At 50.6% G+C, this 140,403-nt stretch overlaps 2 protein-coding genes and 1 pseudogene across 18 annotated transcripts; 2 read left to right on the top strand and 1 right to left on the bottom strand.

Moving 5' to 3' along the window:
* Positions 1-20,376: 20,376 nt before the first annotated feature.
* LOC138817993 (small ribosomal subunit protein bS18m pseudogene) lies at positions 20,377-23,054 on the bottom strand (annotated as a pseudogene).
* Positions 23,055-23,704: 650 nt separating this feature from the next.
* Spocd1 (SPOC domain containing 1) lies at positions 23,705-68,707 on the top strand. Its single transcript, XM_070008773.1, has 16 exons — positions 23,705-23,757; positions 23,848-23,930; positions 44,149-45,407; positions 57,772-57,813; positions 58,371-58,541; positions 58,932-58,989; positions 59,152-59,239; positions 60,084-60,243; positions 60,330-60,446; positions 61,820-61,945; positions 64,918-65,020; positions 65,175-65,310; positions 65,562-65,697; positions 66,198-66,287; positions 66,495-66,681; positions 67,933-68,707. The coding sequence occupies exons 1-16, from the start codon at positions 23,705-23,707 to the stop codon at positions 68,565-68,567; spliced, it is 3,444 nt and encodes a 1,147-aa protein (XP_069864874.1). The 3' UTR covers positions 68,568-68,707.
* Positions 68,708-94,146: 25,439 nt separating this feature from the next.
* Adgrb2 (adhesion G protein-coupled receptor B2) lies at positions 94,147-130,323 on the top strand. Of its 17 annotated transcripts, XM_070008925.1 has the most exons (32): positions 94,458-94,602; positions 94,727-94,810; positions 100,978-101,018; positions 101,193-102,006; positions 113,563-113,646; positions 113,924-114,088; positions 115,302-115,466; positions 116,088-116,252; positions 116,347-116,514; positions 116,588-116,689; positions 116,800-116,906; positions 117,627-117,821; positions 117,929-117,997; positions 118,082-118,190; positions 118,496-118,844; positions 119,102-119,207; positions 119,387-119,430; positions 119,871-119,997; positions 120,361-120,464; positions 120,564-120,666; positions 121,340-121,490; positions 121,666-121,735; positions 122,162-122,228; positions 122,392-122,477; positions 122,784-122,882; positions 124,790-124,961; positions 125,269-125,364; positions 125,690-125,729; positions 126,329-126,948; positions 128,924-128,959; positions 129,269-129,367; positions 129,816-130,315. In XM_070008925.1, exons 4-32 carry the CDS (start codon positions 101,208-101,210, stop codon positions 129,999-130,001), a joined length of 4,683 nt encoding a protein of 1,560 aa, XP_069865026.1. In that variant the 5' UTR covers positions 94,458-94,602; positions 94,727-94,810; positions 100,978-101,018; positions 101,193-101,207; the 3' UTR covers positions 130,002-130,315. The 17 variants fall into 17 exon arrangements, with proteins under 17 accessions (XP_069865027.1, XP_069865034.1, XP_069865030.1 ...); XM_070008927.1 differs by lacking the exon at positions 100,978-101,018 and having other exon boundaries at positions 94,457-94,602; positions 129,272-129,367; XM_070008924.1 differs by lacking the exon at positions 100,978-101,018.
* The last annotated feature ends 10,080 nt before the right edge of the window (positions 130,324-140,403 follow it).

Raw genomic sequence — 140,403 nt, 5'->3', positions numbered from 1 at the left:
TCATGGTGGGACTGGGAATGTGGGTTAGTGGTAGAGTGCTTGCCTAGCATGCATGAAACCCTGGGTTCGATTCCTCAGTACCACATAAACAGAAAAACCCGGAAGTGGTGATGTGGCTCAAGTGGTAGAGTGCTAGCCTTTGAGCAAAAGAAGTTCAGGGATAGTGCCCAGGCTTTGAGTTCAAGCCCCAGGTATGGCAAAAAAAAAAAAAAAAGTCTCTGCCTAACTGGCTTCAAACAACAATCCTCATATCTCAGCCACTTGATTAGCTAGGATGATAGGTATGAGCCACCAGCATCCAGTTAATGTGAGACACTACTCCTTTTTTTTTGGTCGTGGGGCTTGAACTCCGGTCCTGAGCACTGTCCCTCAGCTCTTCAGGTCAAGGCTAGTGCTCTACCACTTGAGCTACAGTGCCACTTCCAGTTTTCTGGTGGTTTAATGGAGGTAAGAGTTTCATGGACTTTCCTGCCCCGGCTGGCTTTGAACTGTGATCTTCAGATCTCAGCCTCCTGAGTAGCTAGGATTATAGGCATGAGCCACTGGCACCCGGCCAATAAACTTCTCTTAAAAACTGGAAATGGGGGGCTGGAGATGTGACTTCGTGGTAGAGTGCTTGCCTAGCATGCATGATTCTCCAGTACCACAGGAACAGAAAAGTGGTGCTGTGGCTCAAGTGGAAAATGAAGCTCAAGCTCAGGGACAGTCCCTAGGTTCTGAGTTCTAGCCCCAACACTAGCACAAACCAAGTCTTAGGCTAGATGTAGTGGTGCATGCCTGTAATCCTGGCACTCAGGAGGTCAAGGCAAGAGGATTGTGAGTTTGAGGCCAGCCTTAGTTATAATGAGAAAAAAGTTCCCAAGTCTTCCCTAGACACTGACCAGAGGCCTTAGGTCTGGACCATCCCTGGAAGGGAGCAGGCACAGGACTTTGGGGGACCTCATAATCTTAGTTGCTATTTTGCTGGTCGTTCTCGTCCTAAAAGAGAAACACACTTGGTCCTCCAAACTGATGGCCATCTGAGGCCTGTAGAGTGGTCAACCCAACCCTGAGTTCTATCCTTTCCTGTACAGAAGCTCTCTCTAGACCTAGCTCATCAGAGACCCCATGCAATACCCACTGGAGTTGCAGCCATCGGGGATGGCTCTTAGTTCCAGTGTCTTCTCCCTTAGCAGCTCCTGAGACCTGGATTTAGACAGTTGCTGGGGAAAGGGGGAAACATCCGTGCTTGGAGAAATGATCCAGGAAGTATCACACTAGCAATTTCTCATGACATCTGGAGCTAAAATCCATGCAGTGATGGGGAAGGCTTCAGGATTAACTCACCCTCTCTCCAGAGCAAGGCAGCTGTGGTATTCATATACCTGTCATCTTGGTTACTCTAATGGCAGAGAAGGCTCTTGTGGCTTTGAAAAAAAACACACGAAACACATAAGGTAATGAGATGCAGCAACTGAAAGATGGAAATGAATAGAGCTGGAATTGATGAAGCTGACTGGCTATGGATGACAGAATCTACAGAGGCTGCCACATCATGGTTCCAATACCTATAGGCCCCAATTCTGCTGGTAAATGAAATCTTCCCATGCCTGGGCTACAACTATAACTCAATGCCACAGATTGAGTATTCACATGGAAATTTGCATATATTCAAATTTTGCATTTCCTTATTTACATATTTGTTTGCTTCTATTATGAGAAATATCTTTTTTTGGGGTGGTCTTGCTATTATTTTCTCTGGTTTGAAAGATAATATTTCTGTTTCTATTTTTATGGAAGTCACCCAAGTTATTTCAACTTGCTTCCCAACTTATAGGACTTGCAAACTGATCAATGCCTTTTTTTTCTCCTAGACTATCCAACAACCTTAAACATTTTAACTTTATTAACCACAAGCTTATATGCTTGTGGCTGTATATTTTAACTTAATTCTCTTAACCCCCAGAAGACATTGTTGTAATTTTATGTAGTTGATGAATAACATGAATTATTTAGAAACATCTCAATTTGCACATCTATAGGGAGTTTGTAGCTACCTTTTTCTTGATTAATTTATAGCATAAATGTATTGTGGTCTGAAAACATTCTGTATCATTTTAGGACTTTGAAATTTCTTTTGACTTGCTCAATATCACACAAAGCATTTGATTCCTTCCTTCCTTCCTTCCTTCCTTCCTTCCTTCCTTCCTTCCTTCCCTCCCTCCTCCCTCCCTCTCTCCCTCCCTCTCTCCCTCCCTCCCTCTCTCCCTCTCTCCTTTCTTTCTTTCCTTCTTTCTTTCTTTCTTTCTTTCTTTCTTTCTTTCTTTCTTTCTTTCTTCTTTCTTTTTTTTGTCTTTCTTTTTTTTTTTGTCAGTCGTGGGGCTTGACCTCTGGGCCTGGTTGCTGCCCCTTAGCTCTACATCTCAAGGAGAGCGCTCTACTGCTTGAGCCATAGCACCACTTCCGATTTTCTGAGTGGTTTATTGGAGATAAGAGTCTCATTGACTTTCTTGCCCAGGATGGCTTTGAACTGTGATCCTCAGATCCCAGCCTTCTGAGTAGCTAGGATTACAGGCATGAGCCACTGGCACCCAGCTGAAGCATTTGATTTCTGCAAGTGTTGGGAAGAACATGGGTTTGTGGAGGTTAGACACAAGTTCAGGAGCTGGTGAAGCTGACCCGGGTTCAGTTAACCAGCCCATCACAACCTCTGGGACTGATGGGCTGAGTCATTACTGGAGACAGAGGTTAAAATTTCTCATTGTCGGGGCTGGGAATAGGATTTAGTGTTGAGTGCTTGCCTAGCATGCATGAAGGCCTGGGTTCAATTCCTCAGTACCACATACACAGAAATAGCTGGAAATGATGCTGTGGCTCAAGTAGTAGAGTGCTAGCCTTGAGCAAAAGAAGCTCAGGGACAGTGCCCAGGCCCTGAGTTCAAGTCCCAGGGCTGCCAAAAAAAATAATTCTCATTGTGATCAGGGATTTGTGTTTTTTCATCTTTCTGCCGTTTTCCTCTCTGCCTTTTTAAAAAGCATGTAATTAGATATGTGCAGATTTAGAATTGTTCTATCTTCCTGAACTGAATTTTTGCCATTATGAGATGACCTCCCACTACAGAATGTTTTATTTTATTTTATTTTATTTTTTTGTCAGTTGTGGGACTTGAAATCTGGGGTACTGCCCCTGAACTCTTCAGCTCAAGGTTGAGTTCTACCACTTGAGCCACAGCACTACTTCCAGCTTTCTGGTGGTTAATTGCCGACTTTCCTGCCTGGGCTGGCTTTGAACTGAGATCTTCAGATCACGGCCTCCTAAGTAGCTAGCATGAGCTACCAGCATCCGGGTACAGAATGTTTTGACTTTACAATGTAGCTTCTTCTATAACTGATGTAGACATGTCTTCTTTCTGTGGTTTAGTATTTGCTATGGTTTGAATGCTTGTTTTCCTCAAACTATGCCTTCCAGGCTGAATTTAGGACAGGAGGCTCTCTCTCTCTCCCTCCCCCCTCCTTCTCTCTCTCTTTTCTCCTCCTCTCCTTTACCTCCTTTTCTCCCTCCCTCCCACCTCCTCCTCTTCCATTCCTCCATCTTATCAAGAAAACCCTCAGCAGGTGCCAGCACATTGATCTTGGACTTCTCAGCCTCTAAAACTGTGAATCAATACATTTCTGTTCATTATAAATTACAGTCTTAGGGATTTTATCTTACCAGTACATACTTTTTTTAACCTTTCCATCCTCTACTTTTTTTTTTTTTGTCAGTTGTGGGGCTTGAACTCTGGGCCTGGATGCTGTCCCAGAGCTGTTCAGCTCAAGGCAAGATTACAGGCGTGAGCCATCTTCTATCTTTTGTGTGTATATGATTTGTTTATAATTTGATTACATTTTCTTCCCTTCCCTCCCTCCCTCCCTTCCTCCCTCCCTTCCTCCCTTCCTTCCTCCCTCCCTTCCTTCCTTCCTTCCTTCCTTCCTTCCTTCCTTCCTTCCTTCCTTCCTTCCTTCCTTCCTTCCTTCCTGTCAGTTGTGGAGCTTGAACTCTGGGTCTGGGTGTTGTCCCTCAGCTCTTCAGCTCAAGGCAAGCGCTCTACCTCTTGAGCCACAGCGCCACTTCCAGTTTTCTAGTGGTTTATTGGAGATCATAGTCTCACAGACTTTTCTGCCTTGGCTGGCTTGGAACCATGATCCTCAGATCACAGCCTCCTGGGTAGCTAGGATTACAGACGTGAACCACCGGCGCCCAGCTTCCTTCCTTCCTTTCAACCTTTCTTGACAGTCTCAGTGTAACCTAGGCAGCTTTGAACTCATACTCTTCTTTCCTCAGCCTCCCAAGTCCTAGTGTTACAGACATGTGCTTAGATGTAGACCTTCCTTCCTTCCTTCCTTCCTTCCTTCCTTCCTTCCTTCCTTCCTTCCTTCCTTCCTTCCTTCCTTCCTTCCTTCTTTCCCTCTCTCCCTTCCCTCCCTTCCCTCCCTTCCTCCCTCCTTCCCTCCCTCCCTCCCTTCCTTTCTTCCTTCCTTCCTTCCTTTCTTCCTTCCTTCCTCCTTTTCTTTTCTCTCTCCTTTCGCCCCTCATTTCCTCCCTTTCTCCTTCTCTCTGTCTGTCTCTCTCTTTACCTCTCCCCTGCGCCTTGTGGTGCTATGGATCAAATCCAGGGCTCATATATGCTAGACAAGCACTCTGCCACTATGCCCCACCTCCACACGTGTATTTCTTACAGTCATTAGTGCAGTTGTATTCAGACAATCATTGGTTTTGACTGAAATACTTATTTTGCAAGCTTCACAAGGTATTACTATTTTATGTATATCCATGAGACCTTCTACTTGGGATCATTTTCCATCTGCTTAAAAAATATTCAGAATGTCTGGTGTATTTTAGATGTGCTGGTAGACAACCATTTTAGTCCTCTCCCACCCCCAACCCTTGTGGTGCTGGAGATGGAACCCAGGCTTCATGTATGTTAGACAGTTATTCTACCACTGAGCTATTCCTCAGCCCATGTTTCAGTTATCCTTTGTCTGTAAATGTCACCTGTATGGCTATTTTTCTTCCAGATGCTGAGAGGAAAAAAAAAGTCAAACCAGCATTATACTAGCACACATACTCTCCCAAAATGAAGGCAAAGCAGACATCCAGTCATTCCATCTACTTTTTCCCATCCCACCTGTTCTTTTTTAGAAAGTCCTAACATCTGAGTGGGGCACACAAAAACAGGGCAGCTATTTTAGATTCATTTGCTTTTTTCTTATTTGGTCTCTAGTTGTTTTGCTGTTGTTGATGGTGGTTGGTTGTGGAGCTTGAACTCAGAGCCTGGGTGCTGTCTGGGAGCTTTTTCACTCAGGCTTAGTGCTCTACCACTTTTTTTTTTTTTTTTTTTTTTTTTTTTGCCAGTCATGGGGCCTGAACTCTGGGCCTGGGCGCTCTCCCTCAGCTCTTCAGCTCAAGGCTAGCGCTCTACCAATGGAGCCACAGCGCCACTTCCGGCTTTTTCTGTTTATGTGGTGCTGAGGAATCGAACCCAGGGCCTCATGCTTGCAAGGCATGCACTCTACCGCTGAGCTACCTTCCCAGCCCTGCTCTACCACTTTGATCCACAGTGCCACTTTCTGTTTTCTTGCTACCTGGGCTGGCTTCGAACTGTAATCTTCAGATGTCAGTCTCCTGAGTAGCTAGGAGCCAACAGCACCTGACTTGTTTCCAGTAAATCTTTTTTTTTTTTTTTGGTGGGGGGAGTCTGGTCGTGAGGCCTGAACTCTGGGCCTGGGCGCTGTCCCTCAGCTCTTCAGCTCAAGGCTAGTGCTCTACCACTTGAGCCACAGCGCCACTTCCGGCTTTTTTCTTTTTGCTTATGTGGTGCTGAGGAATCAAACCCAGGGCCTCATGCATGCAAGGCAAGCTCTCTACCACTGAGCTACCTTCACAGCCCCTCTTGTGAAATTTTCTGCCTGGGCTGGCCTTGACCTGTGATCCTCCTGATCTCAAGCTAGGACTACAGGCATGAGCCATCGGTGCATGACTCCACATTCTATTTTTGATACAGCTATTTTGATAATTCTGTTTTATAATATAGAGGAGATATTACAGTTTCTCTATCCAAATCTTCCAAAGTCTTCTCATTCATTTAGCTCCACCTATAGTTTCGGTGGCTCCTCACTACCTCCCTGCCTTAGTTTCCTGTTCACAAGGTTCCAGTCAGCTGGACACCTGCTGATCTTCATTTGGCTCTCCAGGGTCTTTTCTGCTGTTCTCCCTTCTTCTTGAATGTTGCCCCTGGATTGGGGCTGGATCCTCCCTCTCTCTATTCCCATCTCTGCTCTGATGTTAATTCCTCAGGGAGACCTTTCCAGACCGCCTGTAACTGGAGTTCTAAGCCAGCTATTTACCTCCATGGATTCCAAGTCAGGTCCAGCTACTCACCCCAATAAAGTGAAGAGTAAACATGAAGGGCAGAGAAAGGAGACTTATTACATGGCCCAGTATGCCTTGGGAGGAGGCAAGGTAAGTGCTTCAACCTCTCTTCCTGGGATCCAGACATGAGCTTTAGGTTTAAGTAGAGAAAGAATTGAAGCTCAGAGGTGAGAGGTATGCATGATGATTCAACAGTCCTGGGCACAACAGAGATGGTCAGCAGTGGAGTCCAGTTGATCAGTTCACAATAAGAAGATCCTGGTCACAATAAGAAAGTGATGGCTGGCTGGGTTGGGGGTGCCTTTGACTCTGGCCACTAGAGGTGATCTAGTTATTCTCCTTCCTGGATTACAAAGCAGTTACAAGGTGACTGCTTAGAGCAAAGACAGATGGAAAGTATAGGAAGAAGCCCTAGACTTGTAATCTTGGCTACTCAGGATGTGAGATCTGAGGATCATGGTTTGAAGCTGCCTGGGCAGGAAAGGTTTATGAGACTCTTACCTCCAATTAACCAGAAAAAGGCTGGGGTTGGAGCTATGGCTCGAGTGGTAGAGCATCAACCTTGAGTGAAAAAGCTAAAGGAGAGTGCTCTGAGTTCAAGTACCCTTCCCTCCCCCCCCAACAAACACAGGCAGGGATGCCAAATGTTTATACCTCTTTTAGCCCCTTTGGACATTTGCAGGCCCAAGTGAGGGTCCAGTACTTCCCCCCCGTTCCCCACTAGGGCCTGAGCACTGTCCCTGAGCTTCTTTTGCTCAAGGCTAGCACTCTACCACTTGAGCCACAGCTCCACTTCCAGCTTTTCTGTTTATATGGTACTGAGGAATTGAACCCATGGCTTCATGCATGCTAGGCAAGCATTCTACCACTAAACCACATTCCCAGCCCATTCAGTAGTGTTTAAGTGAAAGCAGTTTATGAATGTCTGTTAGGTACTCTGACTAAAATAGTTGTCCTGCCATTTGCAATTCCCTTTCTTTGCCTCAGTTTTCTTTTTATTCTTTATTTTTTTTTCTTTCTCTTTTTTACTAGTCATGGGGCTTGAACTCTGGGCCTGGGCATTGTCCCTCATCTCTTTAGCTCAAGTTGAGCACTCTACCACTTGAGCCACAGCGCCACATCTGGTTTTCTGGTTGTTCATTGGAGATAAGAATCTCACAGACTTTACTTCCCAAGTTGGCTTTGAACCGTGATTCTCAGATCTCAGCCTCCTGAGTAACTAGAATTACAGGCATGAGCCACTGGCGCTCGGCTCTGCTTCAGTTTCTTAGACGGAGCATTACTCTGTGACATTGTCATCCAGGTGCTTGCCTGGACAACAAGGACAGCAAGGCCTTTTCCCTTTCTTCCGCCTTGGTGTCTAGCCCAAGCCCTCCCTGGCACAGAGAGGTGCTTAGTAAGTACTTGAATGAATGAACATGCATTGTGTCTGTTTTATCATGAGACTACTTATGAAAATGCACTGCAGGTACAACCCAAACCCCTGGCTGCACTGTCATGTGACTATAAAGCTTAATTGAATTCCCTGATTACTTTAACATCCCATTTGTGTGCTGATAAATTCCCAGTCTCTCCTCAGAGGGTTCCCCAGTTATTTTGGTGAGGGTTCCCTGGAGAAGGACTTATAGGAATGATGTGCAATAGTTGGCCCAACTTGAGAGCCAATTGTTAAATATTCAGGAATTCTGTGAGCTGGCTGCTATTTTGTGCTAACTGGAAATTGGCCCCAGTGGGAATATTTACACAACAGAAATCAGCAAATGTTACAGATCAGGGTGTTTAAAAAAATTAGAAGCAGTTTAGCAGGTACTCAAACTAGTTTGTAATATGAAGTTCCTGGATGGACTCAGCTCTCCTCTGGTAGAGACCCTGCGATGGAGGCTCTTCAAGCCCAATCCTCACTCCTGTCCCAAGAAGGCCATCACCTCACACACTTTCCAAAACTTCACTCAGCTCCTCTGCTTGTTCTTAGACACTGTTGTGAAGGGCCATACCTAGCTTTGAACTGAGGACCTCATGCTTGTTAGACTAGTGAGATATCACTGAGCCACACCTCCAGTTCTGTTTTTCATTGATTATTTTTAGGATAGGGGGTTCTCTTGAATCTTTCTGCCCAGTCTGGCCTCAATCCTCAAATCTCCCAAGTGGCTATGATTACAGGTGTGAGACACCAGCACTTATTGCCAAGTAATTTTTTTTTTTAAACTAAGTCTTCAGAGAGGAGGTACCAAGGGGTGTCTTGAGCCTCCATACCCTGTTTCAGAAACTACAGTCCTTGTCTGGTGGAGACTGGAAGTGGGAGGCCTTCTCAGAGAAAAGACAGAAATGATAAGACTGGAGATGGACAGTGAAGGAGCCGTGGGAAGCAGCTGGAAAGCCAAGGGGGAGAGACTGAGCAGACCCCAAGGGAGGATGTTTCTGATAGAGAAGGTGGTGAACTAATGGACACTACCAAAGGTTAAGACACAACCATGTGAGTTTGGAGGCAGGAAAGAGAAGCTTCTCTGTCTGACAGTGGCAGAAGTCTGACTACAATAGTTGAGGAGGAGCAGAGGTGAGGAGTAGGTGCTGAGGTCAGGGCTCTATAGGCTTGGAACCATTGAGGAAACAAAACTGATCATCCTAGCTGGGTACCCAGTCTCATGCGAGTAGTCCTAGCTACCCAGGAGTCTAGAATGTGAGGAACTTGGTTCAAAGCCAGCTGGGTAGGAAAGTCCATGAGATTTCAATTAACCAGCAAAAAGCTGGAAGTGGAGCTATGGTTCAAGTGGTAGAGCACTGGCTTTGAGAAAAAAAAAAAGCTAAGAGATAGTGCTAAGACCCTGAGTTCAGGCCTTGGTACTGCCATACATATACAAAATCATCTTGGCTAGAGCTCATGCCTATTTCCTGGGTTTAGCCAATATTTTTAATCCCACCCAGTTTTTGTTTGCATTTATTTATTATTGGGGTTAACAGTTCATTTGTTTCTTTGTAGAAAAGTTACTCCTCCTCAGGACTGTTAGATTTAGCAAATAAGAATTAAAGATAGGGCTGGGAAGGTGGCTCAGTGGTAGAGCGCTTGCCTTGCATGCCTGAGGCCCTGGGTTCGATTCATCAGCACCACATAAGGAAAAAGAGAAAAAAAGCCGGAAGTGGCGCTATGGCTCAAGTAGTAGAGCACTAGCCTTGAGCTGAAGAGCTGAGGGACAGCGCCCAGGCCCAGAGTTCAGGCCCCACGACTGGACCCAAAAAAAAAAAAAAAAAAATTAAAGATATACTGGGTGCTTGCTGGTATAATCCTAGTTTGTAATCCTAGATACTCAGGAGGCTGACATCTGAGGATTACTGTTTGTTTTTTGTTTTTGGTTTTGTTTTTTTTTTTGGTCCAGTTGTGGGGCCTGAACTCTGGGCCTGGGCGCTGTCCCTCAGCTCTTCAGCTCAAGTCTAGCACTTTACTACTTGAGCCACAGCACCACTTCCGGCTTTTATCTTTTTGCTTATGTGGTGCTGAGGAATTGAACCCAGGGCCTCATGCATGCAAGGCAAGCGCTCTACCACTGAGCCACCTTACCAGCCCTGAGGATCACTGTTTGAAGCCTGCCCAAGCAGAAAAGTCTGTGAGAATCTGATCTCCAATAAACTACTCAAAAAAATCTGGAAGTGGTGCTATGGCTCAAGTGGTAGAGTATTAACCTTGAGCACAAAGAGTTTCAGGAACAGCACTTAGTCCTGAGTTCAAGCCCCAGAATTGGCAAAATAAATAAACAAACAAATAATTCAAGATATCTAGTTAAATTAGAATTTTAGATCAAAACAAATACTTTTAAAATATAACTCTCCCCACCCTGATTATAAAAATATTATCTGTACATACATATAGTGCATTACAGTTTCACATGTTTTTGTAGTACTGTAGTTTTGAACTCAGGACCCCTCCCACCACACAAGCACTCTACAACTTGAGCCATCTCAGATTTTTTATCCAGCTCGGATATAATTCTTTTTTTTGGGGGGGGGGTCCGGTTGTGGGGCCTGGGTGCTGTCCCTCAGCTCTTCAGCTCAAGGCTAGCGCTCACCACTGAGCCACCTTCCCAGCCCCTCAGATATAATTCTAACAACTTTTTCTTACATGATTAGAAGGTTGTCTCAGCAGTACTTATTGACTCATCTCACAGTTTCTCACTGATTTGGGAAACTCTTATTGTGATATATCACATTTTTTTGAGAGCTTTGGTCTAATTTTCCACTCTCTTCCAATGTATCAATCATATATTTTAAAGGTTTGGTATTTTCTGATGCTTTGACATTATGGGTTTTACTAACTCAAGACAGACGGTCCTTCCTGAGGCCAGCAAATTCCTAGAACTAGTGGACATGCCTTTCACATGAAACCCACCAATCAGAAGCAGCGCCCTAAACCACTTCACTTATTGAACCCCACACTCCCAGCCAACTCCCCCTGCCCTTAGGTGTCCCAGCATCCACTCTCAACAATTTAGGAGCCATTCCTACATCTCAGTACCACCCAAATTATTTGGACTGAGGCAAGATAGATGTGGAAAAATGACTCATGTAAAACAATAGCCAGGAACTCAGAGACAAAAACTGTAATAATGAATAGCTTGATTTAAAGCCAGAAATATATGTATATATATATGTGTGTGTATATATGTATGTATATACAGAGATAGACAGAGAGAGAGAGAGCCATAAAGAGGGAGAGAGAAAGAGAGAGAGAGCCTGTATGTGTATATATGTGTTGAAACTATGGCTTGAATTCAGGGCCTGAGTACTGTCCCTTAGTTTTTTTCATTTAAAACTAGTCCCCTACCACTTGAGCCACAAATGGCTTTTTGGTGGTTAATTGGGGATAAAAGTCTCATGAACTTCCTGCCTGGGCTGGCTTTGAACTGTGATCCTCAGATCTCAGCCTCCTGAGTAGTTAGTATTACAGGTGTGAGCTATCTGTAAGTGCCTGGCTCCCAGAAACACTATTTTTGTTGAAACCCTTGCATTTTCTCATAAGCTGTAATATTTAGTACAAAGAAGAAGAAGAAAAGGAGATAAGAGCATTTGTTTCTCTGACCTTGTCTGCATGTCCAGCTGATTAACATGTTCTAAGATAGAACAAAGAACAGAGACACTTACTCTGGGAAAGGGACTTCTTTGAGCACACACACACACAATGTCTGCTATCTGGCACTAGTGGCTCACATCTATAATCCTAGCTACTCAGGATGCTGAGTCTGAGAGGATTGAGGTTCAAAGCCAGCCCAAGCAGGAATGTCTATGACATCCTTATCTCGAAGCAACAACAAAAAAAAGCCTAAGTTTTGCCTCAAATGCACTAGCCTTGAGCAAAAAAAGCTCTCAGACCCTGAGTTCAAGCCTTAAGGCCTGGCACCAGAAAAGAAAAGATAAAAAGTTTGCAAAGAAAAATATCTCAAGATAGACACCTGTCTTGAAAGCAATGTGGGACAGAATCATACTTTGTCTGCCGAGAAGCCCAGGCATCAGTGACTCAAGTTTAGAGGAAAACCTCAACTATCTCAGTGACCTAAGTTTAGCAGGTCAACCTTGAAGACTCTGGGCCCACTTGATAAAACAGTGTAACAACAAGAATGACAAAGTAATGTTCTAGTGTTATGACAAAGGAACACGCTTATCCTCAGGTGGGTTGGAGCCAGACCCCGACCTTCTTTTCATCATAAATACCTGTGATGTTAGTACACTCATCACATCTGTTACCAGATGGGCCTGCAGCCAGGTCTGGGTGGCGTACTCTTTTTTTTTTATCTTTGCTTAAACTTTGCTTTTCTAATAAATGCTTTTGGCTTCTACCTGGATGTGTCTTCAGATTGTTTGGTTTTTTTTGGGGGAAGGGGGAACGAGGGAGAAACAACATCAAACTCTTTGGTGACTTCCTTCCTGAAGAATCACTAGTCACCCATCTGGTAACAAGACCAGACAATCCTAACCCTGGTCATCTTCTTCCCTGCCTCACCCATGGCTTCCTGTGAAAACCAAAATAAAGGCCTGCACCCACGCTTTCCTCTCCAGCCTGGCTTCCTGCTTCCTGCTTGACCTAGGTGCTGGCCCTGGTCACTGCACGAGCTGGGGCCCTGCTTTCTCTCCCAGGGAACTGTAAATAATAAACCAGCTCTGCTCTCTGTGACAGTTGTCTCTGCCTGGCATCTTGTCCCACCTGATTAAAACTCTAACCTGGGTATATTTGAAAACCTCTGTGCCCCTACAATATGATTTCAATTTCTGAATTTCTGTCATGTCATCTAGCAGATGGGAAAACCCTTTTCCCACACATATTCCAGACTCTTCATGAATATTCTTACAGCTTTCGTATCAGATTCACTTTCCAATTGCCTTGCTAGGTTGGAAGAGAGGGCCTTGGGGGATTTTAATTGGAATCTGTAAATTCTAGTATTAATTTGTAGGAGACATAGGTGAGGTTTCAACATGGTTTCTATTCAAAACAAGGTAATGTCTCCAAATCTTCTATCAACTTTCCCCCATAAGGCCCTGTACGCTTGTGGTAAGCTTATTTCTACTTATTTTATACTTTTTTTTTTTTTGTCAGAGACTGGGATTTAAACTTGGTACTTGATGCTTTCACTCATTGGCTAGCGCACTACTACCTGAGCCACACCTCCAACTCCTATTTTATACTTTTAAAATATCACTGCAACTAGAGTCTTAGGCCAGAGGCCCAGCTCCTGTTTCCCCATGTCAAATCTGGCTACTCTCCTTAATACACTAATTGGCCAGGTGCCAATAGCTCACATCTGTAATCCTAGCTACTCAGGAGGCTGAGATCTGAGGATTACATTCAAAGCAGCCCAGCTAGGAAAGGCTTATCTTCATTAACTACCCAAAATCCAGAAGTGGAGCTGTGGCTCAGTAGAGTGCTAGCCTGAGAAAGATCAGGGACAGCACCCAGGCCCTGACTGAGTTCAAGCTCCAGCAACACTACCAACAACAATAAAGACTAAGAGACGAATAGAGAAGGAGCAGAGAATCAAGATTTATTAGCATGGCCAACAGCTTTGAAAAAAGGGGAGAGTAAGCATTTCATTCCATCTTTGGGGGTACCAACAGGAGCTTTAGGTTTCAACAGAGCCAGAATTGGGGTGGAGGAGAGAGGCATGCATAATCAAGCTCGTCTGTCAAGCTGTGGCTTGGTTGATTATCTTAGTTCTAGTTGTGCCAGGAGTTCCTGAGAAGTGGTCCTGTGAGCCCTGAGGGGCACAATCTGCTTTCCCAGAGATGCTTCCTCCCTCTGCAGGGTGCAGTCTCCTTGTCCTCAGTGGGGGAGGGGGGACAGTGCTGGAGGCTCTTGTTGTGTGGGGGTGGTCAGTCTCTTGTCATACATCTGTCCACCAATTGTTTCTGTGCCAAGGTAACTGCTGGTGGGAATGGCTCAGAGCAAAGGAGCTAAACTGCAAGTTGAGGTCTTGGAAGCCAAGCTTCAATCCTGCCTGTGGCTAACTTTAGGCACACACACAAAAACAAAACAAAATGAAGCAAAAAACTATTGCAGCCAGGTGCTGGTGGCTCACACCTGTAATCCTAGCTACTCATGAGGCTGAGATCTGAGGATTACAGTTCAAAGCCAGCCTGGGCAGGAAAGTCTGTGAGACTCTTATCTCCAATAAACCACCAGAAAACTGGAAGTGGTGCTGTGGCTCAAGTGGTAGAGCGCTAGCCTTGAGCTGAACTGCTGAGGGACAGCACCCAGGCCCAGAGTTCAATTTCCATGACCGACAAAAACAACAACAAAAACACTGCAAGAGCAATTTCTAAGTACATAACTGGTATATCGCGAGTTGAATCTTTCTTAATTTGTTTGATAGGATTTTTTTTGTATATTTCTTACTTAATTGGCCATGTTCTTGGACCCACTTAAGTGTGTGTGTGTGTGTGTGTGTGTGTGTGTGTGTGTGTGTGTTTGATATATGTCAGTGCTGGTACTGGGGCTTGAACTCAAGAGTCTGTGTGCTAGCCCTGAGCTTTATCTTTCAAGGCCGGTACTTTATTACAAGTCATTCCTCTACCTCTGGCTTTTTGTGTGTGTGTGTGTGTGTGTGGCTAATTGAAGATAAAAGCCTGGTGGACATTCCTGCCCAGGCTGGCTTTAACCTGATACCCTTAGATCCCAGGCTTCTGACTAGCTAGGATTACAGGCATGAGCCACCGGTGCCTGGCTTTGCCTCTTTCTTTTGAATGTTATGTATCTGTTCTTGTCTTCTCTAATTAAATTAGGAGACTTTGCTAGCTCCTCTAATGGCAATATTTCTAGAATTTCACTATAATAACATGATGCTTAAAGTTGGCTCGAGACATTAAGTAACCTTTAGAAAGTATCTTATTTCCATTTTACTAAGATTTTAAAAAACTTAGTTATGGATATTGTATTTTGATGTACATTTTTATTATCTTTAAATATATTATGATTTTCTTTTCTACTTAATAAGATAAATTATATTAGTAGATTTTCTAATGTTTTTCTATATTTTTATTAATATAACAAATGCCACTTGGTCATGATATATTTTTCTTTTAAACCATTATTGGAGTCTATTTTCTAGAATAAATCATATTAGTAAGTTTATTAATATTGAACCACCCTCACATTGCTATAATCAACAGTACTTGTTCATGGCATATTTCCATTCCAATAGACTCTGAGGCTTCTCTCAGTAATATGTATATATATATATATATGCATATATATTTTAAATTATTATTTTATTTTATTTTTTGTGATACTAGGGGCTGAACTCAGGAGCTTCATGGGTTGCTAGACAGGTGCATTAGTGCTACTTTTTTGTGTGGTATGTGATGTGTGTGTGTGTTTTGTGGTAGAGTTTCACTTTAGGCCTAGCCTGAGCTTTGATTTTCCTACTTGTGCTTTCCTGTCATTGGAGATAATATTCATTAACCACTGTGCTCAGCCACTGTGCTTCCTCCATAGCTGGAATAGCAGGTGTATACTACTATTCCCAGGCATTGGTTGACATGGACTTTTCTTTTCACCTGGACTGGCCTCAAACTCTGATCCCATATCTCTGACTCCATAGTAGCTAGGATTACAGGCTTGAGCCACCATGTTCAATCTTTCCTTGCTAACATGTTTAAAAGGACACGAATAGTCTATAAACTCTGTTGTATAAGAAATATGAAATTTCTGGGGGCTAGGAAGGTGGGTTAGTGGTAGAGCGCTTGCCTTGCATGCCTGAGGCCCTGGGTTCGATTTCTTAGCACCACATAAGCAAAAAGAAAAAAGCCAGAAGTGGCACTGTGGCTCAAGTGGTAGAGTGCTAGCCTTGAGCTGAAGAGCTGAGGGACAGCGCCCAGGCCCAGAGTTCAGGGCCCACGACCGGACCCCTCCCCCCCCAAAAAAAAGAAATATGAAATTTCTGGAGCCGGGCACAGGTGACTTATACCTGTAATTCTAGCCACTCAGGAGAATGAGATCTGAGGATCATGGTTCAAAGTCAGCCTGGGCAGGTAAGTCCGTGAGACTCTTATCTCCAATTAACCAGCAGAAAACGGGAAGAGGGGCAGTGGCTCAAGTGGTAAAGGGCTTGCCTTGAGCTGAAGAGCTGAGAGACAGTGCCCAGGCCCAGAGTTCTCCCACAACCAACTAAAAAAAAAGAAAGAAAGAAAAGAAAAGAAAGAAAGAAAGAAAGAAAGAAAGAAAGAAAGAAAGAAAGAAAGAAAGAAAGAAAGATGACATTTCTCACTTAGCCATGGTTTTATTTAGGAATTTTACATCAATATGAGTAAAAGAAGTTGATTGATTCCTGTCAAGTTTTAAGGAGCAAGATCTTTCTAAGGAGCACTGAGAATACATTCTTCTTTTCTGCTAGGTGACATAGCTTCTCAGTATGTAAGAAGCATTATTGCCATTCAATACTTGAGGAGCTTTGGCTAATCATATCCACCACCATTAAGGTCCATGATTTGGGGGAGGTAAACTCTATGACTGAGAAGCAAAGCTTGTCTGAATCTTTTTGTGCTGCCAAAACAAAAATACTTGAATTTGGGTAACTTACAAGAAACAGAATTTTATTTTTTCACATGTCTGAAGGTTGGGAAGTTCAAGATCAAAGCAGCAACAAGATATCTAATATCTGATGTCTGATGAGGACAATGTTTTCTCAGAGCAGTGGGAGGAGGAAGGGCAGGAAGAGATAGCTACTTCCCTGGAGCCGTGTGTGTGTGTGTGTGTGTGTGTGTGTGTGTGTGTGTGTGTGTGTGTGTGTGTGTGTGTGTGTGTGTGTGTGCAGGAAGAGATAGCTACTTCCCTGGAGCCGTGTGTGTGTGTGTGTGTGTGTGTGTGTGTGTGTGTGTGTGTGTGTGTTTGTGTGTGTCCTGGGGCTGGAACTCAGGGTCTAGATACTGTCTCTAAGTTAGGATTACAGGTATGAGTTGCCAGCACCAGTTGAAGCCATTTTTTTTTCTTTTTTTTTTTTGGGTCCGGTCATGGGGACTGAACTCTGGGCCTGGGTGCTGTCCCTCAGCTCTTCAGCTCAAGGTTAGCGCTCTACCACTTGAGCCACAGCACCACTTCCAGCTTTTTTCTTCTTGCTTATGTGGTGCTGAGGAATTGAACTCAGGGCCTCATGCATGCAAGGCAAGCGCTTTACCACTGAGCCACCTTCCCAGCCCCTGAAGCCATTTTTTTAAAAGCATGAATCTCATTCATTGAGAGTAGAGGCTGTCTCTTGATACCATCATCTTCAAGTTGGAGTTTCCAGGTACATTTTAGAGAGACACACATACATTCCAAAACTTTAGCAGTTACGAAGAGTTTGGGGATCTTTTTCAGGAGGCTTTAAGTAAATGGTTGCGTGCAAAGTACAGCAATGTCCATCAGATAGTAAACACCAAATAGACAGGAGTTGAAAAACAGGATTGAGCAGTGCCAAACCCAGAAGGCAGTTTGGTAAGCCAGGACTCAGGCCAGGGCAGAGGGGCAGTCTTGAGGAGGTTCCTTCCAGCAGAGAAAATCCTCCAAAGTCTCTGCTTACAGCACCAGGACCCAGCATCCATGTCCCTTCTACATTCAGTGTCCCTTGCCAGGCCAGAGATGCAGGAACCACTTCAACAACCAGCTTTCTCCTTGGGGACCTCTGATTTTCTTTTTTCTTTCTTTCTTTTGTTTTTTGGTTGGTCATGGGGGTTGAACTCTGGGCTTGGGCGCTGTCCCTCAGCTCTTCAGCTCAAGGTGAGCGCTCTACCACTTGAGCTACAGTACCACTTTCAGTTTTCTAGTGGTTTATTGGAGATGGGAGTCTCACGGTCTTTTCTACCCAGGCTGGCTTTGAACCACGATCCTCAGATCTCAGCCTCCTGAGTAGCTAAGATTATAGGTGTAAGCCACCGTCGCCCAGCACCTCTGATTTTCTTAAATCAGGGGCCTACACAGTCTATTCTGGCCTATGGTTGTACTTGAAGATTCCTCATTAGTCAAAGCCAAAGCAATTAATATTTTTATTGGCATGTCCTATATAACGTAATGATGTTTAATTTCGTGTGTCAACTTGACTGGGTTAAGGGCTACCCAGGTAGCTGGTGAGTCTGTCAGGATATGTTGGGAGAAATTGCCTAGGAAAGCAGGTCTGCCCTCACCGTGGTGGGTGAGCCCCATTCAATTTGTTCAGGGTCAGGCTAGAAGAGAAGGACAGAAGAAAGGCAAGTTCACACTCTCCTGGTACTAGGACACCTTCTTCTCTGCCCCTAGCCATTAAAAACTTCATGTTTTGTGACCTTCAAACTCAAGAGCTCCCTGGCAGCCTTGAAGTTCACAGCACCAGAATGAGAGCGAGACCATCAGCTTACAGGATTCTTTGGCCATTAAACTTGAACTGAGGGGGGCTGGGAAGGTGGCTCAGTGGTAGAGTGCTTGCCTTGCATACATGTCACCTGGGTTCAATTCTTCAGCACCACATAAGCAGAAAAAGCCGGAAGTGGCACTGTGGCTCAAGTGGTAGAGCGATAACCTTGAGCTGAAGAGCTGAGAGACAGCACCCAGGCCCAGAGTTCAGGCCCCAGGACCAACCAAAACAAAACAAAAAAACTTGAATTGAGGTATCCAGTCAGTTTCTCTAGTTGTCTACCTTGTAGATGGCCTGTTGTGGCACTTTTGAACTTCCATAATTGTGTGAACCAATTCCTTTAATAAATATCTATCATTTATCTGTGGATTATACATGTACCTGTCATCTATCTGTGGATCTACATGTAGGTATGTGTACATATGTATCTGTCATCTATGTATCTATGTATGTTTTTATGCAATTATCTCTATCCATTTATCTATTTGTCTATCGACTCATCCATCCTCTTATCTATCTTATCTATCTATCAGTTATCTATCTCTTTCCAACTCCTTCTAGTTCTGTGTCTTTAGAGAACTATGACTTATCCAGAATTCAGTGCAGAGTGCCCATTTCAGAGGAGGCTTCCTTTCCCTTTCCAGTGGTCTCCCTCGCACAGTCAGCTGCTTTGAAGACTCAGTCCTTCCTGCTCCGCTCTCATTGCTCTCATCCAGAGTCTTCTCTGTCTTCCCACCCTATGCCCATTGTCTTCTTCCCATGGTGGTGACACATGGAACCCCTCCCCTTGTGAGCCTTCCCCAGAAGCTCTGAGCCATTTCCCCGAGCCAGCTGCTCCTCAGGGTGTCCATGATGCTCTTTGGTGCCCTTGAGGGTGGCTTCTGTCTGCAGAGAAGACGATTAAGAAGGTTTATTTGGGGTTTTAAAAATGGAGTCAGTTTATTAGGATTACAAATTCAAAAACCTTGGCTCATTCTTAGGCTTTTACGTTTAGCTTACAAATCTTATTAATGCTATTTATAAGGTTAATAAATGGTAACAATCACATTTAAGGAGGCTTTGAATAGTACTTGGTCCTACTTACTAACTTGGTGAATTAAACACCTTCATCCTGGTAAAACAGCAAGGCTAAATTTTAAAATATTTGATTTCTTTTTCTTAAACTATTTAAATGTGCTCATTTAACAAAGGAAACCTCCCTTAAGCACAAAATAGTCCTTATCAGACTAAGAAATTAAACTAATAAATATAGTGAGCCTACACTCACTTGGATTCAATAGCAAGCATTACTTTGGTGAGACATCAATGGAAAATGTTAAGTCTTTATCAGTGACTCCATTCCACACTTAACTTGAACTAACGAGGGCATAATTATCAATATGTCCAATCATTCCAAATATATAAATGTCAGGAGTAGATTTCTTCATTCTTCATACTATGTTTTGGGTTGTCTTAAACCTTTCTATAGTTAATTTTAGATAATAATAGCTAATGCTTATGAAGTGTTTTCTGTGCTAGATTCTGGCTCAAACATTTTTTTATTTTGTGGGTGTGGGTGTGTGTGTGCTCATGCGTGCATGCGTGTGCATGCATGTGTGTGCCAGAACTGGGGCTTGAACTCAGGGCTTGTGTACTGTCCCTTATCTTCTCTCTCAAGGCTAGTGTTCTACCACATGAGCCATAGCTCTACTTTCATCTTTTTGGTTATTAATTGGAGATAAAAGTCTTAGAAACAGCTGGGCACTGGTGGCTCATAGCTCTAATCCTAGCTTCTCAGGAGGTTGAGATCTGAGGATTGTGGTTCAAAGCCAGCCCAAGCAAAAAAGCTATGAAACTCTTATCTCCAGTTGACAGCCAGAAAAACAGTAGTGGGGCTGTGGTTCAATGTGGTAGAACACTAGCCTTGAAAGAGCTCAGGGATAGCACCCAGGCCCTGAGTTCAAGTCCCACAACTAGCAAAAAAAAAAAAGAGTTTAGAGTCTTTTCTTCTCAGTGGCTTTGAACTATGATCCTTATGTCTCAGCCTCCTGAGTAATTAGGATTACAGGTGTGAGCCACTGGCATTGACTGCTTTATTTCTTTTTTATTTTACTTTTTTGCTTTTAATAATAATAATTTATTGGCAATAACCACATCTAATTAATTCCTAATATCTGATGTTACAGTCTTTGGGGGTTTTGAGATGAGCAGGATCCTCATGTGTAACTGGCATAAATCCCATGATTTGAGCTCTTTTAATGGTTTTTGTTATTTCTTTCTGTTTCTTGTCACAAAGACCTGTCATATGTCTTCCATAAATGCACCCAGTAAATGGGAAAATCAATTGAGACAAAAGCTATACATTCTTATAATCTACACATTTCCCTCAGAAGACACATTCTTTGTTTCTTTCCTTCCTTTTCTTTTAATTTTTCTTTTTTTGTTGGTCCTGGGGCTTGAACTCTGAGCTTTGGTGCTATCCCTGTGCTCTTCAGCTCTAGGTGAGTGCTCTACCACTTGAGCCACAGCACCACTTGCGGTTTTCTGGTGGTTTATTGGAGATACGAGTTTCATGGACTTTCCTGCCCGGGCTGGCTTTGAACCGCGATCCTCAGATCTCAGCCTCCTGTGTAGCTAGGATTATAGGTGTGAGCAACTGGCACCTTTCCTTCCCTTTCCTTTCCTTTTCTTTTCTTTTCTTTTCTTTTCTTTCCTTTCCTTTCCTTTTCCTTCCTTTCTTCCTTCCTTCCTTCCTTCCTTCCTTCTCTCTTCCTTCCTTCCTTCCTTCCTTCTCTCTCTCTTTCTTTCTCTCTCTCTTTCTTTCTCTCTCTCTTTCTTTCTTTCTTCTTTCTTTCTTTCTTTCTTTCTTTCTTTCTTTCTTTCTTTCTTTCTTTCTTCCTTTCTTTCTTTCTTCCTTTCTTCCTTTCTTTCTTTTTTGTCAGTCAAAGGGCTTGAACTCAGGGCCTGAGCCCTGTCCTTGAACTTTTTTGCTCCATGATAACAGTCTACGCTTTCCTGCCCTGGCTGTCTTTGAACTGTGATCTACAGATTTCAGCTAGGATTACAGGCGTGAGCCACCAGTGCCCTGCTAAGGCACATTTCTTAAGAGATTCCTTATAAGGATTTTGCACCAAAATGGGCAGGTCCTTACTACTGGCTGCCTGTTCATACTGTGAACAATCTCTTCTCCATATCACTGTGAGTTTCATGATCAGGGAGGCAGGCAGCAGCCCACACCCAATGTGTCAATTTCTTCTGCCCTAGACCACTGCCAACAGCTTGCTTTAGATTGCCTGGTTGGCCTGGATCAATATTTTCATATTTATGTCTTCCTCGTAGCTAGTATTACAGGTGTAACTACCATGCCAAGTTTATTTTGTTGAGACTTTTTTTCCCCCTGAACTAGATTTGACTTTGATTCTTCCAACATCTGCCTCCCTCAGAGCTGGGATTATAGGCTGTGGCGCCCATGTTCAGTCCCTTACTACAAACTCTTATGTACTTGTTAGTACATACCAATGATCATTTGGGTATTTACCCGTTCACTCTCACTTCCTCACTAGGCTGTTAGTTGTTAAGTGAAAGGACCATGTTGTCTTTCTCACTGCTGAGCCCTTAGCAAATCATCCAATGCCTTGGCATATAGCATTTGTTCATTGAACAAATGCTGAACAATGGGTATTGGTGGAAATGTAACATAGTACAACTCTTTTGGAAGGAAATAGCTTAAAAAAAGATGCAAGATTACTCTTTGGTCCCCAGTTCCACTTGTAGGGTTCTAACTTAAACCCATGAGAAGAGCACTAAAATGACTTTGGCACACGATTGTACACTATGGCCTTATTTGACATACTGGAAACAATATGAGTGTTCTTTCTTAGGTCAGCCATCATGGTGGAATGCGACTCACTTGAGAAAAGGAATGTAGAAGACACTCTGCTGGGGCGTAAACAACACAGGTGTGTAGGACTGAGCCAACAGCTGCCACTGCTTGTGAGACAATGAGGGCAGGAGAATGTGTTAGTTTGTCATCACTGTGACAAAATGCCTGTGATACACTATGTAAAAAGAAAGCATTTATTGGGGCTCATAGTTTCAGCCCTCAGTTGCCTGACCTCATTTTTCTGGGGCTGGTGAGGCAGAGCATCGTAGTGGGGAAAGAAAAGCTGCAAGAGAAAAAGCATGAGAAAAAAGCATGAGAAAAGCATATGGCAGAGAAAAGCTGCTCCCCTCCTGGTGGCCTGGGAGGAGAGAGAGAAAAAGAGAGAGGGAGAAGACACAGGAGAGGGAGAGAATAAGGGAAAGAGAGAGAGGAGAGAAAGAGAAAGGTGCTGGACTCCCAATATCTTCTTCAAGGACCGCCCCCCCCCCCCCCCCCCCGCATGACCTACCTTCCTCTACCTACTACCACAGCCTCTAACAGCGCCCCCAACTGGGGATCAAGCCCTTTATACATGAGTCTTTGGGGGAATATTTAAGATCCAAACCTTAACAAAGAGGTATGAATATGTGTACAAGTTTATGTTTGCAAAACAAAGACAGGAAGGATAAACAAACAAGCGAAGAACAATAAAAATGATTACTTACAGGGTAAGGAACAAAGTAGAAGGCTAATGATGGGAATGAAACTGTCTAGATACATCCTTTTATGTAGTTTTGACTTTGGAATCATATAAATATTTAATACAGTCCAAAATAACATTAAATCAAAAGCAAAGGAGGAAAAAAAATTCAGTCCCTGAAGTTTGAAAGCAATCTGAAATGAAAGGCCTTAAATGTATATCAAGTTGGTGATACAGCCACTTGGTGAAAATCGTTGTTTCCAGTGCCTTTCCCTTACGGCATATTGACTGTTCAGCCTTAAAGAAAGTTTTTTTTTTTTAAGAGAAGAAGAGCTTCAAAGGCATCTCAGAACTTCATTTGAAAGTCTTATTGCTAGTCAAAAAAAAGTACTGACATTATTTTTTAAACTATTTTCTAGAAATCACAAGATAATGCAAATAAGTAATTATGTTAATGCTAGAATCTAAGATCTTCCACGTTTGAGGAAGGAGATAGGAGGATAGGATCAAAGAGATTGACTAAAAACCCTGAAATACTATATTTGAATTGAAAAGATAAGCAGAAACTCATAATCCTTCTGTTTTTCCTGTTCAGAAAGATGGATTTGCACTGGGTGTGGTGGTACATACACGCCTATTAATCCCAGCATTTGGGATGTGGCAGGAAGGAGGATTAATAGTTCAAGGCCACTTGGGACTATATAGTGAGATTTGGTCTCAAGAAAAGAAAAACAAAAGCTAAATAAATAAATAAATGCACTGAAGAAATTAAAAATGAAAAAGCAGAAAAAATAGATGAAAGGTGACAAGACAGAATCTGCAAAAGAAATACAAATGGGGCATCAATAATAGCTCTTGGGACTACATCTCAAGAAATGACTAGGCCCAGTGGCACATGCACATGCCCATTAGCCCAACTATAGGAAAAGCACAATGGCTGAGTGCTGCCACCTGGCTGCCATCCCCAGATACATGCGGAAGCACAAGTAGGAGGATCACAGTCCAGGAGGGCCAAGTGTCTTTGCTGAGCTTGAGTGTGGAACACCAGAGCCAATGTGAATGTGTCCTTTCCTGAGCTTCCTCGCCCCAGGCACTGGAGTGGGCTGCAGGGTGGCTGACTGCTTCCCTGCCTTGGGGCTGATGGATACCTTCAGCGGAGGTGAGGGATCCTGGGTTGTGCCCTTACTTAGGCCCAAGCAGGTTCCATGCTTTGCACTGGCCTCTACCAGACCTCTGTCCCTTCTTCGTGTTTGTTCCTCCCCATTCCTCCTCTCTGTCTTACATTTTACCATTTATCTGCCTGCCTTAGTCTCCTGCTCTCCTTCCCACCCCTCCCTCTCTCCTAACTCTTGTTAGTATCTGAGTATCTACCCTGGCCTTGGCCTCTGACCTCCATCTCTGATCAATTGTATTAATTGTTCTCTACTCTTCTTTCATCTCTGAATCCAATTTCTGTGACTTTGGCAGCTTGGCTTTTTTCCCCCCCTTTTCTTTCTTAAATCTTGTGGCGCTGAGGCTGGACATTAGCATCTGCTACATGCTAGTTAAGTGCTGTACAATCGAGTTGTATCCCTCAGCACTTGGTTTTTGTTTCATAGTCTAGGCCTCAATTTTTTTTTTTAATCGTCCTGCTTCAGCCTCTCAGGTGCTTGGATTACAGGTGTGTGACACTGAGCCCAGCTGTGACCCAATTTTTCATAATAGCAATGTTGTAAAACAACTCCACAAATGCACACTACACAGATCCCCATTGTGATTTGCTCAACCACCCCGCAGCAGGACTCTTGGCTGAATTGGACTGGTGAGTTTGAATTTCTAGGTAGTTGCCAAATTATTGTCTGACATAAAGTCTTTGAAAATGAAATCTAGCAGTGGCATTAAGAATGCTTTCTTTCCTTCTTCTCTGCTTTCTAAATTTCCTAAGCAAAATGTATCTTGTTAAAACTTGGATTTTTCCAATTAGAACTGACACTGAACATCTTTTCTTTTCTTCTTCTTTTTTTTTTTTTTTTGGTTGGTCATGGGGTTTGAACTCTGAGCCTGGGCGATGTTCCTTAGCTCTTCACCTCAAGGCTAGCACGCTACCATTTGAACCATAGCACCATTTCTGGTTTTCTGAGTAGTTTATTGGAGATAAGAGTCTCCAACTTTCCCCCCCAGACTGGCTTTGAACTGTGAACCTTAGATCACAGCCTAGGATTACAGGTGTGAGCCACTAGTGCCCAGCTTTGAACATCTTTTCATCTTATGAATAAGAGCTGTTTGTAGTTGAATTTTTGTTTGTTTTTATCAGTCATGGGGCTTGAACTCTGGGCCTGGGTACTGTCCCTCAGCTCTTTCTGGTTTTCTGGCGGTTAACTGGAGATCAGAGTCTCACGGACTTTCCTTCCTGGGCTGGCTTTGAACCATGATCCTCAGATCTGAGCCTTCTGAGTAGGTAGGATTATAGGCATGAGCGCTCGGCTTGTTTGTAGCTTTTGTATGAATTTTCCTTCACATCTTGTTTACCTTTTGTTGATTCATAAACACTCTTTATATATTGCAGAGCTACCGTCACAGGAGAGATTTTGGTCATGGTTGAGTTCTACCCAAGTACAGGTTGCAGGGTGTGTGGGGAGGACTGTCTTCAGTTCCTTTGGCCTGCTCAATGGGTGTGAAGGATCTCTCTGAATGTCTTGAGTCATGTGAAAAGGGCCCAGCTTCATAGGGATCAGCGTTATAACATTCCTCTGAAAATCACAGAATAGAGGTAGACATCAGACAGGCAGCTAGCAGCAGAGACCCTCATCACACAGTGAAGAGCAGGATGGTCAGCATCGGCCTGCAGCCAAGGTGGCCTCTGCCAGCCATGTGAGTGGCCACAGAGGGTCTGCTGAGGATGGCCCATACCCCAGGAAGCCAGAGGTAGTGGTGATAGACGAGGCGCTCCTCAGTGCTCCCAGATAGCTAAGTTATTTCCTCCCTGCAGCCCTGAAGTTGGGGTTCCCTCCTCCCAGATCCCCTTCACCTTTCTCAAGGCCAGAGTTCCCTCCCACGCTCCCTACCACCACCCTGTCTCCCACCCCAGCGGCCCCATTTTCTTCCCCCAAGGGCACACAGCCTGGATCTTTACAAGTCCTTTTCAATCTAGAGTTCAGGCACAAATCGTCTCCCCAGCCTCCTTCAGGACCTTCCCTTTTGATTGTCAAGAGCTCCTTTTTTTTTTTTTTTTTTCACAGCAAAAGCAGTGTCTTCCAATCAAAGGCTTTGCTTTCAAACACTGCCTGTCTGATGTCGCTTCAAGTAGATTACCTGGGAAGTTACAAAAACAATGACATCGAACATTCGCTGCTTCTCTCTCTTCATCTCCTCACTCGGAAAGCTCTAACTCTCCCTGAGGTGGAGTGGGGGCGGGTTGGGCTCTGATGGACGTGAGGAGAGGAGACAAAGGAAAGCAAAATCGCTAGTATTTCAAGAAGTGTTCTTCTGGCTGCCTGTGTATGCAAGGCAGCTTTATTTTCCCAGGGTGTGATTTGTCTTTGTACTGTGTTTGTACTTTTCTGTTATTCAGAAGTTAACTCTTTTTTGTGTAGTTGAATCTAGCCAGCTTTCCTATTGTTCTATTCATGTTTTTGTGGGGTTTTGGGTGTTGTTCTCCCTCCCCTCCACTCTGAGATCTTTAATCAAAGGAACTTTGGTATGGCTGGCTAGTGTGAGGCTAGTATGAGTTGGTTTTATATTTGTCAAACTGGAGTTTTCAAACTGCGCCTCAGTTTGAAACAAGTGGCTAGAGCATGAGCCACTTAATTTCACATCATTTATTAGATAGCTGCTCTTTTCCTCCTGGGTTAGATTGATTTATAGATGGATAGATGGATAGCTAAATAGATAGACAGATGGAATGTGTTGTTTGCTAAGGCATTTTTATTTTTGGCTTAACAATTTCCTTCATTTTTACTCATTCAGATTTTTTTTTCTCATATAGGAGATAGGAAAAGGAAGAGCTACTGCTTAGTAGGTGCAGAGTTTTAGTTTGGAGCAGACAGCTGGTGGCTCACACCTGAAATCCTAGCTACTCAGGAGGCTTAGAGCTGAGGATCTCAGTTGAAAGGCAGCCCAGGTAGAAAGGCCTGTGAAACTTTTTTTTTTTTTGTCCGTCCTGAGGCTTAACTCTGGGCCTAAACACTGTCCCTCAGCTCTTCAGCTCAAGGCTAGCACTCTACCACTTGAGCCACAGCACCACTTCCGGTTTTCTGAGTGGTTTATTGGAGATAAGAGTCTCACAGACTTTCCTGCCCAATCTGGCTTTGAACCAAGATCCTCAGATCTCAGCCTTCTGAGTAGCTAGGATTACAGGCATGAGCCAGCAGCACCCAGCCTCTGTGAGACTCATATCCAATTAACCACCAAAAAGCCAGAAGTGGAGCTGTGGCTCAAATGGTAGAACCTTAGCCTTGAACCAGGGGAAAAAGCTAAGGGAAAGCAAAAAACTGTGAGTTCAAGCCTCAGTGCCAGCACAAAAAGAAACAACAAAAAGGTTTCAGTTTAAGAAGTTGAGAAATTTCGGGACAGGAAAGATGGTAATGGTTACCCAACACTACAAAGGTACCTAAATACTGAACTCTATACTGCAAAATGGTTTAAAAGATGAATATCATATTGTATGCATTTTACAACAACAACAACAAACCCAAGATCTTTGTCTGGGATAACCTATTCTTTTTTTCTTTTTTTCTTTTTTTTTTGTCAGTTGTGGAGCCTGAACTCTGGGCCTGGGCACTGTCTCTTAGACCTTCAGCTCAAGGTAAGCCCTCTACCACTTGAGCCACAGTGCCACTTCTGTGTTTTTCTGTTTATGTGGTGCTGAGGAATCAAACCCAGGGCCGCATGCATGCTAGCCAAGCGCTCTACCACTGAGCCACCTTCCCAGCCCCCAGGATATCCTATTCTTGTGTACTTTCTCTTTGCAGATTAACTTGGGAATCAACTTGTCAAATTCCATAAAAAATGCCTTTGATATTTTTATTGGGATGACATCAAGTGTATAGATTTGCTTTGGCAAGAATGGACATTTTTACAGTACTAAGTCTTCCTATCTGGGAACACGATGTCTTTCCTTCCTCACAATTTCTTCCATGGCCTTTGGTAAAGGTGTAGATTTGTTTTGTGTGTGTGTGTGTGTGTGTGTGTGTGTGTGTGTGTGTGTGTGTGTGTGTGTGTGTGTGTGTGTGTGTGTGTGTGTGTGTGTGTGTGTGTGTGTGTGTGTGTGTGTGTGTGTGTGTGTGTGTGTGTGTGTGTGTGTGTGTGTGTGTGTGTGTGTGTGTGCCGGTCCTGGTGCTTGAACTTAGGGCTTTGTGGCTCTCAGCATTTTTTCCCCTCACAGCTCCACTTATGGCTTGTTGGTGGTTAATTGGAGATAAAAGTCTCACAGACTTTCCTGCCAGGGCTGCCCTTAAACCAGGATCCTCAGATCTCAGCCTTCTGCATAGCTAGGATTACAGGTGTGAACTACCAGCAAAAAGGATAACTTCTCATGATGTATTTAATCATCTGTCTGTCTCCTGTGGGCTGTAACTCCTGTGGGCAGGGACTGTGTGGGTTGATTCAATTGCCTGCAGTACTTTGAAACCCCTAGACATTCTTTGAAGGCAGGTATGTCTCTTATCCAAAGCTAGTGAACCAGTCTGGGACTGGATCTTGGTCCCCACCTACCCCTGGACCAGGTGTCCTTGTGTAGCCAGTGGCCTGCACTGTGCTTCTACCTGCTATATGCTGAGCAAGACTGGCCACATAGGCGGTGCCTAAGAAATGCTTCGTCTGAACAGATGATTAGTGATGGGGTGGAAGAGAACCAGTGAGTTATTTCTTTCTCCAAAGGCCTCTCTCCTGTTCAAAAGAAGCCCTTGGCTTCAAGGTATACAACTACATCCTTTTATACTTCCCTTCCTTCCTTCTTTCCTTCCTTCCTTCTTTCCTTCCTTCCTTCCTTCCTTCCTTCCTTCTTTCCTTCCTTCCTTCCTTCCTTCCTCCCTTCCTCCCTCCCTTCCTTCCTTCCTTCCTTCCTTCCTTCCTTCCTTCCTTCCTTCCTTCCTTCCTTCCTCTCTCTTTTTTCTTTCTTTCTTTCTTTGTTTTTTTTTTTTTTTGGTTGGTCGTGGGGCTTGAACTCTGGGCCTGGGTGCTATCCCTCAGCTCTTCAGCTCAAGGCGAGTGCTCTACCACTTTAGCAACAACTCCACTTCTGTTTTTTGGGGGTAGTTAATTGAAGATAAGCATCTCATGGACTTTCTGCCTGGCTGGCTTTGAACCATGAGCCTCAGCTCTCAGCCTCTAGGAATAACTAGGATTATAGGCTTAAGCCACCAGTGCTCAGCTTCCACTTGTTTTAAGATACCTGCACCTGGGTGCTGGTGGCTCTCACCTATCATCCTAGCTACTCAGGAGGCTCAAATCTGAGGAATGTGGTTCAAAGCCAGCCCAGGCAGAAAAATCGGTGAGACTCTTATTTCCAAATAACAACCAGAAAACAGGAAGTGGTGCTGTGGCTCAAAGTGGTAGAGCGATAGCCTTGAATGAAAAAACTCAGAGACAGTGCCCAGGCGCTGAGTTCAAGCCCCACAACCTACAAAAAAGCATGGTGGAGCATCTCCTTGAGCGGAAGGTAGAGCCTGGCTTGGTGGAGCCTTGTACAGCCCAGGGAAGTGACAACGAAGGGCACTAGAGTGGCTTTCTGAGGAGGAGACCCAAAGGATGAAGAGGAAGCAGCCATGTGAAGAGCAGAGGACAGCATTCGAGGCCAAGGAATAGATGTGCAAATGCCCTGAGGCTGGATGTAGGTTGTCTGGTCCCTTTGGAGTGGATGCTAATCTATGTATTACTTCAGAGGACTGTCATTTAGGTGTCCTTTGGAATTTCCTACAAACTGTCCTTCTTTGCTGGCTCACACCTATAATCCTAGCTACTCAGGAGGCTGAGATGTGAGGATCACAGTTCAAAGCCATCCCGGGCAGGAAAGGCCTTGAGACTCTTATCCCCAATAAACCACCAGAAAACTGGAAGTGGCGCTTTGGCTCAAGTGGTAGAGCGCTTGCCTTGAGCTGAAGAGTTTAGGGACAGCGCCCAGGCCCAGAGTTCAAGCCCCACGACTGACAAAAAAATTAAATAAATAAAAAGAAATTTAAAAAATAAAGATGAAAAAAAATAAAGATGAACAATGCAAGCATAAAGACTATTCAAATCTCTTCCACAAAGAAACGGGCCGTGCTTCAGTGGTAGAGTGCTTGCCTCACTTGTATGAGGCCCTGAGCTCCATCCTCAAGATGTAAAAAAAAAAGGTATTGATCTCAAGCAGTGGCAGAATCTGAGTCCTCAGGGAACCTCTGACCTTCTTCCAGTGCAGCCTTCCTTTCCCGGCCTCCATCACTCCAGGGCCACTTTCCCAGGGGAGGTGGGTGGGGGGGCAGTTAATGAGTCTGGAAGCCCAGCATTCAAGGCCTCAGGCCCTTCCCCAGCCCTTCATCTTCTGGGTTTACTCACCCCTGCCCATTCCAGATCATTCCCTCACTGCCCCCACTGCCCGCTGCGTTCCCTTATCTATTCCATGCTGGCGCTGTGCTCTTTGGGTGAGGACACACTTCCTGTCTTTTACTCCTGGCCTTGCTCAGGCCAGCTTACCTCAGCTCACCTCCAGGCTCAGGCCAGCGGTGCTCTCGTTTCTCCCGAGCTGGTACAGAACTCATGGAAGTCCTGGACACAGGGCCAACCTCTCCTCAGGTCTTTGAGCATCTGTTGAATAAATCCATCAATGAACCTCTGACTAAAACTCCAGGTGGCTGTCAGTGAGACCACAGACGGGCCCTGCCTCAGCCTCCAAACTTCCCACACACGCTCACAAATTCTGACTTCTGCTTTTATACTCAAACAACAGTTTGGCTGAAAATAAAGTCCTTGAGTCACACCATCTGTCCTTGATGACATTGTAGGTGCTGTTCTATTGTATTCTGACAACTGAAGCTGCTGGGAAGAGGTCAGAGGCCAGCCTGCTATTTGCTCTCCTGTATGTGACTTGTTTCTTTGTGGCTAGGCACCTACCCAAAGAATTCTTTCTGAACTTTAAAATCAAATCACTATTTTTGTGTGTGCCAGTCCTGGGGTTTGAACTCAGGGCCTAGGCACTGTCCTTAACCTTCTTTTGCTCAAGGCTAGCACTCTACTCCTTGAGCCAGTTCTGACTTTTTCTGTGTATGTGGTACTGAGGAATCAAACCCAGGGCTTCATGCATGCTAGTCAAGCACTCTACCACTAAGCCACATCCCCAGCCCTTTCCTTCCTTCTCTCTCTCTCTCTCTCTCTCTCTCTCTCTCTCTCTCTCTCTCTCTCTCTCTCTCTCTCTCTCTCTCTCTCTCTCTCTCTCTCTCTCTCTCTCTCTCTCTCTCTCTCTCTCTCTCTCTCTCTCTCTCTCTCTCTCCTCTCTCGCCGGTCGTGGGGCCTGAACTCTGGGTATGGGCACTGTCCCTCAGTTCTTCAGTTCAAGGCTAGTACTCTAGCCACAGCGCCACTTCCGGTTTTTTTCTGTTTATGTGGTGCTGAGGAATCAAATCCAGGGCCTCATGCATGCAAGGCAGGTACTCTACCACTGAGTCACCTTCCCAGCCCCCCTCTTTCTTCCTCCCTTCCTCCCTTCCTCCCTTCCTCCTTTTCTTTCTTTCTTTCTTTCTTTCTTTCTTTCTTTCTTTCTTTCTTTCTTTCTTTCTTTCTTTCTTTCTTTCTTTCTTTCTTTCTTTCTTTCTTTCTTTCTTTCTTTCTTCTGTCAAGGTTATGGTAGCAACTGTGTTCATTCTTTATTTCCACCAAGCTCTCATCCTGTCAGATGAACATTTTGCACATGGTGATCATGTTTTAAACTTCTTTGCCAGTCTGTTTATAAGCTAACTATACCAAGGGACTTGCTTGAGCATTTTCATGTTTATTTAATGGTGGAATGCCAGGCCATGGAGCCACAGAACCATTATTTATTTCATGGTTCTAATGCTCTCAGACTTTTTTTGTGTATCTGTTGCAGGTGCAGGAGCTTGGGCTCCAGGCCTCGCCATCTCAAGCTCAGTTTTCTTGCTCATGGCTGGTGCTCTGCCACCTGAGCCATGCCTCTAGTCCAACTTTTTTTTGCCAGTTGGTTGAAGATGGGGTTTTTGTGGATTTTTTCTGCTCAGGTTGACTTCAAACTGCAATCTTCCTGGTCTCAGCCTCCTGAGTAGGTAGGATTACAGGTGTGAGCCACTAGCACTGGGATTTTGATTGGACTCTTTTTTTTTTTTACAGAGATAATTCTGTATTGCATGTGCATTCATTGTTCTGGGTGCTTCCTTTGCTTCTCATGTGAAGCGAGGCTACTCTCATGCTTTACTTTCTCTGTCTCCTCTCTGGAGTTGCTTCCTCCTGTCCTTGATGCAGGTGCCTCTTAGAAACTCCAGAGCTTTTTCTATTGTTGTGCATGGAAACTTTACACAATGTACACACCAGCCATTTGCTTCATTCCCAAGTGGATTGTTAGTTTTTTTTTTCTAATATGCAAACTTGCAATGTTTTTGCCTTTTCATCATTGCATCTGAAGTTTCTTTGATCAAATTTTTCTAACACACTTTGTGCGCACATCTGGTCTGTGTGGCAGGTGGATGAGAAAGTACGGGGGGGGGAGGGGAGGACAGGACACTTCAGTGAGGCTGGGGATATAGTGTGCTCTGACAAACAGCATCACAGTCAGAACAACAGCTGTAGCTGGGCACTGGTGGCTCATAGCTGTAATCCTAGCTACTCAGAAGACTGAGATCTGAGCACCATGGTTCAAAGCCAGCCTAGGCAGGAAAGTCTGTGAGACTCTAATCTCCAATTAACTACTAAAAAGCTGGAAATGGTACTGTGACTCAAACTGATAGAGCCACTAGCCTCAAGCCGAAAGCTCAGGGACTCAGGGACAGCGCTCAGGCCCAGCACACACACACACACACACACACACACACACACACACACACACACACACACACACACACACACACACACGCACGCACACCAGAGTGGCTTGAAGCACTCCAGCCATCCCCTGTTAGCCTGTTATCCTTAGCCTATTTTTCAGGTTGGTTTTGTGGATTTTTCGCCTGGTACCCACAATCTTCCTATTTTACAACTCCCACATAGCTGGGATAACAGGCACACACCATCATGCCAAGTTTATTGGTTAAGTTTATTGGTTAGCTGGGCACTGGTGGCTCACACCTGTAATCCTAGCTACTCAGGAGGCTGAGAGCTGAGGATCACTGTTCAAAGCCAGCCCGGGCAGGAAAGTCCTTACGACTCTTTTTTTTTTTTGGTCAGTTGTGGGGCTTGAACTCTGGGCTTAGGCACTGTCCCTAAGCTCTTCAGCTCAAGGCTAGCACTCTACTGATTTTTTAGTAGTTTATTGGAGATAAGAGTCTCATGGACTTTCCTGCCCCAGCTAGCTTTGAACCGTGATCCTCAGATCTCAGCCTCCTGAGTAGCTAGGATTACAGCCGTGAGCGACCGGCACCCGACTCATTATGACTCTTATCTCCAATTAACCACCAGAAAAACAGAAATGGAGCTGTGGCTCAAAGTGTTACATCGCTAGCCTTGAGCAAAAAGAGCACAGGGACAGCACTATGGCGGGGGGAAAAAAAAAAAAAAGATGGAGTCTTAAGATTTTTTTCCCCCCCAAGCTGGCCTTGATCTTTGATTCTCCTGATCTCAGTTTCCTGAAAAGCTGGGATTACAGGCAGGAGCTACTGTGCCTGGCTAGTATGCCTAATTTTTTGTTTTGTTTTGTTTCATTGGTGGTGGGGCTTGAGCTCTGGGCTTGGGCTCTGTCTCACAGCTCTTCAGCTCAAGGCAAATACTCTACCACTTGAGTCATAGCGCCACCTCACCAGTTTTCTGGTGGTTTATTGGAGATAAGAGTCTTATAAACTTTCCTGCCTGGGCTGGCTTTGAACTGTGATCCTCAGATCTCAGCCTCCTGAGTAGCTAGGATTCCAGGTGTGAGCCGCTGACGCCCGGCAGTGTGCCTAATTTTCAAACAGTCCTGGTCACAGGAGTGGTCAGAGGTGGTGAGAGATGTGATATGGTTGACCATCATTTCAGGATTGGTCTGGCAGGGCCTGGAGAGAAACTGGGGAAACATCAACTCTCACCGCAGATGTCACTGATTATGAAGGTACTGGAGCTGTGGCTCAAGTGGTAGAACACCAGTCTTGAGTGAAAAAGCAAAGTAAGAGTGTGAAGTCCCAACACTTGCAACAAAGAAAACAAACGGAGGCAGGGAGGCCAAACTTTTATGTGGACCCGAGTAGTCAGTGCTTTATAGCAAATGCAGTTTCTAAAAACCTGTTATAACTCCTCGCCTGTGTATGAACATAGCTCAGTCTTGAGGCAATTAGCTTTGTAGGTTTCCTGGCCATGACAAGGGGCAAACCATAGTAGCTGAAGTAGGGAAAAATCAAAAGAACCCATGATTTAAGTCTAAAGGTAGAAACACCATTGTAAAGTAGAATACAGGTTGAGTCAAAGTCAGGAGACATGCAATTAAGGAAATTGTGTAGAGAGACCTCTTGTTTATTAAAAAAAAAAAGTATGCGTATGGACTACTAAAACATAGGTTTAGAGTCAGCTAAAATAGTCATTTTCTGTCTCTACTACTTACATAGTAGGCCTTAGCCAAAAGAAAGAGCTGGCCTTTGTCAGAAGTGCCTGGAGGGGAAAGCCAATAACAATGTAGGCTACTGGCTTTTTCTCCAGAACCTCTCAGCTTTGGTTACTTTTGGCACATGTACTCCCTGTTGGTAGTTGTTTTTCTTGTCTTGTAGGACTGGGGTTGAGCTCAGGGCCTTCTGCTTGCTGGGCAAGTGCTTTACCATTTGAGCCACTCAAACTACAAAGTTTGTTTCATTTTGTGTTGTTTTTGAGACAGGGTCCTACATGTAGTACGGTAAAGGCTGGCCCAGAGCTCACCATCCTCCTGTTCCAGCTACATACACATGCTGGAACGAGAGCTGGAAGTACATCTAGCATATCCCTGGTTTGCAAAGAAGAATGAGTCTCAGTCAGGCGCCAATGACTCACACCTGTAACCCCAGCTACTGAGGAGGCTGAGATTTGAGGCTCATGGTTCAAAACTAGCCTAGGCAGGAAAGTCTGTGAAATTCTAATCTCCAATTAACCACCAGAAACGCAGAAGTGGAGCTGTGACTCAAGTGGTAGAGCACTAACCTTCAGCGAAACAGCTCAGGGACAGCACCCAGGCCCTGAGTTCAAGCCCCATGACCACCAACAAAAAATATTAATTAATTTAAAAAAGAATGCCTCTCAGAATGGTTTTGTGGCTTAGGGGTGCAGCAACTCATGCTTGTAATCCCAGCTACTTTGGAGGCTAAGGTCTCCAAGCAAAAATTTTGTGAGACCCCCTCATTCCCAGCAAAATAATAATAATGATGATAATAATAACAACAACAAAAATGGAAATGGAGGCATAGCTCAAGTGGTAACACACCAGCCTTGAGCAAAAAGCTAAGAAAGAGTGTGAAACCCCTTGGAGTCTCAGCCCACAGGTGACGACTGTTGCCCCTATTTCCGTTCCCACCTTACTCATCATAGGCCCTGTGTTAGGATCCTGGGATAAACAGCACATTCACACCCCTGCCTGCACTGAATTTGCAGACTAATTGGGGAAACAGACAAGGAGGAAGATGTATTGGATGCTTGTCATTCATCACTGCTCACTCAACATTGTTTTTCTTTCTTTTTTTTTTTTTTTAATTGTGAAGATACTGTACAGAGGGGTTACAATTTCATGGGCAAGATAATGAGTACATTTCTCATCAAGCATTGGAGCCTCCTCCTTTGTTTCCCTTTCCATCCCTTCCCATCTTCCCCCTGCCCCCCCAATCCTCCCCAACCCACCCAATCCTCCTCCCCCCCTCGTCCCCCCTTCCCCCGCACCAAAGTTGTAAAGTTCGTTTTCGACATAATGACTTGTACATCTCATTGTTGCAATGGGTCCACCTGTATCCCTATTTAAACGATTTGTTTTTCCCCTTCCCCTCCACAAATTATACCCACATCAAATACAGTGAAAGCAGTTTTCACTCCACATTTTGGATTGCTCCTGATAATTTGTGTTTCTCCTTTCCAAAGTCCAAACAAACATTTTTACTTTTTTTTTTTGTCATGGGGCCTGAATTCGGCCTGGGCGCTGTCCCTGAGCTCTTCAGCTCAAACAAGCCTTTCTTGCAGCTGGCAGGTGGGGGTGAGCCTGCAGTTTCTCTGATCCTCTCCTCCTAATGTTCTCCCTCCCCCCCCCCCCCCCCGCCCCACAACCGGACACACCTGCTAGGAGGTGAGCACTGTGTGTGCATACTCCTTTGAGTGTCTTTTTTTGCTGCCCCAGATGGTGGCCAAAGCACTATGGTCCTGGGATCACCAAGGGCAGTAGCAACTCCCCCATGAGTACAACTCTGAAGTATGAGTCTTGGAGAAGTTTCTAGAACCCATTTCTCTAACATTCCCATTCCCAGTGAATCCCCTATTTGAACTAGACTCTGCTGTTGGCAGGCAAGAATACTAATAAGTACACAAGCAGAGAAATATGTACTGTGAGAACTGAGCAGGTAGGAGGCGAAGAGCCTGGTCTGTATCATGTGGTGATACAGCTGGATCCAAGCCCAGGACAATAAGAATTCAGGGCCCGCCCTGCTGCCCTGGGTACTGTAGGATCCACACACCTACTGGTAAACGATCTATCTATAGCTTCTCATCCCAACTCTGTTCAAGTGCACAGGCTGCAGGTAGCCAGGGAGGGTCTTTGCACATGGTTCCAAGTCATGTGACTTCTTTCAGGGCCTGCCATACCTATACTCTCCCTTGAGACCAAAGTGCTACAGGACTGTGTGTTTGCAGAAATGTGATCCTCATGCAATTCTATAGCCATCTTGGGGTCAGAAATGAGCTAGTGGCTGGGGGCTGGAGGCGGTTGGACTCACCCCAGGAAGATGGGGAAGGCAGAGCCTGCCCAGGGCTGGGGGAGGGGGGGTGTCCTAAGTTCAGGCCATTTAGTCCCACTGTGCTGTGAGAACCTAATTTGTGCCTTAGACATGACTGCACACTGCAAAGCTAGCTGCAGAAAGGAAAGTAGGGGCTGTACCCACAAGGCATGAGCTGCTGTAACTAAATCAGTATCTTGTCCTGGGAGACAGAACAAATCGCCTGGAGCAGGGGGGCTGGTGGGATGTCAGCAGTCAATCACTCTGAGGTTTACCCGATGGCCACCGGCCTGTGAACAGCCTGAGACGGAAGCTGCCCTCCTGTTGGGACGGATTTCTCTGCATTTTCTAAGGATCATGGGTCAATAGCTACAAACTGCTCAAATAAATTCCTGTCTCTGCTCCCTGGGCCCTCAGATGGGATGGTGAATGGCTGCATAGATCGAGTTTCCAGCACCATGTCAGCAATGGCTGTCCATGGTCTTCCTGGAGCATTACAACAGTTTAGCATGTTGGAGCTACAGGTCCCATTGCAGAGATATAGAAACAGGCGCAGAGAGGAGACCTTATCACCAAGTCCCAGAGCCATTGGCCTCAAGGCCTACAAGTGTCAGGTGTAAGTTGGGGTAATTGCATGGTCCCTGTCCAAGGACGGGAAAGGAAAGTTACCCCCAAGGTCATGCAGCAATGTGTAATAGAACCAAGGAAGGAGCAGGCGTGCAAGTCACTGCACCCTTGACCCGAGAGCCCTTGACCTGAGAGCTCGTGTGCCTGGACCATCTGGCCTCTGCACACAGCACCGAAGTCCGTATTTCTCTGAGAAGTCCCTGGAGGGAGAAGCAGGAGCCTTCTCCATTCCAGTGCCAAGGCCATCAATTCCTGGCTCTGAGAGGAAGGGCCTGCTCCCCAAGGCTGTGGCTCTATTTTTAGCCTTGAATCCATCAATAAGTGGAGCCTGGCAGATCAGGCAACTCCTGGCAGCCTGATATTATTAAGAGAGAAAGGGACCATTTATTAAGTACTTTCTGAGTAAGTGGGGGTGTGGGGGGGTTATGGGAAGTGCTTTGCATGGATTATCTGCTTCATTCGTCATAACCTGGATCTAAGTCATGACTGTAATCATCTCTTGATGTCATTTGATAGATAAAGCTCAGAGAAGTCAGGGAGCTGGCATGAGGCTGGCCACACAGCAGATAACCTGCAGAGCCACAAGCCAAGTGCATCCAGATGCAAACCATGTCAGGTCTGTGGGCGCTCAAGTTCAAGTCCAAAATCAAAATCCAGTCCAGTTGGATAAAATGTGTCTCTGCTCATTGAGTAGCTGAGTCAGGGAGGGGATGGGGTGGGGGCAGACAGGCAGTTACTGAGCTCGAGGGAGAGCATTGAAGATGGGGGCTCGGGGTCCCCAGAAGGAGGACGCCTGGCTGGCTGGGGCAGGTGGTCACACCTAGGCACAGGCAAGGAGATGGGACATTCAGGCCTGTCTAGGGAACAGCAAACAGTCTGCTGCTGATGCCAGGGGCCAAGACCTGGGAGAGATTCTGAACAGTCTGGAAACTAAGAGGGCTTCTGACTTCCAGATTTGGAAGACTTGTAAGCACAGAGTGATTCTGTTATGTCTGGACTTTAATAAGTGTAGAGGATTGATTGTGTGGGGGGGTGCTGAGGGGGGAGATACTACTGGGGCTTGAACTCAGAGCCAAGGCACTGTCCTTTAGTTTTTTTGCTCAAGGCTAGCACTCTACTAATTGAACTGTATTTCTATGTCTGGCTTTTTGGCAGTTAAGAGATAGAAATAAGAATCTCATGGACTTCTGCCCAGGCGGGCTTTGAATCTCAGCCTCTTGGGTAGCTAGGATTACAGGTGTGAGCCACTGGTGCCCAGCTGCGAGGATGGATCTGAGGGAGACAGAGGGAAGTCTAGATGGCTGCTGTGGTCTGGCTGCCAGCACTGAGCTCTTGCAGGAGTGTGGTATCTGGTTAGGTGCTTCTCCACAATCACCTGGTACCCACCATAGGAGCTCAAACCATGTCAACTCTTCACTAGCCATTATTACTGCTCCCTCCACCCTCCCGTCCAGATGGGGAAACTGAAGCTTTAGGAGAGCAAGTGACCACCAGGACACTATACTGGAGTCTGTGTCTGGCTGATGCCATAGATACAAAAGCTATTCTTGCCCATTGAGAGATTATCCAATCGAAACAGTTCCAGGCACATAACTTTTATCTGCAGTCCAGGAATGGGGAAGATAGAATAGGCTTCAGAGGTAATAGAGAGGCTCATTTGGTTTGGTTTTGCCCTCAAAGTAAGTATGTTCATTCACACACTCCACAGGTGCCAGCCATGAACTCCTAGTCATAAGGCTTTTCTGGTGTGAGCTGAAGGACAAACCCAGTGGTAGGAAAGGCAGGGCACAGTGTGGGAAGTGGGAAAGGACAGGTCCAAAGTCCAGGGTCCCAGGAGCTCTGAGGTCCCCATGATCAGAAATGCAGCCAGGGCCCAGAGCTCAGAGCCCTGAGCCCCAGTAGCAAGTAGAATTGGGGAATAAAGGAGGGGTCCCTCTCTGTCTCAAGTACATTTAACATAAGGCTGTGGTCCAAAGTCTCCAAGGCAAAAAGTAGTATAAGACATACATGTGCGTATGAGCACACACATGTACATACAAGCACACACATATACATACATGTGCACACACATGTGCACACACAGATAGCATGGCATGTCCAAGTGTCAAAGAGACACAGGAGCCAACTAAAAAAGCTCCCAATGGCCCAAACTGTAGCGTTGGATTGCAATCCAACGTATGAAATAAATATGCATGAATCCATGCTGGTATAAATGGCTGAATAAATGCTATAAATAAATAAATGATTGAGGAGGGACAGCTCTCCCTTGCAAAAATACAAATAATTGATGTACCTTGTCCCCCTGCAAGGAAGTGGTGCATCATTCCCCCCCCCCATAAACACGGCTTGAGCAGAGCGGGGCACTGCGCAACTTCCTCCCTGACAGCTCCCATGGGGAGGCTGGGAGAAGAAGAGCCACCTTTTCTGTGGAGAAAGCCAGCCCATACTACCTGAGCCAGGTGATCTAGCGTGAAGGTGGCATCACATGGATTTCATGTATGCCATTGGCAGTCTTGGGCAGGATGCCAGCGGTGCCTGGCAGCTTTGGAACTGGGCCAGTTGTGTCTGTCCCCATAACTGAGGGAGACACTGGCAGGGTCCTCAGCTGCTAGGAACCCAGAAGTGCAGGGCGTCCCGTCCCTTCACTGTGGCCCAGGTTGGAGGATCCTGCCAGTAACACAGTGTCCAGCAGATGGGACAGTGATCTATCTACAGGGACAGGGTTGGCAGTGTGTGGCAGCAGGTGTGACCTTCAGCGCAAAAGGGCAGTACTGGCTAGAGGCGTCCCCAGGGATTAGTGGGGGCAATGGCACTGGGCAGCCTCAGAAGGCCCTGGGGCAGCCATGTCCGTCTGCCTTAGGACACCTCTGAGTGTTCTGTGGGCTGCAACCTCTGGCTTAGGGCTTCCAGGTCTGCTCCTGGGCCTCTAGTTCACAAGGCAGACTTGTTCTTGTGAAGCCTGTCCTTCAGCAAGCAAATGCTAGAAGATATAGCAGTTATCCCAATTAGTAAGGCTGTGAATGTGGCTTAGTGGAGGAGTACTTGCCTTGCATGCATGAAGCTCTGGGTTTGATTTCTCAGCACCACATAACAGAAAAAGCCGGAAGTGGTGCTGTGGCTCAAGTGGTAGAGAGCTAGCCTTGAGTACAAAGAGGCTCAAGGACAGCACCCCGGCTCTGAGTTCAAGCTTCTGGACCGGAAAAAAAAATTATTTCAATTAGTTACAGTTAACAATAAAAAGCTGAATGTGGTGGCTCTAATTTCAGTCCTTAGGAGGTTGAGGCAGGAGCTCTTGAGTTCAAGGTCAGCCTGGGCTACAGAGAAAGACCCTGTTTTTTTTTTGTTTTTTTTTTTTTAATCATTAAAAACAAAAGAGCCAGCTGTAATGGTTCACGCCTCTGATCACCCAGGCTACTTAGAAGGTTAATATAGAGAAGATTGCCATTGAAAGCCAGCCTGGGCAAAAAGTTCATGAGGCCCCATCTCAACAGAATAAACCAGGGAGTGGTAGTGTGTGCCTGTCACATCCACTAGGGCAGGAAACATGAAGAGGAGTCCCGCATGGACAAGTGCAAAACCCTGAGTTTAAATCCTGATGCCAACCAAAAAAAGATTTCCTTGGAGCAGTGATTGTAGTAAACAGTGACATCCAATCTGAACTCTCTATTTCTAACCATGGCAATCTGATTATGATGGTTTTTAATAAGCATCATCTAACATTTTTGTAATTAACTTTTTTTGGAATATTTTCAGATTTACAGAAAAAAATAGGAAGAGTACTACAAAGGTTTGTCTGTAGACTTCACAATTCCCTATCATCCTATTTTCTTGCTTTTTTTTCACCCAACATTAAATTGAGATATATCTGTATTGGTATTGATATACAGATCTAACTGTATAACAATATCAATATTGGGTTCCATCGGTCTAGAAACTTCTCATGGTCTCATGTAACCATAGGTTTAGTGCTGGGAATTGCATCTGGTCACGTAGGCCTGTCAAATCCCTGGTCTTGCAAAGAAGGTATTTACCTAACCTAATTTATTCCTAATGTTATGACCATCATTAGGTTTTCAGTGTTCTGCACCAGGCTGGGAAAATAGCTTAGTCCCTGCCTGGCTTAGGGGTGGATGCCCAGCACTGCAGAAAAACCAATCTGTAGGTAAATGTTACAGTACAGACAGTAAATGCTGCATCACCATGAGAAAGTAAACGTTGAGTTGCTGGAAGAAGGCAGAAGTGGATAGGAGATGTCCAGGAAAATTATCTCATCAGGAAGAGAGTCAAAAGATATCAACTAGGCCGGGTGCAGGTGGCTCATATCTGTAATTCCAGCTACTCAGGAGGCTGAGATCTGAGAATTGCAGTTCAAAGCCAGCCCAGGCAGGAAAGTCTGAGAGAATCTTATCTCCAATAACTCACCAAAAACCAGAAGTGGTGCTGTGGCTCAAGTGGTACAGCACTCGTCTTGAAGAGCTCAGGGACAGTGCCCAGGCCCAGAGTTCAAGCCCCAAGACCAACAACAACTTCAAAAAAGATATAAACTAGGAAATAGAGATGTGGCTCAAGCTGTAGAGTGCCAGCCTTAAGTGTAAAGCTCAGGGACAGTGCTCAAACTCTGAGTTTAAGTCCCTGTACCAGCACAAAAAAACCCAGGGTTGGAATTGTGGCTTAGTGATAGATTGCTTGCCTAGCATGCATGAAGCCCTGGGTTTGATTCCTCAGTACCACATAAACAGAAAATGCTGGAAGTGGTGCTGTGGCTCAAGTGGTTGAGTGCTAGCCTTGAGCAAAAGAAGTTCCAGGACAGGGCCCAGGCCCTGAGTTCAAACCCCAGGACTGGCAAAACAAAAACAAAAGCAAAAAGCAAACAAAAAGATACAAGCTAAAGAAGAAATGGATGCTTAAGATTATTCAAAGTGAGGGGCTGGAAAGGTGGCTCAGTGGTAGAGTGCTTGCCTTGCATGCCTGAGGCCCTGGGTTCGATTCCTCAGCACCACATAAGCAAAAAGAAAAAAGCCGGAAGTGGCGCTGTGGCTCAAGTGGTAGAACGATAGCCTTGAGCTGAAGAGCTGAGGGACAGCACCCAGGCCCAAAGTTCAGGCCCCACGACTGGACCAAAAAAAAAAAAAAAAAAGATTATTCAAAGTGAGTTGTGCCAACAGAAAAACTAGAAATATAGATTTTTTTTTTAAAGAGCTATTGGGAGGAGAAAGAGAGGAAGGAACAGTTAATAAAAAATCTCATCGAGGGGCTGGGAAGGTGGCTCAGTGGTAGAGCGCTTGCCTTGCATGCCTGAGGCCCTGGGTTCGATTCCTCAGCACCGCATAAGCAAAGAGAAAAAAAAATCCGGAAGTGGCGCTGTGGCTCAAGTGGTAGAGCGCTAGGCTTGAGCTGAAGAGCGGAGGGACAGCGCCCAGGCCCAGAGTTCAGGCCCCACGACTGGATCCAAAAAAAAAAAAAATCTCATCGAAGCTGGGCAATCCTAGCTACTCAGGATGCTGTGCTCTGAAGATCTTATTTCAAAGCCAGCCTGGGTACAAAAGCCCATTGGGACTCTAATCCAAAGCTGGAAGTAGAGCTGTGGTTCAAGTGGTAGAGAGCCAGCCTTGAGAAGAAAAGGCAGAGACTCAGTGCGAGGCCCTGAGTTCGAGCCTGGTCCGGGCACGCAAGCACGCACATTCCACAGACTCAATGGATAGTGTTAGAACACTTTCAGCAGGTAATGGGGTGTACTGAATGCGTTTTATTCACAGGTAATCAGGCAGATTCACTTGACAGCAAAATGTAAAAAAGGAAAAAAGGGAAATTTTTCTCTAAGTTGAGGGTTTGCAAAATGAGAGGAAGTTTTCCAACTTGGCCTTCTCAGCTTTCCGACTGAGCCCGAACGTGCCTTTCCAGCTGCAGGAACGGTATGTGCGAGAAGAGCTATGATTTAAAAAGAGGCAAGACCCTAGCTGGGATTCCGACATTCCCCTGGGCACTCAGGCACATGCACTGGGGGTCTCGGGAAGGGACGAGGCCTGGGGCCCCGGGGCCTGCTCTGGCCCCGCCCCGGCCCCGCCCCGCCCCACCCCCGGCCCCGCCCCGCCCCCGGCCCCGCCCCGCCCCGGGCTCCAGCGCGGGCCCCTCCTCCCGGGAGCCCTCGGAGGGGAGAGAGCGCCCCCTGCCGGAGGAAACGACAGCACCTCGGCAGAGACCCCGCCCCTCCCTCCCTCCCCCGCATCATGTGATGCCAGCCTCTTCTCAGTGTGGGGTGGAACCTGGGATGGGAAGGAGAGGGTGGGGAGGGCACCCCGGCACCTTAGGTGAGAGGGGCTGGACCAGTTAGGTGGGTTGTTGGCCAGTATAGGCCAGGCCTGGGCACTTGGCTAGGTGTGTCTGTCATACGTGGAGGGGTTGGGGAAGGGGCAGCTGGGCATGAAGAGCTGGGCCTTCTGTTCTGAGAGAATTCCAGCTCTTCCACCTTCTGTGTGTCCTTGGGGGGGGGGGGCTCCATTTGCCTTTCTGAATCTGCCAGCCTCAAGTGACATAATGGTGTTGGTAGGTCCATTCCATGAAAGCAAGTGCGAGTTGTCAGAGAGGGAACTAGCCTGTGTGGGGGCGGGGACCCCGGACCGTCCCAATCCTTCCCGCTCTTGGGGCCACCTTACCTGAAGGGGAGGCCCAGCGTCTGGAGTGGCTGGCCCCAGGCTCTCCAGATGACCTCTCCTTCCCATCTCCACACAGGTGCTGCTTTGGGTTCAGACAGGAGCACAGATCTGTCCCAGAAAGGGGATACAGAGGACTCCAGCACAGAAGACCCCACTCTCCAACCCCTCCCCACATGCAGTCTTTCCCATGAAGATGTGGCAGGAGCCAGCTTGGTGCCCCGCCTGAAACCAGAAGTCCAGGTTGGAGCTCCAAGCAGGAAAGGAGTCCCCAGGAAGGAGGGAAATGGAGGTGAGGGCTGGGACGCTGGGGGCGCTGCTGGGGCTAGGCCGGGGCTCGTGGAGCTAGCTTTGAGGGGGAGCCAGGATTCCAGACCTGACCTCAAGCTGCCCACCTTGCCTGATCAAGGAAGTCCTTCAACTTCCAGGAGGTCCCCGGTCTCCCTGTGTGACTTCTTAGTTACCAGATGCCCCAGTAACCTTTGTAGCATGGCACCAGGTCTCCAACAAAAGACAGTGTTCGTAAGAGTGGAGAGGCAGGCGGGGATGGAAGGGGTCAGCTGTGAGCCTGGAGAGGTCCAAGATGAAGGTATGGGCTTTCCGGGGGGCAGAGGAAGAAATTCTACACACAGTCAAGAGAAGAGCCAGCCCCTCTCATCAGGCCTGGCTCCTGAGAGGGCAAGAAAGAGAAGCAGGAAGTGTGGGGCCTCTTCCCAGGGTGAGGAGGAGGCTGGTAGCATGTTATGGCTTGATGGGAGCCCTGGTGGGGACGGTCCATCTGTAGGAGGGCCCCCACAAACTGCTCACCTGGAGTCCTTGCGTGCCTCTCACAGTCCTTTCTCTAGCAACGACATTGGAGACCCAGCAGAGTGTGAATACTCACCAAATACAGGGGACCAGGCCCAACTAGGCAGCACCCATGGCTCTGATGGGTCCCCAGGGCCATGTGGAGGAGAGTTGTGCAGTTTAGCCACACAGGGTCCTCCTCAGAGTCCTGCCTTGGGCCCGGCAGGACCAGGACCCGCTTCTACAGAGCAGCCGGAAGTACAGCTCATGGTGGGCAAGGAAGACCAGGAGCGGTCAGAGGCCCAGGCCAGGCCAGTGTGCAGGGAGACTACTGCTACTGCTGCCAGCTGGTCTGAGCCCTGGAGCGGCCTCAGCTCCTCCCTGGAGGCTGCCACCAGCAAGGCCTGCACAGGCCTAGTCATCAGGCAGAGAAGATCGAAGTGCACTGAGAAGCTAAGAATGAATACAGAATCCTGCACCCAAGATCGAGTCACAGTCCGCGTCAGCCAGGATAGCTCAGAGGAAGCTAGCCCAGGAGGCTGTCCCACATGGGTAAGTTGAGTCTGAAAGTTTGGGAAAGGGGGGGCCAAGCTACCTCTCTCAAGGCTGTTTGGTACTTCATAGATCTAATTTAGATAGTTCATAATGAACATTATATTTCTCACACATGTTTGTTTTTTGGGACAGGATTTCCTTCTCCCTTAGCCTCTTCAGTGCTGGGATTATAGACATGCACCATTATATGTGACATTTATTTTATATAAACAGAAGTCCCTAAGTCAGGAAAGAGAAAAATAAACTCTTTACTGAATTCCCATGAAGGGTCCTTGTCTTTTGAAGTCAGCAAGTCTTGGGTTAAATTTTCACCTCTGCCCGTTTCCTAGCTTAGCAACTTCACAGTGTGTTTTTGTTTGTTTGTTTTGGTGGGATTAGGGTTTGAATTTAGGGTCTTATACTTTCTAGGCTTCTGCTCTACCACTTGAGCCACACCCTTTTCTTTAGTTTAGTTTTGAGACACGGTCTCACATTTTTATCCAGGGCCAGCCTAAGACCATAATCCTCCTACCTCTGCCTCACAAATAGCTGAGATTGTAAGTGTGTACCACTACACTCTAGATATTGACATTTCTTTTTGTTTTTTGGGGGGTCCGGTCATGGGGCCTGAACTCTGGGCCTGGACACTGTCCCTCAGCTCTTCAGCTCAAGGCTAGCGCTCTACCACTTGAGCCACAGCGCCACTTCCAGCTTTTTTCTTTTTGCTTATGTGGTGCTGAGGAATCGAACCCAGGGCCTCAGGCATGCATGGCAAGCACTTTACCACTGAGCCACCTTCCCAGCCCCTTGACATTTTTCTTAACCTAATTTTCCTCATCTTTATGAAGGAAATACTAATTCCATCTCAATGGTGGTATTTTGAGGATGGAGATTATGGTGTAAAATAACTTGCCTGGCATAAGGCACATAAAAGGTAAGTTGCTTAATGCATGTTACATTTGTGTTCCTTTGAGTGCTAACAATAGCCCTACAAGAGCAGAATTAGCCCCATGTTACCAGATGGGGAAACTGAGGCTCAGAGAGGTTAGCAAACAACATTGGAGTCAGGGCCAGTCACATTCCTTCTGTTTACTACTTCCCTTTCTGGTGCTTTTTCACATATAATACTCATTTTACTACTTGCATTCGGCATGTATTTTACATCACAGTTAGGAGATGACCTTTCTTATTTTTGTTGACTAATTTCCACATAGTTGAATGTTTTCACATTTATGAATGTGCATTATGTACTAAGTGGTTTTTTGCATATCATCTCCATCTGGAGCTCAGAGAGATAGAGTAACAGATCCAAGATCACACAGCTGGAAAATGGTAACCAGCACACAGACCCAGGATGTCCTGGGAGCTTGCTGCGCTGCCTGCCTGAGCCCCCGTCCACACTGTCAGTATGCAGCTTACTTCACGTGTGTTGAGGAGGTGTTGAGCCCTTTGTTTTTAACCTCTGCAGCAACCCTACAAGGTCGATGCTATTGATTAGACCCATTTCACTGAGGCTTTGTCAAGGCCAAGAAACCAACTAGTAGGACTGGTACAGGAGCTACAGAGCTAGTCACCTGTGTGTTTATCATTCACAACATCATTACATTGCGAAGCTGTGCTGGTGCTCTACCACCTGAGCCACACCTCTAGTCTGGCTTTTTGCTAGTTAATGGGAGGTAAGAGTCCCATAGACATTTCTGGCTTTGAGCTGTGAGCCTCAGATCTCAGCCTCCTGAGTAGTTAGGATTACAGGTGTGAGCCACTGGCAACTTGGCTAAAAAACTGTTCATCTTTACTTTAAAAACTATTATTCATTATAGGAAATAAGGAATAAATAATAAAGAATCTCCCTTGATGTCCCCATTCAGTGCTAACTTGATTGGTCATGTTGGGAGAGGTCCATGTGTCCAGTTTTCTCCCATGCCTGGGCATATTTTTTCTACCTAGAATTAGTGTCATAGGCAGTGAGTTTTTTTTGTTTTGTTTTGTTTTTTTGGGTCTGTTGTGAGGCTTGAACTCTGGGCTTAGGCGCTGTCCCTGCACTCTTCAGCTCAAGGCAAGCGCTCTACTGCTTGAGCCACAGCGCCACTTATGGTTTTCTAGTGGTTTATTGGAGATAAGAGTCTCACAGACTTTCTGCTCTGGCTGGCTTTGAACGGTAATCCTCAGATCTCAGCCTCCTGAGTAGCTAGGATTACAGGCGTGAGCCACTGGCGCCCTGCTAGGGTGGCGATGTTTAAAAACATTTCATTGGCTTTTTGGTGGTTAACTGGAGATAAGAGTCTCATGCACCTTCCTGCCTGAGCTGGCTTTGGACTGCGATCCTAAGATCTCAGCCTCCTGAGTAGCTAGGATTACAGGTGTGAGCCACCCCCCCTTTTTGTTCTCGTCCTGGGTCTTGAGCTCAGGGCCTGGGCTCTGTCCCTAGCCTCTCTGTAATTATGGCTAGTACTCTACAACTTGAGCCACAGTACCACTTCCTGCTTTTTCTGTTTACGTGGTACTGAGGAATCGAATGCAGGGCTTCACACATTCCAAGCACTTCAATGCCTTAGCTTTAATGGCCTTATCTGGACTTAGTGACTGCTGGAGGCCAGTCCCCTTCCACAGCATCTGCCGGTGCCCCTTTTCCTGCATGAACAAATGCTGTTAGTCAGTCGGTTCCAGGACTTGTCCTTTGGTTTCTGAGCTTTCTAGTATTTGAAGGTCTTTCTCAGTTGGAACACGTTGTCCTGCTGAATCCTCGCTTTTCCCGCGTCATTGTGTCCTTGCTGTCTGTGGACGTAGTTGACACATGACAGCCACAAGCCCTAGGCTGGGACTTGCTTTCCTGCTTTCCTCTATCTACTGGAGCAGAGTTTAGATCAGGGCCCTGGGACCCCCAGGTGGGCATTCAGTAGTCCTGGCTTTGCCTGGTGACTTAGGCAAGAGCTCTCTACCCTTCCGTCACGATTCCCTCCTGGGGCACACGTGGGTGTTACAGTGCTTACCTCCAGGCCAGTGGGCTGACACAGATTTGCTATCTAGCACTATTTCACCACATTGCCTGTGACATGTCCTGCTCCTCCTAAGGCTGCTCTCCCCATTTCAGATCACTTATGTAGATCAGATGTGGTTTCCTAGCTCTCTAGCCTTTGGGATGTGGGGAGTAGGGCATGTGGGGAGCGGGGCGGTGGAGCTGGGCTCCCACCTGGCTTGACTAGAAGCAGCCCCGGGCCGCTCTGTCCTCCAGGCCCATCCTTGCCTCTGCCACACAGTCTTCTCACAGCTTCCCAAACCACCCGTTGCCATGGCAACTGGCGCCAGCTGCAGGGAGAAGAATTGAGGCTGGGATGCGACAGGGACAGATAGGCGGATGGTTGAAAACAAGGCTGTGAGGGGTGTGGGCAGGCGTGGGCACAGAGCCCAGCTGGCCCAGAGTGCCAGTACCTTCCCCTGGGGCACCCTGGATGGAAGCAAGGGCAGACAGATGGGTTCAAGGTCAGCCTGTGCCTCTTAGTCCAGGGCGGCTTCAAGTGGAGCCATCATCTGAATCTTGGTTATGTCTTCTGTCAAATGGAAGCAGACACTGGGCCTGGTGGGAGAGGTGGGCTGGGCTGTGTTCTTCTGGCTAGAGACGGAGGGTGTCAGGATGCCCTTCCGAGATCCTGAGCTGTGGACAGGGAGGTTAGGAGCTACCTGTGGGTAGGATAGGAGGGCACACAAGGAGAGAAGTTCTGCCAGGGCATCCTGCCCTGCTCTGTCTGCCTGCCACAGCTTCTCTGGCCCAACCATACCCTGTTAGGTGGTATGCTTCGGGGGAGCTTTTGAAGTTGAAGGGTGACCGGTGACCTGTGATGAGCTCTCTGGGGATGTGGCTCTGTGGTACAGCACTTGCCTAGCATGTACCAGGCCCTGGGTTTGATCCCCAGTACTGCCAGGAAGCAAAAACAAGAAGCAAACCAGCCCTTTTTACCATTTACTTGTCACCAGAGCATCAGGGTCAAACCCTCATTTCACTAATTAAGAAAGCTGACATTCCCAGGCCAGGCACTGGTGTCTCATGCCTGTAATCCCAGCTACGCTGGAGGCTGAGGTCTGAGAATTTCTGATCTAAGCCAGCTCAGGCAGAAAAATCTGTGAGACTCTTATTTCCAATTAACCAGCAAAAAACCCAAAACACCCAGAAGTGGAGGAATGGTAGAGTACCAGACTTGAACAGAAAAAAAATCAAGTGAGAGCACAAGACCCTGAGTTCACAAGCTCTGGTACCAGCATTAAAAAAAAAAAAACCAAACCAAACAAACATCTGGCATACAGAAGTTAATGACTCATTCAGGGTTCTTAGAGCCAGTTAAAGGGTAGAGCCAGGATTTGAATTCAGGTCTGCATGACTTCCAGAGTCTGTGCAAAATACAGGTTCTAGTCCCAAGGACTGTGGATGCCAGAGGGAGGAGTAGGGCTGAGGAGTGGACAGGGAAGTGTTCAGAAGGCAGAAGAAGTACGAAAGGGCAAACCAGAAAGAAGACGGTGCAGGTGTAAAGGCCCTGAGGTTTGCCCCTTGCCTCTGGGACCCTTATTTTGCTTTCTATCTCCATGAGTTTGACTTCTGAGTGTCTCAGATAAGCAAAACCATATAGTAATTGTTCTTCTGTGACTATAGCACTTGGTGCAATACATCAGAATTATGTTCTCTTGCCAGTTGCTAGTGGCTCATGGCTATAATCCTAGCTACTCAGGAGACTGAGATCTTAGGATCGTGGTTTGATCTTGGTTTTGACTTTCTAGGCCAGGCAGGAAAGTTTGTGAGACTTATCTCAAATTAACCCTCAAAAAACCAGAAGTGGAACTGTGATTCAAAGTAGATCACTAGCCTTGAGCAAAAAGGGACAGTGCCCAGACCTTGAGTTCAAGCCCTATCATTGACAAAAAGAAAAAGAAAAAAAAGAATTAGGTTCTGCTGTGCGTAGGTGCCATAGTCTCTTTACCCATTCCTCTTTTAGTGGACGTTTAGATTGCTAATCTCTTTAGGCTGTTATAGATAGTGCCACTAGGAACGCTGCAGACAGGGTCCAGTCCAACTTTCTGCCCTGAGTTTTCCCTTTGTACATAATTCTCAGAGGTGAAATGACTAGAGGACTATCTTCAGTATCCAGAGTTATCATTCATTTCATTTTTGGTGTGCATTATTTAATCTTTTAAAAGGAATTTCTTTGCTATCTCAAGGTAATAAGTTTTTTGGGTTTGCTTTTTTTTTTTTTTTTGTATAATTGTATTTCACGTGGCGATCCTGTCATCTACTTGGAATTGATTTTGCCAGTGTCTGAAGTGGGGTTCCAGTTAAATTTTTATATGGATTTGCAATTGTTCCAACACCATTTACTGAAAATTCTGTCATTCTCCGCTTACATGGCAATGCCAGCGGTGTCATAAATCAAGTTTCTGTGTATGTGGAATTGGATTTCTGGTCTCCTTGTATTCATCTTATTCAAACTGTCTATCCATTTGCCAGTATAAAGCATCTTGATTGAAGGTGTGTATTAACAGGCCGTGAGAAAATCAGACAATTCTCTCAACTTGGTTATCTTCAGGAAGATCATTATTCGTGTGTGTATATACCCACATGTGTGTGCACGTGCCAGTATTGAAGCTTGAACTCAGGGCCTTATGTTCTCACTTGGCTTTTTTATTCAAGCTAGCACTCTACCACTGGAGCCACACCTCCAGTTCTAGTTTTAATTACTGGTTAACTGGAGATAAGAGTGTTGTGGAAGCCCAGCACAGGTGGCTCACACTTGTAATCCCAGCTACTTAAGAGGCTAAGTTCTGAGTCAAAGCCAACCTAGGCAAGAAAGCCTGTGAGACTCTTATCTCCAGTTAACCACCAGAAAACTGGAAACAGTACTATGGCTCATAGTGGTAGAGCAATAATAGCCTTGAGCAAAAAGAGCTCAGAGACAGTGTCCAGAACCTGAGTTCAAGACCCATGACTGACAAAAAAAAAGTCTTATGGAGTTTCCTGCCTGTGTTGGCTCTGAATGGAACTCCTCAGCTCCTCAGATCTCACTTCTTGAGTAGCTAAAAAGCTATAGGTGTGAGCCATCGGTGCCCAGCTTAGAAAGAGCATCACACTTAAGTTCTTTTTCTTTTGTTCTTTCATAGAAATATTATAATCAGTTTATGTCCCTCTGACCTGTTTGAATTTCAGTTGAAAATACAGTGAGCCTATAAGTCTGTTTGAGAAGAACTAGATCTTTACAGTCTTGAGTCCAGGAGCAGTGCGTGTGTGCACGCACACACACACACTCTCACACACACACTCTTTCTCACACACACACACACACACTTTCACACACACACACACTCACTCTCTCTCTCTCACACACACACGTAGATTTAGAAGTCAGCTTGATCCTTGTCTACTTTAAGAGAGTCTAGGGGCATCTTAGGTGTGTGGCATTGAGCTTTTAGAAACTAGGTAGGTGTTGGTTCAAGTCTTTATAGATAAAAGTTGAGACACAGTTGAAAGAAAGACTAAAGAAGCCTGGGTTGAGTTTGTTCAGGGGGAGACTATCACCGGCAGGCCTAAACTGATCTGGAGCTTTGACTAGAATTAGCTTCAGTTTTTGGCTCTGTTGACCTCATAGGTTGTAGTTTATTCTTACCATCAGAAGGCCCAGAATGTCTGATTATAGTGCTTTATATATATTTTTTGATGCTTTTGTAAAATGATAACTTAAAAAATTACAGATTCTCACTGTTGCTGCCATGTAAAAAATACCATTGATTTTTACCCATTGATTTTATATCCCAAAATCTTGCTGAACTCTTTATATCAAAGAAAAACATGTACTTTATCTATTAAAATGTCTTCTGTTTTCTCCATGGACAATTACATGTGGACAAACAACACTGTTATTTCTTCTTGGCTCTCCCCTGCCCCTCCTTGCTGCCTTCCTAGCCCAGACCAGGAGGATAACATTGAATGGAGTGGCCAGAGAGGATGACCAGCTCTGGATTTTAAAGGAAAGCTCAGTGTCATTTCACCTTGAGCAAAGTGTGTGCTATGTTTTCCTGATGATGCTATTTACCAGGTTAAGAGAGTTGTCTTCGCTTCCTGCCTTGCTAGTTATTCTCAATCCATAGTGCATTGGGAGACAATAATATGATACTATTCTCTCATTTATTAATGTAGTAAATTTAATGAGGTTTTTAATGTTAAGTCAATTTTGTCTTCCTGAAACAAACCCAACTTGATGATGTTCTATTCAAATATATTCTGAATTTGTGTGTGTATGTGTGTGCCAGTATTGGGGCCTGAATTCAGGGCCCAGCACTGCCTCTTAGCTTTTTCACTTAAGGCTGGTACTTTACCACTTGAGCCATAGTACCACTTCCTGATTTTTTTTCTGATTAATTAGAGGTAATGTAATACCCGAGAGTGAGAAAATCCACAGAGGCACGGTTATAGGTGACAAAGAAGTTTTATTAGTTGGTCTACAACCCTGTTTTGGGTTACCTCAGAAGTAAAAGTAGCTGCAACCTCCAAGGGGGCAAGTTTTTTTCTTTTTTCCTCCTTCCCACGGGCCTTTCCTCCCTCCATGGGCCACTCCGATCACCATAGGCCTCTCAGATTTCCATGGGCCTCTCCAATCTCTGCAGGCCTCTCCACTGTCCGCGGGCCTCTCCAACTCTCCATAGGCCTCTCCGACTCTCCACGGGCCTCTCCAAACCTGTGCGGGCCTCTCTGATCTCCACAGGACTCTTGGCTCTTCACAGGCCTTTCCACCTCTCCACCGGTCTCTCACCCTTGCACAGGCCTCTCCACTCTGCGCAAGAGTCCCCTGTCATATCTGCTGGCCCAGGTCTCCCCGCAGGCTGGCTGGGGCTTCCTAGGGCCAGGCTGGGCACTGCTTTGCTCCAGGAGCCAAGTTCCTTGCTGCGTGTCTCTTGTGGCCTCTCTCCTCTCTCTGTCTCCTCCCCGGAACCCCCTCCTTCCTGGAACCCCACTTGCCCCCCAAGCTGCCCTTTGACTCCCCGTCCCCCAGCAGCCTGGCGTTCATGGGGCGGGACTGTCTGCCCCATAGGTTCTCACAGTAAGGATCTCCCAAACTTTCCTGTCCAGGCTGGATAGAATCTATGGTCCTCAGATCTCAGCATCTTGAATACCTAGAATTAAAGACATGAACTACCTGCACTTGGCTCATTTCAGTTTCTTGTAGCTACTTATTTTATGGTTGGCATATGTCTACATTGCTGTATTTCCATCCTCCCTCCTTTATGGCCTCCTTTTAGATGTTTTTTTTTTATGTCTTTTAGGTTATTTCTTCATTCTCTGAGGTGTTTGGAAGTTTCTTGTGTTCTTTTGGTAGTTCTCTTAGAAAATTTATCATGCATACCTAAGTTATCAACGCATAAAAGTAGTTTGAATTCCTCTTTCTGTGCAATGCTGGGAGGACCTTGGAGTGTGTTCATTCTAGGCATGTACCTTCCCAATTTGTGTGCTATTGTTACTCCCTAAATTGGTCCTATTTTATTTTTTAATCTCACAAATTACACACTGCTATTGTCGTTTCATACAGTGTTTGCTTAGATTTAACAACATGTTTGTCATCTTGTGTGTGGAGGATTCCTCATTTTTCATCTCAGCTCATCTAAGTGGCTTCATTTCTCGTTCCTCCTGCCTCAAGTTCATCCTTTAGCATTTTGCTTATTGAGGAAAATAGAATTACCACGAGAAACAACTCTCTTTGTTTTCCATGCCATATCCTTTTCTTACTGAGTGTTGAAAAATATTTTGTCTAGGTCTGCAAGTGATAGTACTTTTCCTTAAGCACACTGAAAAATAACACCCTCCTATGTTTTGCTTGTCATTGTTATGGTGGAGAAGGTTTGAAATCCCAGCTCTGGACTGCTAGCTGTGTGACCTTGGGCAACTAACTCAACTCCTCTGAACCTAGGTTTTCTCTTCTATCAAATGAAGCCAGTAATTGTACCTGCCTGTTAGACTCATGGTAGGGGAGGGATTAAGCTCATAGTAGGAGCACATTTTAGGTGTTCTTGCAGGATATATATTTTTTAAAATCTTGGTGCTTTTCTGTTATCAAGTGGTGTTGAAGTAAATCAACAATCTAGGTGTGGATTTCCTGCTGCTTTTTTAAAATCCTGTTTGAAATTCATCAGGCTTTCTGAATCTATGAATTGTGATCTTTTATCCATTCTGGAAAATTCTTTGCCCTTACTTTCAAGTTGTACCTCTGCCCCTGCCCTATTTTCACTCCCCCCTCCCAGCCAAATGTTCATTAGATTAATTAGTCTTTTTCACTCTATCATTTGTGTTGACTGTGTGTCAGTCTCTCTGCTGAGAACATTCTAGATAAGTTCTTTAAGCTTTTTAGTTCACTAATTGCTTTCAGCTGTGTCTAATATGCTGTTAAGACTATACATTGAGTTTTTAATTTGATTTTTGCTGGATTAAAAAAAATCCAGACATTGCATTTGCTTCCATATCCAGTCTGTGTTTATTCTATAACCTTTAGCATTTCATAACCATATGCTCAACTCTCCTTTTATTTCTTTAAACATAGTATGCGTACATATTTTATATTCTGGTCTGAAACATCCAGTATCTAAATCTTTGCTCCTCTGTTGTTTTTTTGTTTTTGTTTTTTGTCGGTCAAGAGGCTTGAAATTGGGGTTTTGGCGCTGTTCCTGGGTTCTTTTGTTCAAGGCTAGCGCTTTACCACTTTGAACCACAGCTCCACTTTTGGGTTTCTAGTGATTAATGGGAGATAAGAGTCTCAAGGACTTTTCTGCTCAGGCTGGCTTCAAACCATGATCCTCAGATCTCAGTCTCCTGAGTACTTCGGACTACAGGCAGAGCCACTGATGCCCGGCTTCTCTGAGTCCCTTGCCTGTTATTTTGGTCACCAGGGAGCTGGGGTAAGGACCCCTGAGGCCATCCAAAAGCCTTCCACACTGAAGGGCTGGTCTTCACATCTCTCCCATGCCCCTCCCCAGATGCCTCCGATTATTTTCTTTTCTTTCTCAATCACTTTTTCTAAAGGCAGATTCATGTCCATGGTTTAAAAACATAAAACAGAAGTGAAAATGTCTCTCCAGCACACAGTCCCTGCACGCAACACCCTATTTATTTGATTCCATAGATGCTCGTGGAGATATTTCACGTGTATTCAAGCAAACACAAATTTAAAAATTCATTCTCTCTGTAACACAAACAGCATGCTACATATATTGTTCTGCACTCAGTTTTTAATAAAAAATATGTTTCTGATTATAAAAGAAATACATGCTCATTTTGAATCACTGAAACCCCCAAGTGTATATATGTGTCGAAAGTGAACGTCTCCCTGGAATTTCATTCCCCAGAGATAACATTGATTTTACATCTATAAATATATGTTTGCATAAATGGTCTTATGCAACAAGCATTGTTCTGTAACCTATTTTTTCCCCTCTTTTTGTCCTAATAAAGCACCAGGACATCTTTCCATGGATCCTCCCGTATTTCCGAAACTCACAGCGTGGGGGCTGGGAAGGTGACTCAGTGGTAGAGCGCTTGCCTTGCATGCATGAGGCCCTGGGTTTGATTCCTCAGCACCACATGAGCAAAAAGAAAAAAGCCGAAGTGGCGCTGTGGCTCTAGTGGTAGAGCGCTAGCCTTGAGCTGAAGAGCTGAGGGACAGAGCCCAGGCCCAGAGTTCAGGCCCTACGACGGGACCCCCCCCCAAAAAAACAAACAAACAAACAAACTCACAGCGTGGTAGCTAAATGCTGGGGCCATGGATTCAGACAGTGCTAGTTTCTCTCCTGCCAGCTTTGCAGGGTCTCAGTTTGCTTGTCTGTAAAATGGGAGGATAGTAACAGTGTCCTGAGACTTGCATCAGCTTGTGTAATGCTGTGCTTCCTCCAACTACTTTAGATACCCCTGAACATTTTAATTTTAACTCCCTTACTCTGTGTGTGTGTGTGTGTGTGTGTGTGTGTGTGTGTGTGTGTAAATGCCAGTAATTTGGCTTGAACTCATGGCCTTGCTCTTTCCTTTCACTTTTACCCTCAAGGCTGGTGCTCTACCATTTGAGCCATGTCCCCATTCCCAGCTTTTTGCTGATTATTTGGTGGTAAGAATTTCTCAGATTTGTCTGCCTGAGCTGGCTTTGAATTTCAGACCTCATATCTCAGCTTCTGAGTAGATGGATTACAAGTGTGAGCCACTGACACCCAATTGAGAGGTCATTTCCAATTATGACTCCCTCATCCTTTTTTAATGTGTCTGTCATGGGGCTTGAACTCTGGGCCTGAGCACTGCTCCTCAGCTCTTCAGCTCAAGGCTATCACTCTACCACTTGAACCACAGCACCACTTCCAGTTTTCTGGTGGTTTATTGGAGATAAGAGTCTCACAACCTTTTCTGCCCAGGCTGGCTTTGAACCATGATCCTCAGATCTCAGCCTCCTGAGTAGCTAGGATTACAGGCGTGAGCCACCAGTGCCCAGCTATCCCTCATCCTTTTGTGTGTATGTGTTACTTGAGTTTGAGCTCAGGATGAGCTCTTGCTTAACTTTCTCTTTTCTTTCCTTGTCCATGTCTGTCTGTCTGTGTCTGTGTCTGTGTCTCTGTCAATCTTTTGTGCTCTTACTGGAACTTGAAATCAGGGCATAGCTTTTTCACTCAAAGCTGGTGTTCTACCACTTGAGCCACAGCTCCACTTCTGGCTTTTTGGTAGTTAATTGGAGATAAGAGTTGCACAAACATTCCTACCCAGGCTGGCTTTGAACTGTGATCCTCAGATCTCAGCCTCTGGAGTAGCTAGGATTACAGGTGTGAGCTACCACCACCCAGCTCCTTCACCCTTTTGATGGCCACGGTATAAGCCCTGCTTTCACTGTATTTGATGTCGGTATAATTTGTGGAGGGGAAGGGAAAAAACAAATCGTTTAAATAGGGATACAGGTGGACCCATTGCAACAATGAGATGTACAAGTTGTTATGTCGAAAATGAACTTTACAACTTTGGTGAGGGGGTGGGTGGTGGGAGGAGGATGGGAAGGGATGGGAAGGGGAAACAAAGGAGGAGGCTACAATGCTTGATAAGAAATGTACTCATTATCTTGCCCATGTAATTATAACCCCTCTGTACAGTATTTTCATAATAAAAAAAAAGAATTGCCAAACTGAAAAAAAAAAAGAATTTATAGTGTGATATATCACCCCTGAATAGCCATTCTCCCTTCCATAGACATTGGATTGTGACTGACTTTGTTAGAAATGCCAGCTCAGGGTCTGTGCCACACCTTGCAAGAAGAGTGTCTTCCTGTGGCCTCCCGGGCAGGGAGAATGCTGGGTGCCCTTCCTTCTAATCTCTGTCCCCTCTCTTTTCAAGGAGGAAGTAGACAGGCCTCCGGGGGTGAAGCATGTGTGTTATGTAAGTGTTCACGTTTTTATTGCTGCTGTCCTTCCTGCCTTCCGTTGGGTGGTGGGACGGGCGGGCCCGTGGCAGAGGTAGTCCCAGTCCCTGGCTTCTTCTGGGCAGCCTGGCACTCCTCTCCCCTAGGATGCTGCAGCTGAGACTCCTGCTTTCCCCCTACACCTTGCCATCTGACCATTCATGCAAGGATTTGTTTTTAGACACACTTAACTTTCAATTCCCATGGTTTACAATAAATGGAAAGAATCACAACACACTTCAGGTGACACAGAGCCCAGAGGAAGCTATAGGAGGAGAGAGGGGGAGGAAGAATCTTGTTGCATCAGCTCCTCGCCATCTACCAGTTCTGGAAAGCTACAGTCCGCAGACACTCACTAATCACTACTTATGAGCCAGGCCTTCGGCAGACACTGGAATACAGTGGGGACCCATTCTCAATTGTGGGGGCACATTCTCAATTACCACAGGCCAGTAGGCAACTGTGGCTGAACTGGACACTCTGGGGGCAGGGGAGCAGCCCATTGCTCCGTCCTCAAGGGTTGGTCTCCTTGCAGCTCAGCTGTGGAGACACCATTCAGCTCCTGGGGGCCATCGGCCATGTGCAGGCAGAGGGTGAGCTGCTGAAGCTGGAGGCTCTGGAGGACTTCATGGAGGTCAGCTCAGCCTTGCCCACCCAGAGGCCCAGGATTAGAAAGGCCACAACTCAGAGCCCTGCCATGTGCCAGGTACAGAAGAGACTTCTTCACTTACGATGTCAGTTAACCCAGCTGATTTAGATGGATTTGGCTCAGTGGCAGGGTTAGTACCCCCACCCCGCCTGGGCTCTGAGAGCTAACTCAAGCTTAGGAAGAGCTTGAGGCTCGGTCCTGGCAGACGGCGTAGTCTGTGCCTCAGCCACGGGAGAGCAGGGGACTTCTTCAGTTCCTCCCCTACTCTGGAAAGCTGTCCTTTCTCCTTGAGGACCCCCTCCTCCAAGGCTGAGTGGCCAGCTGTCAGTGGGGTGCCCCGTCACATGGCTAGGAATGAGGTCTCAAGGCTTGGGGAGACAGTCATCCCTGGGCTGGGGTGGGAGAGACTCTCCCTACAGTGCTCCTCTCCCTCCCCTCTCTCTCCAGCATGGCCCCATGGAGGCTTCAGACAAGCAGACTTTTCAAGACAGGGAAGAGGACTCAGGTGAAGGGTCACAGAAGGGCTGCTGGGTCTGGGGAGGATTCTCACTCAGCATCTGCTAGGACCTTTTCCCAAGCAGATGGAGAGGTCTGAGTCCTTGAGGGGGAGCTTCCTCTACCTGCTCTAGCTCCTGCCGCTGCCTAGAGCCCATGCCTCTCTCCACAGTGTGGCTTCAGCCCAGAGAGATGGCACATCTGGACATCAGGGTGCGGGACACCGTAGTCCGGACCATGCAGGAGGTGCTGTGGAGTCGGTAAGCCCCCCTCCCCTCCCCCAGCATGCCATCAGGTGGCTCCACAGCTCACCACAACCCAGAGGCCAACCAAGATCTGACTTTAAGGTCACACCTTTGGCTCTCAGTCTGCCCAGCCCCTGTGGCTTTCACCACAACACATGCTTTTAGTCTTAGTGAGAGTCAGTGCTGGGAGCTGAGATCTGTTCCCAGAGCTGATCAAATCCAGGCCAGCAGCCGGGCGCCGGTGGCTCATGCCTGTAATCCTAGCTACTCAGGAGGCTGAGATTTGAGAATCGTGGTTCAAAGCCAGCCCGGGCAGGAAAGACCGTGAGACTCCTATCTCCAATAAACCACTACAAAACCGGAAGTGGTGCTGTAGCTCAAGTGGTAGAGCGCTCGCCTTGAGCTGAAGAGCTGAGGGACAGCGCCCAAACCCAGAGTTCAAGCCCCATGACCGACAAAAAAAAAAAAAAAATCCAGGCCAGCAGAACTTTGCAAAGTCCCACAAGACATCAAGGAGTGGCAGCTTCAAAGTCAGTCTTGTCCGCCCCACCCAGGTCGGTTGTCCTCCACAGTCCCCGGGTCCACTGGCTAGGGACAGAGCCTGGGGGATCTGGATTCGAATCTTGCTTTGCCACTGACCATGTGGCCTTGGGCCAGGCCCCAGTCTCAGCCCCAGCAGCCTCATCTGCAGGGGTAGAGTGGTCCCCTCTCCCTCATTAGGCTGGGTGGAGGAATAAATGTCTGGAACTGGAAGGAGCCGGTCCCAATCCCACTACCACCCACACGCACACCTCCCTCAGGCTTAGTGCAGGACACGTATCCTGGGTTCAGGGCCCACGGTGCTTCCCTTGTCCCCCAGCCTTCAGGAGCACCCCAACCTACTGCTGGGGGGGGAGAAGGTGGAGGACATTGCCACTGGCATCGAGGCCGCCCTCTTCTACTTGACGCAAGACACCAGCTGCAGCTACAAGAACAAGTACCGCAGTCTGCTCTTCAACCTGCGCGACCCCAGGAACCCAGTGAGTGGGGGAACGGCCTCTCCCTCTGGGGTGTTGGCAGTGGTAGGGTGGGGGGTGGGGGCTAGCCCATCCCTCACCCCCTGCAGGAGCTGTTTCTCAAAGTGGTTTGTGGCGACATCACCCCCCATGCCCTGGTACGGATGAACTCCACCCAGCTGGCGCCCCACGAGCTGTCCCGCTGGCGGGACCAGGAGGAGAAAAGGGTGAGCCAGGGACGGAGCAGCTTCAGGGAAGGTGGCGAATATGGGAGAGGGAGGAGGGCAGCCCAAGGATGGAAGAAGAGGGAGATGTGAGGCGGGGGGTGGGGGTGGGGAGAGAGGGAGGATGGTCAGGAAGGAGAGAGTCAGAAAAAGGGAAAAGGAAGAAGCGAAAGGTTCCGGGGACAGACGTGATGTGGAGTCTCCTGGGGAGCTGGGCTGGGTGAGGGGAGGGAGGGAGACCCAGGTGCTCATCTCCACCCTTTGTCCCCCTGTAGGGAAGCCACGCCCTCCAGCGCCCCTCTTCCCACCCCAGCCCCCAAAAGCCTAGGCAATGCTGGGGTGGCCTCTGGGTACCTATATCCACAGGAGCAGGGAAGGCGAGGCCTGGGGAAGGCTTGCCCAGCCCTTGCTGGTGGCCCAGTGAGAGAAAGACCCTAATCTAGGGGCTAAGACTGCTGTGATGATGTGGGGTGCTAACTCACTGTTGTAGAAGACAAGCTGGTCAGATCTGATAAGCAGAGTCCATTAAATGAATCCATCTGCTCCCGGCTGAGCCTTTGTCCTGGCATTAGAGGAAGGGAATGAGGACAGGACTGGGGGGGGGTAGGCAGGAGGGCAGCACTGACTACATAATGTGTCAGGCAGAATACAACGAAACACGGAAATAGAGGGCCCTTTGCTCAACAACTGTTAGGAATTTTGTGCCTTGTACCAGTGGCTCACACCTATAATCCTGGCTTCTCAAGATGCTGAGATCTGAAGGATTGTGTCAAGCCAGTCCAGGCATAGAAAGTTCACTTGACTATGTAAACTAACCAGCAAAAAGTTGTGCTGGAGGTATGACTCAAGTGGTAGAGTATCAGCCAAACAAGCAAGCTGAGCAAGAACATAAGGCCCTGAATTCAGACCTTGGTATGACAAACAAAAACAAAAACCAGCAACAACAACCAAAAAGGTGGGATGCTGGTGGTTTATGCCTGTAATTCTAACTGTATCACCCAGGCAGGAAAGTCCATGAGACTCTAATCTCTAATTAATCACAGAAAAAGCCAGAGGTGGCATTGTGGCTCAAGTGGTAGAGCACTAGCCTTGAGCAAAAGAAACCCAGGGACAGCGCCCGCCCCCAGGCCCAGAGTTCAAGTCCAGGACAAGAAAAAAAGTTAATTTCAATATAGAGTTTTAACAGCAGTGTTTTAGCGATGTGTGGGACCTTCTGACTGCACAGGTTTCATGGTGAGAAACTAACCTACTATAGAGGATTAGATCCCTGTGCTATAGGATTGTTAGAAAAGGAAAGATGGCACATGCCTAAAATCCCAGCTACTTCTAGGAGGTAGAGGCAGGAAGAGTTTGAAGCCTGAGCTCCACCTTTTCAGAGCTTGGGGATCATTGAGCAGCAACAGAAGGAGCCATACAGACTTCCAGCCTCCAAATTGACCCATAAGGGAGAAGTGGAGATCCCGAGGGACCTGGACCAGATGATAACCTTGGAGGACCTAGTGGTGAGTGGGGCCTGAGCTGGCACTGGGCCAAACCTGCACCCCAGGATCCTCTGGCTCCTTAGGAGAGTCACCTAGCAGCTCCATTGTCCTCTTGCTCATGATAGAAAAGAGACTGTAACCCTTACCACACAAGATCACGGTGGGCAGGGATAAGGAGGAACTACCCCCATGGGTCTGGTCCGTGCCATCTTGGTGCTAGTCTTGCTCCCCCATGCCCTGGCTGAACTCGAAGGCACCCACAAGAGTGTCCCTGAGGCCAGTCATTATGGTCCTGGCCATTCTGACCAGGCCTGTGGCTGTGGTTTTTTTCTGGATGCAGCCAAGGGAGACCTGCTGTCTCAGTGAGTTTGTGTAGAGACCCATTGAGGCCAGAGGCCATTCTGGAACTCATCCTGCTCTGGAGAATGTCCAGGTTCTGGGCTTTCTCTTGTCCCTGGGAGGGGCTGGGCCTTCAGGCACATCCTGTGCCTTCCTCTCCCCAGGGCTCCTCCCTCTTGCGGAGAGCCTGCCTGGTTGTGGTGGCTCAGCCACCACCTGGCATCTGAACCAACCAGGCATCTTGGCCTCCCGCCAACAACTGGGACTTCCCCGTGGTTCACCTTGGTCATGCCCAGAGGCTGCTCTGGTAGAGGCTGCTCTGGTTTGCCTGGGTACCCCATGGGTTTAGTTCAGCTGTGTGTTCAAGACATAGGGTGCAGGGCAGGTTTCCTGGCCCACATTCCTTCATGCAGTGAAGATTTATTGAGCACCTACAGGAGCCAGGCACAGGAGAAACTGCAGTGACCTTGGAAGCAAAACTCTGTTCTCCATGCCTCCCACCGCCAAAAGGAGAGACTGCCTGTGCAGAGAAATCCTGGGGGGCGGGGGGGGGAGGGGCGGGTGCCTGCTCCCCAAGCCAAGCCATGCGCAGAAGGGCAGGGACTGTGCCAGGAGAGAAGAGGGGAGGGGAATGGCATGTGATAATCTTGACTCTGTGGAACATCTAGGGGTCCCTCTGACAACAGTGCCTCATTCAAACCCAATACTGACTGAAAGGGTGGGTGAACTTGAAGCTATCAGCACAAGAGGTCAGTGTGTTGCTGGAGCTGAGGCTTGAGCCCAGGCTAGCTCACTGCAAGGCCTGCGCCCTGCTCCTGGGATGGAAGTCTTTCAAGAGCTTCTTAAACTTTCCTCTAGCAACATGCTTTTGTGTGCTTAAAGCTCTTCTTCCAGCGTTGAAGGTGGGGCTCAGTGGTAGAGTGCCTGTCTAGAAAGCGCCACATCCTGAGTTCAAACCCTGTTAGTACCAAAAAAGAGAAAGAAACGTAACCACAGTTTTTGCTGGGTACTGATGACTCACAGCTGAAATTATAGCTATTTGGGAGCCTGAGATCTGAGGATCACAATTCAAAGCCATCCCAGGCAGAAAAGTCTATGAGACTCTTCTTTCTCACTAAACAATAAGAAACTGGAAGTGGAGGTGTGGCTAAAGTAGTAAAGTGCCAGCCTTGAGCAAAAGAGCCAGGCAAGAGAGCAAGGCCTTGTGTTCACGCCTCAGTACACCTGTGTGTGAGCACGCACACACACACACACACACACACACACACACACACACACACACACACTATGTTCTTCCTGGGTAAGCAAATGTCATTATATGCAATGTACATTCTATGAAAAATGAACTATGTAACTTGAAGGTAGGGGATAGAAGGGACAAAATGGAGAACAAAAGAAGAGGTAACATTGACCAAGAAGCATTCATGCTAATAATATGACGTATGGAATTGTAGCTCCTTTGTACAACTTAATGATAACAACAACAACAACAACAAAAAGTTCATACTATGATTATAGAAACGCAGCATGTTAGTGAACATCTGGAGTTTTACAATGTCCATTGTCCCTGCATCTGTCTTTTGAGACCTAGACCTAAGACAAAAATGTCCTGGGAGCTGTTCCTAAGAGTGAAAACCTAAAAATGACACAGACATCTAACCATAGAGGTAACATGTGCACTACAGCCTGTCCCCTCACTGAAGTGTCTGGGGGGACCAGATAACAGGGCAAACTCCTCTGCTCTAATTAATGGACAAAATGAGGACACATAGTTTGACTATCTGATCCCAGCTGTTACAGTGAGATGAAGGAAGACCCCAAATACTCATGGTTGTCTGTGGTAGGACAAGGCTTTTGTTTGTTTTTTGTTTTTCCAGTCCTGAGGCTTGAACTCAGGCCTGGACACTGTCTCTGAGCTGCTTTTTTGCTCAAGGGTAGCACTCTATCACTACAGCCACAGTGCCATTTCTGACTTTTTCTGTGTATGTGGTACGGAAGAGTTGAACCCAGGGCTTTGTGCATGCTAGGCAAGCACTCTACTATTAAGCTACATTCCTAACCCCCCTGGAACAAGGGTTTTGTTTCTTTAACAACAACAACAACAACAACAACAAAAAAAAAGCTTCATGCATGCTGGTGGCTTATGTTTGTAATCCTAGCTACTCAGGAAGCTGAGATCTGAGAATTGTGATTCAAAGCTAGCCTGGGCAGGAAAGTCTGTGAGACTCTTAACTCCAATTAACCACCAGAAGTGGAGTTGTGGCTCAAGGTGGTAGAGTGCTAGCCTTGAGCAAAAAGAGCTCAGAGACAGTGCCCGAGGTCCTGAGTTGAAGCCCCAGGACTGCCCCCCCCCCAAAATATATATAATTGCTATTTTTTAATTTTTTGGTTGGTCCTGGGGCTTGAACTCTGGGCGCTGTCCCTCAGCTCTTCAGCTCAAGGCAAGTGCTCTACCACTTGAGCCACAGCGCCACTTCCAATTGCTATTTTTTTGGTATCCAGATTTTCTACATAAGTTCACACCATTTCATAATAAAAGAATATTATTTAGAAAAAGAAAATAAACCACATCCGTGAGGCTCTCTACCCACAGAGGGCCCCTGACTTTCCCAGCCACCCTCCTATCTGCCCTTCTCTGCAACTCCGCCTTCCAGGAAGCCCCGGTGTTGAGAGAGGCTGGTCCCCAGGAACTGCCCGCCCTGTTGGAGGACACGTCTGGGCAGCCCTCCATGGACCCCAACTGCCACACATGCCCAGGTGGGTAGAGGGGGTGCAGGAGGGCCACAGGGTGGTGGATGCACAAGTGAGGCCCCGCAGGGGTGGGTGGCAGGGTGGGGTGAGCCTAGCTGGTGGGGCTTTGGGCTGCCGCCAGCCCTGACTGCTTATTCTGTTGTGCCCCTGCTATCTGCAGATGGGGAATCCTCCTTGCCCAATACCACCATGAGCAGGGAGGATCCTGGCTTCAAGAGATCCCCAACCTCAGATCCTACGTGCTCTCCAGAGGTGCCCAAAGCCAGGGAGGTGCTCACCACGGAGCCTCAAAACAGGTGTGGCACTAGGCACTGGGATGTGTATGGGGAGCGGGGCACCAGCGGGGTTGGCAGGACACACAGCATCTCTTTTTTTCCTGAAAGGCTTTGGTTGAGTCTTCCTGCCCTGGTGAGCCTCTGTTTTCCCATCTATGCCATGGATCTGGTCATTCCAGCTCACTGCTTCCTTCCTGCACAGACCATACTTGGACCAATGCTGGGACTGTCCTGCTGATGGGTTCTGCCTAATATCAACTCTATCTTTCTAGGCTTCAGATGCCTGATGGGCCCCCAAAGGCCCCACCCAGCCCACCCCCTTGGGAGGGTGCTCTTGACATGTACTCCATCAAGCGGTTCCGGGTCAAGGCCCAGCTGGTCTCAGGACACAGCTGTCAGCTTGTCCAGGTGCACCTGCCCTGTTGCCCAGGGACCCCCTCACATGCTGCCTTGTCACTCATTCATTCGGCCATTCTGTTCCTCATGCTAAAACAGGTCATTGGTACCCTCTCTGTGTCTGGCCTCTGCTAGGCATGGGACTAGATTAGCCACCAGCCTTATGCCTACAGAGAGCACACATTCCTAATACCTCTAGGCCTAATGAAGGAGAAGTGTTACGTGCCTCTCTGGCCCAGAGAAAGGTTTTAGGGATGATTGTTGAGTGACTGAATGATCAGCTGAAGTGGTGGATAAGGATGGAAGGGTAGTGGGGTTTCCTGAGAAGCTGTAGACTGGCCAGGACCAGTTATAGGCCTCTGGGGGCAATCAGAGTCATCTGGGCAGCCACTGGACACTGTCCCTACCCATGGTCTGCCCAGCTCCCTTGTCTTGGCTAGGAATGAGTTTGTCTGAGGTGGGAAGCAGGGGTGGGGGGAGGGGGGCTGACTGGCCATCCTTCCTGCTCCCAGGCTCTGCCAGAGGTGATCCACTCAGCAGGCCGCCTCCCTCCCAACATTGTCTGGGACCTTCTGGCTAGTATCTGCCCAGCCAGGGCCAAGGTAACCATCCACCCTCCTTCCCCTCTCCTCAGACCTTACCCCTCCACCCCTAGGAGCCCTCCCTCGCCACCTGGTTTGGGAAGTCCAGGTCTCATTCCTGATGTGACTGCAGACTCCCACGGGACCCTACGCCAGCCCCTCTGGTTCCTACTGTCAGAAGTGGGCTCCCAGGGTGCCAGTAAGTGGGCTTTCCTCCTGTGACTGCAGGACATCTGCGTGGTCAGACTGTGTCCCCGGGGGACTCGTGATGTGGAGAACTGCCACTCGCTCTACTCCTACCTCAACAACAAGCAGCACCATGGCCTGGCAGCCGTGGAGCATGTGGGGGTGGTCCTGCTGCCCCTGCCCGCCTTTCAGCCCCTGCCCACAAGACTGCGTTCTTTGGGAGGCCCAGGTGAGTGCCCGATGCCCACCCTAGCCCTGCTCTCCCCCATCAGGGACCAGCCTGGATATGGCGTCTCAGAAGGGAGCCCCTGACCAGTTCAGCTGGGGTGCATCAGTGGCAGAGTGCCTACCCCACCCAACCCCCAGTTCTGCACTGAAAAAAGGAACAAAGAAAACTGATACTGTTGCTTACCATGCGCCAGCCATTGTTGGAAAAGCTTTATTTAGCTGAAGTGTGTGTGTGTGTGTGTGTTGTGTGTGTGTGCACGCACACGTGCACGCATGTGCACATGCATGCCATAGTATTGAGTACTGGGGCTTCAGAGCTCGGGTTCTGCTTCACTTCTACCTTTTTGGTGGCTCATTGGAGATAAGAGTCTCACAGACTTTCCTGCCTGGGCTGGCTTCAAACCACAGTCCTCACATCTCGGCCTCCTGAGTAACAAAGGTTACAAGGCCCACTGGAAGTTGTGTTTTGTTTTTCTTTAAGGTTGTAGGGATTGAACCCAGGGTCTCACACATGTTAAGCACATGCTCTACCACTGAGCTCCACTCTCAGGCCTCCCCTATATTAACTCTTAGAGTCTAAATAGTCTTCTCTGAATGGTACTATTAGGTTCCCCATTTTACAGATGAGGAAACTGAGGCAAGGAGGTGAGTGGTTTGCCCGGTCATATAGTAGCAGAGCAGTAGAAAAGCCAGGCTCATCCCCTGGCTTTAAGGCCATTCACTAGCCTTATTGCCTTTCTAATTCCACTCCCCTGACTCAAAGCTTTGGAGCCTACCACATTTGACCTAGACACAGCAGGATGGGGTTGGATCCAGACAATGTTTGACAGTGTGGATGAAAAATGTCATGAAGGGCAGAGGATGGGGTGTTTCTCTGGAGCTCTGCTGGTCAAATGTGGCCTTGGCCTTTGTGTCGGCTTCACTCCCGGTGGGGATCCAGGAAAGCTCCTAGGGAGGAGGACTGGGGACTCAAGAGGGGACTGAAAAGTCTTTGGTCTTTCTGGGCTGCCTATCCTGGTAGACTGAGGTAATCAATAAATGCACAGAGCCTTGAGCTCTATGCCCCACCTCCAGTCAGGTGGACCTTGCTCACCTCTACCCCCAATCTCCCTAGACAAGCTCACCTTCCCACTTCCTTTTCCCAGGGTCTAACCTCCATACTTGCTGCAGCCAGAGTGCAGCTTTTGGAGGGAGAGTGGACTCTGTCTCGCCTCCCTCCAGGCCTTGGGTCTCTCCCTCCTCCTTTTCCCAGGTCTGGAAGCCACTCACTCAAGCCTCTTGCTAGCGGTGCTGCTCCCCAAGGAAGGGCTTCCAGACAGAGCCAAGTCCAGCCTGGTGCTGGGCAAAGTTCGCAAGAAGGTCTCTTTCAACAGCAAAGTGGAGGCAAGATGTTACCAGCCAGAGGACAAGAGATGGAGTGCACTAAAAGGCTTCCCTCCCCCAGAGGATACCCCAAAGCAGAGCCAGGCCCAAGAAAGCTGGGCTCCCACTTGGCAAAGGCTCCCCAGAGGCAGGGGGAGGCCCTGGGTAGATCCACAAACCTGGCAGGGTCTTGGGCAAGGGAAGCAGCCTCCAGAGTGCGGCTCTTGCCAGCTTCAACATCCCTACTCAGCAGTTCCAGTTGTCCGTGGCTTTGGCCATGACCAGCACATGCACAGCACCTCCTGTCTCCACCAAGACATGCTCCAGAACCTCGAAGCCTTGGTGACGATGAGAAACCAGCTCCAAGCCTCACTGTGGCCCGAAGACTGCACCGCCCTTCCCACACCCTCTACAGCATCTGTCCAGCCCGCTGCAGTCTCAGGGAGTCTTGGCTATCTCTACCAGCCCCCTGGCCTCGACTCTGGCCCCTCTTTGGGCCCTACAGATGCTGGCTCCCTTCCCTAGAGAAGTGAGGCTTTCCTTATCCACCAGAACAGGGGTTTGATTCCCTTACTTGTGCTGAGCCCCAGAAGGAGGTGGGGGGGCCATGTTTGTCAGTGCTCCCCACCTGTTTGTTTTCTATTTTGTGTTATGTTTGTTGTTGATTTTTGGCTGAATAAAGAATTTGGCAAAGTTAGAATTGTATCTGCTAGCTGGGCAAGAGAGAGCCTATTCCTAGCCAGATGTGATTTAAGGTGTGGATTTTCTCCCTGTCCTGAACTAAGGGCCTGAGCACTGTCCTTTAGCTTTTCACTCAAAGCTGGTGCTATAGCACTTGAGCCACAGCCTTTTGGCTGGTTAGTTGGAGATAAGGACTATCCTTCCATGGGGCTTTGAACTGTGATCCTCAGATTTCAGTCTCTTGAGTAGCTAGTGTTACAGAAATGAACTACCAGGGCCCAGCAAGGTGTTCGATTTTTCTTTTTTTGTCAGTTGTGGGGCCTGAAATCTGGGCTTGGACGTTGCCTCTCAGCTCTTCAGCTCAAGGCTAGCACTCTACCACTTGAGCCACAGCACCATGTCTGGTTTTCTGGTGGTTAAATGGAAATAAGAGTTCCCACTGATGTTCCTGCCCTGGCTGGCTTTGAACAGCAATCCTCAGATCTCAGCCTTCTAAGTAGCTAGGATTACAGGCGTGAGACAGCAGGGCCTATCTTGTGTTTGAATTTTTGTGCACAGATACAAGACCTTGTCAGTTGGTCTGGGGTCCTGAACCATTGTGTCCCAGAATACAGCTGTTGCCATAGTGGCTTCTCAAGCAGTTGACAAGGATTTTGGAGTGAGAGGAATAACCAGTGGGTGGAAAGGCAGGATTGGACTAGGGGAGAGAGAAAGGGACAGACACTTTTGGAGGACACAGACAGCTCTAGGGAGCAAATTACAGTGTTTTGGAAACCAGTGACCATGATTTTTTTTTCCTTTGGATGGATGCCAGCATATTCACTGCATCTGTGTGCATGTGGGTGTGTTGTGTGCACCTATGTGCATGTGTGATTGCATGTCCATGTTGCAAATCTCTGCTGAGGCTGACCCCTTGCTGTATCTCATCTGCTCCAAGGGAAAGTCAGGGTTCTGGGACTGGGGTGAGGCATCACCGTGGCTGAGGCTAGCGCTAGGGTTGGACATTGCTGCCTTGCTTTGAGCCTGGAAAGAGCTGCTCCCAGCAGCCATATATATTTCAATGTAGAAAAGAACTCCCATCTAGGGAACTCTATGCTCTACTAACCAACCTAACATGGGGGAGCAGGGCCTGACTAAAGGGAAGAGAATCTCTGCAGGACCCCGGCTTTTATCCCAGAGCCTACACGGTTACACCCCCTGCCTACTTTCTCCAAGTCTACCCATTCGTGGACCTCGGATACTGGCCTTCCTGCACAGGGAAGGAGGGCGTTGGTCAGGAGGAGCCCCTTTTCGCTGCCCCACAAGCTCAGGGGCTGCCCTACCCGCGGCCGACAGCAGAGGGGGCCCTCGGCCTGGGGATGGAGGTCGGGGCTGGCAAGGCCGAGGCTGAGCTGGGGGCGGGGTGAGAGAACTTGAGTCCGAGAGGTTGAACGCGGGGAGGGCCGCGGGGGTGGGGGTGCCGGGAGCGGGCCCGCACAGTAAGTCTGGGAAGGCGCCGGGCTCCTTGGGGACCTCGTCCGGCTCGGCCGCGAGGACGCCGCAGCCTCAGCGCTCTATGCAAATAACGCAAATTACTATGCAGACCTGCAGCTCTCCTCCGAGCCCGCAACTTGGGTGGTTTCCGAACGCGGCCCGGGCGGGGGAGGCGGCTTCCGCCCGCCCGGGGAGCCGGGTGGGCGCGCGGGGCCGCACCGCCTCGGTCCTCCGGGAGGGCCTCCCCTTCCCCGCTTCAGTTCGGGTCTTCGTAAATGGGGGTGCTAGCGCGGCGCTCCTACACCTCGTTCGCAGGGAGAGGGCTTTACAGAGGACCCCCCACCCCCAGACGCTGGAGCCCTGCCTCGGGGCGGGGACTGGGCCACCCGATCCCCAGCCGCTTTCTGGCCTCAGTTCCCAGCCCCAGGACGGTGTCTGTCTTGGTAGGGGCCCGGAACGCGCTTAGGCATGACGTTGCTAGGGGGCGTGATCGGCGGTTGCTAGGCTCGAGGGGCGTTGCTAAGCAACGCTGGGCGGGGCTAGCGTTGCTAGGCCGGAGTTGGAGTCTCGGGCTACCCAAAGGGCTCTGGTGGTGGGCGCTTGCGGCCCTCAGGGATCGCGGAGCTGCTCTCCTGTCTCTGTCTCTGTCTCTCTCTCTCTCCCCCCCTCCTCTCCCACCCCCCAGCCCGTTGCTGGACACAGTTTGGGGGGTCCTTCCGGTTCCCATCCCCAGCCACTCCGAGATCCTCTGGGCGAGGGGGAGCGAGGAACCCTGGGTCTTCGCGCACGTGTCTGTGCGCCTGCTGGTGCGGGGGCGTAAGGGGTGTCGTTTTTGGATTTCCTTAGCAACTGCTTCTGTGTCACCTCATTGCTCCCAATGGTTTAAGCCGGTGCATGCACACATTTGCATATATCTGCGTTCATTTGCATAGGGGGCGTGGCTGAGCTTGTTTGGGCTGTTTGCCCTTTGCACCTGAGTTGTGCCTGTGTGAGTGTTTAGCGTTCAGTGTTCCTAGATTTGGGGTGGGTGGAGACCTCTGGCAGGGGGTACCAGCCCCTGGTCCCCTGTGCCTTCAATGAACCAGTAACTTGGGTCCCTCCAGGTGTCTCTGACCAAAGACGCCCACTTCCCTAAACAACACCAAGTCTTGTTGGAACCCCACTCTGCTCTTCCCTGGCTATGTAGTCTTGAGTTATTTCTCCTCTCTGTGGCTCAGTTTCCTTTCCTGAAAAGAGTGCTATTAGTCCCTTCCTCACCGGGGTATGTGTGGGTTAAACGGGATACTCCTTTTACACACGTATTGCTGCTCTAGCACACGAAGATGATTCTCTGTCTCCCTCCTTTAGAGCCAACTCCTCTCAGAACTTAGCTAAGGCAAATCAACTTCCTTTGCAGATCAAGACATGAGAGCTAAACCCCAGGAAGAACTTCCAGGCACAAGAAGAGGACTGTTGCCTGTTTGTCTTTAGAGGCTGGAGGCCAGGTTGGTGCAGCATGGATCCTGACCATCCCCTTTCCCTTGTCTTTTTTTTTTATTTTTTGCCGGTTGTGGGGCCTGGACTCGGCCTGGGCGCTGTCCCTCAGCTCTTCAGCTCAAGGCTAATGCTCTACCACTTGAGCCATAGCAACACTTCCAGCTTTTTCTGCTTATGTGATACTGTGGAACCGAACCCAGGGCCTCATGCATGCAAGGCTAGCACTCTACCACTGAGCCACCTTCCCAGCCCCTCCCTTGTTTTTCTTATGGAATACAGTTTCCAGAACCTTTGCGTTCCTGTCCCTAAGGGTGTTGAGCCTGAGGTGGCTGCCGCCAGGGCAGTTGCAGCTTGCAGATGGAGCTGAGGAGGTGATAGCTGAGAAAGTGCCCTTCAGGAGCGTCTGGGTTGGAGCAGGGCCCTGGTAAAGACCGAGAACAGAAACTTTGCCTGGAGAGTTGCATGTCTCAGCCTTTACCAGAGAGGACTGGGGAACCCTCCAGCTACCTCCTTGCCCCTTCAGGGTCTCAATTTCTCCCTTGTGGATAATTGCCACTACAATATAGTTTTGTTGTTGTTTTTGAGTTGGGAGGGGGTGACTCAGTACAAAGAGCCCCCTTGCTGCCTCTGCAGCTACGCACAGTCCATGGAGGGAGTGAGCTCCCTGTTTTCAGGGCTATACAAGAAGTATGGGTGGGATGAACAGCAGAACTTCCTCGTGAAAATTCTATGGTGTGTGTGTGTGTGTGTGTGTGTGTGTGTGTGTGTGTGTGTGTGTGTGTGTGTGTTAGTACTGGGGTCTGGGCACCTTTGCTCAAGGCTGGTACTCTACTACTTGAGCTACAGTTCTACTTCTGGCCTTTTGATGGTTAATTGGAGAGATAAGAGGCTCACAGACTTTCCTGCCTGGGCTGGCTTTGAACCTTGATCCTCAGATCTCATCTTCCTGAGCAGCTAGGAGTACAGGCATGAGCCATGGGCTCCCTGATCCTTTTGGAGATTCTTATTCTTCTTTGCACTTCAGCTTCTCCAGAGACTTCAGCGTCCTCAAAGACTGAGAGGTCTTTGGGGCTCACTTCTGCCCTTCCAGTTCTGGTAGAGTCTCCTTCTTGCCGTCTTTCTTCCAGCCTTAACAGTCTTGAGGGCTAGGCTCACAGGGAAAGCAGAAGAGGTGTCAAAGGGCAAAACCCAGTTTTACTCTGTGTTGGTGTTAGTTCTGACAATGAAGTGGAACTGATTCCTATCCTAGGCAGAAGGTGGTTGTTAGTGATAGAGACGGGTGTAGGATCTGGGTTCTGATTGGTCGTTTGGCTTCTGGGAGGAGGCAGGGCTGCATAAGGGCCATACCTTGCAGGTGCCATTCTGACTAGTGTTTGTAAGACTGATGTCTGCTGGCAGTAGGCCAGCCCCTTCCCTGTAGCCACCTGTGCGCCACAGGTGAGGGTTCTAGGGACAGGCTAAGAGGCTGGCAGTGCCCGGCTGGCCCGCCTGTGTTCCACTCTAGGGGCCAATTAAGTCTCTATCCCTAGCCGTGCCGATTAACAGCTAATAAGGCAGCAAACACCTGCAGCTATGGAGGCGAATTAAGAGCAACAGTCGGCATAATACACAACCCGATAAGTGAGCAATTAACAACCGGAGAAAGATTAATAGAAGCAATTATGTCCTACTCGGAGCTCTGTAAATACGACTATCAAGCACTGGGGGATTCAGTCCAGTCTCACCTGGCCCCACCCCAGGCCACAGCCTCTGCTGACAGTGGAATCAAGGAAGCCAGATTATGGCGCCTGGACCACAAAGCCATGTACACACAGGGCATGCACAGATATGTGAATGTCCACCCATGTCCACCTATGTACGCATATGTACACGGGTACAAATCCATCGCTGTATCTGTCAAATTCACACAGGTAGGCACACACAAACCTTCCTAAACACACACAGGGAAACACCCACGGTATCAACATAGGTAAGAGACCCCCATCTCTTAAACCGAGCTAGAGCTAGATACACAGTGACACAGACATGTAAATACAGCTTCATAATCTGCTCTGGGGTCACCTATACATAGGATAGTTGTCCTCCGATGCGCATGTTGTAAAAAGGGCTTTCTTAGTGGGGCCACTGGACAGACAACTGGAGTGAGGAAGGAAAGGGACACATAGAATGCATGGGAACATGTGTGCAAGCATATCTGCATGCATGTGACTCTTAAGCGTGTGCATCCTGGCAAGAATGTGTGTTAGCAGTTTTGGGGCATGTTCCAGGGTAGAAACAGACATGTGTTATATATTTTGTACACCTATGAATGTGTACATGCCAGGATGGAAACATGAGGTTATGTGTACAGCTGCTTGTGTCTGGTAGATCTGTGACTATGCATGCATCAGGCTCATGTATGGTGCTGTATAGTGCTCAAGTGTTGGTCATTGTGAAGGTATCCATCATTGTGGCTCTCTCTGTGTCCTGTCTCTGTGCTGAGGTAGTGAGGGGACATTTCCTTGGAGAACCTGAAACCAGAGTCATCTCCAGGAAAAGGGGCAGAGGCAGGGCCAGAGCAGGGAGGTGCTGGGGCTCCTCAGCTGACATGCTGTCCTCTGAGGGCTTCCAGCCTCTATGAACAAAGGGACTTCAAGCTTGAGTCTCCTGACTAAGAGCTGAGCCAGGTGCTCATAGAGCAACCCTCATCTTCCCCGGAAAACCCCAGACCCAGAGATAGAGGCAGGAGGATGGTGAATTAGAGACCAGCCTGGGCTACAAGAAGAAAGAAGGCCCTCCCCCCGATACACAAGCCCTCAGTTTGGGACGTGTACTGTCATATCAAAACCTCAGACCACATAGATACAGGCATGCCAACACATGGACATAGAAGGTCATGTACACAGACACAGCCACACCAGGACAGAGCCACCACATGCAGGCTCAGCTACGCACAGGCTCAGCCATGTGCAAATTCACCCCACCTCCCCTTGCACTGGTGGGGAAGCTGGGCACTGGTGGCTCATGCCTGTAATTCTAGCTACTCAGCCATCTGAGGACTGTGGTTCAAAGCCAGCCAGGGCAGGAAAGTCCGTGAGACTTTTATCTCCAATTACTCATAGAAAAAGCCAGAAGTGGCACTGTGGCTCAAGTGGTAGAGCACTAGCCTTGAGCAAAAGGAGCTCATGGACAGAGCCCAGGCCCAGAGTTCAAGCCCCAGGACTGGCAAAAGGAAAAGAAAAAGAAAAAGAAAGAAAGAAAAGAAAAGAAAAAACAGTGACGGTCAAGGGAAGTAGAGCTGAAGATTCCACAGCCAAAAAACATCTGCCTGTCAGATGATCCTGCTCATCTCGCCTGACTTTACTTATTTAATCTTGTTTCCCATTCATTTGTTCAGGCATTCATTCATTCCACCATTAAAGCCATTGAACATACTGTTGAATTGAATTCAGTGGCCTGGCTGCCTTCCTGCATCTTGGCTCTGGTCTCTGAGAGAGAGGAGTGTGATTTTTCCCAGACTCTGCTTCTTCCTCAGTTTCTCAAAATGAAACCAGCTTCTCCTGAAGCTGGTTATATAGAAGAAAGTGCACATCCACATGATAGTTAATCATAGCCAACTCCATTGTTCCCTGGCTTCCGATGGGCTCATAACCACTCCAGGAGGCAGCTAATATCATTAACCTCACTCAGGACTTAGGGAGGTGAAGTGACTGGCCCGAGGTCACACAGCTTGCCACCCAAGGTTTTAAGAGTCTAGGGCAAGAATACCAAAGGAATGTCCTAGCTCCTCTCCTTCCCCTGCCCATCCCCCTCATTCTACCCCAGCCTTAGAGGCCTTGTATGCATGCCTATGGGAACCTCAACACTCCAGTCCCTGCTTATCCACAGCTCTGGTAAATGGTTGTGCTTAGAGGTGGGAAAGCAGCCGGCCTAGGACTGCTTGGGGTCCTGGGTTGCTGGAGGCTGGTCTAGAAGGGGCTGGGGCCTGCCCACCTTCAAATTCCTCACCCCCTGCAGACAGAGGCCAAAGTGGAGTCCTCTAAATTAGTGGGGGATCCAAGGCAGGGACCTCTGTTGCACGGAGTCCTGGCACTAGTGTCAGGCCCAGTCATGGACCAGAGAATCCTCCCAGAGTGGGGAACAGAGGAGGCAGAGTTCTGTGTCCCCCACCCCAGCTCAGACAGCCAAGTGAGGCCCTTCTCACCCATGGGAATACTCTGGGCCCAGGGTGGGAGGTTCTCAAGGATGACTTGACCTTAATCTTAACAGAGTGGACTCCTCCACTCTGTTCTCACGGCCATCCCCACTCCTTCTACCCCAGGAGTTAAGGGAGAAGTGGGGCGTCCTGGGGGGCTGGTTGATAGAGACCTCCTATACGGATAATACCCAGCTCCCTGCCTCTGCTGCTGGGACCCCAGGATTCCCCTCCAGTCTCCAGAGGCTTTTTCACACAATTACCCAGGCCAGGAATTTCGATCTCTGGTGCCAGCCAGGCCCTTGTTATGCAAATGTAGGCAAATGAGATGCAAACAGAGCAGTCCCAGATTAACAGAGAAATCCCCAGCAGCTGGAGGAGTCACCAAGCAAGTCAGCTTGCTCAAGGTTCCTGGGTCCCCCTATTTCAGGCCCTGTCCACCTGGGACTGGCCAGGCCACCATCTTTCCACCCCATCAGAAGCTGTCTGTTGGGCCACAGGAAGGGTCTGGACAAGGTGGGGACACTAAGACCACTAGCCTTCCAGCCTGAGATTACACCCCTCTCCCCACTTTTAGGACACTAAGGCAGGGATAGGGGTTAGGGGTGGTGCTTTCTCTGTTTTGCTTTTCTCTCTGTGTGCACACACGTGCACACACACACACACACGGAGGAGGAGAGCAGCTCCAAGGATTGTACACACTAAGTACAACCATTCAGACACAATCACAGTCTCTCACACACCATCCTACCAATTGAGCCCCCTCTCCTCCCCTGACACAGTGTGAATTAAACCACAGGCATCAACAGGCTGTAGTACAGGAGATAGCATCCATGTCCCCACCCGAAGGCCCTGGTCTGTGTGACAGACAACAAAAGGGAGCCTAAGACCTTCCCCTGGGTATGAGCGTAAGGAAGAGGTTCAGCATGGGCGCTGCCCGCCAGAGCCCCTGGGGGTGTACACTGGCTGGTGTGTACACTCTTTGGCATGCCCGTGGGAGCCTGGCCCCTTGTAGGCCCAACCAGTCCAGGCCCAACTTCTAAAAATAAGAGCCGAGAATCAAAGCCTCTGGTTGGTTGTGCAGGAGCCTGTTGCCGTGGCAACCCCTTCTTAGAGGCCTCCCTCCTGGCTGGGCTGCCCCATTTGGCTGCAGGTCCCTGTGCCAGTGCCCTGTGCCCGCCCCTCTGCCAGCCAGCCCTCTGTCCTGTTTTCCCCAGGGGAGGGAGGAGCTGGTGTGGGGCAGGGGGCAGCGCAAGTGGGAGGACCTTGGGGACCCAGGCAGAACACAATGGCCTGTGTGTCAGAGCCAGGCTGAAGCTGACTTCTGTTGGAGGCTGTGTGGCTGTGCGGTGTGTGGTTGTGTGGGGTGGCCTCTGTCGGGCTGTGTCCCTGGGGTCTGTCAGTCTCTCAGAGTCCCTGTGAGTGCTGTGCTCTGTCTGTGTGTATCTATGTCTGTATGTGACTGTGTCAGTCTGTGTCGGGAAGAAGGAACTGGCCATAGCCTTCCTGAGAATACCGTCACCTCCCTTTCCCTTAACCCCACCTAGGTCCCCCTTTTCATGGCTACAGTACAAAGGAGGAAAGATGTGTAGAGGTACGGGGTGGGGGCAGAAGGAGGGGCTGGGGTGAGCCAGAAGGCGGGGTGTAGTGATGGGGTCAGATTTTCCCAGGACCTGCTGCCAAATATCCAACAAACTCCAAGTCTGCCCGCCCCCCCCCCCCCCCCCCCCGTGTCTGTGTGTGGGAACAGTGGGGGAGGGGCTCTCATGAAGCCACGCGATCTAAACCGGAGTGTGCACGCGCATCTGCGGGTGCTACAGTCACCCTCAGTGGCAGAGGCTCCCCTCCCCCACCCGCCTCCCCTCTCCAATTAATCACCAAGTCCTGTCAAATCTGCTCATAATCGCTGCTCCAGCCCGCCCCAACTCTCTTCCTTCCTGCCACCTCAGCCTAGGCCAAGTCAACCCCACTCTGGCCCAGGCCAAGCTACGTCAGCCTCTTTACCCTGTCTTTCACACCCCTAACATCTTCCATTTTGTGGCCCTAAAGATCTTGTTAAGGGGCTGGGAAGGTGGCTCAGTGGTAGAGAGCTTGCCTTGCATGCATGAGGCCCTGGGTTCGATTCCTCAGCACCACATAAGCAAAAAGAAAAAAGCCGGAAATGGTGCTGTGGCTCAAGTGGTAGAGCTGAAGAGCTGAGGGACAGCACCCAGACCCAGAGTTCAGGCCCCACAACCAGACCCCCCCCCCCCCCAAAAAAATCTTGTTAAATCCTATCTTGGATCCTGTCCGTGCCCCACCCCAGGCCTAGGACCCATCAACACTTGATGTTTTTCCTGGAGCAAAGCAAAGCTCCTTAGCCTGCTGGACATTGGCCTTCCCTGATCCCTCATCTCCCTCCTCCCAGCCATGTGAGCTACTACAGAAGTAGTGAGGATCTCTGTCTCTGTACTTTTGCACATGAGGACATGATTTTTGTGGCCTTTTTTTTTTTTTTCCTTTTTGGTGCCAGTACTGGGACTTGAACTTAGGGCCTCTCACTCTCATTTGGCTTTTTACTCAAGGATGGTGGTCTATCACTTGAGCTATGTCTCCACTTTTGGTTTTTGGGTGGTTAATTGGAATTAAGAGTACTTTCCTGCTTGAGCTGGTTTCAAACCTGGTCTTCAGGTGTCAGCCTCCTGAGTAGGTGGGATTAGAGGCAGGAGCCACCAGAAAAGCTGCCAGCCTCACACCTCTGACAGGAGACCTTCTAGGACTGCTGTGCCACCAAGCTCGGTTAGGAATTGTTGGGTTCTCCTAATAACTTAGCTGGCCTCTGCTGACCACACACACATTTCCTGTATTTCTAACGATTTTTTTTTGGTTGAAATTTTGTAGATTTGGAAGAAACAGAAAAGTATAAATTAAAGAAAAAAACATTCGTAATCCTCTCGGATTAACTCAGTTTATTTCCTTCCAGACTATCTTTACATGAATTGATGTGGTATTTTTATAAAATTGAGATCATCCATGTACGGTTTTGTTCCCTGCTTTGTTTCAGTTTTTATATCATGAGCATTTCCCCAGATTATTAAAAATTCTTCAAGAACATGACTTTTAATGTTTGCATAATATTCTTATATTTGGATGTATCATAATTTATTTAACCAACCCTCTGCTGCTAGACATTTATGTTCGTTATGATTTTTCACAGTTACAAATAACAGCAGTAAGTGTCCTTGTATGTTTTTTTTTTAAACATCTTTGGTTATTTCTTAGATTGACTTCCTAAAAGTAGATTAATGGAACCAGAGAGTCTGTTTGAAAAGCTGTTGACACCAGCACCCAATGGCCTTCTAGAAAAGTCCTAATTTACCCTGCCATCAGCAGAGTCTGAGAGTGGCCCAGATTTCAACTCCCATGAACACTGTTGCTGTCTTAAAAACAAAACAACAAAACAAAACAAAACAAAAACAAGACAAAGCAAAACAAAAACCTGTATTAATTTCAATAGCTGAAATCTGGTATTGTCTTGTTTTAATTTGCATTTCTTTGATTACTGGTGAGGATAAATCTTTTGTGCTCCTGTTTTTGTGTCAGGCATGGATCACACTGAGCTATAATTATTTTTGTACATGCTGCCCCTGCCTCATCCACCTCAGCTCTTGAGGATAGGAGTTGGAAGAGAACAAACAACTCCTGTAGCACTGGGTGGGGTGAGATGGAGACTTTGACTTCAGGCTGAGCTTTAGCATTGGTAAGACCTGCGTTAGGCTGGCACTAGTGGCTCACACTAGCTACACTAGCTACACACTAGCTACAGCCTCGACCTGAGGATTGAGGCTTAAAGCCAACTCCAATAGGAAAGTCTGTGAGACACTTTTTTTTTTGCCAGTCTTGGGGTTCGAACTTTAGGTTTGGGTGCTTTCCCTGAGCTCCTTTCTACTTGAGGATAACGCTCTACCACTTGAGCTACAGCGCCACTTCCAGCTTTTTCAGTGATTAATGGGAGATAAAAGTCTCAAGGACTTTCCTTCCTTGGGCTGGCTTTGAACCCCAGTCCTCAGAGCTCAGCTTCCTGAGTAGCTAGGATTACAGGTTTGAGACGCTGGCGCACAGCCTTTGTAAGATTCTTTTTCTCCAGTAAACTACCTCTCAGAAATTCTAGAAGTGGAGTTGTGGCTCAAAGAGCAAACGAAGCTCAGGGTCAGCACCCAAGCTCTGAGTTCAAGCCCTGGAACCAGCACTGAAAAACAAACAAACAAAAAAAAAACCCTGAGTTAGCTTAACTTGGAGACTTGAACTTGAGCAAAACCACTTTACCTCTCGGCTTTGGTTTCCTTATAGGTTAAGAGGGTTTTGATGAGGTCTGGGTCAAGAAGTGGTGTTGAAGAGGTGGGTGAAGGGCAGTGAGGGGTGGTGACAGGTGGAGGCTGGGACGCTGTTTTCTATTTATGCCCAGAATCTTGGCCTTGCCCAGGGAAAAGGGAAGGTGTGGGCACTGCCAGTTCAAGCAGAATGGTGCTCACACCTTTTGGTCCAGATGTAGGTGGGGACACAGAGTAGAAGTGCATGCCCAAATGGGCAGGGTCATGTCACTAGACAGGCGTGAGTTCAGATCTAGCTGCAACAGGAGATCTGTGTCCTCATGTGAGTTTAAGAGCAATTGTGTCGCCATCTGCAAGGTTTGTGTGCTGTGTGCCGTTTATTTGTACCTTTGGCTGGTATGACTTGTTTACCAGGATTGATGCCCATAGAACAGAAAGGGACCGTGGCTCTGCTTGGGTGGCACAGCACCTCTTCCAGAGCTGGCCCTTCACCACAGGGAGCATCTTAGAGACAAACCTCTGCCAGGGGTGCCTCACCCATTTTGTCTCAGGACATGTTCCAACACAGACACGCACAATTTCTCCCTACATTACCAGCCTAATGATACTGTCGTGTGGAGTTGGGGAATGAGGAGGAATTGGCTTTTTTTCTCAGTAATTAATGTGAGTGATGGGCCTCGAGATGGAACAGCGCCCCTCCTTCCCCTCCCCCGCTCCCTCCCCACGTGAGAAGCAAGCTCTCAGGAGAGTCAGCTGGGCCCATTGCTCCTTGGCCTCTTCTTTGCCTCCCTTGGATGGGCTAGACCCTCTGTCCTTCCTCTTCATAAAATCTCAGGAGATCACTGGACACCCATGGTCAGGAAGTTCCTTTCTGAGCCTACCCACAGTCCTTCATGCTGCAAGTCAGTTCGCTCTGTCACTGGTCTCAAGAAAGCTGCCATTACTTTTAGGGAATCCTTAGCTATAGGGATGTTTTCTTCTTGGCATGGATTGAAGGCCAGATGTGTGAACACATCTGAGTGGGGTGGCGGTGGTGGAGGTGGCTATTCCCAGCTTTGTGAGGGCTCAGGAAGAATCCTGGATGTCTGTGGGCAGGTTTAGTTCTGATGAAAGCCTATCTGGCTTTCCTTTCTAACAAAAGCATTCAGCAATACTGCTATGCCTCAGTGTCCCCTGTCACCAGCAAAGTGTGTTTATTCCATCCCTTTATCTTCTTGGATGGGAGTAATTCAGCCCCTCAACTGCCCCCTTGAGCAGCTCCTAGCTCACATACAGCTCCAGAGACCCCAGCTCCCCCCCCCGCCACCCCCCCCCCCCCGTGGGGTTTACAGAGAGCTTGGGGAGGGACGAGCTAATGTAGGGCCTGAGGATGCATTTGGCGGCCAGCAAAGGGTGTTGGAAGAGCAAGCTGTGCAGAAACGGTGCCTGGTTCTGGAGTCCACAGAGGAGGTGGGGGAAGGAGGGCTGGGGGGGGGGGCGGTCCACAGGAGCCTCATGGTGGAGGCTGGTAATGCCAGGGAAGGCAGCGTGGACTGCATTCTGACAGCACTAGAGGCCATGGAGGTCCAAGCAAAGGAGGCGTGTAGTTGGATTTGTCCTTAGGGTCACTGCCTGGGGGAGACATGGAGAAGATAGGCTGGGGGACAGGACTTGCAGCTACCGCTACGGTCTCCAGGGTTGCAGAGATGTTAAGAGGGGAGACCAGAGAGGCCCCACAGGCAGGGTGACGGTGGGATGGGGGTGGGTGCTGGAGATCCAAGATCAGGAGTTCAGCATGAGTCTCAGCACAGTCTCCCTCTCCCTCCCGGAACCGGCCCTGGCCTTGGGAAAGGCTTCCAGGGGAATGTTTGTTTGCCTTCCGTGGAGGACCGCACCAGTGTGTCCTCACGTGCTCTGGCCCAAGGTGGTTTCTCCCGTACCCTTGAGCTGATTCCGGGATTCAGGGGTTCTGTGACATCATCTAGGATTTAATGGTATCATATCACCTTTCCTCCTTCCCTCTTCCTTTACGAAGCTAGCCTTAGGTGCTCAGCTTCCCCCTCCCCCCTCCCCCTTCTTCCTATTCCTTTTCCTCCTCACTCAGCACAGGACTGGGCAGACAAAATAAGCATAAAAAGTTGCTTAAAAATCCTCAAAGAAGCATGGCAGGCTTTGGCCCAGGCCAGGCCAGAAAGCTGGCTGGCATCCTGCAGGGCCCTTGGTGGGGCCAGGCCTGGGTGAGCAGTCTTATCACAGCTATCTTTCCTCAACCAATGGAGCTGTCCTTATTGCTCCAAATTAGGCACCAATTTGCCCGTGTAATTGTTTGCTAATTGGCATGAAATCCTAATGTAATTAGTTGGGGCCCTTATCTGGGAGCCTGGGGAGCCAGAGGCAGTGGGGGGCCCACTGGAGCAGGGAGGGTCTCAGGAGGCTGGGGACAAGTATTTGGGAGAAGGAGCCCTGAGCAGCCATCAGGAATGAGTCAGGAAGTGACAGAAATGGCCAGTCTCACAGGTAAGGGGGCCATTGGAGAGACCAGTGCTTGCCACCCATCTCACAGATGGGGAAACTGAGGACACAGAAACTTTCCAGGAGAAGGTGGCAGAGCTGGGGTGGACATCCAGGTCACCAGTCTACTGTGACCATAGCTTTGGATCAGGGTGACATAGCCCATTGCCTTCTGGTATGCTTCTAAAGAAAGGAAGTAGGGAGAATGGGTGGAGTGGGGGGTCCACCCACCTTTTCAGTAAGGCAGAGGCCAGGCCTAGACGTCACAGGAGCAAGGCGGGGCAAATAGAGGCTCAGAGAAAGCCTAGCTTTTCTTCTTTTCCACCAACAAGTAGAATGCCCCTAACCCAACCCCCAGACTTCCTGTTGCTCCTCATCTCTCTGGAAAGGACCTGGAGAAGGTTCTAGAACTGGTTCCTCCCAGCTTATAAGAACTGCTTGTTAAGGTTTTAGGAATTGTGCCAGCCATTTGGCCATCCTGAGAGGATTTACACCACGAGAACTGGCAGATGGTACAGACCAGGGCCACGCCTCTCCCACCCTGGGCCAGTTTGTTGCCCAGGTACTGGAATCAGTATTGACCCAGTAATCTGACTGAGATGCTGTCTCCCTGAAGGTTCTGGTCGTGCTAGGCCTGGAAGGTCATGCTTCAGTGCCCCTCCCAAGTTCCAGGGGAAGCAGGCTTGAGGCCCCTTGGAGAAATCTGTGGCGCAGGCTTTCCGATGCTCGGACCAAGCTCCCCTTGGTCCTCAGGTTTGAATGCAGCTTTAATGGAGGCTGGAGATGACTTGAGGATCCAGCCTCAAGCTTGAGGAAGTAGGAATTGCTTTGATTGACAAGATGAGGTGGGCAGGCAGTAGGAACTCAGGAGACCACAGGTGGCCATTTAGGAAGGGGCTCCTGTCAATAACCTAGCCTGTTTCCCTGCCTGTTTCTCAGGCAGCCAGGTAGGATCAGAGAAAGGGAGGCTGGTACATAGGACCATTCTGGAGATGTCATTTTCACCACCTTGTAACCCCAACCCTAACTGCTGATCTCTCCACCATCGCCTCTTAGGCCTGCAGTTTTCCCCTGCATCAGTGCTGAGGCTTTAATCCCTATCTTTACCCAAATCACTTCTGTGTCCTGGTCACTGTCTCTGGTTGTCCTGAAGGTACCTCAATGCAGCAAGTCCAAAATAGAAATGATCGACTTCCCACACGTCTTTCCCCATCTGAGTAAATGGCACGCTCCCCCACAGGGCCTTTGCACTTGCAATTCCCCCTGTTTGGATAGGTCTTCCTCCAAACGCCCCTCACCTCCCTCAGGTGTCTGTGCAGATGTCACCTCAGAGACATCTTCCTTGGCCACCTTCTCTAAAATGGCTCTCTCCCTCCTCTTCTTCCTCCTCTTCCTCCTCTCCTGGCCTCTTACTCAATATAGATTTCCTTCTTTGTCATTATTAACAGAGACAGAAACTCCCCATCTTTTCAGCACAGCAGTCTCCAGGATCTAGACGTTCCTTGGGGGTTGAGACTGAATCTGTTTGACTCACACAGTGCTGGACACTTAATTTCTCAGTAAGTGTTTGTTAAATTAACGAATCTACCTGTACCCAGTGCCCTTCTCAAATACTCTTCCCATCTGCCCCAGCTCTTCCTTCCCTTGCCTGCCTGCCTTCCTCTCCTTCCTTCCTTCTTCCCTCCCTCTCTCTTTCTCTATCTCTCTCTCCCTCTTTTTCTTTCTTTCATTCTTAGTACCGCAGCTTGACCCAGGGCCTGGGTACTGTCTCTTAGCATTTTCACACAAGGCTAGCACTCTTATCACTTGAGCCACAGCTCCACTTTTAGCTTTTGAGTGCTTAGTCAAATACAGATCTCATGGACTTTTCTGCCTCGGCTGGCTTTGAACTGGGATTCTCAGATCTCAGCCTCTTGAGTAGCTAGGATTACAGGAGTGAGCCACCCAACTCCCTGACTCCAGTTGTTTCTTTCTTTTTTTGGGGGTGGGGGAGTCGGTTGTGAGGCCTGAGCCCTGGGCCTGGGTGCTGTCCCTCAGCTCTTCAGCTCAAGGCTAGCGCTCTACCACTTGAGCCACAGAACCACTTCCAGCTTTTTCTGCTTATGTGGTACTAAGAAATTGAACCCAGGGCTTCATGCATTCAAGGCAAGCACTCTACCACTTAGCCACCTTCCCAGCCCTCCAGTTGTTTCTTAAACAAACATGACTGTGATTCTTTGCTATCCAAAACCATTCAGAGAGAGAGCATTTTTTCTTTTGAAACAAAACCCACCTCTGGTTTTGATTACAAGGCCCGCCGTTGTGTGTTTCCAGCCTAACTTCACACTTCACATAGCCTCCCCCAAACATATACCACACTACCACATGCATGTGCATACATGGACATATGGACACACATGCATGCACAGAGCTTGAGTCAGTGGTTCTTTATCTGGACTCTCACTTCTGGGTGGTTTCTGCATTCCTCCGCTCAGTAGTCAGCATTGCTGGTGCAGGCGCTGCGTGTCAGACTCTTGTGCTAAAATGTCCTGGGGGACGTTAGCCCCCTCCCTTCTCAAAATGCTGCGTGTCTGGCAGGACAGGAGGCCCTGAAACCATCATTCCATCTCCTCCTTACTGATCCTCCCTGCCTGTGCCCAGCCTGGACTCCAGGGACCCCATAAAGAGCCCTGGGACCTTGCTGGCCTCTGGCTGTGGGATGGCCCCTTATGGAAAAGAGTGAATTTGGGTCTATCCCTTCCCTCAATCTTTGTTCCAACACTTCTAGATGGTGGGATGGGTGAGCCCCCTCTGGGTCCCTAGGGCATGAATGGGTAGAGGGCTCACCAAGTGACTCAAGGCTGCTCTGTCCTCTGGAACTTCTGAGTCTTGGCCCTCTTCACTTCCAGGATCTAGGATCCAAGAAAGAGTGGTGGTGTTTAAATGACCATGAGGTAGACTCCGAACTTGCCAGAGTGCTGTGGGTGTCAGGGATCCTTGGGAATGTTGCCTGACTGACTTTGGACTTGAGCATGTAAGTATGCCTGTGCTATTCAGACACAGCGCTGGCTCCAGCTCCGGTGGTCCTGCCTGCACTCTAACTGGAGTCTCTACCACAGCTGTAGACGGCGAGAATCTATCTTACAGTGGGAAGGCCCATTGCCCAAGACAGATGAGTTGCCCTAAGCTCTCCGCAGAGCAAACAGTGAACCAGTGCTAAACGCCCTCCCTGGTAACAGCCCATCCTCTCTAGCCATTGCCTCCCCAGAGCCATCAAGCACCCGTGGGTGGGTGCTCTGGCCGCTGCAGAGAGGGACGGGCATGCTCAGGGGAAAGATGCCTTCCTGTGAGGAGAGGGCCATGCAGAGCCCTCCCAGTGCCCAGAGAGGGCACACAGTTGCTCACCCGCACTGCGATCGCACTCATGACCACACACTCACATAGATGCACTTGCAAAGATGCCTGGTGACAGACAGCCAAGCACATAGCACGCTGACAGGCTCGCAGATGCACATAGGGGCTGGAACATGAACACATGAAGACACAACTTGCCCATCTCATCTGTAGGCTCCTTCCTAAAAATGGGGCTGTGCATAGGCTCCCCCAGCCTCACAGAGGCCAGCACAGAACACACGCTGTACCCCCAGGCGCGCGCTTGCAGACTCACCAGCAATGCACACGCACAATGGCACGATGCGGTTGCACTTGGGCCTCAGCTGCCTTTGAAATTCAAATCTGAGTTCCCTTCCTCCACTCAGTGGCCCTGTGGCCTGGGCACCCGCTGGCTCTGAGCTCATTGTGCCCCTGCCCTTCCCTAGCAAGCGGAAATTAAAATTCATTCCAGGGGAGCCCTGGCCAGTGCAGGGCACAGAGGGCCTTCCTTGGCGGTAGGGGCCTTTGTGAGTGGGGAGCCACGTGGAGCCTATACTGGGAGTGCTTCTGGGTGTCCTCTCCACTATGTGACCTTGGCCTGACCCTGTGCCAGAAGTCTTGGGGTTCCCACAGAAGAGGACTGACCACAGCAAAGGCAGGCACAGAGCTGGCCATGCCAGCTGGCAAAGTGGAGCATGGTTAAGGTTTTGGCCTACAAACAGGAGGGGCTGCCCAGAAAGCTAATGCACAGGTCCCTGCTTGCAGATCTGCAGTTCCACACCACATGCTCACCTAGGCCCACAGCCATCACAGATGCTACCCAGTGGTGTCACTCACAGACCCCACTCGAGGCCCGGAACCTGCGGGTTCTCCAGAGATCCTACAGCAAAGGCAGGCAGCAACACACACCAAACACCAACACACAGATGTATCACAACCAAGCCTAAAAAGCCACGTACACACCAGTGCCCAACACACAAATGCCTACATTTTCCCTCTGTACACACACACACACACACACACACACACACACACACACATGCACACAACAGAAGGAAATATCATACTCTGACATCACACAACCTGCAAGGACACAAAACTACAGGTCTGTCAACCCCCATTTTCCCTGAGACTGAGTGGATATGAGTACCCCAGTATGATACTTTACATGCCCATGCACAGAAAAAGTAATGTGTGCATGCATGCCTGCACATGCGCGTGAGCACACACACACACACACACACACACAGAGCAGAGATCCCAGTGCCAGGACCAGCTCCTGACGTACATAAGGCCTAGGCAAAGCTACTGAGGCACACCATATACACACACAGACTCTCCCCCTACACATTGACGCACACAACCACCCACTCGTGTACCCGAGCTCAGCCCCACTCACTCCCACTCTGACACAGAACACTTGCTCAGCCAGGCACGCTGGGCCCCTCCTTTCCAATCACAACACTCAGGAGCCCTCTCCCCTTCCCCACTCCACTCCACTCCCAGGCCTTCCCCTGGCCTGACCTGGTCAGTGTTGTACCAGGGCTGGTAGAGAGCTGGAGGCCCACTCTCACCCAGCACTGAATGACTGGAGCAGCAGCAGCGGCTACTGCCAGTGCACCTCCCTGTCTGGACATATTGCTGGGAAGTGTTGCTGAGCTGAGGTGTCAGTGGTCCTGGGCCTTGACCACAGCCCCCTCAGCAGCCCTGGCCACCTGCCCCTGAATCTGGGCTGAGCACTGGGAATCAGTTCCCCCATCAACCCCCCCCCCACACACACACTCTCTCTCACCCTGAGGGAGCTGATCTTCTCTAGAAGATCAACTCTAATCCTGAAATAAATTGTTTTCCACAGCTGGTGCTTGGTTTGTCCTCTGAGGGTTGGCAAGGAGGACGAGACTGGGCCAGGACTGAAGCTGGGTTGAAGCTGCCTCACATGCACCCTGAGTGAGGCAGAGACCCATCCCGCTGGGCTCTCTCTAAGCCAGTTTCCCCATCTGTGCAATGGGGCAACCATACCAAGTTGAGCCTTCTGAACCAGAAGTGAAAAGCAGCAGCACAGAGTCTGGCTACAGAGGGGTTTGGCAGCAGAGGCTGGCTCCCCCAATGTCTAGGTCATTGCACCTTGCCTGCTCTGTCCATTGTGTCCTGCTTGGCATGGGGCCAGTTCAGCAGGACCCAGGGAGGGCACAGCCCAGGCAGAGGACCTGGGGCGTCCCAGACAGGGGAACAACTGGCCCTTCTCAGCCAGTATGCCATGTTTGTGGAGAGTCCTGGCCCCTCCCCAAGAGCTTCTCTTGTGCCACCCGTGGACAGGAAGCTGGGAGCTGCTGTTGGCATGTCCACTAGCCTCCCACGTGGTACTGCTGTCACTGGTTATCTAGAGTGACTGCTAGGGCCTGTCCTTCAAGTGTGCAGCAGGGGACTTTGGGATCTATCTGACCCTAGCCTAGAGCTGGACGTGATGATAAAAATGGGGAAGGGGGAGGTTGTGCCCTGAAGATGCATGTGTGTGTGTGTGTGTGTGTGTGTGTGTGTGTGTGTGTAACTTTTTCTTGGCCAGTGCTAGAGTTTGAACTCAGGACCTAGGTGTTATCCCTGAGCTTTTGTGCTTAAGGCTAGCACTCTACTACCACTTGAGCCACAACTCCACTTCCTGCTTTTTGGTGATTAATTGGAGATAAGTCTCATGGACTTTTCTGCCTGGGCTGGCTTTAAACTGCAATCCTCAGATCTCAGCCTCCTGAATAGGCATAAGCCACTGGGCCCAGTTTGTGTGTGTGTGTGTGTGTGTGTGTGTGTGTGTGTGTGTGTGTGTGTGTGTGTGTGTGTGTGTGTGTGTGTGTGTGTGTGGTTATATACTTGCAAATCCCAGAATAGGGACTGATTGGGCCAGTGTGTGAACAGGGGTTATCTGACATGCTGGACCATGTACCTATGTGTGTGTGTGTTTATACAACTCTCGTGGCAGAAGTACAGAAGAGCTCCTAAAAAGGGAAGGGAACCCTGTAAATAAGATCTGGAAGATTATACCTGTAATCCTCACTACCCAGTAGGCTGAGATCTGAGGATCGAAGGTCTAAGAAAAACTTATCTGGACTCAGTTTTTCTTCAGGGATCCAACATGCACGCTGTCCTGGTCACATGGGCAGGACCAGAGCATGGGATTCCTATGGCAGTAGCCCATACTTGGGATCCTTTTAGGCTCTTTTCAGAAAGGTCTCAGCAGATACAGCTCTCCTTATAGGCTTTGTGTGTGTGTGTGTGTGTGTATAGGGATAGAGTTCAGGACCCCCAATTCTGAGTCATCTCCACATCTTCAGTCTGAAAAGAACACATATTCATGCAAATGACAGGACCCTGGGCACAGCTCTGTATGAAGTTCCCTGCCATTGTCATCTCTGTGGCTTTGCTAAGTTGAAATCATGATTTATTTTTCAGAAGGGAACACTGAGGCATGGAGAGCATAAGTGACTTGCTTAAGGTCACAAGACTGGTGAGGGATAATGTTAGGGATCCAGATCACCCCAGAGCCTGAACTCTTTCTGGTTTATCCTGTGGGAAATGCAAAGGCTCCTCCACTGGCAAACATTGTATTAAGGGTCACAGACAGGAAACTGAGAGAACAGGTCCACAGCTCACCCTTCCAACCATTCATTCACTCAACAAGCACTTACCTTGTGCTGGCAGAGTGCTAAGTGCCAGCTGTGTGTGGATGGACAAGGTGTCAGCCTTCACAGAAGTCACAGCTCACAGCATGTGTGTGTGTGTGTGTGTGTGTGTGTGTGTGTGTGTGTGTGTGTGTGTGTATAGGGGAGGAATGGCAGGTGATGTATAAACAAAGAACATGTCTTCAGAATAATGAGTCCTACCAAAGAAACATAGTGAGGGTATGGTATGGAACATCTCGGGGTGCTGTTTTAGAGGACTCCTGAAAGAGGTAATGCTGGAGTTGAGCCTTTCCTGATAGAGTTTGCAAAGAACAGCAAGGAGACTGTGTGACTGGCAGGCATAGTGTGGGGTGGGCCTAGGGAAGTAGAGATGGGTCTGGAGAGACTGATAGTGGCCAAGGCATTCGGGACCTGGGAGGCCTCCTGCTATAGTGCAGGGGAAGCTCATGGGAGCCTAAGATGGGCTACTAAGTTACATCTGGGAGATTTGGCTGAGTAGGCCCAAGAGAGTGGACCTAGTGGGGAAGGTAGGAGTAGGAGCCCAGAGATGAAGTCCCAGCACTGGCTGATGGTGGCCAGATGATGGTCTTGGCAGTGAGGATGTGAATAGAGCAGAATGGAGATATTTTTGGAGATTGAAACAACTGCTGAACTTGCCGATGGACTGGATCCCAGTACCTAGAACATAGCAAACCCTCAGCGAATACTTGTTGAATGAATGAAAAAAGGAACCTTCTTGGTGTTACTCTGTAAATACTCCTGCATGACCTCCAGTGTGATATAAGTATGGAAATTACCCAAGACCCTAAAAGGTTTCACCATCCTTTGCCCAAGGGGTTTGAGGCCAGAGAACACAGGCTACACACAAACCAGGCACTGGTCCTCTGGAGAGATTTGGCTAGGGAGAAATGAACCCTCTCTCCCTTCCCAATCTAAAGCGTGCGTGCATGCACACCTGCACACACACACAGACACACACACATAAAACCCTTCAAGACAAACAAACGAAAAAAGACAAACATCCTGCCAAGATTGGGCCTAGCCCATTTGACATCTGCAGCAGGAAGTAGGGAAGCTAGCTCTGCAGGATTTCTTGCAGGTGTAAAGGATTCTCTAGGATAACCCTTCAGGATCCATGACACTTAGAGTAGTGAGGCATTGGTGCGGTGAGCCCAGAGGTAGACCTTGGTAAGAGGATTGCCACATGGTGTTGAGTGTCTATGGGGACATAGGCTCAGTTCCTAACAAATCAATATCCAGGATGTGTATGGGGCTGGAAGACAACCTGATACCCAGAGCTTTGAGTGGCCCTGGAGTGCCAGGCTGAGTGGCCTTGGCAGGCAGGGGTTGAGTGGGGGGTACGCTAGGTCCCACTGGCTGGAAGGGAACCTGCCTAGGCACTGGGCCAAATAAATCATTGGGAAAGGAAGAAGCACATTTTCTCATCTGTTTAAAGGGCAATGAAGCATATCGGCGCTGGCCCAGTGGGAGGCAAGGCCGAGGCCAGGCGGGTGAAAGGAGGGGAGCTCTGTGGCTCCACCCACCCGTCCTCCCATGAGCTGCCCCACTGGCTTGAGCTTTGACGGCTGTGTTTTCTCCTAACTGGGCTGTCGGGGGTTGTTATTACTAACAGCAGCAGCAACAAATATATTGTTTAATTAGTGATACAAGCATTATTTAAAAAGGGCCCTTTTCAGGGCCTAGCCCTTGCCAATCTGTATTTTCATCTCTGGAATCCAGGCTGAGATGCTTTATACCATTTTACAGATGAGCAAACTGAGGCCCAGAAAGCTGAAGGGACTTCCTCCAGGTCACCTTAGCGTGGCAGTAGGAAAGCAGGGTAGGAACCTTGGCCTCTAGTCCTTTCAGGATTGGTCCCCTCCATTTCATTAGAGGTGACAGAAGGGACCGCGATGGGGCCAGATGACCAGGGTCACTGTCCAGGGGTGTGGTGGGGGTGGGGGAGATGCAGGGGGATGTCCTACCACTCTGCCCAAGCTCTCGGTATTCAAGTTGTACGTGGTGCCCCTTCTCTGCCTGATTGCCTGGAGGCCCCTCCTGGGGCTAAGATTTATTCTTCCCACCCTGCCTGGGCTGCTCAGAGAAGTAATTTCTCTTCAACCAGCTGGATTTGAATATGGAAATGATTTGTAATTACTCCAAGTCCTGCCAGGGGGGGCGGCATTATCATCAGAGTGAGTATGGAAGGGCAGGGGCTCCTGGGGAAGGAGATAGGGAAGCCCTGACTTGGGGAGTCACCACTGGGGGGAGAACTTCCAGAGAGCCCTAGTCCAGGGAGCCCTGCATACTCCCTAGGAGGTCTGGCTCTCACCACCTGACTCCTACAAGCCTTGCTGACCTATCCAGTCTGCTCTAAGACCACAGGGAATGGGGTACAACTCTGCCAGTCCCTCACTTTGTTCCACTACCTGTCTTCCCTAGGGAGTACATTGCTGGTGATGAATGAATGGGGTCAAGAAGTCAGAGGTCTATTAAGGAACTGAGAAACAGACAAAAACCGGCTGCTAAAGCCAGCTCCTCCCACCTCCCCCCCCCCAGTCAGTAGGTTGGTGGGGGGCAGGGGGAGAGAAGGAAGGTCTTAGGAATCCAGCTGCATCACATCTGCAAGAGACCTGCCTGTTTCTCAGAGCACTGGATCTCTAGTATGCAAATAATCATGAATATTCATAAAAGAGAGGCAGGCTAACTGTAAGAGAGCAAGGGGCTGGAGCCCTGGAGGACAGTGTCCTGGAGACTTCTAAGGGTCTGTCCAGTGTCCTGATGGGCAGTCTATATCTTGGTCACACTCCCCACTTTTGCTTAGCAACCCTTTTGCTTCTCATAGTACCCAAGGAGGAAGGGGCCCAGGATTTCCCACTGTGCCAGGCGGGCCCTCAAGACTGCAGATGACAGGGCCCGCCTGGCTGAGCTTTCACAGTAGCAGCTGAGCCTTCAAACTCAAAGATGCCAGGGTGCCCAGCAAGAATCCAGGAGCTCTGCCAGCCAGTGCTAGGCCCAAGGCACTGGCTTCCTTAGGTTCCCATAGGGAAAGGGAAGGTGTCAGCCTAGCCCTCCTCCCTGCTTCATACAGTCTCATAAATTCCCTTAAGGTGACAGGTGAGGTTCCTTCATCGCCCCTTATTACCTCCCTCCATTAAAGTCGATAATCTCTCACAATCACTCACCACAAATGTCACTGCTACTGCTGAAGAGGGAGGGACAGAGTAAAGGAACAGAGGGCGGCTCTCTTTGCCTGTCTTCTGCCTCCAGGGAAAGGTAGGTTTTTCTCCTCTAGTCTCATTCTCTAGGGTGACTAAACTCAAGAGGTAACCGTGGCAAGGTGGTTTGGGGTTGGGTGGACCCGAAGACTTCCTTGCCTGCTCCTGATTGCCCCCCTCCTGGTAGACAGCCAACAAAAGTATGTCCTGAAGCCATCCCACCCTCACTGCAAAGCTGCCCCCTGCTGGCCTCTCTGACCAAAGCCATCAAATTAACCTACTTGTTCTGGCTGCAGTGGTGCGTCCCCAGTCTGCCCACCTTCCTGGCGGCAACAAGCCCAGGCCATAAACCACCTGACCGGGGCCTTGAGCCATGGGCATCTCCCTGGGTACTGCTTCAGCCTTGTGGGCTCAGGCCCCACCCAACTGTTCCTGGGCACAATGCCAGGATGGGGAAGGGGTGGGTCTGTGCATCTCCTTGGCTTCTACACAAACAGATGCAACATGGGGGCGCCCCTGGCACCGGGAAAGGCACTTGTGAGAATAGATACTCAGGAAAACATGGCACACTGTACACGTGAAGCGTGCCCGTGCCTGAGGACATGCAACCTCGCAGCATTGACACCAGGGTATGCATCCAACATGACACACTGCAGTGTGCACATGTGGCACCGGTGAGCCTGTATGCTAGCTATGTGCCTCCCTAAGGTCCAGGAGCAAGCAATCCGAATTCCGCACTTGAGCACATGCCAATGCACTGTGCATACGTGTAGCACTTACATGCACAAGCCAGGCAACATCGCAGTGCATACGTAGGGCACCTGTATGCTTATGCAAAGTTCAGCGCACACGAGTGGTACCTGCATGCCGGGGACATGCAATATGCAGTGCATACGGGGGAGGAGGGGGTTGAGAAGCAAACGTTTCAGCCTCCAGAGCCCAGGAGACCCCGGTGGTGCAAGATGACTCTGGCCTTGGGTATCGCTGGAGGGGCGTCGTGGATCGCCTCATTCTGCGGTCCAGGAGGCCACGGGCGGGGCGGGGGCTTACCCGGGGCTTCTCCCGCGCCGGCGCCAGGGGCCCAGGGCGGGGAGGGGGAGGGCGCGCTCGGCTCGGCTGGCGCTGCTCCCCCTTTAACAGGAGGCGGCGCGCGTCGCCCCCGCCCCCCCGCCCCTTCTCCCGCGGCTCCTCGCGCCCGGCCCGGCGCGCGCCCCCTCCCGGGCCCGGCCCGCGCAGGCGCCGCGTCCCGCCTCGGCCGTCACTCGGCCCGGCGCGCGCTGCGGGCAGCGGCCGGAGCGGCCCGCGGAATCCGGCTCGGCGGCGGCGGCGGCGGCGCTCGGAGACCGAGGAAGATGCGGCACCGGCGTTGCGAGCCTGGGGCTGCGGCCGCTGCCTGCGAATAGGAGGCGGCGCGCGGCGCAGGGCGCGCGGCGCGGGCGGTGCTCTGGGCGGGAGCGCGGGGGGCGGCGCGGCGAGGAGGCGGCGGCGGCGGCGGCGGCAGGAGCCCGCGCCCGGCCCGGCGCCCGCCCGCCCCGCGCAGCTCCGCCGCGCGTCTTCTGCACCCGCCGCTCGGCGGAGCGGGAGCCTCGGCCCTTGGCGCGGCTGCCGCGAGCTGCCCCGCGCCCGGCCCGGCCCCCGCCTTAGGGATGGCAAACTTGCGCCCCGTGGCTGCCTCCGCCCGCGCCGGCCCCCGCTCCTGCTGCTGACGGCGCCCAGGTGAGTGCTCGGCCCCGGACCTCGACCCGGACCGCACCGACCCCTCCCGGGGCGGCCCCGAGTTTCCGCACCAGCCCGCACGCGGGGCGCTCTCCCAGCCCGTCTCTGCTGAATTCTCCCCCAGCCCGAGCTGAGTCCGCTCCGCGCTCGCCCACCCCCGTCCTTTCGGGAACTCCCAAGCCTGGGGCCGAGGCCCCCCTCGTCTCTGGTGAGTCCCTTCTCGGTCCCCGCCCCCAGCCCGGGCCGAACCCCGCGCCGTCCGTCCCACCTAAAGTCCCCCCACCCTGACGCTCCTGATCCACACCGTCCCCTCGCCCTGCCGAGTCCGTGCGGGTCTCGGCCCGGGTCCCGGCACTGCGTCCCCCGCCTGGATTTAGAGCCCCCCTCTCCAACCTGCAGCTCGACTGCCCCTCTCCCCACCTCCGCCCCTGGCCTGGGTGTGAGATCTTGGTCCTCTCCTCCCCCCCCCCTCCCGGCCCGGCCGCGTCGGCACTGCCCTCCCCCGCGCCCGCGCCCCGGCCATGCTTCCCCTCTATTTCTGCCCGGGGTGCCCCCGCCCCCATATCGGCCCAGAGTCCCGCCTCCCTCGCCAGTCTCTGCTGCAAGTCCCTTCCCCTCCCCCAGTCCAGAATTGGGGCCGCTTCCCACCCCTGTCTTCCCGGAGGTTCCCCCCCTGACCCCCCCCCCAGCCTGGGATCGTCATCGGACCCGCACCCCCGACTCCTCGATTCATCGCTGGCCGGACCCTCCCCCACCCTCCTCCTCCCGCCACTGGGCACAGAGCTGGGCACCAGACGCGCCCTCCTGCAACCCCCGGGGCCCGTAGGACGGAGGGGGTGGGTTGTAGGCTGTGAAGTTGGCCGCCAATCCCGCAGTCGGCCGGGTCCGAGGGCGCCGCCGCGGGAAGTCCTCCGCGCCACGGCCGATGCGGAGCGGGCGACGGGTCTGCTGCCCGCGGGGGGAGGGGCGCCCGGGCCGAGAGATGCCGCCCGCCCGCCCGCCCGCCTCGCCAGCTGCCAGCCGGGCCCCTGGGCGTCCTCTGGCGCCCCCTGCCCGCGGCCCGGGACCCACCGCCCCTTCTCCTCTCGTGGGCAATCCCCGGGTTCCGCAGCCCGAGCATTGTAGCGGTGGCTGCGGGACTGGCGCTGGGGGAGTCCCTTGGGGAGATGAGGTTGGTGAGCCAGGCCGGGTGCTCCCTCGTACCACCCGTAACCAAACACTCCTGGTGGCCAGGCTCCGTGCTTTGGGGACGGATGGATGGGGTAGGATGGACGGTGCATCCCCGCAGAAAGTCTGGAACCCTCTGAGCATCAGGCGCTGACCGCTGGGCTGGCGCTGGCTTCAGGACCGTCTGGTTGGTTTTGTTTGAGCTTAGGTAGATGTCCCTAGGGAACCCTCTGTCTGTCTACTCTATGACACTTCCTACAGTGTCGGGGCAAAGGTGGGCTATGGGGGAATACATCTGTCCCCACCGGGAAACCTAGCAGGAACTCAGGGAGTGAGGACTGTCCCCTGCACTGCCCAGTGTAGACACTGGGTTCTGGTGATGGTGGTGGGAGATGATGGACACAAACAGAAGTCTTTCTTCCCCTCCTCCCCTCTCTGCCCTCTTTCACCCATCACTCCTCAGGAAGGTACAGGTCTAGTCTAGGGTGTTTGTCCATGGTGGTGAGCAAATTCTGTGAGACAAAAGGGGGTCCCAGTGGGCCTGTGCTTTCTTCTCTCCTTCCAAATCCCCAGGTAGTGAAGCTGAGTAAGTAGTTAGGAACTCACTTTTAGATTAGATGACCTGGATTCAAAAGCGGTGTAACCTGGGCAAGCTACTTAACCTTTCTGAGCCTCAGTTGACCCTCTATAAAATGGGTCAGTGACTGCTGCCTCTTATGGCTCTTAGGAGAATGAAATGAGCTCTTACAGAGTGTTTGGCACCTATTAATACCAGGCAATGATGGGTGTGTTGGGCTGTTTCTCTTCAGAACCAAGGTCAGGTCCCTTTTCCATTCCACTCCTGATCCTGGAGGAGATAAATGCAGCACAGATTCTGAAGCCTTCACTCCAACCTTCAGGAAATTAAAGACAGGAAGTATCATCTACACACACCACCATTGTCACCACCACCACCACATTAGTGCAGGGAGTCTGTGCCTCTAGTTCCCCCTACCCCTTGCTCATTCTGCTACAAACCACCACACCTCTGGGATCAGCTCAGGCCACAGGGGCAACTGTAAACTCCTGGTCACCTGGGTCTGGATGCAAATATGAAGGCTGGTGATATGAGGTCAGTACCAGGAATAAACCCAAGTCAGGGTCTCCAAAGGCACCTGGCGGTTGAGGTGGTCTCTGGAAAGTCAGCCACAGTGAGGAACAGAGGAGCCTGTGACTCCCCTCTACCTCCCCCCCCCACCTCCCCCCCACATCAGACACTTTTAGAACAGGAACTTTTTAGGACATTGTTGCAGGTCCGAGTTAGGTGTGTGTGTGTGTGGGGGGGAACCTGCCCCCAAGACCCCAAGGAGTTTGGAGAATTTTGGATATTGATGACAGGGACTCAGTGAGGGAGCCATTCAGGGGCGTGAGGGGTTGCCAATCTGTGGCTCCACCCAGCCGTGTGGCTCGACCTGGGTCTCTCGGGGAGTGGCAGCCCCACTCCCCTGCCCAGAGTCGACCCTGACATTGGGGATCAAAAGCTTGAGATTCCTGTAACCAGGGCCTGGACCATGGCTGCAGCAGCTGAGTCACCGCCCCCTCCCCTCTGGCCGCCTCCCCGCCCCTGGGGGCCTGTGGCCGCCCCTTGGCCCTCTGGGGTCTGCCTGCCTTTCCCCCTTAGGGCATGCTGGAGCCCCCTCTTGTGACAGAACCCTCCCACGCGCAGAGGGGGACCTCAACAGGGATCCCGCCCCCCCCAGCCCGGGAGGCCGGATGGAGGGTATGTGCCTTCCCTGGTGCCAGAGCTCGCTGGCCCCTGTTTGGTACATGGGCCAGGAACCTGGAGGCCTCGAATGGGGGTCCCCGCCTGAGTGGAACCCGGGTGCTCCCTGCGGGGCCCAGGTGGAGATGAGTAAGGGGCAGGAGATTGGGGCTGCTAGGTGGATAAACGTGAAGGAAGTGAGGGAAGTGCCGGGGCCTCGCCCCTCCCCTCCCCCTCCCCTGCAGCGGGACCCCTCTCCCTGGTGACCCTACTCACCCCAGGCCCATCCCTGAACCCCCCTTCCCCTGCCTGGCCCTGCCCTGAGGTGCCCCTCCTTATCTCTCTTACCCTCCCCTCTCCCATTCCAGCCTTCTCTTGGCCTTTCCAGTTGCTGTCAGAAAAACACATTGGGTTCTTTTTTTTGTTTTGTTTTAGAGGGGGAACCCTAGGCTGGGCAGACTTGTGGGGTCTGTGAGGAACGGGACCTAAATATACCTGGTCAGTGTGGGATTCCTGGGCGTTCTGGGCATAGGCTCCCCAAGACTGACATGACTCCAGGCAGCTCCTCACCCACTTCAGCCCAAAGAGGTCCCTGAGGAAGAGGCCTTCTGATCCTTATTTGACATAGGAAGTTCTTCCTCACAGCTGACCTCAGTCCCTCTTCTTTCTAGCTCTTCTGCACTAGACTAGTTTGTGGCCTTCTTGGTCTTGCAGGTGGCAGAGTCACTTTCAGAGTTCTGAAGAGCTTTTCAGAGGCAGTGCCTTGGGTCTCAGCAGCCAAGAGGGGAGCTGGTCAGAGTTGTGTTGGTGGGCCCAGGCTCTCTGCTGGCAATTTGGCAGGAGTCTGAGTTGAGAAAGTGGACATGGTCCTTCCATTTCAGTGAGGGAAATAGGCTTTGGTTTGGTTGCTCGCGACTAATAAGCATTTGGGCTGCCCATGAGGCAAGATCCTTTCAAGTCCCCTTCCAGAGGGTGGCTCAGGTGGAGTGCTTTGGGCCAGTGCCCTCAGGAGGACAGGCCCTGGCCCTACACTCCGGCTCTCTGTGATCCAGCTTGAATTTGAGGAGTGGGAAGGATATAAAAGGGCCCACCCCAGGTCTTATTCTGCAGCAGGCACTATGATGTTCATACATGGCCAGGGTCAAATTCCAAGATGGGTGTGAAGGTGTCTGGAGGAGACTACCTGGATGAGGTGGCTTAGGCAGTGTTTACAGGTGGCTCAATTCTGGAGAAACCAGGCTTTGGCTACAAACAGTATGCCCCTAGTGCTTCCTAAAGGGTTGGGAATAAAAGAGATCCAGGAGGTGGAACCAGGGGTCTGTGCTCTGAGCTTCACAAATACAAGAGGTAATGGAGGCAGATCCCACCAGACAGCTAAGTGTCCATTGTCGTGTGCTGAGCCTCAGGACCCAATACCTATGTGTGTTCGTTCACATTGGGATTAGGTGTGCATTTCTTTATGTGTGTGTATCTCTGCACCCATGTGAAATCGCAGTTCCATGGTTTTCTTGGTTGGTGTGCATGTCTGTGTGCATGCATATCTGTTTATATGTAGAACACCTGTGCGCTCTGTGTCTGCACACACAGCTGTGCCTGCATGCTTTTCTGTATTCATCTTCAGGGCAAAAGGATGTTCAGGCACAAGCTTCTTGAGGTATGTGTCAGGGGATGTTCCCCTGCCTTGCTCTAAGCGGGGGAGGGGAGGTCAGTTACAATAAGCCCCCACCTCTCCTGCACTGAGCTATAGCCATGGCCTGAATTTTGCAGCCTGCTTAAAAATAATTGGGGGCAGCAGGGGAGATTGGATGTCACTCATCATCCGCCAGGAGCTTCCTGGTGCAAACATGATGTAACATAGGGAGGTCCAGGGGTTTGGGCCTTCTTTGGCTAAACCCAGGGTGCTGGTGGAAGGAAGGGAAAGCCTGACCTGGTTTTTGTAGGGGGAGGAGGTTCAGGTGGGGGTGGGGGAGCTCCAACCTGCTGAATGGGCCTACCAGGTGAGCCCATGGTGTCCCTGCCCACTGTGTGGCTTTGTGATTGGGCCCTGGGCCTGGCTCTGGGGGCAGCATGTGGGCATGGGGGATTTGGAGCACTGTGGACACCGCAACAGGGATTGGAGTGCTGAGGTTCTGATTCCTGTGCCCCTCCTTCTACTATTAGTAAAGCTAAGAGAAAATCTGTCCCTGGGGAGCAGCTATATCTGGGGAAAATGAAGCCACACGTGTGAGCTATCTCGTGTTTGTGATTAGATATCCAGGTCCAGTAGCATGTCCACATGGCCCAAATCCTGAGCAGCTAAGCAAAGGGAAGGAGCAAGCAGCTCTACCTGGAGGGAAGACTTGTGGGCTAGGGATGAGGTTCTGGATTTCAGTCCCTAGCCCAGGCCTTTCTCATGTGATCTTGAGCAGGTGGCTTCCCTTCTCAAGGCTTCATCTTTCCCCCTCTAATGTGGAATCACTGGGCTCTAGGGTCCCATCCAGGGCTGTGAGCTGTGCTGCTGCAGGGGCCTGGGGAGCTGAATGGATAACCTTTGGGGATAGGAAGGGAAGGTCAAGCTCTAGGCAATGGGGTGGAGCTGGTGGATTTGGCCAGTGTCTCCATCCTGGCCTGATGGATAGCAGGATGACTGTAGTCCTCCAGCCTGGCTGCTGTGTCTGCATGGGTCTTGGGTCTTCCATCTCCTCCCATCTAGAGTACATTCACACCTGCTAGGATCTCAGCTGGATGCACCACTGAGAGGAGGTAGAATCAACAAATCCTGGTCTTCACTCTTAGGAGCGGAGCCTTGGGGAAAGAGCAAGGGATAGAGGGTAATCCTGTGGAGGGTAAGTGGGGAAGAAGAGCTCAGGGGAACTATTTACTGTGCGGTTCTGCAGATGAGGAAACTGAGGCTCATGACACGCAGCCAGAAATTGACTGCCTAGGCTGGCACTAAAGCCCAGCATCATCTTACCCTACCCTTCTCGTTGTTCTGACCAAAAAAATCCATTGCAGAGATACTCATGCCGTTCACCACTGGCAGTACCCTCCCTCCCATCGGCATGGCTTGATTGTGCATGGTCTCAGCCACACGGTCCGTGACTCCTCCCCTTCCTCTTTCACTTACTGAAGTGAGTGAGCGAGGATGACACTGTTGCAGGAATAACCTTGAATTGCTCTGATTTATAGAAAAGCAAATCGTTGTCAAACATCACCACTTTGACAGTCACTGCTGGATTATAGGTGACACTCCTCACAGCTGATCATGACACAGTGTGATTGAGAGCAACAGTGTTGGAGAATAAAGGCAGGGTGGTGGGGCTGGGTTTGGGTCTGAGCCTCAGGCCCAGATGCCTGTAGTCGATGGGCTGAATAGAAGAATCATAGAAAGATGAGGCAAACCTCAAGCCTGTGGAAATTCAGGGCGTATGAAATTCCAAGCATGTTCCTGAGCCCTTTCCCTCACTTATCTCATTTTGCCCTTGTAGGAGACCTGTGAGATAGGTACTGGCATCACTCCATTTTACAGGTAAGGAAACAGGCTCAGAGAGGTCAAGCGCCTGTCCAAGATCGCACAGGTGGATGTGAGTGACTTGAAAGGGTGCGGTCTCTATCCTAGGCCTACTACCCACGTCCGGCCTCTGGGGTTGTAAAATCAATGCGAGCTATATTGGGCCCTGCTGACCTCTGTCTCTCTCCACAGGGCAAGGGACATAGGATGACCCCAGCCTGTCCCCTCTTACTGTCTGTGATTCTGTCCCTGCGCCTGGCCACCGCCTTCGACCCTGCCCCCAGTGCCTGCTCCGCCCTGGCCTCGGGTGTGCTCTACGGGGCCTTCTCACTGCAGGACCTCTTTCCTACCATCGCCTCGGGCTGCTCCTGGACCCTGGAGAACCCCGACCCCACCAAGTACTCCCTCTACTTGCGCTTCAACCGCCAGGAGCAGGTGTGCGCCCACTTTGCCCCCCGTCTGCTGCCCCTGGACCACTACCTGGTCAACTTTACCTGCCTGCGGCCTAGCCCTGAGGAGGCTGTGGCCCAGGCAGAGTCCGAGGTGGGGAGGCCAGAGGAGGAGGAGGAGGCGGCAGTGGGGTTGGAGCTGTGTGGCGGCTCAGGCCCCTTTACCTTCCTGCACTTCGACAAGAACTTTGTGCAGCTCTGTCTGTCAGCCGAGCCCTCAGAGGCCCCACGCCTGCTGGCACCCGCTGCCCTAGCCTTCCGCTTTGTGGAGGTCTTGCTCATCAACAACAACAACTCCAGCCAGTTTACCTGCGGAGTGCTCTGCCGCTGGAGTGAGGAGTGTGGCCGAGCTGCAGGCAGGGCCTGTGGCTTTGCTCAGCCAGGCTGCAGCTGCCCTGGGGAGGCAGGGGCCGGCCCTGCCACCACAACACCTCCAGGTCCTCCTGCTGCCCACACCCTGTCCAATGCCCTGGTGCCTGGGGGTCCAGCCCCACCTGCCGAGGCCGACTTGCACTCGGGAAGCAGCAATGACCTATTCACCACCGAGATGAGATATGGTGAGTCTGAGCAGGGCCCAGGTGGGGTGGGGTGGGGTATGGAGGGGCTGATGGTGTCTTCAGGTCTCCATCCCGGCAGCTTGTCATGGAGTCACTCAGGTTTGTCACCTCTGTGATCAGCCTTGAACATTGGAATGGTACAGGGTTAGATCTTACTCGGGAAGAGTGAGTGTGCTGCCTGGCGAATGAATGGGGTCAGGCGAGAGTGCAGAGCCAGGGGGAAACCTGTGAGGGGCCTCCCAGCTGGGCAGTTGGCAGGAGGCCTCCTGGGGGAAGGGTTCAGGGACAGACCTGCAAGATGGGTGGGAGTGGTATGAGCCACAGAAGGGCATTCCAGGCAGATGGAGCAGTGTGTGCAGAGGCCCAAAGCTCAGAGCGGCTGTGGCAGGCTCTGGCATTATGAGTTGACAAGTTTGCCCAGAGGCTGGAGTAGGCAGGAAGTAGAGTTGTGCCCCTGCCCACACAGGTCAATGGTTTTTGGCAGTGCCCCATGGTCGGGGCACGAGGAGGCGAGGAAGAGTGTGGCTGGGTGAAGAGGCTTGAGCTCTGAGGTTGCCTCAGAGGCCCCAGCTGGCCCAGCTCCCAGTGTCCCATCTCCCCCCTCCTCCCAGCCCCCCACCAGGCCTGTGTCTTCTGGGACTGAGGCCGCCAGCTGCTGAAGCTTCGTGCTGACTGGGCAAAAACTCTTCTAGCCCTTGTGCCTGCCTGCACCCACACCCACCCTAGCTCCACAGCGATGGCCACCTTCCACTGATCTGCTTCTTGCGGCTTCTAGGTCCCAGGCCCTCTAGATGGACTTTGCATGCCTGTGGCCAGTGCTGAACCAGGGACTGGCCTGGGGACCCTGCAGGGCCCAGGACACGGGTGGAAGTGGGAGGAAAGCAAGTCTGGAAGCTGATTACTATACAGGGAGACCCCCCCTCTCTCTGGGGCTTCCTTTCCCCTTTTGGATAACAAATACTGGCCTATCCTCGAGAGAAGTAGTCAGAAGTTGTGGAGTTTCACAGGAGGCAGGGGCTTGTGTAAAGGCTGCTGGGAGGGCTAGAGATTGTAACTTCTCCCCATCTCTGCTTTGGAACCTAGCTCAGGAGCAACTGACACTGCCTTTGACCGTTATCTTGAATGAATGACCAGGACATGGGTTTGTGTGTAAAATGGGAAGGTGTCCTTGAATTAGTTAGAGAAGGGATTTACAATGACCGTAGCCTCTTCTAGTGCTTTGCAGAGGGGCCTTCATGGCTGCCCCCATGAGACATCTGCCATCATGCCCATCCACAGTGAGTGCCCAGTGGCCTTGCTATGGCCGCTCTCCCAGGCCAGCTTGGACTCTTAACTTTGGTCAATGAAGCTGTCCGAGTGACAGCCAGGCCGTGGGCAGGTTACAGGCCCTGGAGGCTGGCCTGGGATTTAGTGCCTGCAGGAAGAAATTGAATTTTGCTTCTTTGTCGAACATCGGCGGAGAGCACCAGGCGTATATCAGGAGGTTTATGGCTCTTCCTGCATGGCTGCCACTGCCTGTCACTCTGGGGGGCCTCTCCCATTCTGCTCAGCTGAGGACAGGTCCTTTTGTCTGGCTTTTCCTGTGGTCCCCTGGCCTAGTGGTCTGTAGTGGGCAGAGCAAGGCTTTGCCCTCATGGGCTGGCACTGGCTTGGCAGGCTGCCATGTGGAGCACAGAGCCAGGAGCAGCCAGCTGGGCTTGGTGGAAGCCGGAAGCAGGAGTTGATTGGTAGCCTGGTGTCGTCGGGTCAGAAAGACCAGGGACAGGAATGGCACTATCATCAGAGCCTCTGTAGAGCCCCCCCGGGACTAGAAGCAAATGGAGATTGGATGGCTGGTTGTTCTTGGGTAGAAGGTTGTTTCTGAGCAAGGAGCCCTAGGTTGGCACTCCCAGCTCTTCCTAAGCCTGACCTTTGCTCTTGTCCTCTGTCCTACTTGGCATCTGTCCATGTAGTTGCCCCTGTGGACAGTAGACAGGGGCAGGGTGGCCTCAGCCACATAGGTGAGCTCACATGGTACGCTGGCTGGCATGGCCCCTTCATCTCCCCTGGCAGGCAGGAGGTTCCTCTGCTCTGCCACCTCCTCCCTCCTGCTCAACCTTTTCTGATGCGAGAGACAGCAGGCACGTGACTCAGTGTGTTCCATGTGGTGGGGTGTGTCTGTGGGTTGGAGGCATCATCAGGGCTTTGGGGTGTTTTGTGCACAGTGGGAGGACCACCTTTGCTAAGTCCTTGGTCCTCTCCATGCCCTGCTCCTTGCTTCACCATCGGCCTCGAGAGAATGGGCTGGCACTCAAAGCTTCCAGAAAGAGTGAGGTTCATGGGGATCATGGTGACCAGGAGGAGACCCTCATCCTAGCTCCTCTGCTGGGTACTGGGGTAGAGAAGCTGGCTTCCCCTTCTCTTGGATGCCCTTGAGTGAGATCAGCAGCAAGACCAAATAGAATGGGCTTAGGTTTGTAGGAAGAACAAGAGGGTGGGATCAGCTGGGCAGTGACCCAGTGGGGTTCCTTGGCCTGCCTCAGAGCCGAGTGCATTTGACAAGAGGGTACAGGCGCCTGTTAATTTCACGCAAACTGCCTTTGATAGATCTCTTGTTATTTTTGGTGAGTTGAGCCATAAATTTGTGCCATCTTGCTGCCGCAATCTGTTAAGTGTGGGGAGAGGAAGAAAGGAAGGCAGGAAGGAAGGAGCTCGCAGAGGGCTGGCACAGGCCGGCTAAGCCTGAGACTTGGAGGTGGATGGCAGAAGTAGTGCCTGGTGCAGAGCCTAGCTCCTGAGGGCTGGCCCTGCCTTGCAGTTCTTGGCTACTGACCCTCCTGTCTCCAGCAGATACCAGCCCATGGGGGTGGCTGTGTAGAGCCATACTCAAGAGAAGAGCCCCATGTGTGATACCTGCCCTCCTCTGCTCTAGATCCCCTTTCTTTGGGGGCACTGTCCTACCTTAGCTGGCTGCTGCTGGTCCACCCTCTATTCTCTGGGCTCTATTTATTTTTGCCAGTCAGTCCTGGGGCTTGAACTCTGGGCCTGGCCACTGTCCCTGAGCTCCTTTTATTGCTTACGGCTAGCACTCTACTCTACTATGAGCCATAACACCACTTGTAGCTTTTTATGTGATTAATTAGAAATGAATCTCATGGACTTTCCTGCCCAGGCTGGAACCTCTGTCCTCAGATCTTAGCCTCCTGAGTAGTTAGGATTACAGGCATGAGCCACCAGCACCTGGCTTATTTATTTTTATTTCAAGAGACAAAGTCTTACTGGGTATCCCAAGCTAGCTTCAAACTCTCTATCTTTCTGCCTCTGCCTTCTGAGTTCTGGCCACCAGGTCTAGCTGGGCTACCTTCTTGAAATGTGTTCATCAGAGGAATATGGGGGCTTCTGGAAGGCAAAAGTGGGTCCAGATCTGACTCTGACTCTCTGTCATGTGACTTGGACAAGGTGATGCCATCTTGGTGGCTCAGGATCCCCAGTTCTCTGAGTTACTTCTCTGATCTGGTGCCAGAGACCCCAGTTCTGCCAAAGCATCTCAACCTGGCATTCTAACCCCATTCTGGGATCCCTGCCTTTTTTTTTTTTTTTTTTTTGTGGTCATGGGGCTTGAACTCTGGGCCTGGGTACTATCTCTCAGTTCTTCAGCTCAAGGCAAGCTTTACTACTTGAGCCACAGGGCTACTTCCAGTTTTCTGGTGGTTAATTGGAGATAAGAGTCTCACAGACTTTCTTGCCTGGGCTGGCTTTGAACCTGGATCCTCAGATCTCAGCCTCCTGAGTAGCTAGAATTACAGGTGTGAGCCACTGATGCCTGGCAACTGCCACACTCTTTTGAGCCTTCCCTCCTCTTCCTCCTTGCCCTTTCAACTGATGCTCCTCTGTCCCCAGTTTACCCCCTGCTTGTCAGCCTCCCTGCCTGTGCTTGGGCTATCCACCCCCCTCCGGAGCATTTTACCCTCAGGTAGGCAGAGATCTCCCATAGTCTAAGCCACATATACAATATACTCCACCTTTGTCCCCACTTGGAAGGACCTCAACCTGCCCAGATGTGTTGTGAGCGTGGCCTTGCTCCTTGTTCAGGCCTCTGTTCTTTTTTTAGCCAGCCTGGTCTGGTGTCAGGAAGTTGGGTCCCCCTTGCCTGCTCAGGGCTCTGAGAGTAAGGAGGTAGGTGTCTCTTAAGGCAGGGTATGGCAGTGGGTTTTTCTGAAGTCTCTGTACTGTTGGAGACCATGTGCTCCATTCCAGGATGGGGAGTAGGGGAACAGGGCTCAGACTTGGCCCGACCTCTCAGCAGGTAATCCCTTATAAGTGTGGGCCAGGCCTTGGGTTGATTCTGGGTGGGCGAGATCGAAGCGGAGTGAGGAACCCTTTCTGCCCTCCAGCAGAGTGACCATTAGTGTATGATCAAGACCACAGACAGAAGTCATCTAGCCCTGACCCTCTGCACTCTCTAGCTACGTGACCATGACGAATTGCTTTGCCAGCATTTTGCCACCTGTGATGTGGGGAGAGTGGGAGCTGTTCTACAGAGCAGAGGGGAGGGTGCGTGGGAATGTAGGTTAGTGCCTAGCGCAGTGCCTGGCTGCATTGGTTTGCTTCCTGTTGTTGCCAACACACTACCACAGGCTGGGTAAATTTTAAAGCAAAGAGGTTCATTTTGGCTCATAGTTTGTTTCAAGGTCAAGAGCCCATTATCCAGCGATGGCCTCTTTGCTGCAGAGTCCCATCACTTGGTGAGAGAAGGGAGTCAATGCGCCTTTCCATATTGATTTCTCCTCTTGGAAAGCCACCACAGTTCATCCTGGGGTCTCTACCCACCAAGGCCTCCCAGAGGCCCCACCTTTCAAACACTATATTCAGATTAGGTCTCCATTCCCTTATTACCTTAAAATGGAGATTCAGTTTCAACACATGAACCCTTGGGACACACTCAAGCCACATCCAAGCTGTAGCACTGGCATGCCATAGATCTCAAATAAATAGTCGTAGAGTGCAGCATACCGGTTGGACGGCATGAGCTGGATGCTGAGGGGGACGGAAGAGTGGGGGAAGCAAACCTCAAAGAGGTGGGAAAGGAATAGAGAAGGTCATTCTGAGTTGGGTTTTGAGGAATGAATAGGAATCTCACTAGTCTGGGAGGTTTCTCCTTAAATTGAATTGCTTTTCAAATTTAACGTATTAAAGAGATTTTGAATCATAAATGGACAGAGTAGCACTGTCTGAAATTGAAGATAAGCAAAGAAACAACCACAGGGGAGACAAAGCAACCTTATTAAATTCTAGCTCCATGCCCTTCCTGCCTCTCCACTGGCTAGTAGCGCAGGTGGGGATTTGTGAGTCTAGGGCTATACAGAGACTGCCCTTTATGCAGTTGGAAGGATGCCTTTGAGGTGACTGGAAGGGAGATGTGCTCTTATTAATCATGGTGGGACAACAGGCTCTAGTAGGACCACAACCCAACTATCTTAGCCAGTCAGCAAATCATTCTAAACAGAGACCCAGAAAGGAACAACTTTCCCAATCCAGGATGATGTGTTAGTTCATGGTCACGAGCCTCCCAAGCCATCCTGCCCTGTGCTTTGGGAAAGCCTCGAGGAAGGGCTTTGGCGGCAGAGGGAACAGCCTGTGCAAAGGCGGAGAGGTGTGAAACATCCAGAGTAAGAGCTATAAGAGGATGAGCTGCTGGCTGGCAGCCCTGGTTGAGGGAGATGGGGCCAGGGCTCTGCCTGCCCTGCCATCCCAAGACAAACTAGGACCTCATCCTGCTGGCCAGCAGCTTAAAGGCAGCAAGAAATGGGCGTCACAGAGGAGAGAGGTTGAGTTAGATGTGGTCCCTGCTCTCCTGGAGTTTCTGGCCACAGGAGGAGGTGCAGCGGCCCAGCCAGCTCATGATGTGGGAGGCTGGGTGAGCAGGTCAGCTGCTGGGGGAGGGAGAATCTGCGGGGGAGTCTGGCATGCTGGCTGGATGCCTGGTCTAATAGGGAGACCCTGTTGACTGTACTTGCAGGATAGAACCTGGAATTTTCAAAAGCCATTGCTTTCTCCTGTGCTCCTGGAGATTCTGATGCACTGTAGGGCCCAGTGGTCCTGCTGGGGCTAGGGAGCCACAGAAAGGGATAACAGAGCCATGTTTCAAGGAGACCAGTTGGCACCCACTTGGGAGTCTGGGTGGACTCCAAGAGGGTGCAGACAGCCCTAGGAAGGGAGGCCTGCTTTGTACATCTGAGCACTCTTTCCCTGTGGAAGTAGTAATTATCATGGCTATTTTTTAACACATTCAGACATGGGAGGCTGGGGGGGTCAGGTTGTGTGCAGTTTGGGGAGCATGGCCTAGCAGGTATCCATAGCCCTGCAAAGTGGCAAAAAGCATATGCGCCCTGCCTGCCGAGGCCAGGCTGAACTGAGGGTGGCCCCTGTTGGTTGTGTGGAAAAAAAACACACACACACAAAAAACGAAACCCAGGTTTGTTGAATGCTTGTTTTGTGCCAGGCTGTCCAGAGTCCAGGTCCTCTGTACCAAAGGGTGCTAGACACAGACTTTCCCTGGGGGCGGCAGAAGAATGAGCCAAGATAATGACAGCTAGAGCAAAAGGCAACCTGGGGACTAGGCTATAGAAAGAGGGTTAGCTAGCCGGGCGCCGGTGGCTCACACCTATAATCCTAGCTACTCAGGAGGCTGAGATCTGAGGATCTCGGTTCAAAGCCAACCTGGACAGGAAAGTCTGTCTGTGAGACTCTTATCTCCAATTTAAAAAACATTAGAAAACTGGAAGTGGCACTGTGGCTCAAGTGGTAGAGTGCTCACCTTGAGCTGAAGAGTGCAGGGACAGCATCCAAGCCCTGAGTTCAAGTCCCACGACCGACCAAAAAAAAGAAAAAGAAAAAAAAAAAGAGGGTTAGCCTCCCCAAATCCTTGTGTGCCAGCTTAGGAGGGCTTCTTGGAAGAGGTAGAACTTGACATGTGGAAGATTTGGGCGAATTGAGATGGAAGGAAGAGTATTGGAGAGGAGGAATAGAGGAAAGCATTTTCCCTGCTCAAGGGATCATGAGAAGAAGACGCCCCTCTCCCCCCCCCCCCCGCCCCATGTGGAAAGATAGGTTACTTATACTTTATGTTGAAGAATCTGAAGCTCAGAGAGGTGTAATGACTTGTCTAAGGCATGCAGCAAGACAGTGGCAGAGCTGAGCATCAAACCCACATCAATCTAGCTCCAGAATCTGTGTCCTCCCTCCCACTGGTCCACGTAGCCTTGAGTCTGCTTGCTGCCTAGCAGGAAAGGAAAACAAGACTGGATATGTCAGTAAGGGCTGGAGCCATCACAGTGGGAAGCCACTAAAGGTTACTGAGGAGATCCAGGCTCCTACCAGGGGAAGGGAAATAGACAGAAATAGACCTGGGGCTCTGCTGGGCTTGAGAAATGACCTGGGTCCCATGGCCTCAGGGAAGGAGAGTTCAAGGAGGGCTGCATTTTGTCCATCAGAGCCAGCATAGTTTAGTGGAGAAAGCAGACTCTCGGAATTAGGCAGGCCTGGGTTTGTGTCCCACCTCAGCCTCTTTCTGGTGGAAGGTGCCTTTTTCATTTGTGGACAGACTGATCCTTGTGAGAACTGAGCAAAGTGCTGTCAGCAGAGTGCACAGTAACTGATGCCTGGAGGTGTGTGATAGGTTACCTTCATTCAAAACAAGGGTCAGCAGGTGGTTGAGTGAGGACATATGTAATAGGCAGCAGGTCTATCTGTGCCTGACACTGGTGGCTGATGGGAAAGCTGATGGGCTGTAGGCCTTCAAGTGACAGAGCCCTACTGGCATCTGGAAGAGGTAACTGCATAGCAGGTATCCACAGTCCTGCAAAATGGCAAAGAGCTCATGAGCCCTGCCTGTAAGCCATCCTCAATACTTGGGCAATGTATTAACATGGCCATGTATTAACACGGTTCCTGGGTCCTGCCAGTCCTCTTGGATGATGCCTGTCTTAGCTTTCCCAAGGGTCTTTCCTGTTCTAGATGCAAAGGTGGCTGGGGCCTGGGCGTAGGGGCAGAATCAGTGTTCCTAACAACGAATGCTACCTGGTCTCTTATCTCCTTGCCCTTCTGGGAGAACTGGCCGGGGGTGGGGTGGGATGAATCACTGGCCTCTCCTGAGTGAGGACAGCAGTCAGTGTAAGCTCTGGCTGTGCTGCCTCAAGCCTGTTCTTTTCCTCCCAGCTCAGGAGACTGGGAGAGAGACCCAAAAGCTGGCTTGGGACATGTTCTGACTTCCAATAAGACAGATGACCTCTGCATATATCATGGGGCTGGCCAGCAAATGGTTGAGCTATTTGAGAACAGGGTTCCATGGGGAACAGGCGAGTCCACAAGCTGCTTAGGTGGTCTCTGACATGGTCTTACGTGAAGAGCTTATTGCATGCCAGGCTGTGGGGAGAGGACTGTCTAAATCCAGTAATGGGCCTGGTGCTTAGCAGCTAGACAAGAGGATTGGGCCATCCTTGGAACAAGCTGCACAGCGTCTCCAGAGTATTATTGACAGTCAGATGCCAGGCTTGGTTCTGATAGAGGTCCAGAATCCCATCCCAGAGCCTGTCTTAATATCCCTACAATGAAGGTTGGCACTGCCAGGTAGAGCTGACGTTTTGAAGGGGACTACTTCCGCTTACTCCCCATGGGGGAGCCAGCAGCATGGTGTCCATTGGCATTCATTTATTGATATTTTTCTGGTCTGGACTCTGTGCTGGTATTCCCAGGGGCCAGAGACATGACTCATATACAGCCTTCAACCCTCAAAGGACTTGCGGTGGGGATAGGGCATTTCAGACAGCTGGAAGACTGAAGCCATTTGTAATAAAAAGGACAGACCATCCTACCCCAGGAGTGGACGATAAGGACGGGCTTCCTCCATGGGTTGTTATTTGAGATGGTCTGAAGGTCGAGTAGGAACTTTCTAAGTACAGAAGCCAGAGAGCAAGCAGTAGAAGCTAGAGAGGAGATGAGCAGTTTGACAGGAGAGATGTTCACGAGTTCAAACAGCTGTGGAGCACGGGAGAGGCAGGGCCTGGATGTAATGACCAGGAATGCTGGGTCAGAGGGGGGGTCATTAAGTGTTGGGGTGCATGTGCAGTAAAAACAGGACAAAATATGGGTGTCTGCCATGGGAAGCAGCAGGAAAGTTAACCGGTCAAGGGGACAAGACCCTGATAGAGCAGTCCCCCCATATAGAGGGGTGGGGTGGGGACAGGATGTTTCAAGGCGGGAAGGAGAAACAGGGTCAGCTGCGGCCCAGAGTCCAGTGACACGAGGCCTGTGAAGTGTCCCAGCATTTCACAGCCCGGAGGATGGTGATGACTATGCTGAGAACGGTTTCAGCAGAAGGATGTGGGCAGCAGCTGACTGCAGAGGATCAACAGGGGAAGTGACATTTGAGCCAGGAAGTGGATGACAGGTGAGAAAGTGGAGTGGCAGCAGAGGAGCACTTGGTGTCGGAGGGAGGCCCAGGGCAGGGAGAGGAGGGAGGAGAATGCAGGGAGAGGGGGATCCCTAGAATGGTGGATCAGTCATGGGCTGCCACAAGGAGAGGATGAGGAGGAGATGCTGGGTGGCGAGTCTTCCTGGGAAGGCAGAAAAGAGGGTATAGGACTAAGGTGGCTTCTAGAAGCAAAACTGGGAGTGGGGGGGATGATGGGAAGCCCGGAAGTCCTAGTTCTATCTACTCTGTGAAGAAGGCCATGGCTGAGACAGTGGCAAGGTAGGTTGGGTCCTGTGAGCCCAGAGGGGAAGGAAGAAGGAACAGTCCAGAAGGGCTGCGGAGAAGCCCCATGTGCCTAGCAGACGTGGACTGGACCTGTCACAGTGCCAGTTGGCTCAGCCACAGATTTCTCAGCAGCCTGGGAGTGGGGGTGGAGAAGGCAGCTAGTCACAGGGCTCCGGGCTGGGGATGGCTGAGCCGGTGTGGCAGAGGGGCTGGGTGGGGGGACTGAGGAGCTACCAGCATGGCCTGATTCTCCTCTGTGGTCAGGTGGAGGCAGGTTCCACGTGAAGCCAGGAGGACCCCTGGAGGAGGCAGGGAGGCTGCTGGATGGCTGAGGAGGGGGCCACAGGGGTGAGGTTGTGAGAAGATAGTCCTGTCTAATGAGCATTTACCACAGGCTAAGTATAGGGCTAGTGCCTCGTTGTGAGTTCCTAAGGTGGGGATGTTATGAGTAGTGGTCACTAGATGGGAATGCAGAGTTCAGAGAGAGAAGAAATTTACTGTGTGCCGGCCCAGGCAGGGCTCTTAGGTGTAGAGCCTGGACTGGGCAGCAGGGGGCATGGAGAGCACAGCCCTCTGGGGGTGCTTGTTTGGTGCTGCCCAACTTTCACAAATAGGAGAGATGTAGCGGGGTGAAAGTAGTACCTTGTAGTCTGGGGACAGTGTGGGCTGAGCCTTGTTCCCAAATATTCGTCCATCCCCCCTTCCCAGTGGCCCCTACATGGATGATTCCTTTCCCTTCTGCTTTCCTGTCTCCCACCGGCTCCCCATTCTGAGGGCATTAGTCACCTTTCTATATGGCTACCTGAGAGGAAAGTTCATTGATGAAGAAGGAAGGTTTATTTCACCTTACAGTTTTGGAGGTTTCCATCCATGGCTAGTTGGTCCTGTTGCTCTGGGGTCTGGGGTGAGGCCACACACCATGTAGGGAGTATGTAGTGGAACAAGCCTGTCGACCTCATGCCCAGGATTGACAAGGAAGGGAAGATAGAAAGGGCAGGGTCCCTAATCCCCTTCAAGAGCATACTTCCCAATAACCAGAAGGCCTCCCACCAAGAACTTCCCACCACCTTCCAATAGCCCAAACCTGAGAACATTCCAGATATGAAATACAGCAGAGAGTCAGGCCTGGTGGAGATCTTGCCTGTGCAGCAGGGCAGGCTAGGGAGAATCGAGCCTCTGGGCTGGTGGGGCTGCCTAGGCCTAGACCAGACACATCAATCTAGCAACTGAGAGGCCTCCTGGGGCACCTGCTGCTCTTCTGTCTATAGGGGCAGCAGAGGCAGGGCTCTGGGCTGTAGGTCCCTGCTCTAACACCTTGGGTCTCCAGGGAGTGACATTTCAATCTGTGCTTCCATATCCTAGTCCAGTACCACTTGGGGGGCAGAAATGCCCCATATCCAGTCCTTGGCCAAAGCAGTTGTATTCCAACTGAGCTTCAAGCTCACTGAGTTGTGTGCTTCTAGACAAGTCATTCCCCATTCTCTGCTCTTCAGTTTCTCTGTCTCTCAACTGAGATGGTGGTCCTTCTTCCCAGGGAGAGGAACAGGAGGAAAGACACTTCTCCAGAGCTTATTAATAGGGATAGCCATTTTCTTCCAAATCTCCCCTGTCTGGCTGAGGCAAGAGATAGAAAAGCCTCAGTTTCCTTATCTGTGAAATGGTGGTAGGGGACAGGGGGCAGGCTGCAATGCTCTCTCTGCATCACCTGCAGTTGCTTCCAGGCCCTCAGGCTGAGGACCGGCAAGGCTGCTCTCTTTGTGCCACTGTGGCAGGACTGAGCTGGCTTTTGCTGAGCCCCTGCCGCCACCTCCGTGTTCCAGGTGAGGAGCCGGAAGAGGAACCGAAGGTGAAAACCCAGTGGCCAAGGTCTGCAGATGAGCCTGGGCTATACATGGCGCAGACAGGTAACTCGGGCCCGCCTCCCTTCCTCTGTGGCGGGGGCCCGACTGTGTGGCGTCTGGTGGCATGTGTGCTTGGCGTGTGCCTGTCTGTGTCTATGTCTTGGAGCTCAGTTGTGTCTCTGCCATGTGAGGCCTGTGGGCAGGGCTGCCACTTGGGGGTCAGGGTAGGAGGGTCCCTCTGATGCTTCCCCTGCCCCTATCTTGTTGGTGCTCCCCCAGCCCCATGAGATGGAATGTGTGGGAGGTGTCCCCTGCCGCCGACGCTGTCCCTCTCTTGTAGGCGACCCGGCAGCTGAGGAGTGGTCCCCGTGGAGCGTGTGTTCCCTGACGTGTGGGCAGGGTCTGCAGGTGCGGACCCGCTCCTGCGTGTCCTCCCCCTATGGGACCCTGTGCAGCGGGCCCTTGCGGGAGACCCGGCCCTGCAACAATTCAGCCACCTGCCCAGGTAGGCCCGACCTCCTCCCTGCCCTGTCTGCCAACAGGGTTAGATCTTACCTGGTACTTGGGCACATGAATCTTCTTTAAAACAAACAGACTCAGCTGCCCCCTCTTTTCACTCAGCGAACCCGCCTACCTCCCACACCATGCCTAGCTCCGTGCACTATGCCAGCCTGGGGACATAGATAAACCTGGCCGTGTACACCACTGGGCTCCACTCTGGGCACCTCACTCTCTGGATGCCTACCTATGTCCTGGTCATCAAGGCTCAGCCTTCCTTTCAGTGCCTCCTGACTGTACTCAACTAGCTCTAAGTTCTCCAGTACCACCACCGCTCTCCCAGCTCCCTGAATTTGCTTATTCTTGTCCTGCTCCCACACTGGCTAAGCAGTTCAGCTCCTCCTTGAAAATGTAAGATGAATGCCACTTTTAATTTAAAAATGAAGCCTTCCTGGACCTCTTCCTCTCTTCTCTGGGCTCCCTATCCTACTCCCCAGAGTGCCTCCCCTGGACCCTTAGGCCTTTCTCAGTTAAGCATATAGTTAGGGAAATGCATGTGCCTGCCCGGAACAGGTGGTGACTGCGAGGGGCAGGGCAGGGCAGCCTGCTCGTTGCTTCCTGCCGGGGAGGGGTGAAGTGCTGACTGTGAATTTAGAGTAAGGTCTATCTGAGGAGGGCCCTTGGTAACTGCGATTGAGGCAGGAGCTTGCAGAGGGCAAGCTTGGTAACTGGGGGTGAGGCAGGAGCTTGCAAAGTTGTGTTCCAGTGTGTGAGATCGTTGTGTTGGTGTCCATGTACCGGTTCATGTGTATTTGTGTGTCCATGCGCTTGGGGCTGGGAGGGGCACTTCTGTTGCCCCTACACTGCCATGTTGGATTCAGGCTCTGGGTCTGGGAGTGGGAAGGGAGGGGGAAGGTGGGTCTTGGGTTGCCTTGTGCCTCCAGGAGAGGAGGATTCTGGTTCCCCTCTTCGGTTGATCCTACTGACCGTCCGGGTGTCCACAGGCTCTGTCCTGTGTGAGTTGAGACCTGTCTGCCACATTCCCTCAACCGGCGGAATTCTGGGACCCTGAGCGATTCCCCAGGCAACAGACCCCTGGCAGAGCCAATAAGGAGCAGTCGCAGAACTGCAGAGCTCCTCATTGGTGGGCGGATGGGCAGGCTCTGGTAGTGGGCGGCGCCGAGGTGCTGCCCAGCCACCGGCCACGTGCTTCCTTGCAGTGCACGGCGTGTGGGAGGAGTGGGGGTCCTGGAGCCTGTGCTCCCGCAGCTGCGGGCGCGGGTCCCGGAACCGGATGCGAACCTGCGTGCCCCCCCAGCACGGCGGCAAGGCCTGCGAAGGTCCCGAGCTGCAGACTAAGCTCTGCAGTATGGCCGCCTGCCCGGGTCAGTAGCGCCAGGGGGCTTGTAGGCAGGCGCTGCCCAGCCGGTTGTGTGTGGGTGGGGCTGGTGGGGGGGGAGACCCAAGGGAGACAGTCAGGTCCAGTGCCCTGCCCCTGGGGGGGACCCCGAGAACTCTGACCAAGCATGCGGAGACTGGAGACTATGCCTGCAAGTGTGGGTGGTGAGCCCCAGCCCTGACTTGGGGTTGGCACACTGTGACCCAGACTAAACAGGACTGCTTACCAATGCCCCTACCTCCAAACCCCTGTCTGCCTTTGCTATTAACAGCACTTTGGTGCCTCTAGCCTGCTGGACTGATTGGACATCTGGGCTCAAGTGCAGGCAAAGATCAGAAGCAGCCCTGTCCTCAGCAAGAGGAGCACTCACCCCTCTGTACTGAGTGGAGAGGGGTCCTGTGTTCCTAGAGCAGATGACAGGCAGGCAGGATGAGGCCCAGCTTCACCTGAGCACTCCAACCCCCTCCACTTGCCCTGCTTGAATGGGTCTGGCCTGGCACAAGTCTGAATGCCAACCAGCTTCTGTTATTTCCCCATACTACTCTGCCCCCAGCACTCTACCTACTTTCTGCTCAACGGCCACCCCTGCTTGTGTCTCCCCATGCAGTGGAAGGCCAGTGGCTAGAATGGGGTCCCTGGGGCCCATGCTCATCCTCCTGTGCCAACGGGACCCAGCAGCGCATCCGGAAGTGCAGTATGGCAGGCCCGGCCTGGGCTACGTGCCCGGGATCTCTCACTGACACCCGTGACTGCAGCAACCTCGAGTGCCCTGGTAAGTGCTTGGCATGAGGGTGGCGGGTGGCAGTGGGAAGCCCTGGCCCTGGAGGTGGGCCCCTGCAGCCTCTCCCACTCCCCTTCTCCCACAGCCACTGATGGCAAGTGGGGGCCGTGGAATGCATGGAGCCTGTGCTCCAAGACATGTGACACAGGCTGGCAGCGCCGCTTCCGCATGTGCCAGGCCACGGGCACACAGGGCTACCCCTGCGAAGGCAGCGGAGAGGAGGTGAAGCCCTGCAGTGAGAAGAGGTGTCCAGGTAGGCTGACACGACCCTTCTGGGGGCTGGAGGCCTGCATGTGAGCCCAACTGAGCCCTTCCCGTCTCCACAGCCTTCCATGAGATGTGCAGGGATGAGTATGTGATGCTGATGACCTGGAAGAAGGCAGCAGCTGGTGAAATCATCTACAACAAATGTCCCCCCAATGCTTCGGGTAAAGCTCTTGCACACCCTCACTTGACCCCCTGCCTCTGAGTCTGTATCCTGAGGGAGTGGGTGAGAGCCTGGCCCTCATTCCCAGCCCTCTGTCTTGTCCTCCCGCAGGGTCTGCCAGCCGCCGCTGTCTCCTCAGTGCCCAGGGTGTGGCATACTGGGGACTGCCCAGCTTTGCTCGCTGCATCTCCCATGAATACCGCTACCTATACCTATCAGTGAGTGTGCCCTGCCAGATAGGATGCTGGGTATCTGTCCCAGACTCTTGGCTCACCCCCATGTGCCTTAGCATATGCTGTGCTCACTTCTGCTGGGCTGGGCCTCTCTTTGGCTGACAAACTCCTACTCATATGTGAAGAGCTACCTCTCAAGTGTTTTCTCGGTCTTGCTGCTCACCCCTGTGCTCCTGTATCTCCCGAGCCTCTCAGTTATTAGATGTTAAGAATGCTTACTTAAGTATCTCTATCCTACTAGAGTTGACGCTCTTTGAAAGCAGGGACAAAGTTGAGTTTGTTTTTGTATCCTCAGTGACCAATCCAGGGCCTGCTATAGGGCCAGGGTGGTTTCAGCAGCAGGGGCATATATGTACATGTTTCGGACTCTATTAAGTATTGGTTTGCATTCCAGGTTTGTATTAGGTAGGGAGGCGGAGCTCACTGTACTGCCCTTCTTCATGTGCAGGACCCTTTGTGATGGGGAGCATGTTCTTTCTTCAAATGCTTCCACTTGAGTCTTTTCAAGTACCTTTTGAGGTGCTCCCTCTCCCCTCTTCCACTCCCTCTCCTTTGTCTCCTTCTTGGACTCTGTCTCCCCTGAGCCCCTTTGAGCAGTTCTCTCTGACCTTGTATGAAAGCAGTGGATAGATGGGAATGGGATGGGCCAGGGGCTGCTCCCGGTTCCTGATGCTCCAGTGACTGGGGCCCGCATGTCACCTGCAGCTTCGGGAGCACCTGGCCAAGGGGCAGCGCATGCTAGCGGGCGAGGGCATGTCCCAGGTGGTGCGCAGCCTTCAGGAGCTACTGGCCCGACGCACCTACTACAGCGGGGACCTGCTCTTCTCTGTGGACATTCTGAGGAATGTCACTGACACCTTCAAGAGGGCTACCTATGTGCCCTCGGCTGATGACGTGCAGGTACCATCTGTGCTGCCCTCAGGAAGAGAATCCCCAGCTCGAAGGGGAGGCTGAGGGCCTGGTTCCAAGGGACCAGGGCTCCCTGACCCTCCTTGCTCTCTCCCTAGCGCTTCTTCCAGGTGGTGAGCTTCATGGTAGATGCAGAGAACAAGGACAAGTGGGACGATGCTCAGCAGGTAAAGGCTACAACTTCTTGGGCTGCTCATGACCCACCCCTACCTTGAACCCTTACACCTTACACACTCTCTGTCTGTCCCCAGGTGTCCCCTGGCTCTGTGCACTTGCTCCGTGTTGTGGAGGACTTCATTCATCTGGTGGGCGATGCCCTCAAGGCCTTCCAGAGCTCTCTGATTGTCACGGACAATCTGGGTACAAGGAGGCAGGCAGGGGAGGGGGTGCTGGATGTGACCGAACCCAAACCACCACTGTGGGTGAGGGATGGTTTCTGATGGGCTCTTCCTATTATTCTTTCATGTACAGATTCTTTCTTTCCTCCATTTAATCCTGTGATTGTATCTTTCTCTCCTTGTTCCTTCCTCCACTCCACCTCTGCGTTGCCCACTTTTCTGTATTCATACCAATCCTGGTACTGCCTTCTGTGGTGTGTGTCTTCCTCCGGGTCTGTTCCCTTTGTCTGCGGTGTGGTGTGTTCCGCCTGCCTCCTCCCACTGCAGTGATCAGCATTCAGCGGGAGCCCATCTCCGCTGTGTCCAGCGACATCACCTTTCCCATGCGGGGCCGCCGGGGCATGAAGGACTGGGTACGGCACTCAGAGGACCGTCTCTTCCTGCCCAAGGAGGTGCTCAGCCTCTCCTCCCCAGGGAAGCCTGCTACACCTGGGGCTGCGGTAGCAGCAGCAGCAGCAGTGGGCAACCCTGTCAGGGGGAAGGGCCCAGGAACGGTGCCCCCAGGGCCAGGCTACTCCCACCAGCGGCTCCTCACCGCAGACCCTGATGAGTCCTCTTACTTTGTGATTGGTGCTGTGCTCTACCGCACCATTGGCCTCATCCTGCCACCTCCCAGGTGAGTCCAACCTGAGCAGAGAGATCCACCAGCAGCCCTGTATCCTCAGGGACCCCTCACCTGGCTCTGGATACAACTGCTTCCCAAAGGCTGTGCTAGCATCCAGGACTTGGTGAATGGACCCAAAATCCTGGCCATTGAGCTCTTGGTTTTCCCCTGGGTCTTGGCTCCTGGCAGCCCCTACCCCCATCCAGAGTAGCTTCAGGGTTCCTCCTGGGAACCTGTGTCGTGATCTGACCTCAGTGTCTGTTCCCCAGGCCTCCTCTAGCTGTCACTTCCCGGGTGATGACAGTGACCGTGCGGCCTCCCACCCAGCCTCCAGCAGAGCCCCTCATCACTGTGGAGCTCTCCTATATTATCAATGTGAGTGGAGGCCCCGCTGGGAACCCTGAGTATATGCCAACACGGGTAGCCAGAGACCTGTCTGGTGGGAAGGTAGTCTCTCTCTACGGTGGGCTGGACATTGGCCACGGCGGCTGGGGTGGTGACCAGGGTTGGTGGCCTCCCCACCCTTAGCTACATGCCTGTCTTCTGCTCTCCAGGGTACCACAGATCCCCACTGTGCCAGCTGGGACTACTCCAGAGCGTAAGTGGGGCAGCTCTTGAAACCCCCCCCCCCCGTCAGAAAAGAGGAATCTTTTATGTAGTCATTATATTCAATGTACGTTATATAGAAAATGGTCTACATAACTTGAGGGTAGGGACGGGAGGAGGAAAATAGGGGAGAACAAAGGAAGGGGTGACATTAGCCAAGAAGCATTGTACTTACAACCTGCCTTAATGGAATTGTAACCCCTTTGTACAGCTACTTTAAAAAAAAGAGAAAGAGAGAGAGGAATTTCCCAGTGGCATCTTGGTACCATCCTTGGCCTGAAGGCTCAAGAGAATATATTAGGGCTCCCTGTTATTACCTCAGGGATATAGCCTTGTCCTTTATTTCGCTTGTCTCTTGCCAGTGGGCAGCACTAGTAAAGGCAGGGCTATAGAGCTGGGCCCAGGGTTCATGATACCTCTCTCCCACCCAAGAGATGCCAGCTTGGGGGACTGGGATACTGAGAGCTGCCAGACCTTGGAGACACAGGCAGCCCACACACGCTGTCAGTGTCAGCACCTGTCCACCTTTGCTGTGTTGGCCCAGCCTCCCAAAGACCTGGTGAGTAAGAGAGATGTGCCATGCTGGGCAAAGGCGGAGACCCCTGGGCTGCCAGAGCTGTCTGATGGTGCTGTCAGGCCCTGGGTGATCTTCAGTGTGCCTCTCTGTGGGCATAGCTGTGGATTACACATGGAGCTGCAGCCCTCGGGATGCGGCAGATAACCATGACATCTGCCGGAGGGTGTGGGTAGGCTTGCCCGTGTGTGCATCTACTTGTATGTGGAAGAGTGTAAGTGTGAGTAGGTTTGGTCTGCACTGTGTGAACAATAGTGAGTGTCCTTCTGCATGTGAGTATCCCTGTCTGCACCAGACAGGGACTGGGCGCCCTGCTGCTGCCCTCTCCCAGCAACCCATCTCCCACAGACCCTGGAGCTGGCGGGCGCCCCCTCGGTCCCCCTGGTGATAGGCTGTGCGGTGTCCTGCATGGCCCTGCTCACACTGCTTGCCATCTATGCTGCCTTCTGGAGGTAGGTTGGATGTCCGATGGGGTGGGAGGTGGCTAACCCAGCCACCCCGGGTCGGACAGGCAGCCAGCACCTCTGCCTCTGCCTGCTGTGCTCCATTAGGTTCATAAAATCCGAACGCTCTATCATCTTGCTGAACTTCTGCCTGTCCATCCTGGCTTCCAATATTCTGATCCTCGTGGGCCAGTCCCGGGTGCTGAGCAAGGCAGGTGCAGGCTCCCGGGGATGTGAGAGGCTGAGGGTGGGGCGTGCCTGCAGGTGGCGGTGTGTGTGTGTGTGTGTGTGTGTGTTTGTGTGGATGTCTTTAAGGGATATTGGGGAAAGGGTGTGTGCGTGTGGAAGTAGCATGTGAGCATATGTGAGGGCGTTGGAGAGGGGGTGTGTGTGTACTCAGTAATGAATGTTTGTGTATGCATCAGTGAACGTGTGTGTGTGTGAGCTGAGTGCCTGGGTGCACGTGTGTTGGGCTGGTGGCATTGGGTCTCCCTCTTATTTGGGGCGGCCTCCTATGCCACCTGCCTGTGACTGACCCATACTGTCCTCTTTGGCCTTCTTTGTACTCTGTACTGTGGATGCCTGGTATGGGGCTTATTTGGCTCCCTGTCTGTCCCCCTCTCTGTCAGCCCTGTCTGCCAGTCTGTGTGTGGGTGGCCTGCCTGCCCACCTCCCCGGATGCGGAGTGTTGTGTGCGTGTCATCAGGCCCGTGTCGTGCTGTGTGTGGGTGCAGGAAGGCGGGGGTGCCTGGCAGGACTCTCTCGGGGGCGGAGCTCTGGTGGGCGGCTGGTCACAGCAGCGCCCAGCAGCAGGTGTGGGAAGCTGGCGCCTCCCACCCTGGCAGCGGCTCAGGGACACTCCCTCCCGTTCCCTCTCCCTGCAGGGCGTATGCACCATGACGGCTGCCTTCCTGCATTTCTTCTTTCTGTCCTCCTTTTGCTGGGTGCTTACCGAGGCCTGGCAGTCCTACCTGGCTGTCATTGGGCGGATGCGCACCCGCCTCGTTCGCAAACGCTTCCTCTGCCTGGGCTGGGGTGAGCAAGGCCAGTGCTGGGCTCTGCTTCTGGGCCTTGGGTGGCAGGGGCAACCAGCTTTGGCCCTGGTCCAGCTCTCTGGGAATGTGGGTCATCTGGGCTGGGAGCAGTCAGGGAAAATAAGAGGGTCCTGAGTACCCACAGTCTTCTCAGTATGGTTCCTGTGCTCCCCTAGGTCTGCCTGCCCTGGTGGTGGCTGTGTCTGTGGGCTTCACACGCACCAAAGGATATGGTACATCCAGCTAGTACGTGGGCCTCCTGTATGGGTGCTGGGGCTGTAGGGCTGTGTGGGTCTAGGCTGGGCATTTGCCTTCTTAGGCTAAGATTCTGGCTCAAACCTCTTGTAGGTCTTTGGGCCAATTCCTCTGTAGCTCTGAGCTTCAGTTTCCTTGATTGTGAAAAAGACGTGCTAGGATTAGATAATGTCCCCTCACCTTGGAGCTCAGAGGTCAGCCTCCTTTCATGTGATAGCCCAAGGGCTGGGCCTGATGTTCTTGACCTTTGTTGGAGGGAAAACCAAGTTTCAGTAAGAGCTCACTCTAGCGCAGCCTGAGGCTCATTCTCAACTGGTAATGCCCACAAGATAGCAGAGACTGAGGGGTGGTATTTGAGGGTGGGGTAAGAGCTGCTGGGTACCTGATGTTCCCTTCTCCCCCTCACCCCCACTCTAGCTGCTGGCTTTCCCTGGAGGGCGGTCTGCTCTACGCCTTTGTGGGCCCTGCAGCTGTCATTGTCCTGGTATGTTCCCTTTACAGCATCCTGGGAGAGATGGAGGCCTTCTGTCCTCTCATCCTATCCTTCTGCTTTTTCCCTGCCCTCTAGTTGCCACCTGAGGACAGGGGCCCATCCCTGATGGGCACCTGGTGACCCTGTCTTCTCTTTTGCCCCTTCCGGCCCGCAGGTGAACATGCTCATTGGAATCATCGTCTTCAACAAGCTCATGGCTCGTGATGGCATCTCAGACAAGTCCAAGAAGCAGAGGGCTGGGTAAGGGGAGGGTCTCTGACTTGGCCTTTCTGGAAACATCAGGGAGGGTGGGCTAGGGGCATTCTTGGAGACTCAGGGCTTGCCAATGCCATCTGGGCTCCCCGGCCTTGGGGCATCAAGGGTGCAAGCAAGGTGGGCGCCCGGAGTGCTCAGCTGCAGCCCCTCGCCCAGCCTAACCCAGCTCTCTTTCTCTCTCGTCTGCCCTCCCCTCCCACCCCTCTCGGGGCTCATTCTGCCCCTGTCTCCCGGCTTCCCATGTGTTTCCCCTTTCTCCCATGTCTGTGCTGCCCCCTCCTCCCCCCCGAGGTCGGAGCGGTGCCCCTGGGCCAGCCTGCTCCTCCCCTGCTCGGCGTGTGGAGCGGTCCCCAGCCCCCTGCTCAGCTCAGCCTCGGCCAGGAACGCCATGTTAGTCCTGGGGGGTGGTGGGGATGGGTGGGAGCAAAGAAAGGGGGGGGGACAGTGCCTGTGGTGGGGGGAGGGAGGATTATCTATCAGTCCAGTGCTCAGGAGAGCCTTCCCTGCCCTCCAATTGCTATGCATTTTTCAGGGCTTGTGAATGAAGTGACAGTGGGCAATGGGGAGTGACTGTGCCCCCCAAGGTGCTGGGTTCCTTTGCCCACCCTTCCCTCCCACCCCACCCCTGCTCCCGGCTAATGTTCTGCCCAGGCACAGCTACAGACAACTCCTTCTCACACCACTCTGAGGCCCTTAGAATTTGTGAGCTATAGAACCTTAGAGTTAGCACGATAGAATCTTAGAATAAGACAATCAGAAGCGGAGAACATTAGAATGAGTGAATCATAGTCTTATCATCTGTCACAGAATCAAACTTAGGATTTCAGAAGCATTGAATCTCACAATCAATTGGAGACAGAATCAAGGAGGTAGACAGTTTTATCACACTGAGACCCCTCCTCCCCCAGCATCAGAGAATTGTAAAATCTCAGCTATGCCAGAGCATAAGGACCTCAGGCACAGCCTCCCACCCTGAGCTGCAAATCTGCCTGAGCCTTCCTGACCAGTGCGGGGCCAAGGGGCTCTGGAGGGTACTGGTGGCTGGTACTGTTACTGTGAAGCAATAATGAGCCGAGAGCTTGGGCTACCATCTGCAGACTGGTTGGACTTTGGAGTCACCAAGGGTGTGTGTGTGTCCCAGCTTTCCTCTCCTCTGCCCAGCTGGGCACACTCCAGCCTCCTCATCTATAAATTGGGATACTAGTCTTCAGGCCTGTTTATTGGAGTTGTTTTGATCACAATTTGGAATAATCTATGTAAAGTGTTCAGTGTAGGGCCTGGCAGAGAATTGGTGGTTAATCAATGACAGCTCTTATTACTGTGATTAGACCCTCTCTTGATGTTGGCTCCGCCCCTAGAGCTTCAGAAACCATTGTATCCACCCCCTGCTGGGTTGAACGGTGATGAAATACTCTTCCTAGGACAGATATTGGCCACCTGCCCATCTCTCTGCCTTGGCAGAATGGTTCACTTGGCCTTGTCTGCAGCTGTGCCTGACTCCACTGGAGGTACAGAGCAATGGGGCAAAGTGGGATCAGTGTGGCTTCAGACCCTTTTGTCCCTTGTGGGCTATAGCAGGTGTGGGAGGAGAGCAGCTTGAAAGCCAGGGCTCATCTGCCTTTTTCTCTGCCCTCCCCTTGCAAGGAAGCCAGGGATATGTAGGCTTGTCACACCCCAGCTCGGATCCTTCTGCCCAGGGCTCTGAGCAGCCACAGGCAGCTGATAGTTCCTCCATGGGAAGCTGGGAGGCTGGCCTCCTCCTCACTGGCCCTGACCCCCATCTTCACTCCACGGACTTTTGTTCTGGCATCCTTCGCATGCTCTGCCTGTTTGATCTTTCTTCTGGGTGCCTCTTGTCAGTCTCATGCTCTCTTCACTGTGGCTAGTGTCTGTTTTTAGTCCTTTCCTCCTCTCCCCAGCCTACCCAGTGTGTGACCCGGGCGTTTGCATTTTTTCCAAGTTCCCCAAGTTGGGGCCCGCAACTCCCCATGTCCACATCTGACATCTTCTCCATCTCTTTCCCCTGATCTTGCTTCTGCTTTGGCTCAGTGCTCCTGTGTCTGTGGTCCATCCTTCCCACCTCTCCTGGTCCCTGCTCTGCCCTGCACTTCTCTGCTGTCTGTCCCTGTGCTCTATTTCTCTGGCTGCGGCTCTTTGGTCCCTTTTTGCTTGAGGATCCTCCTAAGGTCTGGGAATGTGGGCCCTTGCCAGTCCCCAAGCCCAGTGGAGGCCTAGGCTCCTGCTACTCTGTCTCATGGAGTGTCACTCTGACAAATCCTATTCCATTATCCCCTCAGGGCCTCACTTTGGAGTTCCTGTGTGGTGCTGCCCCTCCTGGCACTCACCTGGATGTCTGCTGTCCTGGCCATGACAGACCGCCGCTCCGTCCTCTTCCAGGCCCTCTTTGCTGTCTTCAACTCTGCGCAGGGCTTTGTCATCACGGCTGTGCACTGCTTCCTGCGTCGGGAGGTGGGCTGGCTTCTCCTGCCTTGCCAGCCTGCCACACTGGGTTTGGGCTCTGGCTTCTCCCTGCTGGGGGACCAGGAGCGGCCCTGGCCTTGGAAAGGCTGGTAGCCTGGGAAGCCTGGCCTTCTAGCTTCCTGGGGTTATCTCCCTGATAGCCCAGTCCATGTGTTAGGGCTTCAGGCTGGATTTGTGTCTTTCTCTCTATTCCTACCTGGGTGCCTGGGGTGAGAGGTATATCTAATTTATGTTCAGAGTCCTGTAGAGAACTCCTCAAGACTCATTCTTTCTTCCTCTTGCCCTCTTTCCCCAGGTGCAGGATGTGGTGAAGTGTCAGATGGGCGTGTGTCGGACTGATGAGAGTGAAGACTCGCCTGATTCGTGTAAGAATGGGCAGCTGCAGATCCTGGTGAGTGAGGAGGCCTGAGCATTGCCACCACCACCACCACCACTTACCACCCCCCCCCCCCCGCCAGCTGCTCACCTTCCATCCTTGACAAGGACAGATGCTGGGTTTGATTTGGATTTGACCACTGAAAACTGGGTGAAATCAGATGAGTCTTTCCCCTTATTCAGTGCCTCCTCTGCCTCAGGAGCTGTTGGGCTGTATGCTGTGGGTGGCACCTCCCAGTAGGGGACTGGGAAGAGGTGTGTGGGGAAGGGCCTGGGTCCCTTCCCACTCTGATACATTGATCCTTCCTCTGCCCACTTGTTCTCTCCCTCTCCGCCTATAGTCAGACTTTGAAAAGGATGTGGATCTGGCTTGTCAAACAGGTGAGTCTACTGGGGTAGGACTGAGAATGGCCCCAGGGATAAGCAAGAAGGGACCTTGAGGCCTATTGTGGGCAGCCCTGATGGAGGCCTGGATGCTGGAGTCCAGCGTTGGCATCAGATAGGCCTGAGTGTGATTCAGGCTGAAAGTTGCTTACCGTTCACCTCCAGGGAAACACCCTCTCTGTCTGAGCCTCAGACAACATACCTGTAAAGGGGAGAATGCCACTGTTCTTGGGCAGGTCGGGGGTGTAGGACTGACATGAATTTAGGCACAGCAGGAGCTCCTGCTTATCATGCCATTTCCATGACTCTTACCAGGGTCTCTTTCTGGTCCTGGTTTCTAGAGAGATGCTCCCTTAGGGGTGTGGGGTAGAGGTTGGGACCCATATTAGAGCACTGGGGCTTTGTTTCCTGCCTTGCTTCTCTGTGGGCCTCAGAGCCAGTTGTCATCCTATCCCATTTGGTGTGTGTAAGAGTGGTAACCATCTGTACTCAGTTTCCCTGCCAGTCAAAGCTCGGGGGTTTGGTTCCTGCCCAGCCTGGGCAAAGGCATCTGGGGGCTCCTCAAGATTCATCCTCTCTTCCCCTCCCACCCCCAGTTCTGTTCAAGGAGGTCAACACTTGCAACCCATCCACCATCACAGGCACACTGTCCCGCCTGTCGCTGGATGAGGATGAAGAGCCTAAGTCCTGCCTCATGGGTCCCGAGAGTAGCCTCAGCTTCTCCCCGCTGCCTGGGAACATCCTGGTGCCCATGGCAGCCTCCCCAGGCCTGGGGGAGCCGCCACCCCCTCAGGAGACCAACCCTGTGTATATGTGTGGAGAGGGTGGCCTGCAGCAGCTGGACCTCACCTGGCTTCGGCCCACTGAGCCAGGCTCCGAGGGGGACTACATGGTACTGCCCCGGCGGACTTTGAGTTTGCAGCCTGGCAGTGGAGGGGCAGGAGGTGAAGAGGCCCCGAGAGCCCGACCAGAAGGGACCCCCCGGCGGGCTGCCAAGGCAATCACCCATTCTGAAGGCTACCCCAGCTTCCTGTCTGTGGAACATTCGGGCATGGGGCTGGGCCCTGCCTATGGGTCTCTACAGAACCCCTATGGAATGACCTTCCAACCGCCACCACCAACACCCAGCGCTCGCCAAGTGCCCGAGCCAGGGGAGCGCAGCAGGACCATGCCCCGCACGGTGCCTGGTTCCACCATGAAACTGGGCTCCCTGGAGGTGAGGGACTGCAGGGGCCTGAGGCAGGGCTCTGCCCGCAGGTGTACCTGAGACCATGTCTGAATCGTGGGTGGGAGCCAGGAAGGGACACTGCCAGGTGCCCCAGAACACCTCCTCGTGCAGTCACTGGATCCACTGCAGCTCCGGGTAACATCTTGGTGTGCCTGAATTCCTCCGAGGGACGGGGACCTCACGCCTCAGGGTGCACTTCTCAGTATCTTCATTCTTGCCTGATTCTGACTATGGGGTGGCTGGTTAGGATGAGGCCTCCTCTGAAGGGGCTGAGGCCTTAGGCAAGGGGCTGTACTGCTAGGGAAGCCACATAATAGGGGCCATGCCCGGCATCTGTGCCACACAACTCTGAGCTCCAGTCTTCTGATGGGCACATGGCAAGATCTCTCTGAGCCTCTGCTTCCTTGTGCAGGAGGCGAGGATCGCATAGCAGTCTCTTTGTAGGACTGTCTGAAGGAGTGAGTGTAAGCTGTTTATTTCTGAGAACAAATAGAAAGTGAAATGTTAGACAATTGGGGGTCAGTAGTGCTAAATCAGCCCCAGGGCACTGCCCAGGGCATCTTCCTGAGAGCATATAAGCCCATTCTGTAGCCCTGCTGTCCATGTAGGCTTTCCCTCCAGCTTGATTCCTGCAAAGGATCATTGGGAACAAGCAGGTGGTAGTGACTCTTGTAGAACTCTGGAACATTCTAGAACTCTTAATTGGAGGGATGCGGAGGATGTGGATAAGGAAAGAGGCCCAGAGTCCTAACTCAGACACGATTGGCTGCTTGTGTTTGACCTCAGAAATCTGCTCCCCATCCTGTACACAAACAAGATGAAGTTAGCAGCTAGAGGGGCCACAAGTTGAAGTTTTTCTCCTAAAATGTTTCTTGAACATTTGGTGCCTGCTCCTGTCACAGATGGCAAAAAGTAAGAAGGTGTAACAAAGACAGAAAAGATGTTTCCAGTGTTGGAAAGGGTCAGCAGTTTATGCGGCAGGTTTTGCTCTGTGGAAGCTGTCTGTGGCTGGGTTACTGATAAGGAGACAGTGTTGGGCTCTTTGGGGGGAGGAAACAGTGCTTGTGGCTGCATTTAAAGGGGTCAGCGATGTGTGGGCAATGGGGATGGGTGGTGGATATGCAGACATGGGTCTGTGTTTGCACTGTGCAACAGGCAGGAAGAAGAGTGGCTACACGTGGGAGGACATGTGTGGAGGGGGCAGGGGAGGGGCCGAGGCAGAGCATAATGGCCTAAGATAGGCAGAGCAGGCAGGAAGGTAAGAAAACCAGAGTGGTGTCACCAGGCCAGGGGTGGTGACATGTCCACCGGGTTGGGACTTGGGGAATTCAGATCATGGTTCTGGTTTCTTTGTGAGAGCCTGGCACGGCCTTTTCCTTTCCTAGTCTTAGCTTCCCTGACTCCCCTGAAAGTTGCTCTTAGGCTCATGATTCCTCCCTGTGACAGCATTCTGACTCTCACATCTCCTTCAGTGGTGCTGGATGACTTCAGGACAGGGTGAGGAGATGTGGAGGCCAGGGAAACAGGGCCTGGACTGGCAGGGCAAGAGGCAAGGCATGGTCCAAGGAAGGTTTCTAAAGGCCCAAGTCTGTGTTGGCAAGACAAATAGAGGATTACAGTCAGAAGGGAGCCTGGGGCTGGTAGAGATAAGGGGCAGGGTTAGAGGGGTGGAATCTAGGCACAGAGAACCCATGGCTGCTATGTGATCTGGTGTGAGAGTTGGTGTCCTTGCCCTGTCAGGGGTCTACCAGATGCTGTTTGACCTAGGTGTGTGTGAGCTCCCAGTGGCACCTGCCTGCTGGTGCTTGCACATTGTAGCACACAACCCCAAGGGCTGCCCTGTTATGAGTCCTAACCCTAGGGCTGGGTTGGGGGAAGGTGTGGGTACCCTGTGTTCTATCTAAAGTCCCGCCTGTGGTGAAAAGCTGTCTTCTCTTTTGTTGCCTCCTACGGCTCCCTCCAGCGTAAGAAGCTACGGTATTCAGATCTGGACTTTGAGGTAAGTGATGTGCGTATGTTAGGGGGTGGGGCACCTGTCTGGAGGATTCACTCCTAAAAGTGGCTCAGGCACCTTGGCAAAGTCCAATCCCAGGCCCCCAAGCCTGTGGTTTCCGTGGGGTCTTCCTCACTGTTCTCTCCTGCACAAACCTGAAGCAGTGGGGTGAGGTGAGAGCCCACCTGGTTCCAAAGGGGCCAGCAGGCGGCAGGGATATGGGGCCCAGGATGCTGAGTGCCCTCGGAGGAGGGGACTGAGCTGGTCCGCAGTGCTGCCCAGAGGAGCGTTCCTCTGACGCCCAGTGGCTCCTAGAAGGTGATGCACACCCGGAAACGGCACTCGGAACTCTACCACGAGCTCAGCCAGAAGTTCCACACTTTCGACCGCTACCGCAGCCAGTCTGCAGCCAAGGTGAGGCTCCCTGTTGACCCACACCTGTGGTTCCCACAACAGAAGAAGTGGCATGCATCTTTGGGGGTGACAGTTAAGCGAGTCCCGCATAAGTACTGGGGTGAAGTGGGCTCTGGGGAATTTGTAACCTGCCCTCCTCTGCCTGGACAGCTTCAACGGAAGCCTCCCCATTGTTGGACCAACTGTTGTGGGGCCACCCTGGGTGGGGGGGGGTGTTGTGGATAGTGAGCAGGGATGAGCCATTGGGGACGGGGCAGAGGGGGTAGACAGGAGCCACCTGCACAGAGGTCAGGAGGGGATGCATTTGTGTATGAACGCTGCTTCAACACTTGATGGCCCTGCCATGCTGGGCCATGCTGGCAATGTCTTGGGGTCTCCTCCGTTTGTTTGGTACTGTTAGTGAAGGCTCCTAGGCCCTCACCATGGGCTCTTCTGGCTCCCTCCACAGGAGAAGCCCAGCCCTGGGGACCGTCCTGGCCTGTCTCAGCATCGGCGGCATCAGAGCTGGAGCACCTTCAAATCTATGACACTGGGCTCGCTGCCCCCCAAGCCCCGAGAACGGCTGGCCCTGCACCGGACAGCCGCCTGGGAGCCCGCAGAACCACCGGAAGGTGACTTCCAGACAGAGGTGTGAGTGCCATGCCGGACTGCCCACTGCACAGAAATATATATCTCTCTATTTTCACACTCCACTTTGGAACTACCCAGGAGCCAGCGCCCCTCCCCCTCCCGAGGCGGGGCAGGAGGCATGGAGGACTCATCCTGGTGGGGGGGGCCAACAAGGGGGAGCCAGATACCATGTGGCCTGGGGGCCAGGGCTCCTCCTTGTTTCTCAGAGGCCCCTCAGTCACCCACCGGAGCCTCAGAGCCTTGTCTTTGCCCCCGCCTGTCTGTCCCTGTCCTGGGCTGGGGAGGGGGGAGGGGAACTTTGTTGGGAATAAACTTCACTCTGTGGATTTGGCTGCTGAGCTCCTTGCTTGCCCCAGGTGAAGGCCCAGCCCTAGAACCCCAACTTTATTCCTCTATCGGTCTTGTCAGATTGTGCGATGGGGTCAGGTCCGCCCAGGTTGGGAGGGGCCACCTGGCTCTGACCCTGACTTCCCGTGTGGCCTTGCATGTATTCTCTCCTGGGTGCGGGCTGGGTTGAGAAGGAAGAATGTGCTATTTAGCCCCTGTGACTGGCATTCTCTGGTGGCTGTCACAGTCGTGGCTACCATTCATTAGGGCATGGGGGCAGACTCCCTGGCTAGTTTGTTGTAAGGGGTGGGGGTCATGTGGGTGCTATGAGCTTCACACACATGGTCCCTAGCCCCTCACAGAGTTAGGTTGCCCATTTTTGGGATGGAAAATGAGGCCTGAGCTGGGAAGTGATTTCCTCAAGTCCGGTTCAGAGGTACTACTGGAGCTTCAGGCCATGCTTGGTGGAGGTCATCAATCTTGGGACTTGACCTTCATGACCTGAGTGGAGCTTCAAGGATTCAGACATCAGGCAGGCCAAGGGTTAGGGAGAGTGAGGTAGAGGTGACTCAGACTCATTGCTGGGCTGTGTTCTTTACTTGAACGTAAGGCACCCACGAAGGGAGAGCAGAGATTAGCAAGTGGAGACATCTTGCACTGTGTGCTGTGATTTTTACTAGAGCAAGAACACAGTTTTCAGAGACCACAGGTGCTGTGGTCATTTAGCACCATGTCCACCTCTGGGCTCCTCCTAGGAACCCTGACAGACCAAGCTGAGGGAAGAGTTAGGTGCTGCAGGAGCCTGGGAGAGGCTGAAGGAAGGAGGGCTGGCCCACCAGGCTGAGGTATTCCCACATGATGGCCTCCTGGAGGAGAATGGTTTGTAGGCCTTGATGGTACAGGTTTCTTCTGAGTCCCATTCATATCCTGTCACATCCTGCAAGCAATTGTCAAAGGACTTGTGAGCGAGTTCTCTGTGTTCTACAACTCTTCTACCTCCCTCCCTCAGCATTTAGGTGTACAAAGGACTCAACATCTGGTGCTTGCAGGCAGGCATAGTGACTGTCCCATTTCATGGATGAGGAAAGTGAGGCAGAGAGAGATTACATGACTTGCCCACACTAACACAACTTTTTTTTTTTTTTTTTTTGGTTGGTCATGGGGCCTGAACTCTGGGCCTGGGCGCTGTCCCTGAGCTCTTCAACTCAAGGCAAGTGCTCTACCACTTGAGCCACAGTGACACTTCCAGCTGTTTCTGCTTATGTGTTACTAAGGAATCAAACCCAGGGCCTCAGGCATGCAAGGCGAGCACTCTACCACTGAGCCACCTTCCCAGCCCTAACACAGCTTCTAAGTGACTACATTGAGATGCATCCAAGAGTGGGCAGGATCTGATGCCAGTCAGTTAGGCCCAAGGGAGTTTCCTCACTCAATAATACATGCAAGGCCAGGCTCTGGTGACTTACATCTGTAATCCTCAGGAGGTTGAGATCTGAGGATCATGGTTTGAAGCCAGCCCTGGCAGGAAAGTCCATGAGTCTCTTCTCTCCAATAAATTAGCCCAAAAAACTGGAAGTGACACCATGGCTCAAGTGGTAGAGCGCTAGCATTGAGCAAAAGCAGCTCAGAGACAGCACCCAGACCCAGAGTTCAAGTCCTAGGACCAGCCCCCCCCCCAAAAAAAAAAAGTACATGCAGGACAAAGATAGCCATGAATGTGTGGGACCAGTCCTGGGTGTTAGGGCCTAGGGCCAAAGGGAAATCTTTTTTCTTTTCTTTTCTTTTTTTGGGGGGGGAGGGGTCCAGTCATGGGACCTGAACTCTGGGCCTGGGCGCTGTCCCTTAGCTCTTCAGCTCAAGGCTAGCACTCTACCACTTGAGCCACAGTGCCACTTCCAGCTTTTTTCTTTTTGCTTATGTGGTGCTGAGGAATCGAACCCAGGGCCTCATGCATGCAAGGCAAGCGTTCTGCCACTGAGCCACCTTCCCAGCCCGGGAATTCTTTTATTCCATCCTGGCTTTCTCTCTCTCTGTCTCTGTCTGTCTGTCTGCCTCTCTGTCTGTCTGTCTCTCTCTCTCTCTGTGTGTGTGTGTGTGTGTGTGTGTGTGTGTGTGTGTGTGTGTGTGTGTGTGTGTGTGTGTGTGTGTGTGTGTGTGTGTGTACGAGCGCGCAGGGAGGAAAGGATCATCATTCTTTTAGGCAGGCATCCTTATCCCCCTGCCTACCAGGCATTCCCGCCCTCCTAGCTCCCATCACTCTTGTCTCTAGAGAGGAATAATCTTTTCTCTCTTGAATTCCAAGTAGAAAACCTCCATGAAAGGAAAGGCTCTGATTAGTCCCATGCACCGTGATTGGCAGCCCTTTCAGGAGCCTGGGAGGAAAAGGGGGAGCAGGTCTGCAAATCAGGGAGCTTGTTCCTAAAAGGCTGTGATAGATTTGCACAAACAAAATTCCAGTTCCTGGTTTTGTGCCAGCAGATCCCATTCCATATCCTGGCCAGGCCTTTGTCTGTGCCACCATCTAACAGAATTCGTGCCTTTCCCTATGCTCCTGTCTGCCTAGCCCTAGCCTCTACTGGCTAGGACTCTCTAGGGTGGAGTGTTGATTCGCATTTCCCTCTCCTCTTATAGTTTCTTGCTTTACGTCCACTTGGTTGATGCTGCTCCATCAGTGGACACGGCTTCCAGTAGAGGCCCCTGACAGCTTTGAGACCTGCCACTTCTGTGTTCCAGGACTTTGCTGGGGCTGTGACCCCCCACCTGCCCTCAGTCCCTGCTTTCCTCCTAGTCACTGATTGCTGTGTGTCTTTTTGAGTTTCCTTATTCTTGGCCTGATAGCCCTCCCATTTAGGCTGATTTCTAACAATCTGCTATTTTGTTCCTGGGCTCGCATCCCTCACTTCCCTGATCCCTTTATTTACTCACCTCAGACCTTCAGGCACATGGCCAAATGTGGTCTTCTGAAAACCTTATGGGTTGCTTCTGGCCCAGGATACCCAAGGTCCTAGAATTAGTCTAGAAGTCATAGTCATTGGCAGTGTAGCCCTTGTGTACCTTTCTATTCCTCTCTCTGTGCCTGTGCATGTATCTTTCCTTCTAACATGAGCAAACTCAGTTCCTGTGCAAGGGGTAGTCCTTGATCCTTTTAGAGTCAGTTCAGAAATCCCCAACTCCCCCGTGATGCTGTACCTGATCTCCCAGCCCCAAAGCTGCTACTCCCTGGGGCCCTTACAGCCTAGGCACACACTGTCACTGTAGCACTGACCATAGAATGGCGACAACTGTATATGGCCATTTGGATGGGTGTGTGCTCTCAGCCAGGCCTCAGCAAGTTGGCCTTGGGACTTATGCAGAATGAGAGGATGGAATGCACAGAACTTGCTTGTCCTTGGTCCTCTCATCTGCAAAATGGACATGGAGACAATCCTTACCCAGCCTTCTTCACTGGATATCCTGAGCATAACTCTTAGGGAGGCTTTTCTGAGGGGTTGGGATCAAATCCAGGGCTTGTGCATTCTAGGCAAGCCCTCCACCAGCCAAAGCTCAGTGGTGGAGTGTTTACCTAGCATGTGGGAGGCTTTAGACTCAATCTCCAAAATGTAGGGAGTATTTTATAGAGATGATTTTCTCCAGCAAGTTATTCCTCCTTTGGTTCAGTGCCAACTCTGGGCCCCAACTACTCTTGACCCCAACTTGGCTGCTATCCAGGGTGCTCAACAGGATTTGTTCCCCTCCCCAAAAAGACAAAGATAAGAGGCAAGACCAAGGCCCAGTCAAGCTCAGTTGCAGCCTCTCATTGCCTTGCAGACTGATGGGGCCTGGGTAGAGGGACCATACTACCTTCAGGAGAGCAGGTACTGGGAGCATCCACAAAAGTACAATGCAGAACGATATATCTAATTTTCTAATAGCCATTTTTAAGTTTGAAATTAATTTTAGTAATTAACCCAATGCATTACAAATATTATAACATATAATAAATATAAACATTACCAAAATAGCTGGCTTTTTTTTTTTTGTCGGTCATGGGGCTTGAACTAAGGGCCTAAGCGCTGTCCCTCAGCTCTTCTCCTCAAGGCTAGCGCTCTACCACTTGAGCTACAGCACCACTTCCAGTTTTCTGGTGGTTTATTGGAGATAAAAGTTTCACAGATTTTCCTGCCCGGTCCGGCTTTGACCACAATCCTCAGATCTCAGCCTCCTGAACAGCTAGGATTACAGGTGTGAGCCACCAGTGCCTGGCTGTTGGCATTTTTTAACTCAGTTCTTGACATTGCTTATGCATGTATCTGTCTCTGTCTCTCTTTCTGTCTCTCTCTGTCTCTCTGTCTCTGTCTCTGTCTGTCTGTCTGTCTGTCTGTCTGTCTGTCTGTCTCTCTCTCTCTCTCTCTCTCTCTCTCTCTCTCACACACACACACACACACACACACACATACACACACACACAATCTCAATGTCTTCTGAGTACACCAGACAATATAGCTCCAGGCCAAGCACTGGCAGTGCCTGGGGAAAGTCCATTCATTGTCCTCTGTGAAAATGAGTAACCTGCTATGATCTACTTCACTGGGCTCCAGGGAGGGTCCTCCCAGGACCCTTAGCCCAATACCAGCTTGAAGGAAGTGCCAAGTCAGCTGGGATCTCCATGTTCCAGGGATACTGCTGGACACAGAGGCCGTGTGTGGAAGTAGACCAAGAGAACACCTGTGGGCTGGCATTGGCCTCCTGAGGGCTAGGAGAAGGATGTGTATGCCTTCCCATCTCCTCCCAGCCTATCTTCTCCCCTCCAACCTGCAACCCTTGAGAGAGGGGAAGCAGGTTAGGGCTGACATTTGAATACTCACATTAAAACTCAATTGGGTTTAATTCACGTTCATTAGTTAGCAATTAAAAGGAAATCAGGTGGCCAGGATGGTCTGAGGGAGGCCTGGGGAGGATTGTTGCTGACTTTGGCCAGTCTGGACTCTTCCCTCTGAACTTCCTCACACCCATTCTGGCAGCTTTGTGGGGCCCACAGTTGGGGTTTTCTAGGTCCAGTACCCTGCATATTCCTTCTCCTCACTCCAGGAAGATGGACACCCTCTCTGCCCCCTCCTCAGGGCACATGCTGCGTATTTAGATCAGGGAGACCCCTTTAGGGTTTGGGCTTTTATAACTCAGAAGATGCCAAGTAAGGGCATTGAGAATAATGAGATTTATCTCTTAGTAAGATTTTTTTGGTGGAAGTGAAATGGATTGGAAAGAGGATGAACAGTGAGTCTGGCTGCAGAGACCAGCAAGGTAACTGTCCATAGAAAGAAGTGGGGGAAGGAAGGCAGACTGTGTAGTGAGTAGAGTCCTCAGCCCTTCAGGTGGGTTGACTGGATGGATGATCATGCCATTGGTTTAGGGACACAGGAAAAAGACCAGCTTCAGGGAAGACAATCATGAGTTTAACCTTGGGCACTTTAACTTTAATAAGACAGTCATGGCTATGGTGGAGATTATAGATCAAGGACAGCCATGGCATCTCAATCAATGGCTGGGCACAGGGGTACACACTTGTTATCCCAGCTGTAGGGAAAAGTGCAGTGGCTGGGCATAATGGGGCACAGATAGAACACCCTATCCAGAAAAAAAAGGCTGGAGATGTGGCTCAAGTGGCAAAATATGGGATTCTGAGTTAAATCCCTGCCTCCCCCCAAAAAAAATTGTCAAGGGGAAGGTAATCAAGTGAGATGCAGCAGTTAGACACAAGGGTGGGGCTTGGGAGGGGGCTGGCCTCTGGGAGAGAAAGTCCATGCAGTGAATAGAACCGTCAGCCTCTCAGGTGGACTGGGCATAGAAGATGAGCCAGGGACATGGCTGACAGAGGAGGAAGCTAGATTGGAATGGGCTGAGTGGGAGGTGAAGAAATGAAGGTAGAATAGAGTATTCTAGAAGTAAAGCTCGAAATAGGGAAGGGAAAACGCAGGACCTCTGGTAGGCTGTGAAGGTGAGTTCATTGGAGATGTCCTTTTCCTTTCCCAGATCCCACATAATGACAGACCCAAAATAACCAGCCCTACCACCCTGCGAGACAGGGTCCTGAGTCCCAGTAATGGGTGCCATCACAGAGATTGATTTCGCTCATTTGCTGGGCTGCAGGCCAGCCACTGTTCCTGGAGGGGGAGTGAGGGGTGTGCTGGTGGGGAGGGGAGAGAGAGGAAGGGGTGTTCCACAAAGCCAGGACTCGAAGACCTTCTGGGAGGAGGGAACTTGTCTCTATGAGGAGGCTTCCTGGCAGGCAATAGAGATATAAGCACAATATCCCAGACCTCCTGCATCCTCACCCCTGCTCCCGAGCAAGCAAGAAGAGTGGAGAGCCCTCCCCACAGTCCTCAGCTTCCCAAGGGGCCTGCTCCAGTCTGGTATGTCCCCATCTGTGGTGGCACTGCACGGCTCCAGCCATCAATCCAGGAGTCCCTAGAGTCCACCAAGAAAGTCAATATTTAATTTGGGCACCATGTTAATGCCATCGATTGCCAGCCCCCTCCCCCCACTTCCTCAGGCTCATTTGTCACTTCCCACCCAGGACATGTACTGGGAGTGGGGTGGGATGCTGGAGCCCAGAGGGGGCTGAGCTTGGCCTGGAGTTGGCTTGGGGAGACGCCTGCATGTGGGGGTGTTGCCTGAGCCATCCAGTATGCCGTTGCCCCCAAGAATCACTCCTCTGCTTTGTCTAAGTTTCCTAAATCCTGTTTCTGGAGAGAGAAACTCTCCTCCCTCTTGGGGACTGGGTCTAATTTCCTTCAGGTCTGTATACAGAATTGTCCTTTTGAACTAGGTGGATGAGGGAAAGATGGGATGTGCGAAATACACCACCATGAGAGAAGTGAGGACAGCCCTGAGGCCAGCGCCTGTGGGCCAGGGAGGCTCAGGCTCCCTGGGTCTTTCTTCTCAGTGGCCAACAGTGATACACAGTGGTGTTCTCTTGACATGCCAGTTCTGGAGAGGGGCTTGAGAGGAGCATTGAGCATAGAGGCTTCGAGTCCAGTTGGGCAGCAAAAGGGAGACATGGGGCAGGACAGGGCCCAAGGCTGGGCCGGGTCCAGCTCCACTCTGTTCTTGTTAGGGATCAAGTGAGGGACTGGGCCCCGTGAAGCCAGTGTCATGTGACTGAGGGGACAGTTTAACAGCTAGAGACACCAGCAAGGCAGCAATGACACACGGCACACACATCTAAGCAGAAGGAAATTCTGCTTTGATAACCCACTCCAGAATTTTACTATTAAAAAAATCCACAAAGAGGACAAATGCTGGTGGCTCATGTCTGTAATCCTAGCCACTCAGGAGTCTAGAGATCTGAGGATGGTGATTTGAAGCCAGCTGGGGCAGGAAAGTCCACAAGACTCACATCTCCAATTAAACAGGGAGGAAAAAAAGCCAGAAGTAGGGCTGTAGCTGAAGCAGTAAAGTGCTAGCTTTGAGCAAAAAATCTGAGGGACAGTCCCTGATCAAGGTCCAGTACCAGCGTGAGAATATACATGCACATGTACAAACATACACACAAAAAAGAGCTCATTTTCATTTCAGCATACCCATAAGTACTCTGCATCATGAAATAGTATAATTTCTATTGTGAATTATGTATAGGAACTCCAGCTTCTTCCCAATGGGTAGGACATTCACATGTCTTCATCCAGTCCAGATGACCCTCCATCCTGAGCTGCCCTACCCTTGAGCCATTCTCTTAAATCCCGATTCAGGAGAACTTGTGGTTCAGTCAGCATTGGCTGGCAGCCAGGAGCCAGTGACTCATGCCTGTCATCCTAGCTACTCAAGAGGCTGACATCCGAGGATCACAGTTCAAAGCCAGCCTGGGCAGAAAAGTTCATGAGACTCTTATCTCCTTTTAACTACCAGAAACCTGGAAGTGGTGCTGTGGCTCAAGTGGTAGAGTGCTCGCCTAGAGCTGAAGAGCTGAGGGACAGCACCCAGGCCCAGAGTTCAAGCCCCACAACCACCACCACCAACAACAAAAATTAAAAAATATATATAGTCTGGTGGGGCCTTGGGTGGGGTACTGGCCACTGTTCTACTTGTCCTGCATGCTCCTCACTGAGTTAGCTCCCAGTTCATGGCTTCCTGTCTGTTCCTCAAACATGTCGTGTTTCTCCTATTGCAGGGCTTTTGCGTTTACTGTATTTCCCATTTAAAAGACTTCCCTAGTGCTTTATTGTCGCTCCCATTTGAAAGACTTTCCCTGTTTTGCTAGCTCCTACTCTTTTTCTTGTCAGTCCTGGGGCTTGAACTCAGGGCCTGAACACTGTCCCTGAGCTGCTTTTTGCTCAGGGCTAGCACTCTACCACTTGAACTTGAACCATAGCTCTACTTCTGGCTTTTTCTGTTTATGTGGTACTGAGGAATTGAACCTAAGGTTTCATGTATGCTAAGCAAACACTCTACCACTAAGCCATCTTCCCAGCCTGAGGCTCCTGCTGTTTTGATTACTGCTCTGCTCCATTGATGTCCTGAAAAGACTTGGCTACTTCTTGCTCTCACTTAGCTCTTTTTTTTGCCGGTTGTGGACCTGAACTCTGGGCCTAGGCGCTGTCCCTCATCTCTTCAGCTCAAGGGGAGCGCTCTACCGCTTGAGCCACAGAGCCACTTCCGGCTATTTCTGTTTATGTGGTGCTAAGGAATCAAACCCAGGGCCTCATGCATGCAAGGCAAGCAATCTACAACTGAGCCACCTTCCCAGCCCTCACTTGGCTCTTTTCTTCACAGCTAGAGCTCTACCACATAAGCCATACCTCCACTTCTGGTTTTGGCTGGTTAAGTGGAAATAAGAGTCTCTCAGATTTGTCTGCCTGAGCTGGCTTTGAGCTGAGATCCTCAGATCTCAGCCTCCTAAATAGCTAGGATTATAGGTATGAGCCACTGGTGCCCAGCTTCCGAATCACTTTAAAAAATCATATTATCTTAATAATTTCACGGTACTATTTCTCTTGGCCTGAAATTATCTGACTTCTTTCTTACTTATTGCCTATCTCTCACACTGGACTGGGAGCCCCTGATGATAGAACAGCATAGATGCCTTATTTACAGGCATAACTTTCTGTTGTCTGGCACATGATAGGAACTTAATAGATACTGCCAGATGAATGAGCGATTGAGTGAGTCAATGAATGAATGGGGAGACATTGGGAGGGAGTGTCCAGCAAGCAAATGTTGCTGAGAGTCTGGGCTTAGTGCCCTGCTGGTAGTGAGCTGTGTCTGTCTATGCCTGGGGTGGGTGGGTGGGGTGGGAGTCTGCTGCTTGTGCAGGCCTGGGAAGTGGGGAGCCCCATAGGACACCAGCCTCAGGCCATGCATATTGCAGAAGGCTCATTCCTTGAATATTAACTCACTGCTGGACCAGCAGCCCTGACTGTTTCTGAATTTTTCACTGTCAAGGCCAGTGGCTGACTGGAGAAGGGGGAGGGGAGGACAGAGCATCTGCATCAGAAGGCCACATACACATATTTCTGTGAGGGTCACATGCAGCTATGTAGGCAGACGCGTCTGAGCATGCTTTGCCTTTAGCTAGCCTGCAGGGCACACACGTGAATTGGGTTTATATGCCATCATTTCCAAGATCCACTGAGGAAAGAAGGGGCCCTAGAGACCATTGAGTTCTGCTCCCTCCATTGTGCAGAGGGAAAACAGAGGCCCAGATGGAAGAGGATGCTCCAGGTCACCCCCATGAGTCCCTGGAGGATCAGGGTTACAGCTCAGTGAGCAGTGAGCACTTGCAGAAAATCTATGGGGTGCCTGACACTATGCTGGGAACTGGGGACTCAATTCCCCAGAGAACTCAGGACAAAGGGCCTAGGGAAGAGTGGGGATGAACATGGAAATGTGCTCATGCCCGTGAGGCTCCAGAGATGCAGAGGTCTCTCTTGCCTCGTGGGGAGAGTGTCAGAGAAGAGAGAGAGAGAGAGGAAATACTTGTGCTGAGCTTAGAAGACGAACTGAAAGCTCCATAGGCAGAGAAAGGGGAAAGGGCACTTCAGGCAGGGGGTGCTGCATAAGCAAAGGCACAGAGGCATGAAACAACCTGGCAAGTGGGGAATTGC

Source organism: Dipodomys merriami, unplaced genomic scaffold, assembly GCF_024711535.1.
Source record: "Dipodomys merriami isolate MVZ:Mamm:240054 unplaced genomic scaffold, mDipMer1.0.p SCAF_71, whole genome shotgun sequence".
NCBI classification, from domain to species: Eukaryota; Metazoa; Chordata; class Mammalia; order Rodentia; family Heteromyidae; genus Dipodomys; species Dipodomys merriami.
Note: the sequence above shows the minus strand (reverse complement) of the source record. Positions and strands in the feature narration are given on the sequence as shown.

Bases quoted from the DNA above. Each gene is read 5' to 3' on its own strand.
- Adgrb2 (XM_070008926.1), top strand. From the start codon at position 101,208: ATGACCCCAGCCTGTCCCCTCTTACTGTCTGTGATTCTGTCCCTGCGC. The intron at 114,089-115,301 runs GTAGGCCCGACC...GCTTCCTTGCAG, and splicing joins CAATTCAGCCACCTGCCCAG to TGCACGGCGTGTGGGAGGAG. The intron at 118,845-119,101 runs GTGAGTCCAACC...TCTGTTCCCCAG, and splicing joins CTCATCCTGCCACCTCCCAG to GCCTCCTCTAGCTGTCACTT.
- Spocd1 (XM_070008773.1), top strand. From the start codon at position 23,705: ATGGCTGAGTGCTGCCACCTGGCTGCCATCCCCAGATACATGCGGAAG. The intron at 23,758-23,847 runs GTAGGAGGATCA...TCCTTTCCTGAG, and splicing joins AGATACATGCGGAAGCACAA to CTTCCTCGCCCCAGGCACTG. The intron at 65,698-66,197 runs GTGCACCTGCCC...TCCTGCTCCCAG, and splicing joins ACAGCTGTCAGCTTGTCCAG to GCTCTGCCAGAGGTGATCCA.